The following is a 144179-nucleotide window of genomic DNA, read 5'->3' as shown; positions in this document are numbered from 1 at the left end:
GTGTACTACCGAAGGCGGTACAGGTAGGCCTACTACCCATCAGGGCTCAATACAAAAGTTACAAATTACATGTGTACCAGAATCCTATCCACAACTTTTTACAAAGACTCACTGACAAAAATCCGAGCAGTGAACCTACTGTTCGGGGGTGACCTATCGTGTCATATCCCCCACTTGAACTTTATTTTATAATGGTTATGATATTTGCTTATACATTATTCTGTTTTGTTTTACTTCTTCTTATAGATAAATATCATATACTGTACATGCCTGAATTTATTTTATCTGTATAAGTTCATTGTAAGTATTTTGATCACATTACTTTGTTCTTTTGTTGAAAATGAAAATAAATTGAATTGAATTGACTTGTAATAGTATGACGCCAAGGCTTTACGCTACTGCAAAGACTACAGTAAAAGCGTTCTATTTTGAAATACCTTTGAAAAAAGCTTCACACTAAATATTTACTCATTTTCAGTTATAAATGCCAATTATCTATTTCCTAAAGCAGTATCGTTTATTATGTACCAAACCTGTATACGATAGGACGTGATAAAAAACTATTTGGGCAAGTTGAGGGGCTCTATTCACTTACATCATTTTTTAGTGCGCATGTGCTTTTAATATTCCCCAAATATCTAACAGTAATTGTTTAATTTATAAACTTTTGAGTCAGTTCTATTTACTGTTTAAATAGTCTCAGGATGATCTATTTGATCACCAGTACCAGGGTCTATAGCACATCTCTAATCACAACAAAAATAATATCGCAGACAGGTTTAATTTCACATTTGGCTAGCTAACCATATTCAAACCACAATTTCAAACCGTAGATCAATGTGGACCTGTGTTTCACTGGCTAAATGAACCTAAATATAACGAGGGTTGGTACTTAGTAGCCATGACAGTAGACGATAGATTAGGGTAAGATGGTTGTTTATAATTCATGATTCATCCAGGTTGATGACTCCTAACTTTCCAATTATGATTAGATACCTTCAAGGAAGCATATAATGATTCATGACAGGTATAGAGATGATTTCATTCTGTCAGCCCTGCCAAACCTCGCCTACAATATCAAGAAATAAGATTTAGATTTCCTGTGACCGTACTGTGGTATTGGCTCGACGACATAGCTCGGTTTGATGTTTGTTTGTCTTATTCAGATCCAGACTTGGCCATCCCAAGGACGAGTCTCATGTAACACCATGTTATATTCAATTCAATACTCTCTATTGTTTCGTGCTTCGGGCACACCTATAAACTGATTCCAGGGCCCCGTAACACAAAGCTTAGCAATAATCGTAGAACACTTTTCTACGATTGATTCCATTGACTACAATGTACAATCAATCGTTAAAATCAAGCGTACGATTAATCGCTAACTTTTGTGTTATGGGACCCAGGACGGACGATACGCACATGATCTTAATGATGATAATAATGATAGCTGGATTTATAAAGCATTTTTGTCTGAGGATACAAAGCGTTGCTACTATTACCCCGGCTTAAGCTCGAGCTACCATCACCGGCGCTCAGTACATGCAAGGAATTACTCCTGCCGGGTACCCATTCACCTCACCTGGGTCGAGTGCAGCACAGTGTGGATAAATTTCTTGCTGAAGGAAAACACGCCATGGCTAGGGTTCGAACACACGACCCTCTGTTTCAAAGGCGAGAGTCAGAACCACTAGACCACGACGCACCCACACTAGCCATTCCGATGCTACAGTCCCACCAACGGAACCGACTCCAGACCGAAGAAAGCTAGTACGTTATTTCCAGTGACATACCATCGGTCGGTTTGGAGTCGGCTTCGTTGGTGCGACTGTATACCAAGTTAGGGTGAACCGAACACTAATCCGCAACCACCGAACCATCGTCTTGAGAACGGTATCAAGGCGACAAGGGGGTTGAAGAGAGATTGATCTACGGCGATCGTACGTGCTTGGATAAGACACGGTGGTTAACCTGCATATTACCGTACGTGACCATGGTGACACCTTGAAATGAGGTTTACCATTTCTTCAAAGACAAGATATATGACGTCATGGGTGACGTTTAATATCTCTTGTCAGGTTCTGTATTTCACTGAAAAAAGAAAAACGAGGCTCTTCCAAGGAGTGGATTCATTGTCTGCAGAGACGGGTCAAAAGAAGTTCATCAGAAGCAAATACATCATCATTTAATATCCCCTCTCTTAATTGTGTACAAGATGCTATGACCTAGAAAGTATCGAATGATAATCCACTGAAGTTAAAAGATCCGCTTGCTGTAGGAGGCCTGTTGGAGGCCACGAACCCCCCCCCCCCCACCTCCCACCCACACCCTTACACACACACCTACACACACAAAAATGTTCACGACAAAGAAAAGAGAATAGTAAATGAAAGGAAGAGACGTGGAAAAGGGTGTGATTTCATTATTATTTTTCTGAATTTTATTTCAATTTTTGGTATTAAATGGGACAAAATTGCTTGCTCGCTTCGGTCGCTCATTACAGCCTTTTAGAACTTTTGCACCATACGCAATATCTGGAAACTTAAAAAAAATGGCTTATTACGCCACTTAAAGGTACTTCGTCAATTAGTTTTCGTTTCCGAACTGCTATTAAAACACTGCACAGAATGTTAAAATTATTATTGTTTTAAACATAATTTATCAAGCATGGGTATGGTTACTTGGAACTGTGTGTTTATGATAATTATTTGTACAAACAAAATGAAAGCTCGATGATAGAAATTGGAAATGTTATTAAACAAAACACACATAAGGATAATAACTTCGTAGATGGCAGAATATGTAAAAAAAATAAATCATTGCAATTACAAGCATTAGTCTGGCTTTGTTGCCTGGGTAGAGCCCAGAGGTGATAACTGCATTAAGAGGTCATTAATCAAATTATGAATTGTCTGGCGATGTTGTTTGTACGGTAGAGATATGAATAGAAATGTAATAATTTGCATATCATTATTGTTCCGTTTCTCATGTTTTTGTGGTGAGTTATTCGGAGCTATTTCAAGTACAGAAGATAAACAATGGAAATAGAATGCAAAATTTCAAAGGAAAACTTAAAAAAATATCTTCTGAATTCATACTAGATTATTGTTTTTTCACAATGTAATGTAATTCAGAACTTAATATGTTAATGTATTTATTGATTTCTCTTTGTATATATGTTTCATCGTTTTTTTATTTCTGTATACAGTGTATACTGAATTATTCATTTTTATTATAATATTATTTATTTATTTGCTTATTTATTCATTATATACATATATATATATATTGTTTATTTCTTTATTTTATCTTATTTTTTATTCATTAAATGTACTTATGAAAGGGGGCCTTCACCCTTCAAGCTCTGCTTTTTCGTTGGTCTCCTTCTCTTTCGATTTCATAGTATTATTGTATTATAGAAATGATTTAAGTTTTATATTTTGTAAATATGTATATTAAACTATCATTGTAAATGCAAGAAGATTGAAAGAGAAAAACAATAAAATGAATTGAAAGTATGGAGATAGGCCTACTATTATATCTCAAAGATAAGTCTTTGCATAAACTACTATCATTTATTAAAGAACCTACCAATCTGCCAGCCAATTCAACGAGTTCTGTATTTTTGCATTGTATTCGTCTGTTGGTCTGTATGTCTGGCTGTCCGTGTAAAGAGGGGTGTGAGTGAGTGTGAGGTATGTGTAAGTGAGGATGTGTGTGGGTGTGTGTGTGTGTAAAACAAAGAACGTATGTGAATGGTCGCGTTGTAATATGTATTTTGCCTGTAGTCTCTTTTTGTCAGTCTTTCAATTTCAAATCATTTTCTTTTACTTCATAATCCTATAACGACACCAAACATGTTTATACGTTTTAGTCGTGTGAATAGATTTTCATCTTAATTCTTTCTGCTTATTTTTATAAGACAAGATATTAATTTTAGAGGCCAAAATGGAGTGGTCGGTAGATGGACAACCTTTATTTCGAATATTGTCCTGATAGGCAGGTCATTGACTGGAAACATAATGGTTTAATATTAGGAAATTTCCTACACGCAACCATTACGGAGGAGTCACTAATATCACGACCATGCCTAAGCATGCTAAGTGGCTTGTGCACTGCCTGTACAATTATCTCCTAAAGGTAGCATTGGGCTGATGTACTTAACTCAGCTAAGGTCATTTTGTGTATGAAGTTCACGGTTTTCCTATGTATGCGACTCTGCCTGGTATATGTAATATTGTTATACATATATGACTTGCTTTGGTTAGAGTCCTGTTCCGGGCTATTGGACGGGGTATTGGTCATCACATACATGTGTAGATAAATGTGTTTTATTACATTGTTGTCATCTGTAAAGCCCAAAGTAAAACTACACTGCAATTACAGACTGGACGCTTGTCTTGAATAGTCGAAACAAATAATCACATCAATAGATATATAAATTCGCGTCTGATCTGTTGATAGCATAACTAGAAACACCCAGATTGCTGGAATAGCTGTGCAGGCTAAGAGGTATGAAGTCACACACACCCACCTCCCCTCTTGCCACACACACACGCGCGCGCACTTTCGATTTCAATTTTTCAAATTGGATTTCATCAACATCACTTATAGAAGACTATTATTTCCTTTTAACAACATGCATATCATGGCATGTGTTAACTAACAAAGATGACAATCGATAAACTCGACACTGATAGCCTCAAAAAAGGAATAATAAAAGAAATTTGGAGGGCGAATTTTCTTTTCATTTAGTGAATACAAAAGGCTTCTTTCCAGCAACAAAGCATTTAATATTACCAGACCTTTTTATCATAATTATTAATAAAAATGAATAGCAAGTTACTTCCTCCAGCCAAACACACTAATAAAATCACACGAACGACACCCACCCACACACACCCACACTATATGATTCATGTTCACATACGTACATCCCATTACGTCCCCCTAGAAAGCCTATGTGTAAAGTTAACGTAGTTCGTACACGCGTCTGCATTTGGCTATCCGATATTCGGTTTATTTGAGCTCTGACCGGTTAAGCAGAGGTTAATTGTGAACCGGTGTTTGATTCCCGTGGCGGATATTGAGTTCCATACCCTGAAGAACGGGTTAATTCTTCAAGATGGGAACGCTTTTTTACCATAACATGACACTGACGTGTCATCGGAGAAAAGTAGGAGGCGATGTATTTAAAGATGATAACCGATAAATAGCTAGGACCTATAAATATTTGGAGACTAAAATCATTTGGGCAATTGGCAATCAAATCGTCAGAGTCATCATTTATTTAATGCCGGTACGTGAAACATTTTGAATTAATATGTATATTTAAAAAAAACTTCACACTTGCCCCTTTCTTTCTAATGTTTTTCTTTTTCCCTCTCTGCACCGTCTGTCATTTTGTGACATCTCCTGCTATACTGCAGTCACAACCGACTCCAAACCGACCGATGGTATGCTTTTCGAAATAAGATGATAGTTGTGATCGGTTTGGGTGGCTTTCTTAGTGTGACAGTGGCAGCAGACATGTCTTGATCACAATGATCGCCTGAATTTGGTTCCGACTACATCCAGGATGGTCAGAGAGATCGCAGATGTATCCTGAAGGATAGCGAACTTCAACAGATTGTAGTCTTAATAAGTCCAAGATGCCCTGATGCCTACATTAGTCTCCATTGTGCATCCTCTTCAATGGCCAGTTAACGAGGGAGAGGCGGCGCCACATGTGACGCAGATGTGGGATATTTGCTGTGTAATGTCTTGCGTCTGCATGAAATAGCAAGGGATAAATATTCTTAGGATTTGTTTTATCCTGGAACTGTTCCAACCAAATGAAGAGGGTCCCAATGCTCTAGATCATATCCATCACAATTTCCTTTCTTGTTAATCATTCTGCATCATGTTTAGAGATATTTTTTTAATTTAGTGTGGAATCTATATAAAAAAAAGTCTGCGTTCGAAAAATTACAAATTTCTTAACTGATATATAATTTTTCAACAGTCAATATGAGACATTATATTAATACAAACAGCTTGGGCTTTATATATTTACATGATTCGGGTCATGTTTTTTTTTTTCAAATCGGCAAATATGAAAAATGCATTATAGTTTTGATTTCATTACACCTCGAGTACTCAAGACGAAATATCACAATAACCATCCCAAAATATGTTATTTGATGAACCGCAAGTTCACTTCGATCGCACTTGTATTGAACGCCGGTTACCTGGTTTAAATTCAAATTCATTCACCAAGTACAGAATTAAATACATGTATTACAGATTAAACTTTTCCAAACGCGACTATACCATTTTGTCACTAAATGTATGAGCAGTGTCTATGCATTTAAATGAATTAATTAGTACATTCTTTTTCAAGAATTTCGGATGTGTTGATTTTTACTTTTATTTTTTATCACATTGTTATAGGTCTTGCCATTCAGTGCAGGTTCCCTATAAAGAATATGCATTCCTGAACATATTGTGGCATTTTGTTATTCTTGTTGCTTTAGTTGTTTTGTCTTCACTACTTCATAATTCATCCATTCATGTCTTGCGGGGGATCTCGCGTGTGCGCTTAATTAACCGCAGATACATGGGGCATGCAGCTCGCCAATGAGTAAGTACGCCCGTTGACGGATTAGACCGCGAAAAGTGCTCGTCTACCAGAGCATAACGTTATGGTGTTTGCGTCAACCTGAGCGTGTGTGGGTGCGTGCGTACGCGTGTCGCATGTGATGAGTTAACCATTCCCGACCTGACTGGTAGAGCACGTTAAAAAATATACATATATATCCAAATTAGGTAAAGGGGGGCATTATTTTATTAAAACTTGAATTCTAATATATATATACCTTTTGTCCCATTTTTTATAGAAGCGTAATTATTTTCTAACTATGCTGGTAGATAAAATCCTGGAAATGAAGTTAATAACGTGAAAAAAATAATACAAAGTGGGCCATCCTCATTCATCTGGCCTTTCCATATACTTACAAATTTTGAATCGTGTGGAGCTCATAGTCATTATATGTATATAAAACGTACTTTTCAATTGATAATGCAAATTTTTATAGATTATCCTGCTTACGAGAAGCTAAAAGGTCTGAATCAAACTGGACTTATGCGCACAATGTTGACTTAGTCCATTCCTCCATATGCATGCATATTATCCTGTAAAGTCTTAGGATTATCCGATAAAAAATGAATTAGGCCTACCGTAGGAAACATCATATACAGAAAGGTCATAGAAAATTTTCTCGAGTAACCTTTTCTCTAAAAAAAATGTGCAAAAACGTACATTGAAGCCTGAACCAACTGTAACAACACCAGTTAAATTCATGTGGGGCCCCGTAGGCTAGTGGTTACGACTTTCGTCTTTCAATCAGGGGACGTGGGTTTGAATCCCAGCCATGGCGTGTATTCCTACAGCAAGAAATTTCCCCACATTGTGCCCCACTCAACTTAGGCATGCCAGGTGAGGTGAATGGGTACCCGGCAGGATTAATTCCTTGAATGCGCTGAAAGACAGCTCGAGCTAAATCCGGGGTAATAATAATAATAGCAATGCGCCTAGGAATAGATTTTTTTCTAGATAGATGGCGCTATATAAATGCCTATTATTATCATTATCATCTTATTATCATCTTATTATCAATATTATCATCATTATCATTATTATTTAATAGAAAATTCCCTTTAAACTGATGAATTATATCGAACGTAAAATGATCAAAGTTTATAGTTCTTTCTGCCAGATATTATTGTTTCTGGTCCCATAAACCGGAAACTATGTACCATCTCCCCATTATCTTTGTTTCCCTCTCAAGTTCATTTATACCTTTATTTCCCACATCTGGTGCACACATTTAGAATTTTTCTCCATTTACTTTTTTTTTCTTTTCTTGCGGTATGAGGCAAATTCGAGGGGAAGTCCTAAAAATTAATTTTGACAGTCCTCTGGTGATTAAGTCTAAAAACATCTGGCTATTCGAGGGTTCCCTTTGATATGAAGGAAATACATTGTTAGGGCTGGGATACTTATATCTCATTAGTAACACAATAGCAGAGGTTAGTCAACGATACAGAGTTATGGGTCGTTAATTTCAAAAGAAATATTCAAACTCTATCAATGTAATGTATTTTTAATGGGTTTGCTCTCTACAAAACAATGCAGTCATATTTTGACTGGAAATTGGGGCAAGAACAGACTGACACAAAGCTCGTTTTCTTAAAACGCTACTCGCAAAAATTCATTTTCTAAATTACTATGGGATAAATCAACGAAACAAACATGCACGTTCACTGTACTTTCAATACTTTTTAGTGTTTGTAGTAAGGGTTTTTTTTCGGTACGATACAAGCCTTGTTTAATCCTGACAACGTCAGCCAAAACTGTGGGAAACACGGTAAGATAAAGAGAGAATGTAAAAAAAAAGGATTACATAACAATATGGTACAATTCAGGTTAAAGGCCAAGGCCAACCCAGAAAAATGTTGATTCGAATAAATAGAGAAAAATCAAACTAGCATACCATTAAAAATGCCATCAAAATCAGATGTAAAATAAGAAAATTATTACATTTTAAAGTTCCGCTTATTTGTTCACAAAACAGTGGTATGCAAAACTGAGTGACATGCATATGTGATATACGATGATGTTCCTCGCTATTTCGTTTGCTTTTTGTATTGTTTGAATTGTACAGTATTTATTTTTTTTACAGATTTGACAATTAGGACCAACTTGACTGAGCCATATAGTATCAAACAATGCCCATTCCGCATGTTCAGGGAGGAATTAAGCGTTTAAGAAAATTAGAATGTTTCATGTAATAAAATACAAAAAGTAGCTTTATTTTACATCCGATTTTGCATATTTTCTGTGTTATGCTCGTTAGATTTTTCTCTTTTTATCAAAATCCACTTTCTGTTGGGATAGACTTGTCCTTTAACGTATTGCCATTTTTTGTTTATACTTAACTTGATCATCGATTTAATTCCCGTAAGGATTTCCAAGAACACAAATCAAATTTTACTCAGAGAAAACGTTTAAAAAATGTGAAAAAAATATCATTAAAAATTCAGGTTAGTGCAGGTTCATTTAAAAGTTGCATGTTACTTTCATTGAACAAAACAGATTAAATATATTCTTCGCACCCTAAATATTCAACTTCTCTGTCGTATTCTAATCATCATCGAATCGGTCGTATTTTGAAATATAAGTCTTTGGCGTCTATAGCCCCACCTGACGCATCATACCGTCACGCCAGAGAGTGCTATTACATAATTGGATGTATTAATCATGTTTAATTTCACTGACCCTATATCCTCTTACTTTGACGCACTGCATTTCATCTTTTCTTGTTCTAAATTGTAAGTTGGAACAAAAACTTATTTGTCACTTACGAAATGTAAATGCATTCGGTCGTTTTATGGCAATTGCCATTTTTGTGATATACCAATCATAGTGGCTTATGTGAAAAGTAACGAAATTATTATCTTCCCAGGATGGATAAATGTCCTTTAGAACGATGAAAGATGAATAAACCTCGATAAAGAGAGCGGATGAATTCGCTAATTTGAAAGGTCAACGGATAACGGACAACTCCGCCTGAAATAAACATGTCTGCACTATGATATAAGCAAACATTTTGAATGCCAACTTCATTTTACAAGGGAAAAATAAAATTAAATCATATACCTACATCCATTTCAAACTATTATGTTTTTTGACTGAAAATTCTTTATCTGGCAAGTCCATCTATTTTCCTTGCGCTTTGTTCCAATTAGTAGTAGAAATAGTAGTAGTATTAGTAGTAATAGTGATAGCAGTAGTGGTAGTAGTAGTAGTAGTAGTAGTAGTAGTATAGTAGTAATAGTAGTAGTAGTATAGTAGTAGTAGTAGTAGTAGTAGTAGTAGTAGTAGTAGTAGTAGTAGTAGTAGTAGTAGTAGTAATGAATGGTATCAAACAAAAATATTAGCTGATGAGTAGAGATAAAATTTACACTTTTTTTATAATACTAAGTTTGAACTTATGGAAAAAACGTGTATATCAAATCCTAATCAACAAAATATTTGAATCACTATCTCCTCGTGATTTTAAATGCTTAACAAAGCTTTTGATTTTGGATTGCATTTTGGAAGTGATTTCTAACTAAGAAAAGACGAGATATTAATGACAACACATTACTTCTGAAAGTCGACGTCGAAAAGTCTGCATACGACGCATGGGTATTTAATAACTGATTTATTGATAAAGTTGTCGTAATTATTCCCAGAACCATCGTTCTTTCGCTCCTAACTTCATCCAATGACTTTTCTGTTTAAAGTTCCTTGCTTCATCTTTGACGAAGATCCATTCACAGCCATAATTAAATCAGATGTAATCTTCAACCTTATCCGTTATAAAACTACGGTTGCCCTCACATTAGGACATTATCTCAACATATTAAACAAGATACCGATCGCATACATTGTTATAAAAATAATCTTTTATTCCTTCCCCGGCAGGATATATAGTTTGAAGCACAGTGAGTCCTGTCAATTTTTATTAAGCACGTGTCATTATTGAGAAGCACCCCTGGGGGTTCCCCAAAATAAGATTTTGACATTAGCCTTCGACAAAGAGTATGTGTTCCGTTGTTTCGTTTTTGTATCCAGTATTTTCTTCTTTTTCTTTGATTCTTTTCAAGAAGATGACAAGACAGAAAATGGATCTGTCACCAATATGTTGCACTGTTTAATTGGTGGAGTGGCCGTTATTATTTCTAAATTTATACTCAGACATCATAATCAGATTTCTGCCCCTTTTTTCGACATGTTTTCGATAAACTTAATCAGAGATTGGGCCGGTGAAGATACTTGGAATCGATCATGGATATGAAAGAAATCGGATTAATGAATAATCTTACCTTAAATTTATAGGCTACGAATACTTTTTTCCCATAATTATACATAAAATAATTTGAATTGAAATTGAATGTTCATTTTTTGTGGCATATCGAGGTTCGTAATCTAATTTACTTGCCCTCTAAATTTATTAAATAAAATCTACTTTTACAACTTTTATGAGAGACAACATCGGGACAAAAATAATTAGTTCATGAATTTCGACACATGTCACTCACAGTGGATGTCATTTTCAGTAATCAATCAATCAAACGGATGTTCTTCAGGGGCCATAGTTAGGTCCTATCCTGTTTTAAGACAAACATGAAAGAATCCTACCCCCGCTCTAACTTCATCACTCACTCTGTCACAAATACACGCATACACGCATCCCCACCTACACTCACAGTCTCTCTCTCCATGTCCCTTACGTAGAAAAACATCACCATACTCAAATGTGAGCCCACCTTATATCCCATCAAACCATGATCTCACTGTATTCGTACGTACATGATTTACCAAAATAAAAAACTGATTAAGATCACAGTAGTTGTTTCGAATGAATCTTTAAACATAAATCGAGCTATTTTAACCTCAATGTTCGATTCATAATCAAATTTCTACACAAAGCTGAACAGGCTGTGACAAATAAAAAAAATGCTTTACTGGTGATGTGTTTGTTTATCGAAAATGCAAAACGTATGCACACTCAGAAACTCCGGTGTTGATTTAACACCAGCCCGGAATCTATATATGTCCACACCAGAGAAGTATTGAAACAACACCAGTTTGGAATTAAACCAATGTTGTTTTAATACTAATTGGTGTTGTATAAACACCTATCTGGTGTAAGACTAGAACCAAACTGGTGTTGTTTCACACTTCTCTGGTGTGGACATAATAGATTCCGTGCTGGTGTTAAATCAACACCGGAGGTTTTTGCAGTGCAATAGCTTTCCAACGACTTAAATGGTAGTACAAACATGTACGTTGATAGAATGGTCCATGCAGTCACTATTCGTGTCCTCTGCCCATATTTCTTCTCTTCCTCGTTATCATACACCCCTAATTTATTTATTTATTACTGGATTTTATTTGTACATTATTGGTATATGATTTAAAGACAACATTGTCAAATGTAGGCGTGCTTCTGGACCAACCAAGAAGCCCAACGGTCCGGAACCCCCTCCTGGCAATTTACCCACACCGATGATGAATGCATCTTAGATCTTTGCTGACAAGTTGGATACGGACTCTCCCACCTGCTATTCGAGGAAATTATCCAGAAATTGGGTCCGATACAATATTTGGACGCTCCGGTGTCAAAAATGGATAATTATGATAACACGGCTGACCAGTTTAGTCAGCTGGCAATGTCATTATGATTTTGTTTTTCTAAAATCACGTGTCTGATATTCCAATATATTCGGGGAGGGTTTTTTCAGCTCGTTGGGCGTAGGCTGCGGTAAAGGTCGGGGTGAGTGGATTAGGTTTGCATCATGGCCATTAATAACTCATGGTCGAAATCATAAAATGAACTTGTCAGTTTGCCGTGTATGAAAAGGTCTACCAAGCTAATTAAAATACATGAAGGCTGGTGTCAACCCGGGGTGTCAACGGGACCTGCGGCGTCCCCCTGGAAACCAAGCTACGTAGGCTAAGTTACGATTTGATAGCACGAGGTTCGAGTCATTCACGTTCTTTTTTCGGACGGTGAAAGTTCGGTCCTAGACGTAGATAATGATATCTTATTAGCACACGTCTGTAAAAAAATCTAATTACACCCCTCCTTCAAACACACACACCCGCACTCACGTCATATTTAGAGTATTACACGCTTTTATAATAAACATAAACAAGCAACGGATCAAAGCCTCTTTATCTAAAATGTATTACTAGTATTCCCAGATCCGCTACTAGCACAATGGCTTGGGCATTTTGGGGGTCACATTTCCAATTTTTTTAAATCATAAATACTAAGTAGAATCCTTGGTTTGTTCAGGGATTTGTTAGTAAGACTAATTCCTGGTGTTATCACAGTATGAAATGCCAAACAATAATACGCGCTATTTTACAACTTTCTTACAACTTGATATTGTTGGATTGTTGAGCATTTATACATGTATCTAAACTTTGAATTTAATTAATACTTCAAATCACAAATAATGGGATTGGAAAGATTGTGGCTCTTCCATCGAATTCAAATGATATTCGAAAGTACAAATAGCCGGATCGGATTGAGTTTGGTCTATTTATGCCAAATCATGCCGCGAACCTCGGAGACCACCCACACTTTCTATTGTTCCCAATTCCTCCAGGTCTCAATTATCTTCCTTAGATGTCAACATCATCTTCTATTGTCTTCTCTTTCCTGCAAATCGCATATAAGCCACATGTCTCCCATACGTACCTAAGGTGGCATTTCAGATACATGAAAATAACCCATTTGCAGACGTAAATATGTCACTGTTGACGAATTTTCGGAAATACAAGAATGTTGCACAGGAAAACATCAGGGCTGGAAATCTCAAGATATTGGGCGGCTAAATGCCGCCAGGCTTTCATTCAACACCTGGAGAAATGCATAATCATCCTATAGACCAATTTCACGGCCGGTTTATGTATTTGGCCCTCTATCGGCGACGCCATTGCTGCGGTGGGCAAGTGCGCTGACCGCGATTGGCTCTGTGTACAAATTCAATGAAAGATTACAGATAAGCTCTGATTTTGTGTCATTAACTTCATCATAAATCAATAAAATAAAGCATGGACACCTGGGTAGACGATGTAAGACAATGGCCATATCTGACCGATGAAGGTATGATGAATTTTTGCACTTTGGCTACTTTTCCCCCTTAGTTTTGTCAGTAAAAGTGAGTTGATGATGACCAAGAATCGCTGTTGGTTTTCATCAGGGAGCTCACTTCTTGTTGCTAGTAAATTGTGTTAGAGTAGCGGGAGAGTGAACGAGAGAGAGAGAGAGGATGAGAGAGGGGAGAGGGGGAGAGAGTATGTGTGAGAGGAGGGGGATAGTGAGAGGGGAGAGGGGAATAGTGAGAAAGGGGGGGGTAGTGAGAGAGAGAGAGAGGGGGGGGCTAGCGAGTGTATGAGAGAGGGATAGTGTAATACAGAGAAGGGGATAGTGAGGAGAGAGAGAGGGATAGTGTGAGATAGAGAGAGAAAGAGAGAGAGGGACTGACATTTCCATCTAAGCATGATCAAATAAATCCCCCCTCCCCCCACACAAAAAAAACCCACCACCACCACATTTTATGAAGGCCTATAAGTATCCAAATAGAGGGGGCAAGGCAAGAGAATAAAACAGAGAGGAAGGAGAAAGGAGGAAGGGGAAGAGATGATAGCAACTCCTGCTGGAATGTTAACTACCATGGTAACAGTGAGAATGCCCATTTCATAAAACCTATGCAGGGAGTACGGCTTCACACACAAACGGGCTTCATGAGTCCAAGGCGAGTGAATTTCACATTCACTTTGCTTCCAATCCTGAAGCTTTCTCCAATTGTTGAGGCAATTGAACACAGCACAGCTGCGACCTGAACTTCTCCGATTAATGCTCATTGTGAATCTTACAAGAAATCTGCTCAATTGGTCCAAAAAAAAAAAAATCGAACGAATGTACCAAATACCCTATTGACTTGTGTACTATAAAAGTTGATTCGCCCACCGCAGCATGGCGACCAGTCTGCTGCCCTCTCACGTTGTGAAATTGGTCTATATAGTTTGGTACGAATCTAAAAGAACAAGGGCGATTGTAGTGTATGACGTTATTTCTGGAGAGAACATGTATGTCAGGGTAATTGTGTTTTATTCTGTTAAATAGAGAGTAAAACTAGAAAAAATAAAATTCGGATGACGGTTCTTCTTCTTCCAGAGTAAGTACTGCTTCAAGGTGATGAAGATAAACACACTGGTTGTGTGTGTATGTGTGGAATATTTCACATACTGTTATTTCATGATAAATTAAGCTCTTGTTCTTGTAGTGCAGATGCGAATATGAGTGAAAACATTCTTATTTGTGGTGTTTACTTCTGCATCCCACTCAAGAAGACCTTGAAGGCATCAACAAAAGGGTAATGGGCTGGATCCGTTTGGAGGTTGTTCCAGTTTAGGCTCTACGTATCGTAATGTTTCTAAGGAAAAGATACATACCAAGCAATCTTTCTCTATCATCTTTTCTATATGCTAGTTGACAAAAATGCCAAACATGCAAATTAAAAGTGTTCTGTTAGAGTGCAAAGTTTCTGATCTAACTGGCATTTTAACAATCTAGGCAACAACTATGCAAGATGGTGAGTTGCAAATTTGTGTTCACATAAGATGTATTTAGATAGCCTCAAAGAACTTGCATTCAGGGACAAGCCATGTTAGACATTGTCAATGATTGTGGGCATTGGACCGATCGGCGCTGGACCAATCGGCAATTCCAATTTTCCATGATTTCTGCAGGAATTTTGGAAGGTTAAATATACTTTCTGTTTTATTCATTTGCGTGTCATTTTTTAAATCAATTTACCTATCATGCATATTGACTATTTAATTCTGTGATTCCCATATGATTTGTTTAGAGACCACCTGGTTCCAGTAGGTAATGGGTTAAACTCTTTAACTTGCATTTTAAGGCTTCATATTAATGATTTTGTACCCTTCTACAAACGTTGTTATGATCAGGCATACAGTTACAACAGTGACTCCAATCCGACAGATGGTATGTCATTGGAAAAAAAATTGATCGGTCCTGAGTCGAGTTCACCGACTCGATAGGGACTGGATCGTTGAGAGTTTTCAAAATTTTTAAAAGCCTTTAAACATACGTATCTCAGTTTCCCTACTTTTTCGTTTTCGTTTGTTGTTGAATTCTCGTCACAATATCACGATATGTTCAATAGGTCCCCGTATACCTATCCCTTACTTTTACGCCACCATTTGTCATTAATGATTAAGGACTAACAGGTGATGTAGCACGTTCGTTCATGACAGACAACAGGAAGAAAGACATTAGTTAAATTACGATTAGTAAGCGACCAATGAAAAGTTCAATTATTACATAATCACTTCTGTTCAGAAGTAAATGAAGTCGTGTGTTAAGATTTTATGTAAATAATGTATTTTTCATAAAAATTGGATGAATGTTTCTTTAAACGTGCTCCAATTAAGACGTTTCCATCGGTTCAACTTTGCTTAACATCAAATTACTTGTTCAGAGGATACGAGAAGGGAACAAGGAAGAAGTCACCGAGGACAAGGTTCCTTGAGGTTTTGGCAAAGTGGGTGACATCTTCAAAATCTTAAAGACATTACAGGCATCGTTGGGATATGAGACACCGGTAAAGATTATCTTGGCAAAGGAAGCGACTGAATCGAATTGAAGAGCAGTTTATGTCAGAAGAGATTCCGTGATTTCTCTTGATAACATGTTTCATATCCTTGCTAATCAATCGCATCAGGTCGGCCCCCTTTTCTTTCTTGACAGTTCCATTGGATAGATGCTTCTCAACGAGTTGGATGTAATTTGGAAGAGGATGTGGAAGGGCAGTTTAATATGCCCGATGTGCCCTCAAGCTGCGGGGGATTAATGATTATAAGTTCAGACACCCATTCCTCTCACTGTCATTTATCATATTGGAAGTAAACTATCTCCTATTGTCCTATATAGCTCGGTAATTTAATTTGGTAAAGTCAGAAATAGTGCTTATGGTGGTAATTCTCTTCGTAAGATTCAAGAACTCTTGGCTGGATCATACTCTGAATTTTCTTTAATTTACTTCACTCTGAGATGGCATCCTCAAAATAGGATCCATTATAAAAGCCGTTTGGAACAAGACCAATATGATGATTGTTTTATTATTTGCTTAGCCTTTATGTCTATTTGCATTGCTATCATCGTCTGTGATTTTCCTTTAGCCTTAGTGCAATTCTAGTGGCTTGATATTAACTTCAATAATTTTATCAAACGTATAGTATAGACCTACAACAGAATATAAAAACTGGACAATAGTCACGAATCTACTCTTTAAATAAATTAAAGCTATGTTAAAGATATTTTAGTAACAAATAACCAGAATTAACAACAATGAATTCTGAACACGGAATAAACAAAGTACTCCCACTACTTTTGATTGTGCAGTCGGGGAACGACGTAGTGACTTACGGTCCAAATAGAAATAAGTGTATTACCTCCACAATATGTTGTCACTAACCATGCTAACCATGGACCAATGCACTAACCAACCCTCCTTCAGCCCTCCCGAATACATAGGCGGATCCAGGGGGCCGAGGGGCCCGCCCCCCCCCCTCTTTGGCGGAGCAAAAAAAAATAAAAAGGGGAAAGAAAGAAGCTAAGAAAAAGAGGGGGAAAGGAAGGAGGAAAAGAAGAGAAAAATTAAAAAGAGTGAGACGAGTTAATAAAATAAGTTCAGGGGAAGACTTGGAAATAATTTAAAATTATGTATTTCATGTCACTTTATTAAATTTTCGCTCGTGCTTCGCGCTCGCATAGCCTGTTCGATGAGATACATATTTTGCTCAATAGGCTGATATGTATATAGCTTAAAATATCAAGTTTTTAAGTCAATATACTAAACATATTTCAGCTCTGACATTGAGCTTTTATTATTTTGTTTAATTTACAAATTGATTTTTTTTTAAGTGTTCTCTAAAATGTCTTTTTTTGGTGTGAATATAATTTGCATCTTTTTGCGCTGTTTTCCGTCGCATTGTTTGATTTGCCAAGTAGACCTACATTTTGTCTTTGTTTATTCCATAAGATTAATTATGTAACAAACTCCTTAAAATCCCCCTTTTTTGACAGTTTACCAAAAATTTCGTCTCGCGATTTGCGCTCGCATTGATAGTTATAAATATATCAACTCATAAATCATATTCATGATTATAAAAGTGCTTAAAATGTCCAGTGTTCAGGCCTCAATATCAACAAATTTCACGCACTCATTAGGCTTCACATTAATAAATATGATTATAAAATTTTCATGAATTCCTAATAACTAAATTGTCCCTCTTTCAGAAAGGAATATCGACAACCTTCATATCGCGCTTAGGAATAGGAAGATAGTCATCATTTTCATATGATAACAAAATGTCCTTAGACCTAGAATGTTAAGATCCTAGGTCAAAATAATAATAAAAATTTCAACTCACCCTTCGTACTCGCATCATTCCACATACATTTCACAATTTCCCTACACAGTGCTTTAGATTGTGCTTAAATTCACCCTTTTCATACCGGAATATCAATATTTTCCACTAGCGCTTCGCGCTCGCATTGATTTTCATAATAGAAAACGAAATGTATTTAGAATGCCCAGATTCTAACTCTTAACATGCGCACATATGTTTATTGAGCTTGATCTTTATTCAAAATGTGCTAAACTTATCCAGTTGCGCTCTCATTATTAATGTAGGAAGATTTCCCATTTTTAGGTCTGAAATCTCATTTTTTTTCCGCTGGAGCTTCGCGCTCGCATATACCTATACCGTTTATTTGAAATAAGTGCTTAGAATGTCAATTTTTAGTTCGGAATGCCAAAACAATTTCAGCTCGCGCTTCGCGCTCGCATTATCTAAAAGTAGAAAAATGTATCGTCTTAATGGCTGACTCGGACTGCAAATCGTCCTTAACAGGTCCTTTTCCGATCAAACCAGAACCCATATTCTAGTTACATACGCATCTTGTTCAGGTTCACAGACATTGCCCAGAGTATTAAATTTTCAGGGCAAAATACATGAAATTCCAAAAATTTCAACTCACCCTTCGTACTCGCATCATTTATTAAGTGTTATCCACATACATTTCACAATTTCCCTACACAGTGCTTTAGATTGTGCTTAAATTCACCCTTTTCATACCGGAATATCAATATTTTCCACTAGCGCTTCGCGCTCGCATTGATTTTCATAATAGAAAACGAAATGTATTTAGAATGCCCAGATTCTAACTCTAAACATGCGCACATATTTTTATTGAGCTTGATCTTTATTCAAAATGTGCTAAACTTATCCAGTTGCGCTCGCATTATTAATGTAGGAAGATTTCCCATTTTTAGGTCTGAAATCTCAATTTTTTTCCGCTGGAGCTTCGCGCTCGCATATACCTATACCGTTTATTTGAAATAAGTGCTTAGAATATCAATTTTTAGTTCGGAATGCCAAAACAATTTCAGCTCGCGCTTCGCGCTTGCATTATCTAAAAGTAGAAATATGTATCGTCTTAATGGCTGACTGCAAATCGTCCTTAACAGGTCCCTTTCCGATCAAAACAGAACCCATATTCTAGTTACATACGCATCTTGTTCAGGTTCACAGACATTGCCCAGAGTATTAAATTTTCAGGGCAAAATACATGAAATTCCAAAAAATTTCAACTCGCGCTTCGCGCTCGCACTATTTAAGTACGGCCTATGAGATTATTATATTTGTTTAATGTTGTTTGATAAGAATAAAGCTAGGAAATTACTATGAGGACATCGGCGTTTTGCCCACCCCCTTTTTTTTCACGACCAAGAAACTGGGGAAAAAGGAAAGGGATAAGTGTGAAATATAGGCCTATAATTGTTTAAATGTTATGTCAAAATCTATCACAATCTTTGATTTTTGTAATTACAATGCCAAAATTATTGCTTGCTCGCTTCGCTCGCTCGCAAATTATTATTAATTTTACGCGATATGCCCTATCGAGCCCCCTCAAAATTTTTGGCTCATTACGCCACTGAGACACCCCTTCAAAGCGGCCGATCGGGGAAAATATTGGTGAAAAAAATTCGCCCCCTCCCCCTATTGGCGGGAGCTGGATCCGCCCCTGCAAATGATACATTTTCTATTAATGGTGAGTGGATGTCCGTCTATTTCCTTTTTCAAGAGGCATCGGCAATCTCCATTCGCATGTTCCACATTTAATCCATGAATCATTTTCACTGCAAACCGATTCAACATGATTGATTTTTAAAGGGAATCATTTGCTACGATTGGTTACTTTTTTATAAGCAAAGGGCAATTGGTGTCAGGAGTGGGATAAAAATCAACAGACGCAATGGGACCATAAACATATACTTATTTTGTGACGCCCAATTCGCCAGCTCTTAATAATCCTTCCCATTTGTCATCATGCTCAAACATTATCTGTCCATCATATTTTTTCTCTCCCTTTTTTCTTCTTAAAATTTGACACGAATGCTAGAAGTTTGATGGTGAAAATAGATGTAACTGAGTAGTACAATGGCCTGGTCCTAGTTGTATAAAACTAGCCATGATCGCTCAGGTAAATGCTCCGAGAACACTGCCATGTCTGCGATATGGCCAAATGAAGTATATGGGTTTTTTAAGGATCTAATTCTTGATCACAGTTTAGGAATGTAACACTTAAACTTTTTATCAATGATTGCTATTATGGTTTACTGTATATTCGTTTTACATGATTGAGTGAACAATCAGTTTCAATTTCACTAATTGACCAACGGATAGGGAACAATGTACAACTATAGGAATCAAATTGAAATATCGTTAAACATCACGTTTTTTGAGGTTATATAGGCCTCCATATCTTTTCTCTCTGTTGTCTTTTCTATCTCTATACAGGCTCTGAATTCGGGAAAATAAATTATTGCTCTTCCATGGGATAAAAACCGATGAACTCATTATCATAATCTTCACAATAAATTCAGAGTACAGTGTAACCTGTGTGGTTGACACGGTCATTCTATCATCGATTCCCAACGGACTACAGGAATAACATGGGAGGAAGGATGAAATTTGGTGAAGTTCATGACAAATTTATAATCACCGGCAGATCGTGTGCTCAGCTGCATTCCGTGATGGAGCGGCTTGCCTTTTGAGGATGGCAGGGGAAGTAAGTGACAGTTTAATAGTGCGACGGAATTTTTGTGTTTATCATATCACTGTATATGATAACCATAGCATAACCATAAATTATCGTCGCTGTCGAATAAAAACAGGGTTTGGGTGATTCATAGATTTTTCTTTAGCCTCTTGCTTCTTTCCCTTTTTTATCAGGTACTTTCCGTCTCGTAATTCTAATGTGGAAAGTAAATTCGCATCCCACATTTCAGAATCCACACCCATTGTTTACTTATTTACATCATCATCAAATATTATTAACGGGAAACGGGTAATATTGTATGGTTCTTAAAAAAAGATCGGAGTTTCATTTTGTTAGCTGATCATTGAGCAATGTAATCACTTTTTTTTGCCCAGAATGCAGAGGAAGCTATCTGGTTTATTTGAATATAATATAGGCTCTTTTAAATTTAATACCCTCTCATTATCAAATGGTTCATTTGGACTAAAATAGACGACGAAATTTTCTTAAACAATGTTTCATGATAATGATGAATAGGGGATGACGAGCGGATGTATTATACATGTATTCAATTACCTAAGAATACGGCAATTCATGCAATTCATATCTCATGATACATAGTATATGGCTTAGTATCTGTTTGCATGTTAGGTCATAGAATAATATTTTTTATCCATACAGTGTTATTCCTTGACTGATTTTACAACCTTCCATTAATAAGATTCTTATCGAAACCAATATAACGCCAGTGCCAGTGTAAACGTCTCCTTAGGAGGAACGAACGAAGGCTTATGCTTCCATGATTGCCTTTATGCAAGTTGTCGTACTTCTAGCTACATGCACACCAATGAAACCGTCTCCAAACCGACCGAGGGTGTGGTCATTGGTCATAACATAGAGCTATTTTAATAGCTCCATGGTAATAACGTAATAGCTTTTATCGGTCTGGACCCCGTTGCATAAAAGTTAATGTTATAGTAACTTTGCCATCCAATGGTAATTAAGCAGCCAATCAGAATCAAGGATTCCATGAAGGATACCATTGGATAGCAAAGTTAGTATAATAGTAACTTTTATGCAACGGGGCCCTGGAGTCGGCTTCGCTCGTGTGATAGTATGAATAGGCAGGGCATTCCCTGGCTTATTGGAGACATCCATTCTGTCAGTCTGTCGTTAGTACGCCCACTAATTGGACATTCTACATGCATACCTGGGATAAGTTTAGCATTTCCACACGCCCGCCACGCATCAATTTGTCAATATCCATGCGATTTATTCATGTTGTGCTAAGTGAACCTACATATTGCATTATCATGTGGAGAAATTCCGTAGGGTAATTAGGAGATTAGGAGTGGAGCCCCTCGCACGTACGCACACGCACGCATACACTCCCTTGCATACCCATACTCGCGTGCATTTATTAAAGGACAAGTCCACCCCAACAAAAACTTGATTTGAATAAAAAGAGAAAAATCCAACAAGCATAACACTGAAAATTTCATCAAATCGGATGCAAAATAATAAAGTTATGACATTTTAAAGTTTCGCTTAATTTCACAAAACAGTTATATGCACATCCTGGCTGGTATGCAAATGAGGAGACTATGACGTCATCCACTCACTATTTCTTTTGTATTTTATTATATGAAATATGAAATATTATAATTTTCTCCTCATTGTCAAGTGACAAAATGATTAATTCCTCCCTGAGCATGTGGAATTAGCATTGCTTAATACTATATGGTTAGGTCAAGATGGTCCTTGTTGTCAAATCTATGAAAAATGAAATATTGTATAATTCAAACAATAAAAAAACTAAAGAAATAGTGAGTGATGGACATCCTTGACTGACTCACCTAATTGTGAATATCACAATTTTTTTGTGAACAATTATTTTGTGAAAAATAAACGAAACTTTAAAATATCATAACTTTCTTATTTTACATCTGATCATAATTTTCAGCACTCTGCTAGTTTTTGTTTTTATTTTTCTCTATTTATTCAAGTCAGCATTTTACTAGGGTGGACTTGACCTTTATGTATTTTATACACATCATTGTATTTATAGAAAATCAGTTTGCCATTTGCAATTTTTAGCCAATCTTGTATTACTCAACTGATTTGTGTGTTTTTCTTTTCATCCAGGTTTAAAAGATGACACCCCATTTTGTTTTGTTTTGTTTTTGTTGCCTTCGGTATAATTTCAATCACTTTCCCCTCAACAATAATTTGTTTCATCCGCCCATTCATGGCAACCCCGATATTTTAGTTTTCAGGAGATTACTTTGTCTACATTTTCGGTCAGTCTAGATGTAATTTTGAATCCTTTATAGTTTTTGACAATTTGGGTATTCATTCATTCTGCGTTTCTCGGCCTTTAGTAAATTCGAGTCATACATAAACGTATTTACTCCATGTTGAATCTACGCACAATAGTCTCAGACGTCAGTCATTCACCTGAGATGTGTATCTATATATCCACACATCTCATTTCGAACATTAATTCTTGATATCACTTTAGGAGTTTAGAGCTAGACAATGATACCATCTCATGTGTAATGTTTCAACAAGGCGCACCTGGATCACATCATGAATAGTTCCTTCCGTTCAGTCCTGCTGAACTGTTTTCAAGTCGTGACAAACCGATCCCAGAGCTACCAAGAACCGTTAACCCATCCGGCTCCAGAGCTGCACCCACCCACCTCTTCTGCACACCCGGTGGCATTTCATAAGGTTGTTCTGGAATTACGACCGACTTTATGAACGATTGGGGATCCTTTCTTGTGACAAATGATAATAATCTTCATTGACGTTGATTTAGCAACTGCGAAAGGATCACCAGTCGTTCGTACAGTCGATTGTAACTTCGGGACAGCTTTATGAAACATCCACCTGAGATCTTAATCTCGTTACACAAGGGGTTAATCCAATGAGGCCTCAAGCTTGGCAGACAATGATTTAATATGGTTTATTGTGTAATCAAATCCTTGTCTACTTTCCTGTGCAGATGTTTCAATAATGTTCGTTTTCCTTTCTTCTTCCACTTACCTTTGACTAATTTATCTCCTTTTGCCCCTTTTCCCTTTAAAAATGTTCATAGCGTTACAAAAACACAATTGGACCCGTTTCATATACCTAGCGCTTGCGTCGACTGGTGGAAAATAAAAACATCTTTAAATTTTTATTTCAATTGAAAAGACAAGTAACAAACAAGTAAAATAATACAGGAAAAGTATGCAAAATAAAAATGGGGGATATCCCTACTCTACCGCGGGGCCTTTATGTAGCTTCAAAGAAATTGACTAATTTCTAACGCTCTTCTTTTTTCCTTTTTATGCGTAACGGAAAACAAAATGGGACCGTTTCATATACCTTTAGATCCCGAGCGAAGCAAAGGATCTTAATCACACTCCAAGTGCAGCCGTCAGGGCCTCGACAAGAGGCTCCCTCCATTGCTAAACTGAATTCAAAGTTACACCATTCATGGTCCGTGTTCAGATCTTGCAAGACAACTTATCAAGTCTCTGTCCGTGCCTGCATCAAAAATCATGACGCATTTCCCAATTGAATATTCACCACGTTTCCGTTTCAGAGTTTTTCAAAATTACCCAATATCAGAAATCTCATTCATTCATTTGCGATATATCCGGTCGCTGTCATGGGTTTGGGCATTTTGCATTGTTCGTCACGAAATCTTTCTCAAGAAAAGTTTTCTAAAACCTCTAAAATATTTTCAACGAGAATTAAATTCGATGTTTTATCTCTCTACTCATGTCTACATGATATTCTTTCAGTATAATGATACTTATTCTTTGACTTTATCTTGTTTTTTAAGAATGTTTCTTTATTCTTGTATTTGAACCTGGGTTTCCTGAAGCAAAAGCATTAACCTGATGGAGATTGACTTGCAGACTTTTATCGGCTATAGCCATGATAGCGTTCGCTTTGAGATATGAAAGTAGAAAAGTAATTGGTTCGAACCCTGAAGTTAAGTCTTTATTTCAGTGGGAGCTTTACATTCTATACAGGCTCTGAGCGTGCTCCTGAGAATAAACAACTGTAAAATAGATTGCTTTATACGTATTAATGTTAGAATGTATAACTGATAGCAAGTTATCTCCTTTAGATTGCAACTTCTTAATGAAAATTATTCCTATGGGACAAAATAAAAAGCGGTAATTGAGAATGGTCTTTTTCGCCAAGCCAAAAATTTTACCACAGAAAACGAACCTATTAGACCAACCTTTTCTGGGTGTAAGTACATCTCCGTCATATTCTTAGCTTTTTTTTACCTTTGTAACAAAAATTATTCAGTTTCTTTATTTATTTCGCCTTAAGACAGTGAAAATCTTAAATGTAATTTTCATCAGTCGGTTAGATATCATCTCACAATCGCTCTCTTCATTTTCCATGGTTGCTATTATTCTAAGCGCTATCTTTATCCTTTCATTAACATGTCTAAGATTTGGCAAGTATTATTTCTATTTTGAACACTGTTGAAGATGAATGACATTAACGTTTCTTTATGGGGAAAGTCGGATAAAGTTCAAGAGGCCTTTTGAGCTTTCGTGGCGTTTGTCTAGACTTTCACGGAATTTGTCCCATTACTTCCATTTAAAACAACAAAAAATGTTAACTTTGTAATCACGATAAGATACTGGTTCACCCCATACATATTTCCATAAACATGACGATTTATATTACCGTTATTTACGATCTAATAACGTCGATCAAAATAGCTCCAATGTAGCAAAGTGCATGACATTCACCCTATGCGTTCCTGCTTTCGATTCTACTTTTAGCACCATCATAAAAAATATATCTATTTTCAAGTATTAATAGGTGCTTAAAAATTCTGACGTTTCGAGCTCATCATTAAGTTACATTCTCTCTATATTATCCCATATAATAGACATGATAGAGTCTTATTTTTCGATTGAAATTGCTATCGCCTCATGACAGACTGAGATACATATTTTGGTCACTTCTACATCCTGATAATAATTGCCGTACTGCTTTTGGGACCACATGCTCTGAAGCATACTCTCATGAAACTAAATGTGCGAATAGAACACCCGTCAATTAATTTGTCCTTTCTCCCGGAACATCCTATTTGATATATTAGCAATGATTGCAATCGGTAATTGTATATTGCCATGGTTACAATAATTGGAAGTTTCTGAATCGTGTGAAGAGAAAAAAGTGGGAATTTAATCAAATTTCAGTGGCTCTAAAAATGGGATAATCACGGGGTTGTATCATATCCTGGCTACTTCTTGTTTTCAGGAAGAAAATCCTCATGTAATGTGTAAAGCTCCGAAACCGCGATCGCAACCCGGGGCGGATTCTGGCCCCTAGCCTCATGAGCTGGGTGTATATCTCGTTAATACACGCGTGTCAATTTTAATTGGGTAATCTTTTTGGATGGGGTTGGTTGTCAAGACTGAGAGGGTCAGAGATATTACGAGTTCTTGGTAACGATTTGATGGGATAATTAACGACAGATAACTGTCAACGCGTCAGTATTATCGAAATTATTCATCCCCTCTCCTTTCCATGATAAAACCATCGTTTCCCTCCTTCCCCGTCGGTCAACCACAGGCAGTTTTTCATTACAAGAAAATTGAAAGGGCAACCTTATTCACCATTTTCCAGAATGTGATTTTTTCATATCTCTTTTTTCTTTCTGGTCGAATTTTTATATATATACTGCCTGACAGACCTACAGCCGCCAGTGATTTTTTAATACATACATTTTAATAAATCTTCATCTCGATCCAGTATTTCTACCAATATCTTGTTAGAGAATTGTATATTATAGAGTGACATATTTAATTGCACTTGCCATGTTTGGGCGTGTGTGGAGAGTAGTGTGTTTGTGTGTGTCTATAAATAAAACACACATACGCGCACGCTTTGGAAGATGAAATAGATATCTGATCAAAAATTCATATTGATTGTGTAACCACACATAAGATAATCCTTTTCAAGATCATTTTAAAGTAAAGTTTCGAATCAGCAGCACTCACTGCTGTCACAACCCCAGACATGGCAGGCTGGCATGCATGGTTGGAGACCATGAGCCATCGGTCTGCAGTGTTAACACCCAAACATGCGTTTTTATTCCACGACTGCACCTTGCTTGTGACCATGCATGCTTATATATCATATACATCGAACTTCTGCCCTAAATATAGTCTAACAAAGATATGTTAACTCCTAGCATTATATAAACATGATAAAACAATCCTGAATTGATTTTAGAAATGTTCGGTATATGCTGCATGTGGTGACTGTCCAGTGTGGCAAGACAACCAGACAACGGGAGAGCATTTCATGAAACAGATTGTCAGTAACTCTCGCTGACTATTTGTTGTAAGCTCCTGAATTCCTTGCATCTGATTGGTTTAGAGCAAATTAGTCAGTAAATATCGGTTACAACTTGCTTCGTGTAACACTCCTCTGGTAGTTCTTGCGTGGCAAGGTAACCAGAGAACAGAAAGGCTCTTCCGAAGATAACATCTCAGCTTGTTCACTGTCAATAATGTCATGTGTTTGATCTCTGGCCTAATTTGCTGGAGAAACGGAAATTTAAATAGTAAAATATAAGGCGCAAACATTATGAGGACAACATAGCAGGACGTATTTGTGCAATGTATTTATATTTCACTTAGCCTAGATACATACAAGATTTGTTCATGAATCTTTGCAAAATGGAAAATTCCAATGAACAAATTTACGGGGGAATTGTATACAGACCTTTGCCTGTTTTCAGAAAGTTTCAATTATAAAAATTACATCTTTGAATATCACTAGCACAAGGGCACAAACACACATACCATATGGGGTTTTTTGAGGGGGTGCAGTTCTCTTCATTTAAGACTTCTGTTTGTTCCAAATAAAAGCCCACTTGTTTGTTCAAAGCTCTTTCGACAGACTTCTAATATTTCCTTAATACCTTCGTCTTACCTCAACACAGAAAAGAAAACTGTCAATGTAGAATTTTACAAGTTTACACCAGTTTTGTGTTTTATTCATAAAATATTTTGTGTCATACATTGTGTGATTTTATCATTCGGATTCGTGTTGCGGTCAGAATCATATAACCTGGCTTTGAAAATCGTACTTGTACATCTCCTTTGTTGTCGATATTGCATACAGATCAGATCAATCGAACTAGTGTAATTATGGCGAACAAGAGTACATGTACATAAAACATTCAAACAAGAAGCATTATCGTTCCCACGTTTTTCTATTTACAGGTGTTGTTTTTCTTGCTTTATAGAAGTTTATAAAACCATGAAGCCTAAAGAAAATATGTGTTTTGTTTGCAGAATACTGACAAGTAACTCTCAAACACATTCGCCCGTGATCCATACACGTCACTAAATAGAACAAAATTGATCAATCAACATTTCGATACCCCCTCTCTCTCTCTCTCACACACACACACGCACACCCTCACCCTACCTCACTCTCTCTCTCATACACACACACATATTATTTCTCCCTTTCTCTCACTCAAACACACACGCACACCCACACACTCCAGCAATATCATAGAGCTTCTAATATATTGTTTTGACGATGCAAGTAAATTAAGGTATTATTCAAAAAATTTCGCGTACAAAGTGACAATATATATAACGAATTAAGTTTACTTATTTCTGTATGTCGCGTATTACTTGGCTTTGCTTACAAAAAACTGTGTTTTTAGAAACTACGGTACATCTTACGGGAAAAATCATTTGCTCGTTTTACTTCATCTTTCTAGTCCACACGTCCACCTTCTACTTCCAAAAAATGTCAAGTTTTATTTAGTTTGCAGCCATTTATTGTTTACTTGTTTATCTTTTCTTGTTTACTAGTACCCCCAAGGAGAAATCGAGGACATATCACCCTCTTCGGTATCTATCTCAGAGCTATCCCAGCGTGCGACATCACAACATGGCGATAACTTGTTTGATAGAAGTCAAGGTTTCTCAGCGTGAGGCGAAGAAGATCAGACAGATAAAATATTTAATTTGGACAAGGATATTCTCTTATCTTATTGGCAGGCAAGCTATATTCATAAATGCACATTATGTTCAGAATTTACAATTTCCAAACTGGTCATAGAATTATTGCTTATTGAGCTAAAATCTGACACCATTTTTTTGTCACGTTCATCCAAATTTAGTTCTTAGAACCGATTTTCGGGATGGCCTTCTTTTATTGTAGTATGTGACCTAGGAGATTTAATAAGACATAGGCCATTTGCACCAGCTTAGTGAGCTTACGTTCTTTTAATTTAAATAACGAGCTGAAATTTATGCCTAGATAGTTTGTCCAAAACTATTTACTTACACTGACTTTATATGAGATGAAATTTTGAAAATAAGGGTATGTAGTACTGTACAAAGATCAGACCAGTAAACTTAATAAAAAAATTATTCTGCCCAAATCTAATTCTAGACGAATTGGTCAATTTTGTAGATGACAGGACTCACTGCCCTAATTGTGTTTGTGTTCACTAGAATTGATTTAAACTTGCCCAATCAGCGCTCACTTTTATTGACCAATTATTAACAAATATTTGTACGGTTTTATCATACATGTGGCTAAGTTTGTCCAAGTTTATCTAAGTTATACTGAAAAGAATTGATCCACTGCAGTGGTAAATTTTACCTAACATCAATATGACCACAACTGTTGATTAGGAAAAGGAGATATCAGCTATAGACATGCTAGAGGTTATATCTCCTTGATTAGAATATGACACACGGTTGTGGAGCATTTTCTCTTTTTTTTAAATAGCCAACTGCTCTTGACCATGTTTGGGCTAAATTTGCAGCCAACAACATTAATTTTACCAAACTTGTTAAGACAGCGCATACTTCTGGTATCGACATCTCATGTGACACATCAACTGAACGTACAACACCTACGTTAGAATTATATTTCTCCGGTAGATTTCTCGAGGAGGAAAGCTTGTATTTCGCGTTCAGGGCTCCGTAACACAAAGATTAGCGATCAATCGCTAAATGAACTGACCAATCAATATATATGTTACACGCGCATTAGGTTTAAAATACTGGCCAGTGACCAATCAGTGCAGTTCTTCCAAATTTGCAATTCATCGCAAACCTTTGTGTCACGGAGCCCAGGTGTCACCTGGGTTTAGACGTGTTGCGCTCGTGGCGACAAATGATCGTTCTTACCAAGTTTGAATTCCATATGAACCCCATGTAACTTGATAACCATTCAATTGGTCTCTATTGGGTTACAATTTACGAGGACTGAGGTTTGTTCATGACCTCCTTTCGGAGGAATGGGTTCCCTCGAAAGTGCGAAAGTGGCATTGAACACGATGCCGCAATCGTTTAAGAATTACACATGTGAAATCTTTGCTAAGTCTAACCGAAAATTGAGCGATTTCTTTATCTTAAACATGTCAAATCCACACAAAAAAATGAACATGAAGCCACGCTCGAGGTTTAAATCTCGATCATGTTGATGACATGCTTCAACCCCGCGCCTTTACAAAACTATTGACGAATTTTGTATTAATAAAGCGTCAAATTGGATACACCTGGAAGATCAGGGACTGGTTGATCCATGGGGAGATTACTGTTAATGACAAAATTGGCGTCTATATAATCATTGTTTTGAAGACGATATTAACAAGGGAGAAAGAAAGATGGACCACAAAGGGGCCGTCTTTGTATATTTTATTGACAAAAAGAGTGCTATTTTAAAAACATTTCACGTAGCTTTGGTTCAATAAATGAAAAGGACAGAAAGTCAGTCATCTTATAATCAGCAATCATTACTTATAAAGGGTGAAAACGACAAATAAATCCTCAGGAAATTGGGGTTTCGTATTTCCTCTCTTATGTGTTTAAGACGTGGCTGTGTGAGTTGGTAATACTGTACTTTAAATCTAGAAAAACACATTTCAAAGTTATTTGCGAAACCGGTCATCTGGCAAATTAGAAGTTCCCCCTTTGAACGCGAATAGCAAACAGCTAACCTACCGTAACCTTCCACAGAACATACACTTCCAAAATTGCCACAAGGAATGGGGAGATCAGGGGAAATATAAGAAAAGAACGTGGTGGCTAATCAATTTGGTGGAAGAAAATAACTCACAATATAAAGCAAAAGAAGAATGGTGATGTCATGTTATGGACATGTCTGGGATCGACAAGATTAGGGGAAACATGACTTGAGGAATACAAGCGATATATCAGCATGACAAAAAGAAAGAGTTTCAACAATGGTGACAGGATAATGAATTTCGAACATTGTGATGCGGGTAATATATATAAAACAGGAAATTCAAAACACTAAATGTAAGACAAACTACAACGGGATCATGGAGCTAATTTTTTCCTCCATCGCCAAATCCTTTCAATAATTTCCCTCACCAATGGTATGCACCTCTTCATAAATCAATGTGATATTAGAGCAAGACTTCCACCGACATTGAATTTCCACTAAAAACTACGAAGGCTGTGTTTGATTACACAGGTGAGGAGAAAACACCAACGCCATCAAATACTGTCAAACACACAGGCAAACATCTGTTCCAATCCTGTGCAACAAAACATTTAAAATGTGGGCGTTGGTTGCGCTTTGTATATTTAGAGAATCCCTTAATTGCCTCGCTAACCCATAGCCTTATAGAACTCTCCATTAAGACAAGGTCGTCTTAACATTCTCCCGATCTTCTGAAGTATCGATTTCAAGGTCTTCCTTGATGCTCGTTTCGCAAGATAATGGAAGTTATAAATAAAGCCTCCCGTCCTTGATCTTGTGTGTGGCGGTTAGCATGGTTAGTTTCGATCCCCCTTTTTCCGACGACAGTTCACCCCGATACGTCCGGGCTTCTTACCTTGCCTCTATATCGTTGGAGCGGAAAACCGACGTAATGAAGTAAATCGGTTTGGATATGATTTTTGTCGATCATATGTCAGACAGGTGTGGGTTTGTAACATGTTACCTGCCATGTCTTTCAGGAGAGGATTAAGCCAGAAAGTTTGTTTTCGGTCTCGGAGGAGACTGAATAAGTGTGTCAAGAGAGCAATGCACGTTGATTTTTTTTTTTGGCATCTCCTTAGTCAAGGGTCTTCCGATTTAAACTACTTGCCTGAATCTTGCAGGGAATCATAGTATATAGCCCTCAATATTAAAGCCTATTTTACCACGCTTACAGAACTTTTTTTTTACAGAAAACTGTAAAAAAAATATATAACACGATCAAATCGAATCTAATGACATAAAACATGTAAAACCATTAAGTGAAATGTTAAATGAAATGTGAAATCATTAAGCACCTAACTGAAGGGATGTGGAGCAATGCACTAGCCATTTGAGCTTAGTGCATTTCTGTTTTAAATTATACCAGTCTAATATAATTTTGACTATAAGCTATGAAACTTAAAAATCTAAAAATCATCCATTGTTAATACTACTAATAATAATAATGAGACTTGTAGAGCGCCAAATCCACTCTGTAGATTGCTCAAGGCGCATAAAGAGCTAAGAGTTGAATAACAAAGTTTTTAGAAGATTTTTGAAAGTTTCGACAGAGGTACAGTTTTCAGGAATGTTATTACCAGAATACGTAGATGGCGTCGCAAGAGCCCTTGTGAACTCATCAACCCTTCTTTTTTCTAATGTTTAATTATCATGAGTCCTATCAGGAGTCCGTTATGTTTTGGTTAGATTTTTTTATACACTAAACCGGTAAATTGCCAACTTGTCCACTCACCACATGGTCTACCTTCAATATGTTTGTCTAATGCCATTCCGTCTATTAACATTTCGTCTAACATCTATTTGCTCCAATAACCATTTGGTCCAATAATCACGTCGTCTAATCACCAGTTCGTCTATGACCATTTTGTCTCATAACCAGTTGGTCTAATCTCATCCAATTAACACTAAGTCCAATTAGACCAAACGTATTATGGACTTAATAGCTATTTGACCAACTGGTTATCTGACAAAACTTGAGTGGACGAAATGGCAATCAGACCATTTGGATATAGTGGACGAGTAGGCAATCAAACGAATTGACATGAGACGAATTGAAAATGAACCACACTTACCGACTTCATGGACTCCAGGGTTATCACTTATTTCCAACACGTACATCTCCCGCCCCTTTACGCTGGTTCCAATAGTGTACACTCTACTCAATTGGGGCCAGCGCAAGCGAAAGTCGTCCAATTCTCGATGTAACATTTCATAATCGTGGTACTCCCACCGAATCTGTCCAATCGCCCCAGTCGGGTAGGGCAGGCAGGCAAGGAAATACGCGACCGCAAACAGACAAATGTACAGAAGGGGGAGGTGTCGTCTGCTCCGGTATCCTCTGGCGGGAAAACATTGACTGGATCGTCCAGAGTCATTATTGTTATTATGATTATTTACCATTTCTGCATGGCAATCTTTGGTCAAGTGGCACACACATTCACAAGACATGGTTAAATGTTCCTTATTCTCCTTGAAATATCGTTCTTCCGTGCGCACTTAATAATTTTCAATGGATGAAGAGTCGGACGAAAACATCATCAATCTTTCGGAGCTCACAACATTGAAATTCAATATCAAACTGATTTAATTCATAATATTAACAGAAATATGTGGAACAGTGTCATCAATAGGAATCGGTGATCGAAGCTCTTCTGAATAGATTAAAAGTGTAAACCTATTCCATGAACTTGCAAGATAATGCCTTCTCGGGTTTTGCTCAATAAAAATATAAACCTGGTCCTAGGCAATGTCTTCAAACATGCCTCTACTGTTGAACTTCCATTGACCGTCACGAAAAATATAGAAAACGAAAAGTATGAATTTAATTCCAGCTGCAACCACTGATATAAGCCATCAGATTTACATATTTTCTGTGTCGAAGAAGACACCTGACACGGAGCCGAGTGAGAACCCAGTTGGAGCCCGGGAGTAGAAGGTGAGACGACCGGCGAGCTTGCAAACAAGTGGCACGGATTCCCAGCGTGAAGTGAAAAATTTCTCTGCGGTACAACGTCTCGGCGCGCTCAACCACTCCGTGCGTTCGCTTCCATGTTCGCACGCACCCTCTCCCCGACTCCTACCCCCAATTACCCTCTTCCTCACATACCCATACATATTTCTTTCATCGTCTGTCTGCATCTTTGGTGATAGAATTCTATCTCTCCGTTGCATCTTTCGTACATGTTTTCTTCCACCTCATCAATCCATTCATTTTAGCTCCCTCTGGTATGGTCTCTTCCTTAGTCTCTCACAGTGGAGTTTGCCTTTTTTTGGGGGGGGAGGGGGTTGTTTAAATGTATTTATTGATTCTTCTACTTAATATACATCAAGCTATCAGTGAAATAGGTAATTCATCAGCATTAACATAAATGTATAAATCATTTCAACTGGTCCACTGAAGGAAATTTGAGAAATGTAATACAGAAATGATATGCATTCATTCTCTATAGCTTTACCCCTCCCCTTTCTCTTTCTCTCTCTCCTTCCTCGCGAACACACGCCCACGTGCCCCCTTCTCACGCGCACACACACCCCCCTCTCTCTCCCCTTCTTCTCACTCACAAACACACACAATACTCTCTCTCTCTCGTTCTAAACCTACCCCTCTAATCAAGTCGCCCTTTCTGTGCCAATATGCACATCTATTCCACCCCTCTCAAATCTCTTTCCCTTACCCCCCTTCCCTTTAAAGGAAGCTCGGTTTCACGCGGAAGCCTCTCATCACACGCATCAGGCATATCTGACGAACGGATATCATCAATATGACGTCGACCTAGAATAAAAAGATCAGTTCCCCGAGACGTCTTAGAAATTGTTATCAAATTTGCACGAGCGGCGGGAAAAAGACACAGTTTAATTGCATTATCACAAGAAAACTGTGAATACATTGTGTTTTAAGAGTGGCAATACTGATGGCACTCCCGTGACGAATACATAAACCATTCTATTGACAGTGGCTGACTTTTCAGTTTAAAGCTTCTACTTCCTCAATGTTTTTATTATTTTGTTAATTTAACAAATACAAAAACTGAGTAAGTTAAACACCATTTCAGTGAATGATAGAGAAGAGAAATACACATAAAATGCGTCATATATGTCATCTACGTTTAGAGATTCTAGTTCGAAATTTCACAAAAGTTCATATCTGTGCTACATTATAAAAACCGATTATAATTAATCTAGATTTCATCGATTGGGATTGTAAATCTGAGAATGAGACCACAGAGTATATCCATAGGTCAAAAAACCTTTGAATTGAATAATAAGATAAAAACAAGACAAAAGATGAAGAGAATTTGTCTTTAAATCGGGTCCAAACGGATGATAATCTTATTCGTCACAACAAAGAGAAACCTCTCGTTGTATTCGTCACAACAAGGAGAACCATCATGTATTCGTCACAACAAAGAGAACCATCTTGTTGTATTCGTCACAACAAGGAGAATCATCATGTTGTATTCGTCACAACAAGGAGAACCATCTTGTTGTATTCGTCACAACAAGTAGAACCATCATGTTGTATTCGTCACAACAAGGAGAATCATCTTGTTGTATTCGTCACAACAAGGAGAATCATCTTGTTGTATTCGTCACAACAAGGAGAATCATCTTGTTGTATTCGTCACAAGAAGGAGAACCATCTTGTTGTATTCGTCACAACAAGGAGAATCATCTTGTTGTATTCGTCACAACAAGGAGAATCATCTTGTTGTATTCGTCACAACAAGGAGAATCCTCTTGTTGTATTCATCACAACAAGGAGAACCATCTTGACCATCTTGTTGTATTTGTCACAACAAGGAGAATCATCTTGTTGTATTCGTCATAAGAAGGAGAATCATCTTGTTGTATTCGTCACAACAAGGAGAATCATCTTGTTGTATTCATCACAACAAGGAGAACCATCTTCTTTTATTCGTCACAACAAGGAGAACCATCTTGTTGTATTCGTCACAACAAGGAGAATCATCTTGTTGTATTCGTCACAACAAGGAGAATCATCTTGTTGTATTCGTCACAACAAGGATAATCATCTTGTTGTATTCGTCACAACAAGGAGAATCATCTTGTTGTATTCGTCACAACAAGGAGAACCATCTTGTTGTATTCGTCACAACGATGATAGCCATCTTGACTTTGTCACAGGAAGTATCATTTTGTTGTATTTGTATTCTTCCTTGTTTATTGTCGCCCATGATGAGTTTCGCCCAAAGCTATGGGCCCTCTTTTTGTGTCGTAAGCACCAAACATGGATTTAGGATTTATGAAAGCATTTATATGGTTATGATGAACCTGACACATCAGTGGGACATATCTGGATCCCGTCGCCGAATCAAATAATACTTTTTAGTAACTTTTATATCATGGTAACTTATACAGTTACAAAGCTCATCAATGAAAATGCAATGTTTATTATAGTTTTCATTGTTATGGTACATTTACCACAATTTGTTTGAAATTTATCTTCACCGGTTAATGATTTGCTTCATTACCAAATTAAATTTAAGCGCGCATAGGTAAAATGAAGCCATGCTGATATTTTGGATAGCAGTTGACATGGTTGATATAATGCCATCTAGTATGATGTTCTTCTAAATTCTTCATATAAGCTAGTTGATAAGAATTTAGAAGCTATCATTGCTTCTTGCCTTCCGTTATTTCAACGTTTATTTTTTACGAAATTATAATATGACGATTATGCTTCAATGGGAAAACAAATGACATCACTTCGTTTATTGTACTATGCTTTTAAAATGTGCTTTCTCTTTGTTCTTCTTTGTTTATAGATTTCCTTGTATTTTGAAAATATTATGTAAGAATTAAAAAATGAACTTTTTTAAAGCTTGATTTATAAAGAATGAATTGAATAGGCTATGTGTTGAATGATACTCGGGTGTCCGGCAGACCTAATTACTAAATTGTATCCTCAATCAAGCTCTAAATCATTACTCATTCTCAATCACCTGTTGCCCAATGTAATTACACAAGGTGCTACTTAGCCTTTGTAACAAGTACGCCTCGGGTATCGGCAATCACCAGACAAAGCAGTACATGAAATATTGTAATTATCTTTCATATAGCGAGACGGGATCGCCAGACCATAATTCTCAATGTGGCTAAAAATGGACGCGATTCGGAGGTGATGAAGACTGAGAACACAATGGCAGCACAATACTGACCATCCGTCTTACACGAATTTTTAAATTTGTTAATTTAGACAAATAATAACATGTAATTATGGTAATTATCCTTTAAAATTTCGGCTTTTTTTCTTCGTTTCATTTAGGACGCGCTGATATTGATTGGTATGGATATATGGGTTAGGGTCAATACACAATTGAGTATTTTGTAAGGCTTTTTTTATAGAGGGTTTAGATCTTAGAAGGCTTCCATGATTTAGTGCTGAATTTGATGAATGACTTCTCCACCCCAGCCATAATGGCTCATGACCATCGTCTGCGTTCGCGGAGCGGGGGTGGAACGGGGATGGCCCCACCCTTTTGGGGATAACCGGGAGGGGGGCTTTTCTCGAAAGGTTGTGCCATTCTCGCTCCGCGAACGCAGACGATCGTCATAAGCCATCCACATGATCCGTTAACCTGAAATTCATTAACAATCAACTACAAATTGAAATAAAAATTAAAGAACAAGCCATACTCTTTATTTGAAAATATTGCATGGGTTTCATAATCAACTGGTGGGCCTGTATGGATCACATGATATCAGTGCTAGTGATCATTTTTATGATACTGGCGTACAGATTTGGAGATGCCCCCCCCCCATCCCCCGCAAATGCTGGGAGAAAACGAGAAAAGGAAAGGGAATGAGAGATATATCATTTTCTGAATATTATGTCGAAATCTACCAAAAATATCTATTTTCGCATTAAAACGTTCAAATTTTTGTTCGCTCTCTTCGTTCGCTGACATCTTTTAAACATTTTGCTCTTTTCGCCATATTTGCCTCCTCAAATGTTTTGGCTTATTATGCTACTGATTTATGTTATATAGAGATTAGGCTGTTTTTAACAACCAGAAACCTTGCATTCTTGATACCATTTTTTGTTTGTCTTAAAAGATTTTTTTATGGGTGTCGTCACCGTGTCGATACTTTTGTAGCCTTCTGAGCCACTGCGTTTTAAGACAAGAAGATAATTCCATCGTATATGGCGTTGGCCAATGCACGCCTACTCTTCGCCTGGCCAGACGATACCATGCCTGTTGGGACCATCTTTCCCCGCGCTCTCTAACCAAAAATGACACGAAAAGGAATATGTCGGGCAATGGGAAGGGGTGTGGATAAACTAAATGATAGGAATAGTTTCCTTGCGACTCATGGACGAAAAATTGATACGTGGGAGGTCGGGAAATCCATGGAAATTGGATGATTTTTCTTTTGTGTCTCTTGAATGTCAGAAGTGACTAAATTGATATTTCACCAATCACTGGATTATGTCGGCTATATATGAATTATCATTAAATTCCAGTCACTCCTCGCCCCCCCCCTCCTCCCCAGCTATAGTTAAGAAAGAAAGAACTGCCTTAAAGATAAGTAGTTAGATAAATTAACATATTATAATTGCGTGACCGCTAAGGGTGCCAAACCCACTTCCTATTTCCGCATTTTAAAACTCTTTTAAAGCAAATTTATCGTGTTTCTGTAATTAAAAACTCTAACTTAAACAGACTTGCATGAACACATTCAATATGAAATCATAAATGCATAAATTTTACATCTCTAAACGCGGCGGGCAACCTTATAACCATCTGAACACTTAAACATTTAAGCAAAACATTGTCATGTTTAGAGAATTTGGAAAAGGGGACTCCTAGGTGCTTGGGAAATGTGATTTTCAGTGTACATAAATGACTTACCATTTAACATATGATTATGTTTTGCGTTAATTCACAACTATCTATGATGATATATAATGCTGGTTATAGGGTTATGTAGTTATGTAGAAATTAAATAGGCCCGCATTTTGAAGTCGGGTGTAACTTAGACCATGGTCGAACTCTGTGCTAAAGTTATGGGAATCTAAACGTTTCAAAAATTTTGTTTACAGTGACTGCTTCTCACGTCTACTGTGCTAATTCTTTAATTCTTTAATGGTGAAGACAACTGTCATACTTATCCTTCCCATGTAGTTAATGTTTTGGGAGTCAAATGAGCTGATACATTAAACCTCTACTATTATAGATTAATGTAACTGCCTTTCCATAGTTAAACCACAACTTAAAACCAGAGTTTAAATTAAACCCGACTATAGAATAGATTGTTATTGTCGGCTGTTTCCAAGATTCCAAGTAAGCTTTAATTTGTTTTAATACTTTTGACTAAGAAATTAAAAATACTCGAACGTTTTCTGATTTTCATTAATTTCGTTTAGGTTTTATTTCCACGAATCCGTAACGTTTGCAGAACTTATAACCACATAGCTAAGCTGGGCAACCTTTACATACAACATGACAAATGATGATTATGAAATGAATAACAAGCATTCTCAATTAACATGATACATGAATGAAGTACATAACATGGAAATAATTAGAAGCAGGATGCTTGTCGATACGATCCCCCTTTTTAGACATAACTTTTAAATTCCTTCATTTGTTGTAATTTTGACAAGGATGATTGTACTATTATTAGGGTGTAGAAAAGGGGATATTATTATCTTTTTAATTCATTTTAGGCTTTAGCCTTTGTTGATATCCCATTGTTCCAAACTTATCTTCAGTTGGAGATGGGTATTGTCAACTTAACACAGCGGAAATATTCCATTATCGGACTTTCTCCGAACAATTACACACGTTTCCTATCATTGCTCTTCGGACATCAAATGAAGGCCCCGACGATGTAATGCCAAATAGAAAGAAAGATAATGAATAAAAAAAACTGCACCTGTCATGATTCTCATATGGTCATTTTGATTATAGTCTGTAGAGGGTGGTTTGGCAATAATTTGTGCCGCTTATTATCATTATTATCAGTAGAAGTAGTAGTAGTAGTAGTAGTAGTAGTAGTAGTAGTAGTAGTAGTAGTAGTAGTAGTAGTAGTAGTAGTAGTAGTATAGTTGTAGTAGTAGTAGTAGTAGTAGTAGTAGTAGTAGTAGTAGTAGTAGTAGTAGTAGTAGTAGTAGTAGTAGTAGTAGTAGTAGTAGTAGTAGTAGTAGTAGTAGTATCTATCAGTTGTTGTTTTTATTCTCCTTTGGGATCATTTCATGCAACAAATACTCGCTGAGATTTTCGCTGACAACTGTCATAAGCTACTGAAATGCTTTCATCTGATTGGCTCGGAGCAAATTGGTCTAAGAAAATCATGGACAAGATGGTTCATGCAACACTCCCCTAATAAGTACTTTGTAAAAAGTTAATCACCTGGTATAGCGGTATGGGACCATTGTTTCACATACATACATGTAGTCTTTAATCATGATAATTATATATACATGTAAAAGCTCTCATAATGTGTGCGCAACTAAATTGATGCACTCAGTGTGCTGCTACAAAATCGTATCTGCGTACTTAATTCTTATTGCAATTATCGTTGGATCGTGTTCATCTTGCCCCTTTTCTTCCCCCTTTCCTTTTATTATATTTTTAGCAATATTAGGGACATCACTTTTAAATAATAAAGACCCGGTAATTGTATTACGGTTTTAATGTAGCCTTCTCTTTCCCCTGGCTGCTATTATTTCAAGCTTTCAGCTTAGAGTAGCTGGCCTCTGCATTTAAATGCATGTGTTATTGTTTACATGAATTATGTCTATATCTACTTAACTACTATACAATTGTCACCTTTGTAATTTAATAATTGTGTTTGATGTTATCATTGTTATAAATTTGTAATTTTTATTTATTAATAAATGCAGAAATACCTGCTTTAAAAATGTATGTATGGCGAAAAATCAATTCTAGTGGCTAGAAGGGCATCATCATTCAGGATTTAAACTAATAGAAGATAAAGATAACATGAGCATTTAGGACTGAACAAGTTGAGTAGATCACTAACCGACGTTTAATATTTTGGATCATAATGCAATCAAACATATTTTTGTAATTATGGTTATGACTATAATGTCCTAAATTTCGCGCATACCGCTGGCAGACACAGTCAAACCACAGACAAACAATAAAAATTTGATAAGTATTGTTTCGATAAATAGATTGCCTTGCGGCTAGACTCGGTGTCACCAAATTCAGAACATATCCTGACATGAACGATAGAGGGGGTGAAAATGAGTCTGACTTACCAGAAATCTAGTTTTGAATAATTTGAGGCACTTTGGACATGCCAGTCCCCACTCCGGGGAGTGGGAACAAAATTTCAAAACCAAAAAGGGAAAAAGGCGAAACAAATTATACTTGCTTATATAGCGCTCAACATTTACGTTGTCAGAAGTCTCTAAGCGCTCTACAGTATATGCAGCATAATTACCATGGCTTTAGCAGTGCAGCTGTTACGCGCGCTGCGTTTCAAGGAATAAATTCATGCCAGGTACCCATTTACCTCACCTGGGTTGAGTGCTGCACTTTGTGGATCAATTTCTCGATGAAGGAAATAACGTTACCATTGCCGTACAGTCGCATCGGTTCGGAATCCGATTTGGTGTGACTGCGTATTAGTGCTACACTGTTAGAAAATTTATCCTTAAAATAAAAGAAGTTCCTGCAGCAGAGTCTCGAGAACACCTGTAATCTTACCAGATTGCGTAATCTTACATTATATCATGTAAAATTACAGGAAATTGGTATTTGGTGTATGAAACACACTTTTCCCCTTGTAAACAGACCTGTTCTATTAAATTGTAGAAAATTTCCTGTTTTTATGAATTTACAGAATGACTGTTATTGCTTTCTGCAAAATCTTCTTTTTTTCTGTAAAATCAGGGTTTTTTTAACAGTGTACATTCACACCAACAAAAACCGACTCCAAACCGGTCGATGGTATAATACATTTGGTCGATCTGCATGGGACCCGTTTCATAAAGAGTTACAACTTTTGCAACTTTGCCATTATGGCAACTACCATGGTAACCTTGATTTTGATTGGCTGCTGAGCCCTGTTGCCATGGCAGTTGCTACAATGGCAAAGTTGTAACTCTTTATAAAAAAAACGGACCGTGAGACTTAACTTAGCTCACAGGAGTTCCGCTGTATTTCCTGGTGTGCTTGATCCCAGATCGGAACCATTTTACTTGGACCTAGATCCGGTATTTCCATCAAAAGACAAAACAACACCGTTTGCTGAACTCTAAAAGAGAAATCGGAAATCACACGCCATAGTATGACAGGCTAATAATGGCAACAATGTAATAGATTAGACACTTTGTCAGTCGGTGCACGGTTCATTATAACCGTACAAACAACAAGCTTACCTGCATGCCATCCTGTAGTAGTACTAATTGATATTCTACAGATGACTATGTGAGAGAAAAGAAGACTCTTCCAAATCCTTCCGTCGGAGAGTTGGAGTTCATTGCAATTTTCTTTTGGCATTTGAAATAAAAACACAAGTGAACTTGCCATCTGGGATTTATTTTTTTCACATCGAACGGAACTATCTCTGTGTCTATTTATTTGGTAAGTACCCAGAGTATTTGCTTTCATTACGTATCGCTGAGAACACAATGACCCATAGTGTGTGCCACAGTGTGGAAGATAATGTGAAATCACCGCCTCTCTGTCAAATTCGAGCATTTCAACAGTGTGTAAGACATAAATCACATAGACAGTGAATGATAAGTCCACTAGGAGAAGACACTGTTATCACACGTACTTTGTGACACACACGGCAGGCCCATATTCTGTAGTCGGGTTTAACTTAAACTCAGGTTTAAAGTTGTGATTTAAGTATGGACAGCCAATTGTTACATAATCACTAACAGTAGAGACGTCATATTACTTCAGCTCATTCGGCTCTCAAATCATTTATAACGGTGCAGGAAGTATAAATAAATGATTATCTTCACCATCGACGAATCAGGAAAGAGCACAGTAAACATAAGAAATATACAAATCAATAAAAATGTTGATACTTTTGGCTTTCCATACTTAAACCACAACTTTAAACCTGAGTTTAAGTTAAACCCAACAGGGATAAGCCCCAATATTGTCCATTTTAACGAAGTGTGACGACCGATATTATTATAGCGTTGAAATGATTTCTCGGATGATGAATGCACTCGTAAAATTACATTCAACTTTGTGTTGCTTGCCTGTGACGTCACAAAGTTCAATTTCTTTTAAGACTTTGCAGTTCCGTTATATCCTGGTGGATTTTATTCAAACATTCATGAATATTGTTCTCCCATGCACGTTTGGGTTTTATTCTTAAAGTCATCTCGGTATCGTCCCTTGTCCGGTTGAGTGATTATGAATTTGCACATATTCGATAAACAATGAGTCCTCATAAAGGATGTTTGTTTTTTGCCCATTCTTTTAAAAAGATCCTAAAATATGTGACCAATTAAGGTTACCGAGGACCACAGGTATATAATGATGATAATCATAATAATGTATATTCCGAGTAAAACACCCTGGTAAAACGCGGTATGTCTGTTACTGGTAATTATTCCAGGTCATGGTCATCCTATAATGCTCATTCCATATTCTAATAGGATTATTCAATATGCTGATTTTTTTTATTACAATTTGGAATAGAACTATTTCTACTCACGACTGGGCATTAGACCTACACACATAAATCGTATATACCTCGACTATACAATCTTTGGATATTTAAAACCCTAATATTCAAGCACATTAAGTTCATTTATTTTGCTTCTTTGATTTTGTTTTGTTCTTTTTTAATATCTCTTTTTATCTTTGTACAATAACAGTTGCAAGCCTATTTTTTTATAATGAACCCAAAACAATACATTCTATCATAAAGTGACATTCAACAAGCTGGGGGCTGTGACACAAAACTTAGCAATCATTGAAGAACAATTCTTATGATTGATTACATTCACCACAATGTACTACAATCAATCATAAAAATCAAGCGTAGGCCTACGATTAATCACTAACCTTTGTGTTACGGGACTCCGGTTGTTTCCGTGAAAACAGGTTTTAACAACCGCTTAAAAATCAAGGTTTTCGAGGATGGTATGTAAAATCACTTACCTTCACTTTTGATGAAGTTAGTTATTCTCTTCATTTTACACGTTTGGGTTATCTTGATGTTATATATTTTTTCATCAAAATAGTCAAAATTGTATAGGAATATTATAATATGCTCTCTGTATTATGCGCGCACAGGTCTTTTTGGGGAGGGGTTACTTTCTCATAGGAACATTTGTGAACAGCATTAGTAAAACCATGAATGTAGAGTAATGAGCATTAGCCTCCTCTAGAAGTTTTACCCAAGGAGGGTTATCAACTCAAAAATCAGTAGACAGTTGCCTCATCAAGAATCTAGTAAGCGAAAAGGAAAAATTTCTAGTCCCCCCAAATGGTAGATTTTTTGCCCGCAGGTTTCCAAGGTTATACGACATTGTGTGTGTACCCAGGCGTAAGATGATGCTGTGCTCGCTTCTAAAATGGTTGGTAACAACTAAAAAAAATAAATCAAGCTTGACTTTATTTTTTATTAATTGGTGCAATTTTTTATATATTTACAATGTAAAATTGCATGTGACCTTAGATTTTATTACTTCATTGTAGTTTTAAGAAAACCACGTGTCTAGCTATTAAATGGTTTACAAATTATTCATCATTATTGACACTTTTATAAATAGATCGAGGTATACCCCCACAAATCTGACTCATTCCCATACATCCACCTTTGATATTCTGGGTTTTCCTTCAAATATTTGTTTAATTTTAAAGTTATGACAAAGCTAGGTGATTCATTTTAAGTGGTATCGTATAGGAAGCAAGGGAGGAAATAATAGAACGAACTGAACTTCCAAACTTCCACAGTGACCTATCGAAAGGAAATCTAAGCGTGACGAGGAAGAAGTAAGATCATGACGTCATACGCAAGAATCTTTCCAAATTGTTACAAAAAATATATCGCCTTTAAATGGGAGCTCTGTTCTTCGTGGTAGAATTATAGCTATGGTGGTATTGTTTATGTTAGTTTTAAAAAGTTTTACTTGATTTGTAGTCACGAGTAGGCGAGTTTAAATAGCCAGTAGTTTAGCCACCACAGGTCATTTTGTTCAATATATATAAATATTTGTGAAAAGGCGTGCATCAAGCTGCAAAGATATGTTTCCATTCAGATTAGTTGATTTTAGGAGATTAGCTTGAGATCTGTTTTATTTGTTCTTTGCATTAGATGTTCCTCCTCCTTTTTGGTCTATTCTAATGTTCATTTTAACATTACCGCATAGTTTATTGCAACGCGTTGGTGTTGGTGATACTCCATTATTCAAAATAAAACTTTCGTAACGTTTATTATTCTTTATCATATGTATGAAATATCACCTCATCTCCAAAAGTACAAAAGGTACCAGGAATTGATTAATATGTTTGCTTAACACTTTTTCCAGATAAGAGCCAGTTATTTTTTTCCATGAAAGCTCGATCGGTAGAGTTCAAAAGTCATTTATAACCATTGTTCCAGTGTAAAATTGTGCGTGTGGAATTGTCAATTAATAATCATATATCCTCAAGATGGGCTATTGGGGGCTATTTGCTCTAAATAATAACATTCCTCTGTAAATCATAAAGAAGTATGATTTTTCAGGACAAAATTCTGCATTTACCGAGACAACCAAACGTAAATATAACAGCGTCACAAAATAGTTTGAATAGGGGTGTGACAAAATGATTACAGAATGTCTTTATTATACAATCAAGCCTATATTTCAATATAGTTTAAAGTAAACGGTTCCATTACATTTGCTCCGGCGCCAATTGTTCTGCCCTAAATTCCCCACACTAATGGAATGACCACCTTCAACCCTGGGTTTAACACTATACCCTACACTATTTTATAAACAAACATAAAACCCTATTGCAACCCTATAAACCTATCTCTTATACCATGGTCACATTTGCTCTACGGCGGCCGTACGACGAGTCGGAAACAGTCGTTTTATTCATTTTTATTTTAACCACCGACATGTAGCTGGTACAAAAAAATGTTAAAACGGCTGGTTTCGACTCGCCGTACGGCCGCCGTAGAACAAATGTGACCAAGGTATTAGACAAAATTAAACCCGGAGCAATTGTCGCAGGAGCAAATGTTGTGTCACCCATAGACTTCATTTTTTTCTTCAAATCACCAATTCTAACAAGCCTTTTAAACGAGGCTGCCAACTTGCCAAACATTTATTAAAACTTAGCACCGTTCTGCCCATTCCTTATTTGGTTTCATAATTTTTATGTTTGCTCTATATGTTTTAATTTTTGTGTTATGTTTAAATCAAATAATTAAAGTCCAGTTTCATTTGTTTTTGTGTATATTTGATCATGTTCATGTTGGTACATGTAGAGGGCTCCGTCGTAAAGCAGTTTTTATAACTGACTATCCTTCACGTTATTTTATTTTGCAATTTACAATAAAAACATAGATGAATAAATGAATTAGTAAACAAATAGATAAGAATATTTCAGTATACTTATATCGTAATTAATTTAGTTCCACATAACATGGACTTATAATGTTATAAATAATGTCTGAACAAAAACGGCATATGCTCTTATGTATAATTTCTACTAATTATTGTAGACAATTTTTCAATATTCACAATTGTATTTTCGTTACTGATCAGGGACAAGGAGTTGTGGAATCATGACGACCTCGGCCGAATCGTTGATGTGGTCAGGCGGACTCGCGACGACGGCGTCGACTTCCTCATCGGACTCGGATACGGGATCGTTCGCCAATCAGCCGCTGATGTCTGGGGACGATTACCTGAATCATGGGGATGTGTCCGATGCTTGTCTGAATCAAGGAACCCAGCTTCGCGATGAGATACGGTGCAGCATCATACAGAAAAGAATACAGAAGGGACTAGGTGGCATCAGGCTGGATTGGAAGAATAATGGACAAGAAGCGGTATGTTAAAGGACAAATCCACCCCAACAAAAAGTTGATTTGAATTAAAAGAGGATATTACAACAAGCACAGCACTGAAAATTTCACCAATATCGGATGTAAAATAAGAAAGTTATGACATTCTTAAATTTTGCTTAATTTCACAAAACAGTTATATGCACATCTTGGTCGGTATGCAAATGAGGAGACTGATGACATCATCCACTCACTATTTCTCTTGTATTTGTTATATGAAATATGAAATATTCTACCTTTCTCCTCATTGTCAGGTGAAACAATGAGTAATTCCTGCCTGAACACGTGAAATGACCATTGTTTAATACTTCATGGTACAGATATGGTACAAATATTGTATAATTCAAACAATAAGAAAAATAATATTGATAATGATAATAATAGCAAAAGAGATAAATGAATATATGAATAAATGAATAAACAAATAAATAAGAATGAATAAATAAACAAATAAATAAATAAAATAAATAAATAAGTAAATAAATAAATAAATAGTAATATTGAGGTATTTCGCCGAATCGCATATCTTGTAAATACGAATAGGCCATCTCGTATTTCGTTGGGCTTATATCCTTAACAAATGTATAAAGAGATTATGATAACTACATACATGTACTAGTATTCTACATTTCTTTTATTTTGAATACATAATTTATTTTTACTTGTTTAAACTCTTTCCTGGTTTTTCTAATTTTTCTTTTTTTTTCTTTTTTTTTCCTTTTCTTCATTCTCTTCTTTATCCTTTCTTCTTCTTCCTCTTCTTCTTCCTCCTCTTCTTCTTTTTCTTTTTCTTTTTCTTCTTCTCCTTCTTTTTCTATTCTCCTTCTTTCTTCTCTCTTCTTCTTCTTCTTCTTTTCCTTCTTTTTTTTCTTCTTCTTCTCCTTTTCCTTTTTCTTCTTATTCTTCTTCTTATTATCATTATTGCTGTTGTTGTTGTTGTTATTATTATTATTATCATTATAGCTTTCAAAAGAAGAAGAAGACAAACGAAGACAACGCCGAGAAAGAAACAGGGTAGCTGCTTCGAAATGCAGAGAGAGGAGAAGAGAAAGAACATTTGTCTTGGTGGAGGTGCGTCAAATCAATTTTCACTTGGTCTACAAGTAGTTGGTCTAATTCTAAGATAGTCTAATACCACAATGGCTAAACATATTTGGTCTACTATCAATTTGGTCTAATTGCTGTTTGGTCTACACTACACTTGGTCTAATACCCATTTGGTCTACTTGTTATTTAGTCTGATGCGTATTTTGCACTTGAACAAAGGAAAAAATGATCCATCTTATCATATAGACTGAATTCTATTAGACCAAGAGGATGTTAGACGAAATTGCTATAGTCTCCCATAGCCTTACTTGAAATCAGACAAATTTGGCTAAATGGAGATTGGACCACGAGATTAGTCGACGATCTTTTTTAGACGAACTGGGATTAGACCATTTGGGATGAGACCAACGGGAAACTAGACAAAACGGGTGTGGACCAAACTGCAATTTGTCAAAATCAATTACATTACTATTTTGCTCGTGTCACGGTTTGCCGTCTTCTTTCTCTGATTGAGAAAAATATAAAGCAGGTATCTCAGAAAGAGCAAAGAGCAGAAAACTGATGACTTTTAAAAAAATTACGAAAGTCTTCATTCTCCAGTCTGGATAATTCGTCAGATCGTCCGTGACGGGAAATCGAAAGCGCGCAGTCACTATTGGTGTTTAATATTCTGCCCATAAATCCACTATTTGTCCCTTATTTAAATAATGATCATAGTGGAATTATTTCAGGTTTCATTAAATATGCCTTTGTAAAGCATTGTCATTTCATTCTACAGAAAATGTCTCATTTTTACAGGAAACTGAACGCTTGGAGAGCAACAAGCAGGATCTATTGGACGAGATCGATCAACTCGAAGAGCAGAAAGCAAAACTTGTCGCCATCCTCACCGAGCACGATCACAGTGGACAGTGTCAGAGACACGCACATGTCGTCGAAGAACTCCACATCGATCCTTGAAGTCGTCTACGATATCATTGTCGGGTTGTTTGAACTTTTAATTGTGGTTGTCTTATGAGATGGGACATAGAACATAATGACGATAATGAACGATGACGATTCTGACTGAACTGAAACCGTTGACGATCACTGAGGCTATTCAAATTTTGGATTTTCGTAATAGAGATAGTTCCATGTTTTCATGATCGTAGACGTATTGGGCAACTATCTCATAATTCAGGCGCTTATCATGATCTTGACTGTGTCCAAATGCATTCTGTATAAGGAGATATGCTTTTTGGAGTGTTTGGAAAGCATGGTGCTAGACAGACATTTCTCTCAAAAATATTATTAACACGATAGAAAAAAAGCATTTAACCCATTATATTCAATATCATGATGATGTTTGCACTGGACTGCCTGGTACTTTTTTTATATTTCTATCTCCTTTCCTGATCAGAAATCATGGCATTCTTTGTATCTCGTGGCAAAGGTGCTTTAGAAATATCAAGAACTGTATTTTTATCAAATTGAAAATGAAATAGGATATACAAATGTTAACAGTGTGACGGCTGCTAAATATTATTAAAGAGGTAATATATTGAAGTAGGTCATAGAAACATTTTATTGCCTTCATGTTTACTTATACATGATTCGCTAATACCACCAAATAGTGGTTGAATTTAAACAAAATTGATGTTTATTTATGAAATCAACCAAAAAACCGCCTTAGCTTTGAACTATAAACGTGGTATGCGTACTAGATATTTCAATATATTGTGATTTACAAATCGTTTTTATCATAGAGTTTTATCAAAGGAAAAGAATATATGTATATTTATAATTAATTGTTATTGAATTGAGTACTATTATATTAAATGAATTTGCAAACAAATTTGTTCGGGTAGTTCTTGCTTTTGGAGAGACCGTGGATTAGGGAGAAAGTCACGTTAAAAGTCTAGTACAGTTATGAGGGTGAACTGCCTATTCGTCTATTGCCAACTCGTCCACTCATCACATGGTCTACTTTCATTTAGTCTGATGCCATTCCGTCCATCAACATTTCCAACCATTTGGTCGAATAATCACTTCGTCTAATCACCAGTTCGTCTATGACCATTTCGTCTACTAACATGGTATTCTATGACCATTTCGTTATACCCATTTTCTTTTCATTTATTTCGCCCTATTAACACTTATCCAATCAGACCAAATGGTATATGGACTAACTGGTTATTGGACCAACTGGTTATTAGACGAAGGTGAGTGGGCGAATGTGGATAGTGGAAGAACTGATGGTAGACCAAATGATAGTAGACGAGTCGGTGATTAGACGAATTGCCATTAGACCAATTGGAAGTAAACCTTTATGAGTATGAAAAAGATCATATCTGAGCTAAAATGAGACTTCCAATACAGTCAATTTGTCAGGTCGTGTTTTTGACAAGCAAAATAGTTCCAGCTTTAAAAATTATCTGGGACCCGTTTCATAAGACCTGTTATCATAACAACTTTGCAATAACAGTTTAAAGCTACTAAAATCCTTTAATCTGATTGGCTGATAGTAAATTTGTCAATGATAAGTGTAGTATTTTGTTATTATAACAGGTCTTTATGAAACGGTACCCAGAGGTGACAGAAGTATCCGTATCCTTGTCAATTCATGGAGTTTCTTTACGTAATAATGAGTAGATCATTAAGTCATTAGCTCCTTGGTTACACTCCGTTTCCTATTTACGAGCTGCGGAATGACCATGACGACCTAACCGCTAATGAACGAAGGGCAGGAGGATACGGGAAGCTGTTGAAATTCATATTGTCAATGCATGGTACTGTCAATATTTTCTACAAACATGACAAAGTAGAAAACGAACTTAATACATCCTAAACGCAGTGTTTGTAAAGAGCCAGAATTTTGAGGGATCAGATATATGCGGATGGAGCAAACATTCAAAAAGACGCGAGCGAGCGAAGCAGGTGACCGAAAATATTTATGTATTTTTTAATACATTTTTTGATAGATTCTGATATAACCTTCTGGAAATTGTATATGTCACTCATTCCTCATTACCCTTCCATTTCCTTGTTCATTCATTCGTTCTTTTTTTTTTTGGGGGGGGGTTGTGAACCCTTTTCACCTTGGCCCCCAATCTGTACGGCTGTGCATGTATGTATTGACTATACATCTAGAAGCAGAGGCGGTCGCCCCCCCCCCCTTCCCCCTCCCACCTTATGATTTCTTTAAGAAATGAAATGATATTAAACATAAAAAGATAGAGTTAAGAGGTGAAAGAAACATATTGAAAACAATATTAGAATATACATTTTTTCAAATATGACATGAAATGCAATGTATTTCACAATAATGCAATAGTGCATTGAGTATTAATTCAATAACCCATTGGTTCGATGTTAGGCCCTCTTGTGTAATCTTCTGGCATTTTTACAATACAAGCTGCCCAAATGGGCCCAACTTGGATTTCATGTGGGGCAAATGGGTCCGGCTATCATGTTTCGTGCTATCAACGTGTCTAACTCTTTCATGCCCAACTAAGAGGTAGGGGTCTATCGTGAATGTAAGTTCAGACCATGATGTTATAAAGCTCTGACTCACTAGTGAACCTACGGGGGCAGACTGCCCCCCTGACGAGTCACAACCTATGCAAGGTACCCATCCTCCCCCCTCCCTGACGAGACGTTGAAGACCGTTTTTTGTCAATTTTTTTCTGGTACGAAATCCTTTATTTGTGGTTGAAGACCTTTTTTTTTGCTTATCAAATTTTTTGGCGGACGATTTTGCCCCCCTGTGAAAAATCCTAGGTACGCCACTGCTTTGACTGTTTTTAAAATCTAAGTTATAGGGATTGGGAGTGATATATCACACATCAATTATTTCTGGTACTATATACATGAATTGTGTGAATGACGATTGAAAATACGAAAAGTTGATGAACGTAAACAAATGGTTAGTTGAATTGGACAGAAGTACATCCACGGGTTATCACTCATCTTCGCACCTTGACGCGTTACTTGTAGTACCATTTTAATAAGACTTCAGCAGTCGTTTCCTCATTAATTGAAAGGCCAGGTCAACGTGTTCTCTGAATTGGGCAGCCACATTAAAGTGTAATTTACCCATTTGTTTGTTTTGTTGATAGAGAAATATTTGATTCTCAAATCAAATGCAGTTTCTTACATGCATTCCACGCAAGAGCTTTCCTAGATAAGAAGTCTTTTCTTGAGCATGTTGAGTCGCATAATGTATGAACCTAAACGTGCTAAATACTTGAAATCATCTACTTCTTTAAGCTTTGCCCTTTCCCGTGTCGATAATGATGAATGAATGAAGAATATAATACGGAAATGTGGAGGAAACCTTAGAAATGCTTGTAGATAATTGTAGTCGTTCAGAGTCGGAATAAAAGAAATTGAAATACCGTCACTGGCTATATTCTAGCTGAATGAGTGGCGCCCCGCGCGGTGTGCGCCATCTTGCTTAGATAACTTTACATAATAGAAAGCATGTATAACTTTTACCTCACTGAATGAAACACTTGGCGCTCCCGTCGATCGCCATCATCTTGGACATACTGTCAGATCCGGAGAGCGTTTCGCGTAAGGAGTTGTCGGACGTTTTTATCTGACAAGTCCTGTTTTATCCGACAGTTGCCATATGAACTTTACTTCTCAGCCAATCAAAATCTATGAAAGTTGTCAGATCTGACAACTTGTCGATAAAAAGGTCGATGAAAGCTCCGACCCATGTTTTATAATGGCCTTAACGTTATATTCATACAAGAGTGCAAGCAGTTGTTTTCCACCGAGAATCATGAGAGTGGCCGTGCAAAACCTTTGACTCTTTTTTCTGCATTTTGTTTGGAATAAACGCATAATAAGCTACTCGATAGATGAATGGTTATCTGGGCACTTTTGATGAGACTTAATGTCAGCAAGTACCAATTAATTGTCATTCTCTCACAGTTTTCATTTTGATAGTCTGATAATAGATCAGGGCTTGCCAGTTCACCGAGCACTCCCATTGCAGCACCGAGCATTTCAGCGTTAAAATCATGGTGTTATATGTTTGGTGCTGGGTTTGGTGTTATGTTCAAACACTATGATGTATATGGTCCATGTACTTAGAACACCTATAGGTGTTGTTGTTGTTTACACTGTGTTGACCCTTCAGAATCTTCCTGTTTAGGAACAACGTATAAACCGTTTACATTCATCTCATCACAGGCGCGTAGCCAGGGGGGGCGGTGGGGGCGGTCGCCCCACCCCCCAAAAAACGTCCCCAAAAAGAAAAAAAAAGAAGGGAAAAAAGAGAGGAGAAAAGGAAAAGGGAAGGGAGGAAAGGGAAGAAAGGTAGCTTTGTGTTTTTTTTTTTCATTTTATTCTTTTTTTTTCTCAAAAGAGAAACTCCTTCACTCTTCTTGCTCTAAATTCATATATGAATTTTGCTTCCGCGCTGCGCGCGGTCAAATGACAATATTGAAGTTCTCCATTGTTCCCCCACCTTTTCTCTAACCCTGTTTTTCCACCTCAGCTATGTGCTTCTTGCCAGTTAAAGTTAAAATTGTATACATTAGGGCATGAATTTGAGTAAGGTTAGGCCGAAGTAAATATATGAAGTTATCTTTTTTTTCAATTGATCGCGCAACTTCTGGTCTGGTCGGCTCCGAGCGGGTAAAATCTTTATATCAGTTTCTGCCGTCACCTCCATAAAGTCAGCTTCTCCCGCTTTTCAGCTCATTACTATAAACAATCATAATTTGGGGGCAAACAGGTTCCTAATTTTAAAAGAGGAAGGTATGGAATTCGTGTCGTATTAAATAAAAAAGTACAATATTTTTTATCAAATTGTATTAAACTTCATGTCATTTCCCTGTATACATTCATCTGTCCTGCGCCCTCAGTTTGAAATTTTGAATGACACTTAAGTTTCTTTATATTCAAAATGAAGCGCTTCAGGATAAGTAAAAAAAAATAATCATCCTTTATTATATAGATAGATAATTTCAATAAATCACAGAAGTTTCAACTTTATGCGCACTATTTTCTTTGTAATGAAGTTCAATAATCTTAGAAAATCAATTGAATTAGAGACGATTGGGTATTAGAGATATCTACATTTGATGAAACGTCCGCCCTTTGAAATTTCAGAGTTTCATTGCTCTGCGCGGGGAGGAATATCTTCCTCTACCAATCTTCTCCTCTGTTTTGCGAGTTAAAAATATGCACTGATGCTAAATTGTTTGTAATCAAATCTGATCTTTCCAAAGAAAGTTTCAATATATCTTTGAGAATACCCTTTTCTCGGGACCCTTTTTATGGCAAGAAAAATTGATAAAACACTTTAGCTTCCGCGCTTCGCGCGGAGTTATTATCATTTTAATTTCCTCCATTGTATACCTCTTTTGTGCGTTCACAATCACTTTTGAAAACAAGGTTCAAAATCGCAATATAGTCAACCGAATTGGAGGTACTAGAGACAAGAGAAACGGCTCCTTTTCATTTTAATTTATGAAACACTAAAAGCTTCGCGCTTCGCGCGGGAGGGGGAAACTCCCCCTCCCTGCACCCACCCCCTAGGGAGCGCGCTCTCTGTAAGTGTTGGCACGCTTCGCGTGCATTTACCGCCCCCTCCAAAATTAAATCCTGGCTACGCGGTTGTCTCATCACCTGCTGCAAACCGCTGCCGAGATGCCGAAAATGGGCATGTATGCATGCATGAAGAACATGAAGAAACGACAATTCGGAAATGACGCCATCTCCGGCTCAAAACGAGTCGGGAGTTCGCGCCATATTGAATATTCTGAAGACAGTATTGAAAATAAACATGAAAATATAAATGTATTAGACACACCGTTGCGTCGATATAGATTTAGAAAATTTTCAATTTCCTAAGGGTTCTTTTTACGTTTTCATAACAGGTTTGCAATTAACATGACTGAATCACAAACCGTGACGAGATGTGAAGCCTTCATCCTCTATAGTCCTGCAAATGCAATTACCAAAAATAGAACCACTTGATGAAAATAAAACAACAGACATCAACTGAGTTCCTCTTTCTTCAACAAATCTTGTGTTCCTGATAATCCACCTATTTGTTTCTCCTATTTCGGATGTTGTCATTCTAAACCACGCGAATAAAATGTGCAAATACGGCTATGCAATTAGATTTACGCATGGCTGTTTAGATTCGATCACTCGTCGCTTATGTCACTGCTTGGCTCCAATCAGGTTTTATATTCAATCGCTGGAATAGAAAAGGGAGATTATGTATTTGTAATCATTATGGTTATATTTTGCTTTCTCATGTTCGAACTCGCCACCAGCAGGTGTGATAAAAAGGTGGGTCTTTCCGTATTCTATTTTAAGTGTCCCTGTTGTGTCTGGGATATAGAAGAAAAAAAAACAGGTATGAGGCTCTTCAAACTAAAACGCACCTTTTGGAAGCACACCTGTCTCAAGGTAGAAACTACCCCTCTCTGTCTGCTGCGGAGTTGTAACAGGGATAATTTTCTTCGTCTGGTGTTTTCCTAGTTGCCATTGATTGTAAAAAAAAAAAAAAAAATGGTACAGTTCTACACCCCTGTGTCATGCTTTGGAAAAAAAAACTTTCATAGCAAATGTGATCTGAGGATAACTGAAGATAACCGCCATCACTCTGTCTGATGTCAGAATAATCGATTGAGATATGGTGACAAGGGTACATAGAGTACATAACTCTGCCTCTATCTTATGAAAAAGGTGGAGAAGGGTGTCCCTGTATCTCTGGTTACAGGTCAGGGGTACCTCTACTCTCTGTCTGGTAACATGGGTACGTAACTTTACCCTTCTGGGTTGTGATAGGGGTATACAATATTCTAACCATCTGCACGGTTACTGGGGTACAGAATTCTGCCCCGTAACTTTTTGGCAGGGGTGAAGAAGGCTGCATCCCTCTTTCTCTGGTTACTGGGGTACTTCTTATTATGTATGGGAACAGGGGCAAGGAACTCTTCCCCCGGCTGTCTGGTAACAGCGGTACGACCCTCCCCTATTCCAGATGACAGCTAAGGGTATACCTATCTTCCGACTACTAGATAGACGTTGATTGATATCATTCCCCTATGTGGATGCCGCTAATGGGCGTTGTATATACCCCAGGTGTGTGGTGGTAGGGTGTGCCCAGGTGACATCGTTAGAAAAATGAGAAAGAGAGGAAATGAACCTCATTTGCAGCTATGGGCCTATTCATTTTATTACATATATGCTCAAACGTAACGTGCTTTGTACCTCAGTTACATTTGCTCTACCGCGGCCGTATCGCGATTCGAAAACAGTCGTTTTATTCTCTTTTATTCAAACCACTTTATTATGTAGCTGGTACAATAAAACGTTAAAACTGCAGTGTTTTCGACTCGCCGCACGGCCGCCGTAGAGCAACTGTGTCTGAGGTATTACTCTGTCTGTACTCAGTTCCATTTTATTCATGTGGAAGTGTGCAGGCGACAGTCACACCTAGAAACTGACTCCACCGATCGATGGTATGCCAATCGAAATAACGTGATAACTTTGATCGGTCTGGAGTAGGTTTCGTTGGCGTTACTCAGTACTCTCAAACATTTTTAAAGCCCCCCCCCCCCCCTTCCCCTCCCCAATGATTTCGTCATCACGCCTATTATTTCTCCTCCGGACTTTCTCCATACTTGCTTCTTAATTCTACACAGTAAACAAAAAAGCACGTTGTTTTAAGCCTGTCACTCTAACAACAAGTTGTTTAAACTTTTTTGTAATTGTTTTAACTTTTAACCACCTTTTTAAAAAAATATTAAAGTTATTTTTAAAAATAGTTGTTTAAACATTTTAAACAACAGTTGTTAGAGTGACGGGCATAAGCAACGTGCTTAAAATTTAAAACAGCATATGTCGCACTTCCTTTCCCTGATTTTTTTTATGTTGTCCATGCTCTTTTACCGACACATACTTTTTACTTTCATTTGATTCCTTTTCTTTTTCACTTAATTTCTTCTTTCCTTTCAAAATAGAAATCTTACAGCTAAGGAACTAACAAATTACTCATTTTCATTTTCATACCATGCAATCATGTTCCTATTTTAATTGTCAATATTTACACCTCTTAATATATATAAGATAATACCTCAAACCTTTTTTTCAAAACAAAACACAAAATCGGTTAACTGAAGAATGACTTTTAAATTATTACTCATTGTGTATTCATTATCACCGTTATCTAGTCTGATTACCGTATCCTGAAAGTGGGTAATGATTTGCACACCTGATGAGTATTCGCTCATCCCGTTTGACCCCATTTATTAGATCTCGGTACAAGTCTGGATTTTCTTGTAAGTCGGTTAAATGCCTCAGAGCAAGAAACTCTTCTTTCTTCGCTAGATAAGATGTCTACTATTGATTTGTCATCTCTATTAAAAGCCAAAGTTTGTATCTAGACAATACACTTTAGTCTGATAAAACAGACAAGTTAATTGGTTGTACTGTTATTTATTCATTCCTTTACCATATTCTTAAATCCTTAATCTATGTACGCTGATCATTCTATGTTGAAGTGGCAGTACAACTTTTGCATGCTTTTTTGTTTGTATTTTTCTATTTTAGTGTTCATAAAATCATGTAAGACACCGGCTAATATAAAGTGAAAATGGGGAAAATAAAAGTGTAGGTAATAATTTCAAAATTAAGACATTTGAAGTTTAATCCTTTGTGAACATCTTCTTCAACTCTAATTTAGATTACCTTAGAGTAAAGAAGGATTGGAGTCAAATGGTGATATGTATGTTTTTGTATAAAAAATCAATTACATTTTAAAAATATTCATCGGAAAACAACAGTCTGATCACTCTGATGGGTTATCAGGCGTCCAATGCTATAGTTGTAAAAAAATAATACAGATACAAATATTTGCGTTGTCACAGAAAAAATGAAATATTAAGCTGTAAACAAATAAAATATTTCAATAACGGAAATTACAATACTGGGGAGCAGATCCCTTCGAAACGGACGGTAAACAACAAAAACGTTATTCAACATAAACCAATAAAATTGATAACAGTCATGAAGAAAAAATGTGTTTCTTCTCCATACGCATCTTCTCTCAACTACTAAGATGTCTCAGACTTGACAAAAAAAAATGAAAAAAAGGGTTTATATTTCAAAGCTACAAGATTGGTGATATAGACGGATACCCAATGCAAATCTAGATTTTTGGATCAGAGATACGATCGTCTTCGGAAAAATCTGATATTGCTGGAGGGTTGTAGAAGGGTGGTTGATAGAGTTATTATTCCTATCCGTGAGTCAAGGGTCTCATACTTCCTGAAAATGAAGACAATATAAACAAAGTCATGTTCGCCACCCTTGGGCTGGTATTTAAAATAAAATCATAGACACATTACCAATATCTTTATGAGAAGTGAGGTATATTGGATAAATCCGGAGAAAGGTGCAGTTACTCAAAGGGTGAATAATTGCCACCCACCTCCGACCCCTAATCCGCCCCGGTGGCTGAATGCTTAGATTATCATCTCCATATACCGCTTTCAGTTTTCGTTCGTTAATTATCAAATTCATTAATCTATTTTTAATGAATTTGTCTAGAAAACCTATTGTTTTGTGTGCTTTTTACCATTGTATATGCGTATACAAATGTTTGGAAATAAATACAGTAAGCATGCATGTCCTTCGTAAAGTTAAGTAGAAAACACGCATGCGCTTTGCCATAGGAATTACATTAAATCATTATCAAATCAATCTTATAGTCAATATATTCTATAATAATAAACACAAGCGGTCAAGGTGTCGGATTGAGGATGAAAAGATAATCGCAACGATTAGATTTGCTGTGTCCGTATTTGACTTACAAGGATTTTCTTGTTAAATTGATAGTCATTTCTGCTTCCCGCCCAACGTCGTCTAGGGGTCAGTAGTCATCCCGGACTACGGTGTTAATACGTTTCGATCTTGATCTTTTGAACCAATTTTCAATTAATTGATCGAGGGCAACGGGATATTGTAAAAATAGATATCCGTGATACGAAATAGATTGGGGAACCGTCTCAAGGGGGGGGGGTCAATAATTACTATTCATAATCACCCCCAAAAAGAGATAAGAGATAAAAAGTGGAGTGGGGTTTGTAACCTTATGATTACATAAATTATTATAGGGCCTGGGTCATTTTCCGTTACATGACTTTTTCCTTATTTTCTTAAGCACCCCCCCCGCCACCCCTTCCGTATTTCTTCCAATTTCCCCGCCCAAGCACCCAAAAATTTTTAGTTGTTATTTGTGTTGCTATGGAAACACTTTCCCAAAATATATGTTCAGTCCCAGCCAGTGCATCTACCCTCGTTTTATTTAACATCAAGCCCTCCTACAAGACCCTGTCGTGCCAAGGGGATGGCGCTACAAAGTGGGTAGCGGCAACCACCCTCTGGTTTTTCAAGTAGTGAAAAAAGACAAAGGTGGAGATAATCTAAATAATGTGATAATAGATATAAAGTATGAAATGATCTGGGACCCGTTGCATGAAATTACCATCATGGTAACTTTGCCATCTAATGTTAACTTGCATGGAATCCTTGATTTTGATTGGCTGTTGATCATCGTTACCATCGTAGTTACCATTGGATGGCAACATTATGACGTCTTCTTTTTTGGTCACCTATCCCCCGTTAGAGGTGGGGGTTCCCTTAGACAGCGACTTGAAGTAATAAAGTGATCAGACATTGCAGTGGGGTCGACCACCGCCCCCCCCCCTCTTTTTTCTCACTTAAATCTTATGGTTATGAAACTTGTGTGCGCGCTCGTAATGACTCTGCTCCTACGAGCATAGGTTTCGTCATGCATATCGTTTAGTGTTTATTATTAGAAGGAATGAAATCGGGAACGCCAAAAACTAAACTTAAACCGGTAATAAGATAACCTGATTGTGATGTCCTCCTCTTGGGTAAATTCGAACTTTACAAAGCCCTCTCTATCTCCATGTCAAAGTCTCTGGCGTGACCAATTCTGTGGTATGACTGTCACTCAAACTATCAAAGTATCCATGACACCATCCCTCCATACTCTCCCTCTTGCCTCCCCCCCTTCTCTTTCTCCCTCTCTCTCTCTCTCTTTCTTTCATTCCCATTCCACCTGTGCACCTATCTCCATCATTTTAAGTCGATTCTTTGAATCATTGAGGAGCTTGAGGTTTTATAGGATGAGTAGTTAATAGTTTTGCGGTTTGTCTGATTGGCAGTTGGTGCAACAGGAATGAAGCAAGGGGAAGGGATCATATTTGTGGGAGGGGGTAAGTGAGTGACACGACCTTTTGCTGAAGAGTTTGGGAAAGATCACAATTTTGATTGAAAAATAAGAAACTTATTGAAAATTGAATATGATTATGTTTTACACCAAAGATGGTAAACAATAACTCGTCTACATGTAACTTTATAGCTGACCAACAGGACATTTTCTTCGGCGATGTGTGACCCGTTGATGATCATTAACTATTCATTTCAATGTTGTTATTACCAAATTACCGCCATCAACGAAATCTCACCTGCTCATTTTGATGCGGAAGATTCAGTTTTTTTCTTTTATAGGAATATCATAGAACGATGTACAAAATGAAAGAGAGTAGCAGACAGAATCACTTCATCTTGGTGGATTTTGAAAAGGCTTTGCGGCGTTCACCGAGGAAGCCCTTGAACTACCCTATGAATGTGTAGAATTACACAACATTATGCACTGTAAAATATACTGAGTACAATTTTGACCAAGTTGTCCAGTATAAGGTTAAAAGATAAGCAGTCATTGCTTTAGAATGGGCAAAATTTTAATCACACTGGATAAATAAAAATGCCCCAAAGAAATGCCCAAGTGTTGGCTGGACACAGTCACAATTACCATCATAGAGCATTTTTACCCAATATTTGTTCAGAGTGTAGTAGATCTGATAGTATTCAAGGATTACTTTTAAAAGGAAAATTAAGACGGGTGTTCAGCAAGGATGCGTGATGTCTGCGCTGCTCTTTATACAGTGTAACAGCTATTGAATGCGTAGAACTACTGAAATCCATCCAGAGTCATAAGAAAGACCCTCATTTCCTCATAAGAAGACTTTGGTTTTGCTGATGATTCAGCTCTCATCTCCCCCCCCACACACACACACACACATCCCCACGCACACACACCCCTCACGCAAACACGTACACCCCCCCCCCCCCTCATCCACATAAGAGAAGACGACCCACCTGGTTTTCCTTTGCCAAACAAATTATTGGCCTTAAAACCAGAGCCCCATAACACAAAGATTAGCGTTTGATCGCTAATTTGAAAGAACAATTCTGATTGGTTCCTAGTCAGTCTACTTAGCAAAATGTGCATGTAACGATGATCCTGATAGGCCATTTCATTTAGCGTTAATCCTTTGTGTTACGGAGCCCAGAAGAAAAGACACTCGACATCCCGAACCCATCGTATGAAACTGACCTTTCAACAACTGAGTCATTCAGATATCTCACCAAGAACCGAATTTGTGCAAGCTAAATGTTGGAGAAAATATAAATGTAATTATAAATACCCATGAAATGTGCATATTTCACCATCCCCTGTGATTATGTGATTTTAGCAATTAGATTTTTAAAAATGCATTTCTTTCTGAAATAAATTAAAATAAATTGAAAGCAAGATAAAAGAGCATTGTAGAATAAATGCCTCGCTCACAGGCATAGTGCCGGGGCCGGGGATCGAATCCAGGACTTTATATGCATAGCCAGGCGCCTTAGACCACTTGGTCACGGCACCTCCGTGATGATGAACTAAAAATTTTAAAACCGCCATCTTATGATACACCAACCAACAACAGCAACAACAACCTTTTAAGTATAATTGAAATTAATCACAATCTTGACTCGAATGAGAGGTTCAATTTAAAACTGTGTCAAACGCCAAATGATGTGTTATCTTAGAAGATCCTATGTAATGCCAAGTTTGAAAGGTGTGTGTTTGCTTTTGTGGCTTATACAGGTATGAAACATTTCAGTTGTTTAACAAAGAGATTATTCCCGTCAAAGATCTTTTCAAGCTTGAGAGGTTTGGTTTTCTCATATGTTTGCAGAGTCCTTGTTCGTGTTTTGTTCGAAGTTTTGAACTTGTGTTTCCCGTACCCCTTTCAGGTGTCAATTTCTAAATTAAAACCGATCATGGGTACGTCCATGAACCAATCGAGCCAGATCGAGGCCTGATTTATTTTGGTTTCTATATCATTCTAAGAAATACTTTATGTTCCAATTTCTTTATTGCAAGAATATCCCTTGTTCATTTTAATAAGAACCATATATCGAGATTCAAAGATGGTCAACATCTTATATTTAACCCTGCAATCGATTAATTTATGCAAATTGCAATTTTGCCATAGCTCTGCACTCTAAAAATTCGAATGTTAAATCAACATTTTCCAAATGTTACATCCAACCTTGTATAAAGCTGAATCCAACATTTCAATTGTTGGGTAGAACCATTTAAGATGGTAAATGCAACATTTAGAAAATGTTGTCACTCCTCCAACCTTTCAAATGTTAAGTTAACATTTCTTGTGAGATACTGGAAACAAAATTTAGGATATTGTTGGCCCTATTTGATGGATATCGATCTTGTATCATGATGCTATATCGGACTTGTCATTTTGGATGTCGTCTGAGGCAAGAGCGAGATGGAGTTCCTACGAGTTGGGATATTGCTCATATTTCATGTATTTTTCTTCTCAGGATATTCACAATCGAGATCTCTAAGGCCGAGAGAAAAGGTAAGTGACTTTTTCTTCTTCAAAATTTTGATTAAAAATATTTTTATACTCTTTTAAAAAAAATACGATTAATATCATAGACATTGTCTCAAAAATATACTTGCCCAACATCATATCTGCAGTTATTTTTTCATTTATTTTCCTTTAATTTGATCTATAATAAATTTGAATTGATTGGAATTTTTAATATTATTATTCAAAATGACATGTGAATCGTTTTATCAGTAGATCTGACAGGTAAATTAACAAAATCATTCTATTTCCTCCTCCTCCCCTGCCTCCCCTTTCTACTTCTTCTTTTACTCCTTCCTCTTATATTTCCTTCTTATTTAATAAATGAATAAATAAATAAGTAGAAATCGTATGAAAGTGATGAATAAAGAAAAAAAATAAATTGAAAATGAATATGAAAACTTAAAGATTAAATTGGAACAGATTAATCCATTCCAAGCTTTGAAATGCATTTCAAATCACGATTGTCCGCCGTTTTGACCTGCGGTTGCATAATTATAGTATCATGCAATAAAACATGCATTCCCTCTCCCCCTTTCAGGAAAATATATATATATATATATATATATATATTGGCTACAAAGGTGACGCGTTGACTCAATTTGACATTGGTCATGTTGGTTAAACATGACTCACTCTTGAACCTGTTCAAACTTAATGATAATCCAATTACTTCACCAAATCAACAAGAGATCTTCCAGAAAACTGTTGACACTATCAGTTGATAATTTGCCTAAGTTATTTGTGATTTGTGCCCGCGATTACCAGCTATAAGTGAAAAATTACATTGTTTAATATTTTATTTTGGACGATGTATTTGTATATGTATTTGGACAATGAATCTTTTTCTAACAGTCTAAGAAGAATATTCACTTTACTTTTAATGTCGAAATTCGCATGAAATGAGGGCAAAATATTCGGTCATTCTATGACTTTTAATGTGTTGCCCATGTGTCACAGGAAAATGATGTACTCAATAGGGCGGTTCGAGATTTATTTATGATATACCAAGAGGAAAGCTTGAAGACAAGACTAGTCGGTGTGATCCGAGGCGAAGCGGGGAAATCCCTGAATGAAAGCGAAGACCACGTGACGAACGAACAAGGTGGGTGTGTCACTGTCTCTATAACTCCGCAGAAATTAGTGTTTTCTTTTCTCTTCCACACCCTACCCCTCTTTTTCTCTCCCTCTCTTCTCCCCCCTCTCTCTCTCTCTTTCTCTCTCCTTCTTTCGCACACAAACTCATTACCTGGTATTTTATTATATCCCCCATTATGAAAAGCTTTGTATTACTTGGTCAAGGGGTTTACTTTGTGTCCACTACCAGCAATATAACCTTCGAATACGACAAAATAATACCCAAAATAATGTGAGGTGATGAATATCCTTCAAACTGAAGTTAGAATAACCTATTCCGTCATTGCTGCCCATCAGTATTTTCAGTGTATATACTGACAAATAAATTAGGTAAATGAATAAACAAATTTTAGCGAACATTATATTTGGTAGAATACAAAATCAATCCCACATAGTAATGCCATCGATTTGACCCCTTGCTGATTTCTTTGTCACTTGGAGCAACGCTGTACCCTCACCTACAATCCCTCTCTATCAATACATGAAGAATTTATGGCAAGATATAGCAATTTTTCTCTCTTTTTTCTCGATATAGGGCAAATATCTTCTGACGGAAACTTCACTGGGTTGGCTGACATGTCAACGTTCCTTCTTGAAACTAATAAACAGGGCGAAGATAATGATGACAACAAAAAGAAAGACTTGCTTCTCCGAATCTATTCGATATTACGCAAAACTTCTCAAAAGGCTGACGTCAATGAGTCGGATGATGAGCAGGACATTGAAAACCACCGTGGAGAGGCAGACGATGACAGTTTAAGTGCGTACTCTAAACCCAATCACCACATTACTTCGATGCCGTTAATAGGAAAATTCCCTTCAAACCCAACCAACGATTCAAACATTAACATGTCAGATTACAGTGCTATAAATGAAAGTAAACTGACGGCTTTAGCGAACGAAACTAGGACAAATGTAGATTGGTCGTACATTCCTTATCCAAACGATTCGACGACGAAACTAAATGACGATGGCGAATTGGTGGTGAGGAATGCAATACCGACCACTATCGACGATGTCGAGTTCACAAATAATATGTATCCTACAAATATGACAGATGGCGGTGATGGTGGGCAGGATTTTTTCGAGAACAAACGCAACGAGCAGGACATCGGATATTTTCCAAGGACGATGTCGGGTGAGAAAAAGGACGAACTTAGTGGTGACAAAGAGAGAAATCACGATTATGATTTCATGGACATTAAACGAAGTGAAATAAACTTCCATTACCATAGTGATGTCGCTTTAGATAATTCGACAAGAAATAACCTCGCTTTAAACGAAAAGATCGATGAAAAATACAAAAATAATGATGATGACGACGAAGTCGATGTTGAAGATGACGACAGTGGCAACGACGATGGAGAAGGAAATAACGATGACATGGATAATTATGATGATGATGATGATAAGGATGGTCATATTCATGTTGTTGATGATTACGCTGCCGACGAGGACGATGTTCACGACGATGGTTATGATGAGGAAGACGCTCATTATGATAATGCCGATTATGAGGATGACGGCGATGGTAACGACAACGATGATGGTGACCATGGTAACAATGATGATGATGATAGTAATGATGAGTATGATCAGTATGAAAATAAAAATAATGAAGATACATTGCTTCTTGCCACAAAACCAAATGATAATGATAAAGAGTGGATAAGTACCTACCATAATTCCGACAACCAAGGAACATTTAACCACGTCATCCAAACCAACACAAACGAAGAAGGTGATGATCACCATGATAACCACGGTCGTACATCCATTGAAGATGAAGATGCTGAAAGATTCCTACGCTGGATATTAAAGTACATCCTCCGAAGAATGGATGATGGCTCCAAATCAGAGAGAAACCAGGACGTGGACCAGGAACTACTGCCATCTGAAGGTTTGTGAAATGGTTATATTTACTTGGTTTACAGGCAGCCGGACAGGCATGTAGGTCCACGTGGGCGAAACCATTTGGTATACTATCAACTTGGTATAATTACCGGTTGATCTACACTTTGTCTAATACTCACTTATTTAAGTTCTTATTGTAGTTCTTATTGACCTATTGTAGTTCTCATTTAGTCTAAAGCCCAGACCGTAAAACTTCCACTTTGTCTACTCCTTGGTCAAAATACCATTTGGTTCATAACAATTCTTCTAATCACTTCGAGTAAGCGGCGCTAGGCCAAGTAGATATGAGAGGCAATGTGTATATTGACTAAATAGAAATAAGAAAAATAATGCTAAATGGATGAAATGGCAATTAGACCAAATGATTATAAGCGAAATTAGGTTAAGCAAAAACAAAACGAAAAACGCCTTAGAATTTGAAGGAGGGGGTGTATTATCCTAACATTTCTCTTTTGCCTTCTTAAAAAATACTCAATATCTCCTTAAGGGTGAATTTATGTATACACCAATGTTTAAAATGAAGGTGGTTATCGCTGGATAGGGATTCAGTGTTTTTCTGTTAAAAGTTAAGAATGAATACTGATTTCATCGTTTTGCCGAGGTCACGAAATTATAAAATCGTCATCATCAAATCTCTGACTTAAATTTTCAAACGTAAGTGACAATCTTCTTATGAATACATAAAGATAATAAGTAATAGAGATTCTTATTTTCTAAATATTTTTCATTAATTAATATCAATGTATCGATATCACAATATTTCCATCTTTTTATCTCTCAGACGAATCTTCTTCTACAATTCGGAGATATCTAGCAAAAAGCGGACAGAAAGAACGGACTGTCGCTTCGATCAGCAGAGAGGACAGTGTTATATCTAGAAACGATGGGGTGACACTGAGAAAGGAGGAAATACCTACAGAAGAATCACATATTTCTCTAGAAGAGAAAGATAAAGATCCAGGGGTACTTCTACAAAACATCATTAAAAGAGAAGGTGGGTCGAAACGTATTTCAACCCTCTCCATCAAAAAGAAACCAATGTTGGAAAAAAACTGCCATGCAACTAATCTTAAACTTGTTTAAAAAGGGAAAATGAAACGGATCAAAAACAAAAAAAAGGTCAACAGTCCAAAATGAATGAAAATTTCGTCCCCCGAAATTGACAAGCGACATGGGAAAGAAAAGTGAAAAGAAAAGACTTTAAAAAAGGTCATCCCTCCATCCGAGGTGCACAATAAACAATAAACATAAAGGCATTCTATGGGATGGGGTGCATCATTTTACGGGGTGGACCCGCACCTTTCGACACCCCACCCCTTTAATCGAAATCCAGCATGTTATTGAAAATTTTAGGTTGTTAATTCCTTTTCCCCATTTTCGCCATCTATACCTCCTAATTCTGTTTTTTATATCATATTTCGTTCTTTCATTTCAGACTTGGAAAGACGTAACCAAATCCGGGACCTCTTGATAAGGTTGCGCAAAAGATCGGAGATCGCAAGAATGAAGACCCCATGAACAACGTCTCCTAGTCCTACAGCCCATTGCGCTAACGAGGTGCAATTTTTGTAACATCGATCGGCTGTTAATTTTTGCAAAACATTGAAATAGGATCCCCAATTAACGAAAGAAAACTTTTCAAACAAGCGTGTCATCAGAGATCCTTTGGGGGAGCAAAAACAAATCCAGTGGTACATAACACATCAGGGGGTACGGCTGGACTGCGCAAGGAAATGGGTGGGGGTCTTAAAATGATATATAAAAATAAAAGACGAAGAAGGAAATGGGGAGACACCCAGAAAAAAAGAAAAAAGAGGCAGAATATAAATGCAAATATAATTATCTGAATCCTAAGTCACCATAAAATGCACTGTCCTGTATGAATGACTAAGGTCATACCCCTCCCCCCCTCCACCAATAAGCCTGCTCGGCGACCGGGCGGCGACTTTTTAGCCATTTTTGTTGGCACCGAGCGGCGGCCATCCGGGTACCACTGCTTTTTTTGGGGGGGGCATATCGCTCTGTTGCCGCTCAAGATTTAGCGGTGCCTGCTCACTTTTCACTCGCCGCCCTAATACGCTCGATTGTCGCCGAAATTGGCAAAAAAAAAATCGCCGCCCGTTCGCCGAGCAAGCTAATTGTGAGCCTAACATGTAGGTATATTAAACAGCGTTTATCAACAACATGTTTGTCTACAAGTCGTCGGACCTGATAAGACCTAATTATTTGGAGGAATAAAAACGTCCGACAATTAAATCCTTTTTCATGAAATTGTGAAAACTTTCCTTGATTTTGATTGGCTGGGAAGCACATTTCCCATGGTAACTGTCTTATAAAACATACTTTGTCGAATAACATGCGACAAACACTCAAGAAAATGCATTTATTTAGGTAGGCTTGTTTGTAGTATTACGATTGATTTCCTAATAAACCATTTTACCTTCTGAATTATTTCCGAGGCTGGTGAGGCATTAGTATTTTTTAAGATGGTATAGATGAGTCATGATAATTATACAGTGCGTTCTATAAAAAAGGGAAACCGGGCTTTCAATGTCCTTTTTTCTTCAAAGGCAAATGAATTATGATATTTAATTTACATATTCATATGATTAAATTATTCTTCTTCATTATGAGTACGATTTTGAATAAAGAACGAGTTGTGTATCTCAATCTCGCTTGCTGAACATTATACAATCTTGTTTTTTATGCATATCCGGAATTATTGGGGGGGGGGCAAAATGATGTTCCCCCCCAATATTTTCATTGGTGGGGCGATCGCTCCCCTGCCCCCCCCCCCCCCCCCCCAGGATCGACGCCTCTGCTCACGCATTTATGAGCAAAGTGAGTTTGAGTTTTAATGTCAAAACCGGGTTGCGCAAAATATTGGACAAGATTGGTTCGTGATACGACGAACGTCCTTATTCGACGACTGGCTCATTATTATTTCTTTTGCATGGGATTCTCCGGGCTGAAAATAATGTGATATAAACAGATAAAGAAACATCAGACAATCAAATCACAAAAAATGATCAAAATCGGACAAGGAATAACACAATAATGGCAGTTTAAAGATTTGCATTATTCCGGTGGAACAGTTCTAGGCATGTCTTCATTGTCTGGAGGCGCGATAGCTCAGTCGGTAGAGCGGGGATTCGTATTCCGGTGACCCGGGTTCGATTCCCACTTGGTGCGCTAGTGCCCTTTGGGAAGGCATTAATCCTCAATACCGTCGGTCCTCTGGTTGCTTTGCTTACAACTACAAGCATTCATGATTTCTTAGCAATTAGGTAAAAAAATCTCCACCAACAATCAATCATTGAATATTCATGATGATGTCATCATATCCCCACGGCCTTGTTCTTTTGTATTTTATTATATGAAATTAGGTTTATTCAAACATTTTCTGCTAAGAACTGAAAAAAATGGATTTACAACTGATTTAATGCATTATTTATGCAACTTATTTCATTAGATAAGGGAGACACATTGTACACACGTATGACCAAAAAAACCTAAACAATTGTGATTTCACGTAATAAAGAAAAACGAAAGCGGGGATGTGACATCATCAGCCAACCTAATGAATATTCATGATGACGTGCATAACTATCCTCACAAAATATTGCTAAACTTTAAGATTCAATAACTTCCTTATCTGTTATCCTATTTTGATGAAATTTTCATTATTTTGCTTAGTGAATTTTACTCTATTTATTTAGATATAAATAGATATTTTCCGCCTGGAGCATCCCTTTAAGATTCTCTCACTGATCTTTGAATAAAGGATTCAGATTCACACGTGAGTTTCTGAGCAAATCGTACTTGATATGCCTTAGCAGTATTTATTGATTGTAATCTGCATGTGTGAACGATTTGTTATGCTATTTTTTTTTTCAAATTGGAGATAAGATTCCATTCTTGACATGTTTATCAAATTTTATAGTAAAAATGTATTCAGTAATTTTGAAATCCGTGTCTGAATACGGGTTTCCTTTTTTGTGGGACGCACTTAGGCTTGAAATATAATTATGTAGAGTACTGGTAAGCCTCAATTGAGCGCTCAGGAGTATCTCTCTCTCTTCCTTCCTATTCCCTTTCATCTGCCACCACTCTTTTTTTTCCTCTCTCTCTCTCTTTATTTCTCTTTCATCCATACAGAATGATGCATCAGTTTTTCTTCTCGGTTACATTTCTTTTCACTCTCCATCCATCATTTCCATACTCCATTCATCACAAAAACTTTTTTAAAGATTTTTTTTCTCGTTCTTGCATTTATACTTATACCTACGAATCTGTCTTTTAACCTCCATTTCCTCAACATTTGTTTGAATAGTAAAGATGAATAAAAAAAAGTTACATGCAAAATGCTTTATCATATATTCTACAGTGAGTGATTGATTGATTGATTGATTGAGTGAGTGATTGATTGATTGATTGATTGATTGATTGATTGATTGACTGATTGATTGACTGACTGATTGATTGATTGATTGATTAATTGATTGATTGATTGATTCACGTTTATTAGTTACTGAAATTTACAGCGAGAGCCGAGGGGTGTGTACCGGGTATGTGTGGGGGCATGCACAACTTTAAAATCCACATAAAGTCAACCGGTAGAGCTTCATGGGCAACCCATCCATTTGTTATTTTACAACGTCGCCCTCTTTTGTTTTGTAAATGAAGCTGCATGTTTACAATCGCTGCTGCTAGCTAGCTGCATAATATGATCGCGCGCATGGAACCGGAATGCTCCATGCAATTAATTCTCGACGTAAACTACGAGCTACCTGGGCTGGCTCCAGACTGAGACATCGAATAAATATCAGGAAATCTCTGAATCAGGATGAGTTAAACTCCAATTCCATGCGATCTTGGTGAATTAGTTGAAGAAGAAATCAAGATGGATAGCATTATTCCTCCAGAGTTTCCAGAGGGAGTCTTTGTGGAAGATGGTAAGAAAATCTCAGCAGTCAAATCATCAGTCAGCAGACTCAGAGTCACTCAGACTCCGAGCCAGATCTAACTTTACTTTAGTTTTAGACTAACTTTAATCCCCTAATTTTTGCCATTTCGTATCAAGAACACCAAAATCTAACATGTCTACTAAATATGTAATTATATGTGCAAAACTGCGGGGTAATCCTGGGATTTAGGGGACTAGAGATTCTAAATAAGTGTTTTAATTGGGACTGGATGACATAAATTTCCAATTTCTAACATTTATTTATTTTCTGCACGAGTCCCACTAGGCATAGTACGTACCGGTATATTAAGCCACCAAATCTGCATGCATGATGATGAGGGACTGCATGTTTAACTTGTTATAGCCCATTTGCGACGGTTGGTGCAATACCTAGCCAGGACTATGCTTACTCTCACAAAGGTCAAAGCCAGGGATTCTATTGGATTCATCTACAGTACACATACCGCCCAAAACCTCAAACTTTCGCCCCCGAGATTTCTACTTTCCTTCTAAAAGATCTAGCCCTAAATCCTGTAAATGGGATACAACTTCAATTCCGACATTTCTACGCTATCGATTTCATTTTTAAACAAGAATTCATCAAAAAATGAGAAAAATATGAAAAGTCTGGGGAGACTCGCCCGATGTTTACGCTGCCACCTTGTTTCCTATTGACTTGTTCTTCCACAACGTTACTGACGCACACGCCCGTTTAAGTACTACTACTACTACTAGTTACTACAGTATCTATGGAAAAAAAATGTGAAACCTCACCCTTTTCGATTACTCCTTAATTATTCCCCTTTCAACAGAGAAACCAAAGCATATGGATGAAAATCAACATTTTAACATAACAATCAGCCCAGAGTATACTATACTACCCCCAATTACTACATTGAATGAAAAGGTCTAGATAGGTTATATGTGTTTAACAAAACAATTATGGTAGCTAATACTAAGATTAGCTAATACCAGTGTATTGAAATATATGATGTAGACTTCTACATGTAGGCCTATATTGTTATTCCAAAGAGCCAGTCTGGTTTCATCAATCGTTCTTCATCATGTTCCAATTGCAGCTTGGGCATACAAATGCACCAGCCAATCACAATTATGCTACCATTTTCAGTTCATCATGGTTAAACACAAATTCATGTGATTAGCTGGCGCATTCGTATGCTTAAGCTGCAATGGAAACTTGATGAAAAATGATCAGTTGAACCTGAGACTGGCTCTTTGGAATATTAAAAACTATTTTTTAATTTACATGTACCATGTACATCATATATTTCAAGAAACTGGTAAGCCGATTGTTCTGCTAAAATGGTAATTTTCATTTTGCTTTGTGTTCTCCGTTAAAGGGGGAAATTGAGGAGTGATCAAAAGGATGCGAAGCGCATCCTTTTCTCCATAGACCAAGTACATGGACCTGTTGTTAAGCGTTGTGCGAAGCAACAGCACTACCCATTCCCCTCCCCCCCCCCCTTGTAGCACCACCCCTGTTAGAGGGCTATTGAGAAGGGGTGGAGCTGCTGATATCTAAAGTACTACTATTCATGAACATGGAGTAAAACCAACAGAATGTAAACAGATAGTAGTTGAATAGTCCACTGTGGAATTCTAGTATTGAACTTTGATCTGCAGATAAGCAGGAATGCACAAACGGACAAGATTGTAAAACAGTGTAGTTACAACTGTATGTTTGATGTACAGGTGTTTGAACTGAGAATGAGATGCATTTTATTGTGATGTAAATACATGTAGAATAAGCGTGTATGAATTTTATTGTAAACTGTGTACAGCCATACAGGTCAAAGGTCAGCAACAGGAATGCTGTTTGATATTAAACAATCTTCAAGCAGTTGTAGACCGTACTTGCCAGATCAAGGCTAATACATGGGTCCTAGGTTAAACTCCTTTGGCCAACATGTAGTACTCTCAGTTTGGTCTCATTCCATTTGGCCTATGAAAACTACACTTTTCCAACCCATTCTCACTTTAATAGTCTAACTCCCAGCACTTGTTCACTGCACCCATCCTGCCTGTGGGGAATATACAGGTAGGACTATGGTATGCCAATGCTGTATATATAGCACACACTTTGAAAAATCAATAAAATATCACTTTTGTGACCAAAATTACTAATTTCCATACAGTTGCAACTTATTTTTCATTAGTAACTTGGGAATAATTTTTGTATTCACCAGAGCGCTCAAAAACTTGAATTTTGGGGCATATTTTTGTGTACACCCTCTATTGATGGAAAGTAAAATGGCAAGAAGATTTTCATTTTTCAATCTCTATTTTTAATTAAGAAAATGATTTAAAGAATTAAATTTACATAATAAGCCAAGTTATATGATGAATAGCTGGACATAATGAAAACTGACAGTATAATAAACCAAGCATTTGTCCCATATAAAAAGAGAAATTAAGCCAAACATTGCCACCATTATTTTGCCACACATGGAGATGTAACTGAGAACAAGGTTATATCATGACCTTGTTCACTGAATGAGTGACTCCCAGATGCTCTAATTTTCTCTTTATATTCTAATTATTATCCACTTTGTCAATAGAACATTTGAATTCATAAAATAGTTCCTTCTATTAAAAAATGTATCATTTCCATGTTGTGTTTTTGTATGTTTTTTTTTTAATTGGGCTTAATGAGAAACAGGCCCAAAATATTACTTTATAAAACCCCAAATTAAAAGGTGCAGTGGGCCTACTCATTTTTCAAAAAGAAGAGAGCAACAGAACTTGAAAAACAAAATGGTCAAGAGAGCGAAAACAGTGGATGTACAAAAACAAGTGGGTTTTTTTTACTTCAGGAGCTCGATCAAATTCTGTTTTAAGAGGTGTTGCATCCCTAAAAGTGTGTCATGCCTCATTGAAAGTAATTTACATGTTTTATGAATAGGTATACAGCAAATGAATTGTAATGTATTTCTTTTTTTTTAGGAAAAGACACTTCTGATCCACCTAAGGTAGAATCTGCTGAGAAAGGTATTTGTTTTCATCAGTAAGAAGTAACAATAACAAATGATCAAAGCTTCATTTTCCATTATTGATATTATATCTCATTCGTATTGAGTAAAAAAAAATAGTACTATTGAGATCCAGTGCTGCAATATTGTACCAAATACTCGATCATTTTGTGCATTGCGTGTGTGCCAAATTCATCAATTCTGTCCTACATACATGTGCATGTATTATTTCATTGCTGTTAATCTTATTCATGGTTCAACTATTACCACCAAAAAACTTTATGTATAAAAATATATAAAAAAATATCTAGTTTTTTGTTTTGTGATATCACATCTACTTTATTCTAATTTGTATTTGATCTTAAACTTCAGAAATGTAATTTCTTTAACCCTTTGCATGCTGATATTTTTCTTGGTGACTTCTTCTTGATGATAATTATGAATAATGGGGAGTTCTTTTTAATCTAGATAAATTTCCAAATCATTGATAAGTATATAGTTATCCAAGAATTACAATTATTTGTTAGCTTTACAAAGCTTTAATAGGGAGAAAACCAATATTTACATACATGTACATGTAGGTGTATGATTGTTGAATTTAATTGTATGAATATAAAAATTGCAGCATTTGTATGCAAATGATTCAAAAAGTGCACAAGTTCTTTAAATGTTGGTTATTGTTTTCAGTGTACACATCATGTTAATAGCCAATTCATGCATACTGAAGCCAATTTGAATTCTGTTGTACTTTCCTGGTGTCCTGATGGGTTTAGCAATAAAAATTTGTTTTTTTTTCTGAAAATTTTATTATTAATTTGCTATTTCGTGCTAGCAAAGAAAAATACATACATGTAGGGTATTTATTTTTATCAGCGACTGGATACAAGTTCATAACAATGGTGCAACAGTTACATGTATGAACTACAGACTGTATACGTTGCCATTAGTAGCAATGCTACTGCAAGTTGACTTGTTTTAATGAATACTGTACCTGTCCTTGTGTAATATTTGAAGTGTGATAAATGCTGGTATAATGACCATGTTCACTCTATTATTCTTGCAACCATTCATAATACAAACACAACGTAAATCGATCTCAATGCCTTGTTCTTCCATTCATGTGTAAAATGTTTACAAATATTCATTCTTCATTTTCACACAGATCAAGTATGATAATGTACATTAATTAAAGGCCTAAGAAGATGCACTACATGTATAGTCATTGTGTTCACTCTAAAATATAATAACCTTTATTTTATTCACACTTTTTTTATTCTGATTATCATCCCATTCTATGCTTTAAAAATGTTTCATACACCCCCCCCCCACAAAAAAGGGTTGTTTTATTTCATTTGAAATAACAAAATGTGATATTATTCCCAGGGCTTGACATTAGCAGTGGCCCGGGGCAACCAGAAATGAGAGTCGGGCCACCAAACTTCTTTAAAAGCCCCCACTTGGTGGCCTTGTTTGGCTTCTAAAGTTTTGATAGATTGTAATGTTTTCTATTGTTTTAGGGCCACCAAATTTGCTTTGCGGGCTATCAAAAATATGACATTGATGATTTTGGTGGACTGATCATATCGGGCCACCAAGGAAAAAAATAGTGTTTAGACTTGCTATTCCATTTTCCAAATTCATTAAAGAAAAACTTTTGCAATTTATAAACCATCTAGTCTTATATATTAATAGCGTAAAGTAGGTCTATGAGCTGTGAAACCTGCAATGTACTCAGGGCCCTTCTTTTTCTAGAAGAACAAATCAAGTATGTGTGTTGTGTAAAGTGAGCAATCTATAAAGTTTTCTGTTTGTATAAATGTTCATCCTTGTTGTATTGTTCCATTTTATGAATTTTTTTTTGTAATTACAAACCACCAGACCAAAAAATGAATTCAAAGGTCTCTGTATGTTTTACCTGTTTTTTTTTTCATTCTGATATTCATAAAATTTTTTCAGAGGCCAACATAGACACAGTTCTCATTACGCTTTTTAAAACTAGTTTTATACTGGAAACCGGTTCAGGTTACCAGTTTGGAAGATCGCTTTGCTCGCGTTCATTTGATCACACGCAAGTGGATTTCAAAATCTTTTCATGACAATTCATATAAAATCGATCTTGTTGCTATGGGAACGCTCACAGTGGGGTGACACGTTTCACACGAAATTTGAAACTGCAGCGTAGGCATTCCACACTCTGTGGAGTAGCGCGCTCAAAATGTGTGAAGAACAGTTATGTCCTCACTACAAAAACGCTAAAACCAGGTTAACAAGGCAAAGCCATCTTGAAAAGTACATGTATATATGGCAAGGTGGTTTTCTGAACCGGTTTGGAAAATCGTTTCCACCGTTCTCATTACACGTTAAACTAGTTTCCAGTAAACTGGTTTTAGGAAGTCAGTGAGAACGGTGTCTTTATGTATTATCACTGCTCTAGATTTGATTGGAATGTGGTTAGCATTTATTAGCGCTATGTAAATAGAAATAAACCACACACCTTGTAAATTCATACAAAGTTCCCATGCATTTTGTCAGTGTATGTACATTTCCATGTGACTGGTAGCCTATTCATTTCCACCCCATGTCCATTAATACGGTTTCCATGCACAGCAAAAAAAAAAAATGAATAAAAAAATAGGAAAGAAACAAAGAGAAAAATCCTGCTGTATTTATTCTATACATATTCTTATAGTCAGCAATTCAACATTTCATTTAAGTTTTTTAGGTCATGTACTGTACATGTACAGTACTTTTCATTTTGAAATGAAAATCATTGGTGACAAACAGATTCAAGAATGGGTGTAGAAAAAGTATCAGTGATTATTTCATACTGTTTATGTATACCGGTACATTTCATTGTCCTGGACCAAGTATATGGTCAGTTTTGCAAGAAACTGTCATTATCAACAAGATATAATCCTGTTGATAATCACAATTTCTCTTCTTCTCTAGAGTGACGGAAATCTGATTTCCATTGCTCTAAAGAAGAAGTTCCTTAATTGGCATTTACACGTAGATATTTTATTTCAAACTATTGTTTATTTAAAAAATTTGAGATTGTAGACGTATATACCTTGCATAATCTACATGTACATGTATATCTGAACGACATGTAATTCCTCCCTTGACATATATCTAATGGAGATATATGAGGCTTTGATCAAAATTTCTCCAATCATTAGCCCTTATCTCCTAGATTAATGCAAGCATTTTTTTGAAAATGTAGGATGCACATCACGTGAGAAAGGTTTCATAGAGAGTTGCCAGTGAATTTTCACTGACAACAGCAGCTAAGCTACTTAAATCCTTGAATCTTATTGGCTGAGATCGAATTTGTCATTTACAAATCGTAGACAAAGACAGTTCATGAAATACTCATTTGGAAGTTGGAGTTCTGTACAATGTTGCTCTTAGGTCCAAGATGTTTGGACTTCTGAATAACCTTCTGGTGAAAATGTCAAGTGCAAAAAAAGCAAATCTTATTATTACTGAACCAGTGAAGGTCAGTCAATGGTTGATCCAACCAACAACCTCTGAAAGGAATATTAGTCCTCAGTCGTAACCATGACAACATTGATTAAAAAAGTAAATATTGCATCTGCTGATTGGATGCAAGAACTGAGTGTGAGTAGAAGTGTAGTGCATGCAAGTTTTCTTTTAAAAGATAGTTGTTACACTGCACAAGCTTTCAAGACAAAATCTTAAAGGAAAATGACACCTTTGGATCAAGATAGCTTGTGTGAAAAAAAAAGAATAAGAACAAAGAAAATTTGAGAAAAATCAGACAAATATAATAATGAGAAAGTTATGAGCATTTGAATATTGCAATCACTAATGCTATGGAGATCCTCCAATTGGCAATGCGACAAAGATATTGTTTGATGTCACTTGTGAACAACTTTCCCAGTACTTTTGTATAAAAATGTATTTGCCTCTTTTATCACATCTATCAGTAGATCATTTTTTATAGGAGGGCATGTAATACAATTTTGAAAGAAATCACTATTGATAAAGAGTTTGTATCACCATGAGGAAAAGCAAAAAGAGACTATTTTGGGGTATTTTATAGTCCACAAAAGGGAAAGTTGTTCACATGGGACATCTTACATCTTTGTCGCATTGCCAATAGGAGGATCTCTATAGCATTAGTGATTGCAATATTCAAATGCTCATAACTTTCTCATTATTTGTCTGATTTTTCTCAAATTTTCTTTGTTCTTGTTCTTTGATTTTTCTCTTTCAACACAAGTCCACATGTATGTTCAAAAGGTTTAAATGGTTTGATTTATTTGGGAAAGCTGCTCATAAAAGAATATCATTAAAATCTACCGACATGTATCATGTTTTGGGTTTTTTTATTCTCGTCTCAGTAAAGACAATCCCACAATTACTTTAGTTAAAATTTGACATACACATTCAAAATGTACGCAGTAAATACCAAACAAAACCAAGAGTATGAGTCAAAATGAGAGAGAAAATTTTGAACAACTTCCTTTTGAACAGTGCAAAGGGTGAGCTTACCTGTATTAGAGATGAACTTGTTATCTTACCTAGTTTTTACCTGTGCTATCTCCAGTCTAAAGCCAGTATTAACAGCTTTATTTAATAATAGCAACATTAAAGATAAAGTTCATATTCTAAGTTTAATTTGTGGTCATATTGTAATAACTGAATTTTCTCTGTAAATACATTACATGTACAGATACCCTGTGGATTTATTTTGAAATTTCTAAAGAAAACCAAATTATGTTTTTTGTTTCTTCATTATATGAAAAATAAAACTTGAATGAGATGAAATTCAGGATTCAGTAATTTTATTTTATAACTAAATCTATTAATAGCTACTTGTACATTACAGGTTTTTATTTTTTTTTAATATCTCTGTGCTTCCAAACAACATTTGTTATTCTTTTTAATCATGATCATGACATAAAACTTTGTCAATAATACTGTAAGTGTGGTATGATTTTGTATTTTTTTTAATCTGTGCCATAGAGTGTACATGTATGTACCTAATTATTAAATCTACTGCCATTCATATTTCCCCGTTCCTCATGAACTGTATTTCCATACAGTGGCTTCACTCCCAGCATTCAAATTGTACCCAAACATGTGTATTTCATAATACAGAATATTATTCCATTCATGATTCTTGCCCATGCATAGTACAAAGTACATATAGACCACAATAAATACACCTTGCTGAGAGGGATAATAGCTTTGAAATTCCTTCTTTTTTAATTAAACACTTGACTGGATGCGTAAACGGAACCTGTAATTTCAATGTTGTACATGTACATAAATGTAAAGGTCTGTTAATACAGGTATGACTGGATCCATTTTATGTCCTACATGTTTTAGTTTCCGCTTTTTTAATTGAAAAGAAGTTTATAAAGATCTGAGTAAAATTCATTCATAAATATTGGTTTGTCCGTATAGTAATACAGGCTACTATCATTTTGATAATTACAAATCACAGACTTGTCTCCCTACTTTTTTTGAGAAAAAATCTATTTCATAATAAGTACTAGAACTTTCTACTCAAAACCATGTACATTTTCAGAGTTTATATTTTCTGAAATATCTTCTTTTTTTAAATCAAAACAGAGAAGCTTCTTGAGGGGGAGGATGTGCACATGTCCAGCTTCTTGACCGACTGGGACACGGAAGCTGATCAGGGTGGTCGTATGGTCACGGCCGACAGCGGCGATGACCGCTCCATAGACAGTCTTCCTATGTCACCCGACGAAGCCAACTCCAATCAGAATGCAGACATTCCAGTCCGAGGCATGGCGCCGGTCCTGGTCGGCGAGGAAACCAGCCACGCCTTCTTCTGCTTTGCTTGGGAGGACGACGAGTGGACCATAAACGTGGTCCGCAAGCTGGAATCCACCGCGTATGGATTCACCTGTGACAACAGCAACCACAAGTGGGATCCCGGCGTCGCCAAGATGGACAAGATTATCAACTCTATCTCCACTTCCAAGAAGCTGGTGCTAGTCTTGTCGCCAGACTTTATGCGCAGTCCATGGTGCACGTATGAGAATCTGCGTGCTCTGCGCGTTCATTATACGAACACAGCAAAAGTGATTTTAGTGGTGTTGAATGAGATGGATCTTCCGGACTTTCTGGATGGGATACCAACCATTAATGCGATGTCAAGGAACTTTTGGCAGAGGTTTGTCGCCGCATTGAGACTAGGTAGGTGAATGGATTGAGAACCAATCTCAAATACATTTTCTTTTTATCTTAATATTTTCCTTGATATTTTGCTATAATGATGTGAATTTCTACATGTACATGGTATTTGAAAAAAAATCTTCCACAAAAGTTGCTTGAAAATCATCAATTTACATCTATACTTTCATCATTCAAAAGTGCCCATCCATATTTCCTTTGAAGTATTTTTATATACTGTGCTTGGAAACTATAGGAAATGATGAGTTATTCCCTTCTTCCTTGACCACGAAAAGTAAATTTTCCAGAATTTCAGGTGATGTTAAGCTACAAGACATGTTGATTGATTTTACTTTCTCTTTCACTTTCGATTTGGATATTTGATATGCTGTTGTTCAAATGTTGTTGGGGCACTTTTTCCCAAGACAGAACCATTGATCTTGATTAATCACAAATATTCTAATGAGTTCAAACCTCTGTCGCCCGTTGTCAATTTGAATAAAACCTCATAAATCCTTTCAATGAAATAAACAGTCATAGGCAAATTTGTACATGTATGTCCTTGTATCAATGATATGCAATCCACAAAGGTTAACTCAAAACTCAAAATGTATTGTCAATATATTCTTTGATTTTATTCTTCGTGTTTTATCACTTGTCACTTGGAATCACCTAACTAAGTGATCCCTTTTCATTTGAGTTCAAATAGAAATTAGTGCCTTAAAAGAAAGTTTAATAGCCATAAGACCTTTTGACGGAAAATTGCCAATTCCTCTAGATGGTCTACTGCCAACTCGTCCACTCATCACATGGTCTACTTTCATTTACGGTAGTCTAATGCCATTCCGTCCATCAACATTACATCTCGTAACCAGTTGGTCTAATATCCATTTCATTTTCATTTATTTTGCACAATAACACTTAGGCAGTGTTGCAAGAAAATGTTTGTAATCAATCACAAATATTCTGCTGTAATTTTATTATTGATTGATCACTTTTAACTAAGCAAATTAGATAACACTCTCCTTGTTTCATGGAGCAGATTAGCAATCAGTTGCCTATGTGCAATTAATTGCACATGGGTATGATTGATTTAGGGAACGAAAATAGACTTGCAATTGATCGCAAGTTTCTTGCAAAGCCCCATAACTCCAGTACCACTTTGAAGTTCAATACCACCTAGTTCAATACTACTACAATGGTATATTGACTAAATGGCTCTAAATGTAGGACGGTAAGGACCAACTTGTTTAGACAGAATGGCATTAGATCATGTGGTGAGTGAATAAACTAATGGTAGACCAAATGATAGTGGACGAGTTGGCAATTGGACGAATTGGCATTAGACAAATTGGAAATAAGCCCTTTTGACTTTATGAAAGATTGTTAATTTTGAAACACCCCTCTTGGTTTGCACCTAATATACTTGGTAGTTTTAATATCTTGTATATATTTGTCTTTTTTTGTCGTCCAGTAGTACAATTGATGAAAATCAAATAAATCAATCACACCTGTTAGTAGTACATGCCTCAGAGGTTTAGTATAATGACAAGAATGTGAATGCTTTTGTATCATGTTCTCTTTCATTCCATTCTTTTGTTCGCGCTCAGCCTCAAATGAATGTAAATGCCACTATACAGTGCGTCCCAGCAAAAAGGAAACCAGGATGCCCACATATTTTTCGTTCAACAGATAATTAGTTATGGTATTTCATTTACATCTTCGTACAATTCAATTATTCCTCTACATTTTTAAATGTGACAAACACTGACTGAACACATCAATGAGGAAAACGAATTTGAAATGTTAATGTCTAAATCAGTTTGCTCAGAAAAATTGGACAAGATTGATTCATGATACGACAGCCGTGCTTATTGATGATTGACTCTAGCATTTCTCTCACTGATCCCTGAATTGAGTGTGGATTCAGATTAACGTGTGATTTTCTGCGCAAATCTTTACTGATAAGCCTCATTATTTATTGTTTGTAACCTGCCACGCATGAACGATTTACTAAGCTGTCAGTCTCAAATTAAAGATGAGATTCCACTCTTACCATACGTATCAAATTCATAGTAAAAATATATTTAATAAAATGTTACAGGTTTCCTTTTATGTGGGACGCTCTGTATATGTACATGTAATGTAAACTCAATGGCCCGTATTCTGAAGTCGGTTTAAGTTAAAATCAGGTTTAAAGTTGTGGTTTAAGTATGGGAAGCCAAAAGTATCAAATTTGTTATTATAAGTTGTATGTTTCTTATGTTTACTGTGCTCTTTCCTGATTCATCGATGGTGAAGCCAATAATCTTTTTATACTTCCTAGACAATTATGAATGATTTGAGAGCCAAATGAGCTGAAGTATGATTTCTCTACTGTTAGTGATTATGTAACAATTGGCTCGCCATTCTTAAACCACAACGTTAAACCTGAGTTTAAGTTACACCAGACTTCAGAATACGGGCCTATGACTATATTCATGGTATGCCTTGGTACAGGTGTGAAAATTGAAACATTCTTGTGTGGTACTGGTAGAGTGCATGTTACTACCTTGCATTAAAAAATTGCCCCCAAAGACACTAAATAGATCATTAACATGTTGGTTTTCTAACATAACACTATTTCATTGTTCTTGTTGCTGTGGTGATGATGGTGAGGAGGAGGAGGAAGATAATTATGATAATGATAATCCCTGTGATAATGATGTTGTTATATTGCTGTTGCTGTGTTGATAATGAATTGAGAACAGTCATGATCTGTTGAGTTTGGATGATAATGAGGATGGTGATGATGATGAATAATGATGACGAAGATGATGATGTTCATGACAATTATTATGATGACGATGATAATGGTGGCAGTGATGATGGAGATCTATGGTGATAATGATGATAATAGTGATGATGATGATTCTTGTTGAGCATGGTACTAGGTATTCAGATTTTGATCTTTTCAATGGAATTTAATTCAATATCTATTTTTTCCCCTCTTTTCCCCATTATTTTAGGTTCAAGCTTAGATGCCCACGATGCCTCTGTTAACAACAATGTGCCTGGTAAGTCTACCTACATGTCTAAACCATTGCCTCCTGGGCCTGCATCGTCCCTGTGCTAAACCAATGGGATAAGAATCCTTTAACAGGTTAAACTAAATGGGTCCGAGTCTTAATAAAATGCAAGCATGGGAGGATACTTTGATCATTAGCCATGTTTGAAGAAGACAATAGGTGGTTTCAAACCGCCTCGATCACAAGAATCCCCGTTAAATTACGAGAACTTTTTAAGGCTAAAAAATACCTGTTAATTATTCCTGCATTCACACCGCCCCGAAACACATCCTTCAGGATAAGTTCCCGAAGTTGCGAGCATGCGCAGTGTGGTCTGATAAGCAGGCAAGGCGCTAGATTCACTCGCTAGCCCAGCAGCCACCCGCGCCGCCGTGCCCAACGACACGCTGGGCTAAAAGTTCCCGTAATTTGCTTTCACATTGCCAAAATACCTGCGACCTTGGAAAAATCCCCACGAAAGTTCTCGGAATTTCGCCAAATACCTACTATTTAGCGGGTATTTTCTTTCGGGAAATTAAGCGTAGTTTGCTTTCACATTTCCAAAATACCTGGTATTTTCTGATCAGGGTAAATTTCCCGATCAGAGAATACCTGGAACTGGCGAACTTCGAGGCGGTCTGAAACCACCTAATGTGTTTATATTTACACAAGCCCCTCAACATCTGGCTAGGGGTACACTAAACTTCAGCCGCATTTCGTCTGGTTACAGCTACCATCATGTCGTTTGCTGTGAGATGTGAGATAAAAAGCTATGTATTGAACAACTCGGTGGATTCACAATACGGTCGCAGCGAACAGGCCAATTGTCTATTAAACTTTGCAGTCAACATCGCGCGCAGGCACATACAGCGCACAGTGCTAGTGTACTGTAAAGTGACTATGATACTTCAAAAATGAAAACCGTATGTCAGGAATTCACCAAAAATGACCTAAATTTCGTACAGAAATATGTGGCCAAATTTCTTTCCCACCTGGTCCTGGACAATTCTAAGCAGCATATCCAGTCGAGCCACGTCGGTCAGCGCTGAATAATCGCATGCATACATGCACTTTATTTAGAATTAGCTACTATCTCGTGCAACAGATGTCGACTTTACCCATGAGGCATTGCGAATTTTGGCCTGTCTGCTGCAATCGATAGATGGCGCATGTTTGTGAATCCACCGAATTGCTATGGTAATTGCAATCATTTCTGTCTACTTTTAGTGAATTGTATTATCTACCCCCACAAAAACTAATAACAATAATAATAATGAAATCATTTAATAATAAAGAATTGTAATGCACACACATCATTTCTCACCAATTGATAATGCTCTGAATAATTAAGATATTTGGGGGGAATATTTTATGATTCAGAATGAATTTCACCAACTACTGTTATAAGCTACTGAAAAATCCTTGCATGTGATTGGCCCAAAGCAAATTTTTCAGTGAAAATCACTTCATGAAGCACCTAGTATTGATTCAGAGTTGTAGACCACAATCAGATGTAGTCTGCGGTCATAAGAATAGTCTTCCTTCCTTCCTGAGATTTAGTCTATCATGGTTTTTGTTCTAACCTCAGTCATGAATTTCCCATTATTGTTTTTGTAGAAATACAGTTCCCAAGTGTAATTTAAAAGATAGTATGTGTCTCCCAATGTCTAAAATGTTATTGTCTAAAGTTTTTGTAGTTCCAAAGCAGCCTGAGTTTGAGTCATATGGTCAGTTGCCAAATATTACAACCAACTTACCTGTAGGAATTTTCATGAATAAATTTCATGACTTCATAATAACATGATTGTATGACATTTTTTACAATGATTTATATTTTTTCTTTTTTTAAACTCTGTTTAACAGCCCTGTACAACAGTGCTCATCTCGCAACCATTCAGTCCAGTACAGATTGCTGTTGTAAGGCAAGATTTGATACTATTTACTGTCCTGATGAACTAGCAAGAAAAGGCGTTCAGGTAAACATTTTCCACTTCTGTTGTAATTCCTTTTAGTGCCCCATTTTGCCAATGATTTGGCATTTTGGTGGTCCTCTATTAATAGCTGGAATCTGAACCAATCTGTGAGTTGTTTCAGGGAAAAATTCCGGCAAGCAGAAAAGTGAAAGTTGGAACAGTATTGAACTAACAATAAGAAAGTTATAAAAGTTTTGTGAAGTTATGTCATTCATATGTTGACTTCGAATTGGTGGCATTGATGATAATGTAGGGTATTAGACAGACTACATTTCCTTTTGCTCCAACACATAAAATGGCTTGAAATTTACTTTAAAATGTGGAACATATTCAGATTAGCAATAGACAAACCATACATTTGAATGCGCACATTGAGATTCCTTCATGGGACTGTTTCATAAAATATTTTGTCATTGATTTTTAGTGATAGATGTTATAAGCTACTGTAAATCCTTGCATCTGATTGGCTGATGGCAAATAAGTGAGTGATACTCACTGACAATACTTTGTTGTGTGGCTGTACATGTAGGTACCTCAGCGGGACTACACCTCAGCCATCACCGCCATCTTGGACGCTCCTAAGATGAGATGGTACACATTATGGTACAACCGTTTCTTCAGCTCCCTCGTCTGTGCCATCATCACCGCCCTCATCATCGTGGGTGTGGTCGGTAACCTTAGTAACTTCCATAACAAAGAATCGGGCGGTCTCCATGTCGGGATATCCCTCCTCATCGCTGTTGTCCTGTCCGCCGTTGTGGTCGGCCTCCTGCATCTTATTGTCTTCTATGAAAAGAGGAAGGTACTGTAACCACTGTATAATGAACGAACGTAACATTTGTGATTGCTACAAGGCAGGAAATTATAAACCAAATTGTATTGCATATTCATTTGATTTTCACTTGGCTGCCAGGAAATTGAACTTTTCCGGGTTATATAGTCACACAAACTATCACCATATTGCAAATCACTTACAGACATTTTTAATATAGGGTATTTATATATTGCACTCATATCCACTTGTTAGGTGCTCAAGGTGCTCCTATATTACCAGGCTAAGCTAGGCGTTCATAGCGCACACAGCTTTTTAAGGAATTATTTCCCACCGGTACCCATTTACCTCACCTGGGTTGAGTGCAGCACATTGTGGATCAGTTTTTTGCTGAAAGAAATTACGCCATGGATTTGAACCCACGACCCTCTGTTTCAAAGTCCGAAGACTAATCCACTGGGCCACAACGCTCCACATTCCATCCAATGTGATAAGAAAGTATAAAGGTCCACGCTTGGAAATCCCCTGGAGAGTAATGACTGTTACAAGACACTGAAATAATTGCATCTGAATTGCAGAGAGCAGACTTGTAAGCAAAACCACTCTTGATGACACCCCTTCCCTTTCAAAAATGCTTAGTCCTTGTCAACGTAGTCTCCATATTGATATTAGGTTGGAATTTTGAATTAAAGCTTTGTCTTGTGGTGAAAGAGACTTCAGCAGACACACCATTTGTATAAATCACTGTGTGGATGGAATGAATGAAATTTTATCTGACAATCTTATTTTTATTTATTTTTCCTTTTATGTGAGTGATGGAGTTTAGTTGTATATCTTTGGCCCATAACACAAAGCTTAGCAATGATCGTAGAACATTTTTCTACGATCGATTCCATTGACTACAGTGTGTAAGATTAATTGCTAAACTTTGTGTTACATGACCCTTGTGTGTGACATGCCCCTTACCTTTTTCATGAATGCTGTCTATGTGACAGTGGGAACACTCTGTCCCTTGAATAGGATGTTAAATGAGTTTGGCCTTGGTGACAGGAGAGTCCCCATCTTTGCACACAGGAATTTTTCATTGAAAAATAGGGGGAACCCTGGTATAGTGGTCCAGCTGCATACCTACCCCCAATCATATATATCAGGAAGATCGACCTGTGGTCACGGTCCAAGTTTGTTTTGCTTGGCAATTGCAGATGATGCAAAATAAACCATATTTCTTTAAGAAATATAGTACTTAATGAAAACATTGTTTTTTTCTCTATTTTTTTCCCTAGTTAAATGGTTTAATAGAAGCTAATCTATCCCGGGCTAACATGGTGCTCTGCAAGCACAACATCCTGGTTGGGATGACTGATAAATTCAACTGGTGCTGGAACAGAGCTGTGGTATCCTTTTAAATCAAATTTGAAATGAAAATTATTTGAGAATGTTGCTCAGTTTGGAGAAGCCATCGATGGAAGTATAAACTAACCATGTGCATGATCAGGTGTAAATGTGCTTGGACATCATCTCGCCTATCGAAATGGGCTCTTATGTTGGCCATGTCAAGGAGAGTCACAACCTATGCATGTTTAAACGATAAACATATAAAAGAAAAGGTTACAGTATGTTAAATCAATACTCTAGCAGAAAGTTCTTTTTCTTAACCTGAAAATCTTCAGCTTCATTTTGTATATTTTGATTTGGCAGAATGTAGGGTGAGTCCTTTTTTTTTTCTTTGAATTAAGTTTGATCATGAAAGGTCATGCAAGAAAACATCTGGGCTATTATTCATCAAACTTAATAAATCTAGTTATCGGGGAAAATAAAGGGGGCTGGGGGGATTTTGCCCCTAAAATGGCTCAAAAGAGCCTAGCAAACCCCAAAGAGTAGCCCTCGAAAATTTTCTTTCATTGCAATGTTAGAGCTTATCCAATATTGCAGATTTATGCAATAAGTTATTTTTTGCCATTACAGTTAGGCCATAGGCCTCAGTACACAGTTAGCGTGTTCTTTGGCTTATCACATATTTATGAATATAGACATGAATCGTATCATAACATAATTGCAGCAGTCAAAAAATGTTTGATGATGTATGAATATAAGGGGGTTTTGCAAGAAAATACTTGCAATCAATTGCAAATTTCAGTTTCGAATTCTCAAGTGATAGATCAGCTTTAATATTTGCGCAATGTTCATTTCAAATTTACTATCAGCCGATCAAATCAAATGTTTTCAGTAACTTTACACTGATATAGCAAGCTTTATACAACAGACCCCTGAACAGTAGGTGTTATATTCTTATTAGATTCACAAAGTTGTTTAACAATACTCAATATTTTGTTACAATTTTTAAAATTGTTTTTTGTTGTTTTATTTTGACAGAAAGAGATGATAAAATTCTTGAATGACAATCGCAATACAGGAGATGTGGACATTGGTTTAAATCAGGTATGTATGAAAGAATGTGATGAGGATGTTGGATGGTTGCATGAAGTGATAGTGATGATGGTGGTGGTGGTGGTGATGATGGTGGTGGTTGTGGTGGTAGTGATGGTGGTGGTGGTGGTGATGGTGGTGGTGGTGATGGTGGTGGTGGTGGTGATGATGGTGGTGATGATGGTGGTGGTGATGATGATGTTGATGATGGTGGTGGTGGTGGTGATGGTTGTGGTGGTGGTGGTGGTGGTGATGGTGGTGGTGGTGGTGGTGATGGTGGTGGTGATGGTGGTGATGATGATGGTGGTGGTGGTGGTGGTGATGATGGTGGTGGTTGTAGTGATGGTGGTGGTGGTGGTAGTGATGGTGGTTGTGGTGGTAGTGATGGTGGTGGTGGTGGTTGTGGTGATGGTGGTGGTGGTGGTGATGATGTTGGTGATGATGGTGGTGGTGATGATGATGTTGGTGATGGTGGTGGTGGTGATGGTGGTGGTGATGATTGTGGTGGTGATGGTGGTGATGATGATGATGGTGGTGGTGGTGATGTTGGTGGTGGTGGTGGTGGTGATGTTGGTGGTGGTGATGGTGGTGATGATGGTGGCGGTGATGGTGGTGATGATGATGGTGGTGATGTTGGTGGTGGTGATGGTGGTGGTGATGGTGGTGATGATGGTGGTGATGTTGGTGATGGTGATGGTGGTGATGATGATGGTGGTGTTGATGATGGTGGTGGTGATGATGGTGGTGGTGGTGATGTTGGTGGTGGTGGTGGTGATGTTGGTGGTGGTGATGGTGGTGATGATGGTGGCGGTGATGGTGGTGATGATGATGGTGGTGATGTTGATGGTGGTGATGATGATGGTGGTGGTGATGGTGGTGATGATGGTGGTGATGTTGGTGATGGTGATGGTGATGGTGGTGATGATGATGTTGGTGGTGGTGATGATGATGGTGGTGGTGGTGGTGATGTTGGTGGTGGTGGTGATGTTGGTGGTGGTGATGGTGGTGATGATGATGGTGGTGGTGGTGGTGATGTTGTTGGTGGTGGTGGTGGTGATGATGTTGGTGGTGGTGGTGATGATGATGATGATGGTGGTGATGATGGTGGTGATGATAGTGGTGGTGATGATGATGTTGATGATGGTGGTGGTGATGGTTGTGGTGGTGGTGGTGATGGTGGTGGTGGTGGTGGTGGTGGTGGTGATGGTGGTGGTGATGGTGGTGATGATGATGATGGTGGTGATGATGGTGGTGGTTGTGGTGGAAGTGATGGTGGTGGTGGTGGTAGTGATGGTGGTGGTGGTGGTAGCGATGGTGGTGGTGGTGGTTGTGGTGATGGTGGTGGTGGTGGTGATGATGTTGGTGATGATGGTGGTGGTGATGATGTTGATGATGATGGTGGTGGTGATGTTGGTGGTGGTGGTGGTGGTGATGTTGGTGGTGGTGATGGTGGTGATGATGGTGGCGGTGATGATGGTGATGATGATGGTGGTGATGTTGGTGGTGGTGATGATGATGGTGGTGGTGATGGTGGTGATGATGGTGGTGATGTTGGTGATGGTGATGGTGGTGATGATGATGGTGGTGTTGATGATGGTGGTGGTGGTGGTGATGTTGGTGGTGGTGGTGATGCCGTGATGGTGGTGATGATGATGGTGGTGGTGGTGGTGATGTTGGTGGTGATTGTGGTGGTGTGATGGTGGTGGTGGTGGTAGTGATGGTGGTGGTGGTGGTGATGTTGGTGGTGGTGGTGATGTTGGTGGTGGTGATGGTGGTGATGATGATGGTGGTGGTGGTGGTGATGATGTGGGTGGTGGTGGTGATGATGATGATGGTGGTGGTGATGGTGGTGATGATGATGATGGTGGTGGATGTAGTGATGGTAGTTAAAGTGGTGGTGATGATCTTGATTTCCTTCCTTGATGTAGATATATGATGTTGGGCTAATGGGCTAACCTTTCATGTGTATGTCTCAGACAAAATACTGCAATATTGCAGTAATATTGGGGTATTCTGAAGTGTATATGAAAATTCTACAAATGTCAGTCTGCAATATTCCCGTAATCATTGCGGTGTCTTTAATAGCGGATCACTGAATCTGACTTCAGAGAAATGTAACTTGTGCAGCCACAGCTGGTGGCTTCTAAAGAAGAATAAAGAACTTTCAATTGGATTCGCTATGAGCCAGGTGTTTTCCTATGTCTGTGTTTAAACTATTATTAGTTAGGCATGCAGTATTTGAACCCCCTCAGTCATAAATTACCAAAAAAGGTCACCTAAACCGAATTGGCCTAAATTTAGAAGAATACTGGTGGTGTCATGCAAAGTACTGATTACTAAGGTTTTAGTTTTGTGTGTTTTCCTATGGTATTTCTTTGAAAATACTGATTTCCAGCTTTAAAATACTGAAATGTTCTTGTCCAGGTTGGCAGCTTTTTAAATTAACATGGTATCTGAGATGCCTGGTTGATTGGAAAGATGCTGATTATTTAAACTATTTCTAACAAATTCTTGCATCCTAGAATTCGTCAGTAAGTGTTGAAATGCTGCCCTCAGGAGGAGGTGATGGAGATACCGCTCGACTCACCATGGATACTAAACTCCGGACATTGTCCCCTCAGACTCTTATTGCCGATACAGACCCGAGATCTGTAGAGGTAGGCCATTTTATAATCATGAACATGAACTTGTAGATTTAGCAAGTGGCCGGAGGATAAATTGCGTCTTTCAAGGATTTTGAGATTAATTTCAGATATATGTATATGATGATAGAATAATAATATATATTTAAGTAAAATAGCAAAAAAAAGATTTTAAATTTCTGCTGGATTTTTAAGTATTGAATTTGTAAATGAAGCGTCGAGTCCGATTTACAAAATCATGACTTATTGCAGTTCTTTCTTTTCAACCAAACCACTTCTTGATTTGCTTAAATAAGATTGAAATCAGGATCAGTAGTTTGCACATTTCTCTGCATTACTTATATTGTTAATATCTTTCACATCTTTTTATTTTGTCATTTGATATTCTTTTGTTTGAACACCCTTTCTGTACCATGGAATAGCTATTTCTTGAGTACCTGTCCATGGTCCAGGGTCCTGTTGCAGATAGTCGCATTTACGGTATTGCTGCTAAAAAAAAACAAGCTCAAATCCTTCATAAACATATTTCATTGGTCTAAAATCAAGTTGCATTTGATTTTGGACTTGCTTTTGATCACAACTATTTCTGCAACAGACCTTTAAGTTCATGTCTTAGGCCTTTTTTTTTTTCTTATTGCTAGCCTATTTATTTGATAACACCACAAATGGGAAAATGAAAAGGGGCATGTAAGTTCCCAAGGCCAATATTCAGTTGAGTATTCAAGGCAATAAGCCTTAATTTTGTTAGACAAGGATTAATTTAAGCCCTGATATTTTGCTTGTTTTGTTCTCAATGACTTTTATTACATGATGCATTACTATATTAAATGTATTATTTTTCCATCTCTAATATAGGAGGAAGCAGAGTTGTACCTCATGCAGAACAGTGCATCGTATATCAACAAACTACTCAAAAAGCAATTAGTGGGACCATTAAGAAAGAGACATTGTAGGACCACTGTATGCCTGTGTCAGTACGTCCAAAAGACAGTATTCAGTGTTCCGGTATAGCACCCACCAGAAGTTGGAAAATTTTCATTCATTGTGTGCAGCAACTGTGTGTCACTTGTCTGACTGGTTTGAATGCACTGCGAGTATGGTGTTTTTGTTGATGATGGTGTTTGTTGGTTGGTGTTGTTGTTGTTGAACAGGTCATGGATTGGACTACAGAAGTGGGCTTTAACACCATCAATGATTTTATGTGATTTCAAGTATGGTGCTGGTGTTAAGTGTTGAGAACATGAATTTAGGCCCCTGAGACTTATCTCCTACAAAAATACAAACTTTAGATTAATACAAACATATAGTATTGGTATTGGTATCCGACATCAACACCAATATAGGTGATATCAAGTATGGTATTGGTTTTGATGTTAGTGTGGGAGCATTATCGGGCTCTACTACTCAGCTACGACAGCTACTCTAACTATAAATATAGATGATTTTGAAGTTTAGTGTTGCTGTTGGTTATTTGGTTAAGTGTTGAGAGCATGATTCAGGCTCCTAAATTCATATCTAACATCAACATTGATAATAGGGGATCTCAAGTTTGGTATTGGTGTTGTTGATGTTTTTGTTTTAGTGTTAAGAACATAACCAGACTACCTAGCCTAGGTTCAACATTAACACTGAGTGTTGGTAATATCAAGTGTGGTGTTGGTTTGGTGTTTGTGTTTGGAGCATGAATCAGGCACATGAATTTAGCTTCAACATCAACACTGAGTATAGGTGATATACTTTGGTGTTAGTGTTGAGAGCATGAATCAGTCTATTGTGTATAATACTGATAGCTAAAAGCCAGATATCATTATCAAGCCAAAAGCCAGCCTCATTGTAGATGTGATGTTGTGACTGATGTTAAATTGTCTTGACACCAACACTAACTATCTACGCTAAACTTAGAATACCCAATAGCGTTATAAAAATCTACATCATCAAAGTCATCATTCAACTTAGGATTTGGCATAAGCTCATGTGAAGCACTAAATGTGTTAACAAAAATATATGTGTATTCAAGCAATGTGTGTTTGATTGATGAGGGTAAGAGATTTTATATATATGATAGAAAGTATTGCAATGTGTAAATTGTGCCTTTTTTGTCAATAATTGAATTGAATTTTGCAAATACAACTCTTGCTCGATCCTTTGTGAATATAATGAGCATCGAAATAAGAATAAAAGATTTATGTTTGATTCATGTCATATGTGTACAGTACTCTGATAGTTGTTAGATTGTGATTATTCCATCAAATGGAATCTATTAAAGTACTAAATGTAATCATTTATTAAACTGTATCTCCTCTCTCTCTCTTTTCTAATATATTTCTATATATAAGATTTCCTTGTAGATTTTTTTTTTTCATTTTTGAGGTGCTACATGTATTTCAAGCATTATGTTCGTTCTGTGTAACCAGAATAGCATTAATTCATTCTCTTGAATACAGTGTTAAAATCCTTTCGGTTCTGAATGGATATTTTGTGATATTGGTGGTTGGAACTTATGTTGAATAAATCAAAGTCTAGTAGGCAGTTCTTTAAACGTATTTACAACAGACATTTATTAGGTTATTCTGCTACAACACAATCACTACTGCGTCATCTTGACAACAGCCATAGCTTTCTCCGTACAAGTGGTCACGTGTAATAACAAAGTATAGTGTACGCTTGCAGACCTTTATCAGTTATCACCACAATTGGAATAAATCATCTGCTTTTTCCAGAATATTCTCATTCTTCTGAAGACGCCAATAACATATTTTCCACAGAGTGAGGAAAAAACACACTTGACCTCCAAAGGTATATGGTGTTTCGTGCAGAATCTGCATTTGTTCTCTACCACTGAAACCTTCAGAAATTACTTAGACAGAGGTCAAAGGCGGTCACATTTACATTTTCATGTTTTTTTTTTCTTTCATGTAATTTTTGTAGTAAAGTAATTTATTAAATTAGAATGTTTGCTGCTATCGAAATGAAATAAACCATGATTAGTACTCAGTGCAAATACATCATATACGAGAGATATATATTGAGGGCCAGTGATAGACTATTTATGGAATCAAGCGTTTTAACAATGTTGAAATCGGGATAAAATATGAAGGAAAGGTGTAGAAATTATTAACCTGATGAATAGAAAACTCCTCAAGCCTTATATATTTTTTATATGAATAATTCATCAATGAAATGGCATGCAGTATTTCAGTAGCTGTAGTTCTCTATGGTGATCTAGTATTAGCTCTGATATTTCCACCAAAGAAAAAGTATTAGTAACAAAAATAAAAAAGCTTCCGAATAGAAGAAATTCTCTGTCATTTTGAACAAAATATGCTAACACTGCATTTTTCACCACAGATGCAGTAATGGGAAATGCAAGAAAGTCGAATGGCACCTATATGGCAGAATTCATAAGTGCTAAATAAGCATCTTTCACAGTGATCTCTCAAGCCTTTTCCATTACTTGTCTATGATCATTGTGAGGATTAGCGATGAAAAGAGCTTGCAAACATCCTGCGTGAAAGACACCCTACCCAATTTTAGTAAGGTGCCTAAGAGAGCCAATGTATATGAATTATGAGTACTGTATTTAAGCCTTAGGGCCCTGGAACATAAAGCTTGGTGATCAATCCTGTAATTGATTTCATTGACCATTGTGTATGATCAATCGTAGATATCAGCCTTGTGATCAATCGCTAATCTTTATGTTACTGGCCCCTGGTTAATTCAGTTCATTTGGTGTAAGACCTTTCCATGTGAATCTCAAGTACTGTTGGTTGCCCTGTGCCAAAGGTGATGGTTACTTTTATTTGTAGCGGTGTGTATTTATCACTTAGAACAAAAAGAATACATGGGGAAAAGGACGATTTGCCACTAGCAACTGTGTAGGAGTTTAGGAGATATTAGTTTTTTCCTCCTGGTATGTATTACTCTTACAATAAAAATCTTGCTTTGTCTAGAAATTTTACCAACTCATTCTATAGGTATGGATATCTTCATACATTCTCTTTTTCTTGCCCTTCTCTATTTTCTTGCCTTTTTCACATGGAGCAAGAAGATGAAGACTATAATTCCCCTTAAAAAATATTCAGATAACTTTTTGTTTTTGTTTTGTTTGAAAAATCAGATGAAGTACAATAAACCCTTTCATTGCTTGTATATCTCAGTTTTACTCTGTTTCAGAAGATCATAACCTACATTATGTTATGCCAGGTTAATATTTTGTAATCAAGTTATTATGTTACTAAATGTTTAGTGAATGATGCGTCACAACCCACCTCTGTTTGCTCATTATGTAAATATAAGTTCATGTCCCTTTTTCAATATTTTCATTTTCATTCTGCTCATTTGATTCAAAGTGTTATCATAATTGTGTATATTTTGCTGGATTTGTGAATTTAGTTATTTAATTTAATTTAATTATAATTTTAATTATTTGAAGTCTCTGAAATTCTGTTGGATATTGCTTAAATGTTTAAATTGGTTAATAATAACTTAATGAGAATATTGTTGTATATTTATGCATTTGAATTCATACTCATATTGCCACACTTCTAACTTCATTGTATTGTATGTCATAGAGATGGATATGTATATTACATTGCACTAGATTTATTGAGAGAGATTGCACCAAAGCAGAGAAGGTTTATGTTACTAATTTGTTACCTTTATGAGAGATATGTTATGATATAACAGTGTCAGGCGATCAATCTACGAATATGAACAGCCACTAAGAAAAATGGAAGTAGGACCCCTATGAAAAACAGCATTTGCTGATAGGGTGTTCCATCCCACAAATGGTAAATAAATAAATAAATGAAAATAGCAAAAGCAAATATATAGTATCTCTTTAGTTCTTGTAAACATTAATTTGCTGCATTTATACCTTATTGCTGCTGCAAGCATGAAAATTTCCATCTCTAGAACAACCAAAATATGTTTGGTGACAATGGAGAAATTTTGCTGAGAAAAGTTATGTAACACTTGCTTTGCATGATTTTGTCTAATACTAGTAAATCAATTTGACTTACTGAGTATGTATCTCAATAATTCGGATTTTGGATATTATTGAAGCAAGACCAACAACTACAAATGGGACTTTAATCTCAGCACAAATTGTTTTGAAACATTTATTTTTCCTTTTTGGTGAGGTAGCTCAGTAGTGGCTCTTAGCTTGTTGGGGGTTTGGTCGTAGATTGAGGGGTGTGGTCATTTATTGACGGGTGTGGCTTGCTTTAGAATGGATGATTATTTTAATGTATGAAGGGATATTAAAAGAAAATTTTACATTCATTTATAATTGATCCTGCCAATATTTTGTATAGTTTCTCAGGCGAACTTTTTATACGCTTTCACATTTCGATAACTTTTTTCTTCATATATTATCAGTGGAACATCTCATGTATTTTATACATCATAGTATGTTTTTTGTGTATGTCCGGTTTCCTCAAGTGTTGAATGCCACTTTTTATTTTTGTTTTTTGTAAATCATTATCCATGAGTTGATAGTTATTTTGATAGATCTTGAATGATGATCCAATTGTTGAAATGAAAATGAGTATAACTAATGTGACATAAATACCATATTTAGAGGTAAATAATGGTAAAGTTTTGGTATATATGCACGGTATGTTATCTTGCGCTAAGGTATATGTCACCCAGTTTAGTTCATAATGTTTGGACCCAGTAGCACAAATCTTAGTTATTGATTGTGGGGCTGATGTTTACGATTGATCATATATGATAGTCAATGCAATCAATTATTAAGATCAATCCCATGATCAATCACTATATCGTCATGTTACAGGGCCCCTGAAAACAAAATGCCTAGGACATTTTAGCTACAACACGAATATCTTTGATCCTTTCAAAAGAGTTTAAATTAATTGAAAACTTTGCAACCTATAGGGTGCACACTAGGGGTTGAGGTAATTCATTCCAGCTATCAAACTGCATACTTAAAATGAATGGCCAAACAAAATCTTGCAATGACCATGATGTAAGATTTTGGCATTTTTCTTCTGTGCAAGAGATTTGCAATTTATACAGATTAATGGCAAAGTCACATTTCCACTACGGCGGCCATACGACTAGTCGAAAGCAGCTGTTAAAGTTTTTTTGTACCAGCTAAATATAGGTGGTTTGAATAAAAATGAAAAAAAGGCTGTTCTTGACTCACCGTATGGCCGCCGCCGTAGGGGAAATATGACTGCAACATTACTGGCATATCTTCCTGCATGCTGTCACTGGCTTTAAATGTAGAAGGGGAAATATGAAGAATTGATAATATTGAAAAAAGAACATCCTTTCTGTACCATAATACTGCCTTTACATGTCATTTAAAATGTGCATATTGTTTCTTACTTTTTCTACAACTGGTTTGGGGTTTAATGATTGCCACGTAGTACTCATGCAATAAAGATTATTTATCATCTTTACATTACATTTAGTCTCTGTTGACCTTTTTCAGTTTTGTGATTGTTTTTTTAAGTGTATGAAATTAACACTGAAAATATTAGTGAATACCTTATGCATTTGAATCATTACTGAAGCCACCTCCACTAAAATAAAACGACGCGTAATTAAAATGCACGAAATACAACATGGAGTCAAACAATCCTCCGTGTCCAGAGATGGGTCGGTTGGCGCGGGAAGGATCCATGATTCTTTTATGGTAATTGATATTGTTTCGATATTAATTTACAAACAAGAAATGTTGCTTCTCCTTATTCTTCTTCACTTTCTCTTCATTCTCATTCTTCTTCTTCTTGCTCTTTTTTCTTCTTTATTCTTCCTCATTTTTTTTCTTCTTAAATAAATGAAAATATGACTGAAGAATGAATGAATAAGTAGAAAACATATATGAACCTAATGAATAAATCAAAAAAAGGCAAAAAAATAAATTGAAATGAATTTCAAGAATAAAAGATTAGAAAAGAAAAAAAAAGTCAAAATAGGAACAGTTTCGTCAATTTCAAGCTTTGAAATGCGTTTAAAAACAATCATGACGAATGTCTGACATTTCGACCTTCGGTTGCCCATCTCCCCCTCTCAATGAAAAAAATATATATTTATGGCCCGGGGGGGCCACTTCCATTCACAAGTGGATACCATGCGCGACCATGGGGTCTCGAAAAGCACCCTAAACACGTAATTTCCATATTCTGAAAATGCACCCCTTAACAAGTATTGGCGTGTGAAACCCTACCCTTAACAAGTATTGAAAATAAAACGATACTCTTGGCAAATATTCCCTGAAATGAACCCCTAAACAAGAACAGGAATGTTTTATTGTTACGGGTCCTTCGGTCGTCGGCTTTACCTTATTTGGTTTAGTACGACCCCACCCCACCTTCTACACCTCGCGCAAATCGGACTCTAAACCCCGGGGGGGGGGCCACTTCCATTCACAAGTGGATACCATGCGCGACCATGGGGTCTCGAAAAGCACCCTAAACACGTAATTTCCATATTCTGAAAATGCACCCCTTAACAAGTATTGGCGTGTGAAACCCTACCCTTAACAAGTATTGGAAACAAAACGATGCTCTTGGCAAATATTCCCTGGAATGAACCCCTAAACAAGTACAGGAATGTTTTGTTGTTACGGGTCCTTCGGTCGTCGGCTTTATCTTATTTGGTTTAGTACGACCCCAACTTCTACACCTCGCGCAAATCGGACTCTAAACACGAAGTGTTGGGGCAAAAAAGGACATCCTTTATAAAATATTTTAATTTTGTTTTATCATCCCCGCAAATTCGACCCTAAACACGTAATTTTCCTAGCTAAATAGATACCCTTTTTTCATTATTTTTGTGTTTTGACACCCTTATCACGTTAAGTACGTAACGTCCCTATCGTGAAAAGGACATCCTTTTTACGTGTTTTTTTGGTCGCGCATGGTATCCACTCGTCAATGTAAGTGGCCCCCCGGGATTTATGGCTATAAAGTGTCTTTTATAGAAGCGCATGTCGCCAGCCACATTTCTAGTGAGCGTAATGAGGCTTAGTAATTATTAGTTTTGTACTCAACATTCTGATTTTCCTACATTATCCCACTTCTGCCACCAGTTTGCGGGGTGACCTGGGGCCGAGGCGTTGTTACTTAAAAGAGTGCAATGACCCTGAACGGGTGATAATCTGCCTGTAAAGGGATCGCCGGGGTGATGCACTTCAAACATTCTGACCTGTCATGGTTTGTTAAAACATGGCCTGATAAGATATTGAATAGATAGAAATATTTAATAAACTCCTTTGGAAAAACAATTCTCTCTTCCGTCAGAATTATCAAGATCGATGGCTCGATCGAGTCATAAGATTGCGTCATCCGCCTCGGTTACCCAGTGCCCTATATGTGCCCCGTTATTTGAAACAAAATAATAACGCTTCCATTTTGGGTAGACCTGAATATTCGGAGGAAGCCAGGAAGCTGAGCTTTAATTACAAAACAGATTTTTTTTTTGGGGGGGGGGATAGCCCGGGGGAAAGAGGGAGATAGTCAGCTAGGAATTGCCTGGGAATTGCTGATCATCGGGAAGCAAATCTATGATCATTTTCCCATATTTGATCAAGTAGCCTATACTAGGATACTCTGAGGTCTATATCATATGTTTGGTTTGTTAATTCCTTCTATTTAAAAAAAATGCTGGAGACCCCGGTGCTGGACCTTGGGCCCTGGATAGTTCGGTAGTTCCTCGAAAAAGGTGAAACAGTACATGAGATAGATACTTGACTGCAGGAATAACGCTGTTTCAGTAGATGCGGTATTATAAAGAAAGAACAAAAAATATAGAGAGGAATACCGGAAGTAGTAGTCACCTCGCATCATCATTCATCATAGGTTTTCGCGGGAAACTACACTCGTGCAATATTCACACACATTTTGTACACAAAATAAATGGAGAAGACGGGTTGCTAGCTAGGCATGCGACTCTTGCGATGAGTTGTCCAGTGGCATTAATGAGTCAGAATGTCGTCACATTTTAGCTGAATAGGTCTAATTTGCCAAAGTACATCCAAATCGATGTCGAACACTACAGCTGAAGCATAACTCTGAAGTGAAGGAGCATTTCGTAAGTTTGGACTTCATTGACAAACCTTTTCTCAGTTTACGCCTGCGAGTAGTCCCACGTGTGTAAATTTGTGCTGTTACAAAATCAGTATAAAATATTAGTCAAAAATTCGAAAATTTTGGGATGGTTGAGGCATATATAAAGAACTAGGGCCTATCATTCACTTTAACGAGGATCTAATAAGTCAAAGGAAATGGTTGGCAGCCAAATGGTTTTCTTTTTTGGCACATCATCATGTTGTGACGAAAACTTCATTTCACATTTCATTTCACATTTGTCCACTCCTTATCCCCGACCATTTGCCATACAGCAAAAGGTACGGGATGGGACTATGTGAGGCGCAGTACTAGTAATAGAAAAAGTTTGGTATAAAAATGTAAAAAGTAAGAGAGTTTGACTTACCATTCTTTCCCCTCGAACCAAACGTTGATCTTCCTTCCGTTGTTGTTGTATTTTATTCCTGGAATTAACGATATGTTGTCATTTACTGCAAGACGCCTTCACATACCGTCGGAATCTGTCCCGAAATTGTTCATGATCCTCAGCAGCGCATAGACTTCTACGTAGAGGATGTAACACGCCCTCTTGTGCTCAATGAAAGAAAGCTAACGGGAGCGAACACACCACTGACATATAGCTAACATTGGCTAAAGAGCTGTATGAAAATGCTTCTCTCAACAGATACTTGTTTCCGGTGATGCTTCTATCTCGGGTCTCCAGATCCAGCCATAGTAGTCTCTTTCTCCCCTGACACACAATATTTTCAAATTATTTTATACACAAGAATAGTAGTTGGAGCGCTATCACCTTAGTTTATTCTATAATGAACTGTAGGCCTTAATTGTCGTATGGTGAAAGGAAATAAGATGCCTTTTTTTTGGGGGGGGGTTATTGCTTCTTCTCTCGATCCCTCTGTATTTGTTGATTGCTACCATTGTAAGGGATGATTATTAATGTTATCTATTATTTTTCATATTGTTGTTAAATATTCATTTTCATCATCATATCAATTCAATTCAATTCAATTTATTTTTCTCAGTATAAAAACAATACAAATATAGTACAAACATTAAATAAATCAGACATGGATATAAATAAAATATTATACTGAAAGGGTAGCAGCCAAAAAGAAGTTAACCTTATGTACGGCCGACCCAAGTAAAATACATTATTTGAACAATTAAAGTAGAAAAGGGGAAAGAATTACCTAACTAACCCAAACAAACAATCAGAATAATAATTAAGTAAAAAATGAATAAGTAGTGATGATTTTATATTTACAATTTCTCCTAAAAACATTAAGAGAGCAACTATCCTTAAGATCCTTTGATAAAGTATTCCAAATTAATGGTCCCCTATAAAAAATTGAGTTTTGAAATAATTTTGTTCTTACTTTAGGTATATGAAAATCATTATTGCCCCTGGTTGTATAATTATGTACATTACAATTTAAAACAAAATAATTACATATTGACTGAGGTAAACTCTGTACTTCTGTAAGCCCACAATTTGTACCGTCCTGGAATTAATATTGGTAAAGGCATGGGCGGAAATCCCAGGGGGGACAGGGGGACGTGTCCCCCCTACTCAAAATAGTAGGGGGGGACACAATAGGTGGTTTCAGACCGCCTCGAAGTTCGCCAGTTCCTGGTATTCTCTGATCGGGGTAAATTTCCCGATCAGAAAATACCAGGTATTTTGGTAATGTGAAAGCAAACTACGCGTAATCTCCCCGAAAGAAAATACCCGCTAAATAGTAGGTACTTGGCGAAATTACGAGAACTTTCGTGGGGATTTTTCCAAGGTCGCAGGTATTTTGGCGATCTGAAAGCAAATTACGGGAACTTTTATCCCAGCGTGTCGTTGGGCGCGGCGGCGTGGGTGGCTGCTGGGCTAGAGATTTTGAATCTCCCGCCTTGCCTGCTTATCAGACCACACTGCGCATGCTCGTAACTTCGGGAACTTATCCCGAAGGATGTGTTTCGGGGCGGTGTGAATGCAGGAATAATTAACGGGTATTTTTTAGCCTTAAAAAGTTCTCGTAATTTAACGGGGATTCTTGTGATCGAGGCGGTTTGAAACCGCCTAATAGGTGGTTTCAGACCGCCTCGAAGTTCGCCAGTTCCAGGTATTCTCTGATCGGGAAATTTACCCCGATCAGAAAATACCAGGTATTTTGGTAATGTGAAAGCAAACTACGCGTAATCTCCCCGAAAGAAAATACCCGCTAAATAGTAGGTACTTGGCGAAATTACGAGAACTTTCGTGGGGATTTTTCCAAGGTCGCAGGTATTTTGGCGATGTGAAAGCAAATTACGGGAACTTTTATCCCAGCGTGTCGTTGGGCGCGGCGGCGTGGGTGGCTGCTGGGCTAGAGATTTTGAATCTCCCGCCTTGCCTGCTTATCAGACCACACTGCGCATGCTCGTAACTTCGGGAACTTATCCCGAAGGATGTGTTTCGGGCGGTGTGAATGCAGGAATAATTAACGAGTATTTTTTTGCCTTAAAAAGTTCCCGTAATTTAACGGGGATTCTTGTGATCGAGGCGGTTTGAAACCGCCTAATATCAAATGTCCCCCCTACTAATTGTACATATAGGCGGATCAAGGGGATCTATATATTGGTGGAGCCAAATAAAGGAAAAAAAGGAAAGAAAAAAAATGAAACAGAGAGGAGAAATGAAGAGGAGGAAGACGAGTGAATAATAACAAAAAATAAAATGTGGGGAAGACTTGGAAAATAAAAAGAGTCGTTCATGTAACTTTATAAAATTTTCGTTCGCGCTCGCACTGTTAGGTGATTTACGTAACTTGTTCAATATTGAGCTTAAAATATCAACTTTGGAAGTCAATAAACAAGACATATTTCACCTCGGAAATCAATCTTTCATTATTTTGTGTGATTTACAAATTGATTTTTATAAAGTGCTCTGTACAAATGTCAGTTTTATGGTCTGAATACTAACATTTTCTGCTCGCGCTGCGCACTCGCAAATTTTAATTTATCAGGTACTTATTATTTTCGTGCATTCCATAAAGTTTTCAAAATATCCCTTTTCAGGCCTGATTGTCAAAACGTATCAGCTAGCGCTGCACGCTCGCCTTTTGATTTGCGAGTTATATATGTGTCAATATTGATAACGTAACAAACTACTTAAAATCCTTTGTTCATGACTGTTTATCACAAATGTTCGGCTCGCAATTTGCACTCACATTAATTCCGCGCCCTCATCATACATTAATAAATAAGATATAAATTTAATAATTAAATTGTCCCCTTTTGTTCCATCTCGCGCTTAGCAAGAGGAATAGAAAGATATTTATGATGACATGTCTTAAGGATGTCCCGGTCCTATGTCAAAACTCAAAGTAATAATGATGAAAAATATCAGCTCTTTATGAAGTACAATCCATATCCACCTCACCATTTACCTACATAGTGCTTGAAATATAAAGCTAAATTTGACCCTTTTTAGATCGGAATATCAAATATTTTATGCTCGCGCTTCGCGCTCGTTTTGATTTCCATGATAAAAGATGTATCTACAATGCCTAGATAAGGATTGAATCTGAAAACACGCGCGTGCATCTGCTCGCGCTTTATGCTCGCAATATTAATGTAGATGGATCCCCTTATTACTCATCCTTTTCATGATTTACAAAACATGAATAGAGTGTCTAAATCTCGATTTTTTAGTTTTCATGATTACAAATATTGATTAAAATTTCCTTTTTTATGTACTAGAAATGTCAAAAGTTTTCAGCTCGCGCTTCGCGCTTGCATTATTTGATCGTTGAAATATTTAACGTCTTCATGGCTAAGTGCAAGCAGTCCTTAACAGGTATAGGGCCTAACTTTTCAATCAGTTTACGTATATAAAAATTTTCTGCTCACGCTTTGTGCTCGCATTATTAATGTAATTAATGTAAGGAAGATCCCCAATTACTCATCCTTTTCATTATTTACAAAACATGAATAGAGTGTCTCGTTTTTAGGTTTAAATCTCGAAATTTTTGGCTCGCGCTTCGCGCTCGCATCATCAATTGTTAAGTTATATACCTATTCTGTTTAAGGTACAAAAAGTGCATAAAATTTCCAATCTTTAGGTAATAGTGTAAAAATTTTCAGCTTGCGCATTATTTGATTGTTGAAACATGTATACGTCTTCATGGCTAACTGCAAGCAGTAGGTAGGCCTACCATTTCAGTTCAAAACGTGTATTAAAAATTTCTGCTCGCGCTTTGCGTTCATAGTATAGTTGCATACACATCTTTTCAGGATGACAAGCATTGCCTAGAATCTCCCAATTTTAGGGAAACTACATAACATTTCCCCCAAAAAAAGTTTGCTCTCGCTTCGCGCTCACATTATATAAATTATGATTATGATATTATATATTTATGTTGATTTTTAAGAGTAAAGCTAAGAAGTTATTAGAACTACCCCTTCTTTTCAAAGAAACAAACAAAAATCGAGCGGCCGATCGTACAAAATATGGCTGAAAAAAAATCCGCCCCACCCCCTCATTGGCTAAGGCTTGATCCACCTTTAAATAGAACATGTATCTTAGGACGAGATGACCTTACTTTTGGCATGATAACCTTTTTTTGCTTGTCAAATTTATTTTTGTCGAAATGACATTAAATTTGGGGTGGTAACCTTGTCAAATTGTCCAGCCCCTTGTTCCCCCTACCTTTTGGAAGAGATTTCCTCCACTGGGTAAAGGGTAATTATTTGAACTACTTTCTCTTATTTTTGTTGTCGCTTATTCGTTTTATTTTGATATTTGTGGATTACTGTAAGCTTGTCTTCTGTGTCCGTCTTGATTTTTTGTATTGTATATATAGTTTGTTTATATTTAGTATTGAAACTAAGTTTAGGGGCTTGCCTTCTCTACAAGCTAGCTTTGGTTTTCTTCGCAAGTCCCGTCCGTTCATTTCTATATTCCTTTCATATATAAAATTTTTGCAACACATTGTATTTTTGTTTAATTTATAGACAGCATTTGTTATGAAATTTCATTGATATGTCTGTTTTATCGATTATATTGAAAATGTATTGCTACTTTGATTATATTTTGAAAAAAAAATTGTTGAACGGAAATAGATAAATAATGTAAATCTAAATCTAAGGGTGAAATATGAAAAGAATGAAAGTGATAAAACAGAACATTAGTTTTAATGAGTTTATTTCATTTATCTAGGATGGGGAGCACATCAGGCTCGTGCCCACCCCCTCGAAAGCCATAGAACAGATTTATTTTGCATCCATTTTGTGTGATAATTTTTCTACCTTTTTGTATTTCATTTGATCATTGTAATCCGTTTGGATTTGAAATCAATTAAATTAACTTAAATCTTCCCTCCCCCTTGAAAATTTGGAGCTGCCAGGCCTTCGTGGTAAATAATGAAAATCCTTTAGGTTTGGATTTTAAGTCAATGAAAACATATCCGAGGGAAATTAAACGATTTTGACTTCGTATCGATACAAAACGAAATTGCAAATTTGTCTTGATTGAGGCTATTAAGACTTCCCTACCAGAATGCATTACGAGCAAAGTTCCGTCGTAACCTCGACGGTCGGTGGTCCAAACGGGTTGATGGGTCTCTATGGTTTCGTGAGATCGTTTTTCTTTTGCGGTTTGTCACTGTCGAACACCATAGACATAATGGAGGCAGTTGGACGAGGTTCACGTAAGAGAAATCGGTGAGTTTTTATTCATTTTTTTATATCATACTGCTTATTTTGACAGCCTCCCCGTCAGAATAACAATTCTAAAGATAGGTTAATTAAATTAGGTATTGATTTGGGATGGTTCGGGCTAGGAATGTGGAAAAAATGGGCAATGTATAATTGCACAATAGCACTGTATACTGCCGAGAACGAGGTTATATTATAACCTCGTTCGTAGGATGAGTGCATTTGTCCATGCCCATGGTCCATGGACCATAATAAATTGTTGGTACACATTGACAATGATATTCACTCAATGTCTTTGAATCTGACTTTCATAATTTTTTGAAGTTTGGTTTGGCATGTTTGGGGCTAATGTCTAATGACACACGTTATACCTGGCTAGAGTTTCGCACTGGTCATGCTGGTAGCCAGCTTTGAGCCTTTGAGAGAATTCCCCACCTAATTTGCAAAAGCCAAGTGTCAGACTCTAGCAAGTCTCTCAGAGTCTCAGTCTTAATCACTTGTTTACTGCTACCATCTGGCCTGTGGAGAATTTACAGGTAGGACTATGGTATGCCAATGCTGTATAGAGCACACACTTTAAAAAATCATTAAAATGTCACTTTTGTGACCAAAATTACTAATTTCCATACAGTTTCAATTTATTTATCATTAGTAATGTGGGAATAATTTTTGTATTCACCAGAGCGCTCAAAAACTTGAATTTTGGGCATATTTTTGTGTACGCCCTCTATTGGTGGAAAGTAATATGGCAAGAAAATTTTCATTTTTTGATCTCTATTTTTAATTAAGAAAAAATGATATAAAGAATCAAATTTAAATAAGAGCCAAGCGGTATGAATTAACAGGTCTAATGGAAACTGTCAGTGTAAAAAAATCAAGCATTTGCCCCAAAGAAAAAGAAAAATAAGCCAAACATTGCCACCCTTATTTTGTCACACATGGAGATATAACTGAGAACAAGGTTATATTATAACCTTGTTCATTGAATGAGTGGTCTTAATCACATTTCAAGACTCAATAATGCCCCCCCCCCTTTTCTGAATTAACACGATCGGGAATGGCAAGAGACCAAAATCATGCAAACAAACGAGTGAGCTGGTGTAGGTCACCGCCTTTTTTAACAGGAAAATTATTAATTTGATGTTAATCAAGGTAAGACTTCCCAAAACTCAAGTCCATAAATGACTGGTGCCAAACTGATTTGTGCCGAAACTTGTTTGTGATTGTGCTTTGTCTGACTTAATATTCAGTTCTTTATCTCACTTGTTCACTGCTACCACCCACTTGTTCACTGCTACCACCCTGCCTGTGGGGAATCTACAGGTAGGACTATGGTATGCCAATGTTGTACAGAGCACACACTTTAAAAAATCATTAAAATATCACTTTTGTGACCAAAATTACTAATTTCCATACAGTTGCAATTTATTTTACATTAGTAACTTGGGAATAATTTTTGTATTCACTAGAGCGCTCAAAAACTTGAATTTTGGGCATATTTTTGTGTACGCCCTCTATTGGTGGAAAGTAATATGGCAAGAAAATTTTCATTTTTTGATCTCTATTTTTAATTAAGAAAAAAATGATTTAAAGTATCAAATTTAAATAAGAGCCAAGTTGTATGAATAATAGGTGTATTGGAAACTGTCAGTGTAAAAACATCAAGCATTTGCCCCAAACAAAAAGAGAAAATTAGCCAAACATTGCCACCCTTATTTTGCCTCACATGGAGATATAACTGAGAACAAGGTTATATCATAACCTTGTTCATTGAATGAGTGCTTTATCTTAACTTTGCGAGACTCATCTCATCAGTTGTGGCATTCAGAATTATGTAACTAATTTTTAAAGTTAGTAATGTTGATCGGCACTCACCTTCCGCACCACAATCACCTGACACTAACGGTAGAAGCACTAGTCTTAAGTTGTAGACCACTTCTTACTAGTCATGTTGCTATGTCTGGTTTATAAATTTGATAAAATAATAATTTCAAAAATTCAATACTAGGCCTGAAGCCTTTGCTTTCTTGGACAATCCCAATTTTTAGACCAGCACCTCTACCAATAGTATTTCATTATTCAGTAATTTTTTTTTTATTTTTTAAACAGGAAAATTATTAATTTGATGTAAATCAAGGTAAAACTTCCACAAACTTATTGCAATGTTGCTCCATATTTTGCAGAACATGGCATCAACTCAAATTGATTCAGATCTGGCAAGCTGCTCATATCAGCTCTCTCCAAATAACAAACTACCTAAAAATGCACCCAACCAGCCAGAAGAGGCAACAGATAGGCCTAAACCCCAAGCATCACCCAAACGACCAATCAGGGATGCAGTAGCTGCTGCAAAGCTCAACAGCGCTCTTCTCCCCGCCAAGGTGACAAGAATAGGTGCATCGCCGAAAAGGATGAAAAAGGAAGGCTCATGGAGAGGGGATGAGAGTGCAATAAAGAAACCTAGTCCAACCAAGAGTGATAAAAGTGAAGACCAGGACCAAAGTGCCAGTGGGGAATCGTTCAAGGACTCGGAATACACAGAAGGTCTAGATGTGCTTGCTCGTTGGAGTGATGGCCTTTTCTATCTAGGAACTGTCACAAAGGTAATATCCTGGGGTTTTTTGTATTCACTTGGTGTACAAGCAGTTAGTCTCTTTTTAAGATAGTTGAATCCCGCCTGGACTAATGCATTTGGTGTACTATTATTGATTTGGTCTAAAATTTGCCATTTGGTATGTAACCCATTTATTGTGTGTTACAAGAAGCTTATGTTCAGTTCCAAATCAAGGGTTAGTCCAAAATACTTGTTAAGTCTTTTGATTATTATAATTAGTGCATGTGCGCTAGATCTCTATTTTTTTATATGTTCTTTTTTTTCGTTATTTTGTTTCTTTCTTAATATTTTTTGGGGGGAAGGGGGTCTGTGAACATCAAAGGACCTACTTGTCATCGACTCTCACATTAACAAATTCTTTCCCCATTGTAGGTTGATAAAGAACATGAGCGTTGTATGGTATCTTTCGAGGACGAATCTGAGTTCTGGGTGCTCTACAAAGATCTGCAGAAGGCCCACACCCAGAACGAGGATCAGGACATCACTTGCTTTATGTGCAATGATGGAAGGTCAGAGTTCCCCAATGAAATCGTCATCTGTGACAGATGTGGTCGAGGTAAAGGTTTTTAATAATCATGATAATGATAAGAACATTTAGAGGGCGCTGTATACAGATGTTTCAAAGTGTGTGGGTTGGCTGACTAATAAACACTACAAATCTCTTCCAAATAAAAGATAAATCATAATAATAATAAAACGAGTTAGATTTAGATGATTCAAGAGGGGGAAACATTTTGAATATGGGTAGGGATTTGTTCCACAGGGTAGGAGGGAGCATTTGGAGAAAAGATGCTATCACCATATCAAGAACATCGTGCGAGAGCCATGATTTCAACTTCAGAAAAAGGATGAGCAGGGGGATCTGGCAAGAGGTAGAGCAGAGAGAGAATAGGTCTTAAGACCTGGCCTGGAGCGGTCGTGGAGCGGGAGGTAGAGAGGGTCGAATTTCGATCACAAAATTGGGGAAAACAAAAATTAAACAATCGAAATAAAAAATGGTGAACGGTAGCAAGCGGTGATGATTTTATCTCTCTGCTCCACGACCGCTCCAACAACGCTCGGGTGGTGTGACCATGCCTTTAGAGTTATTTGGGTTTTAGATTGCAAGTTCTTTTTTTTGTAATAAGTAGAATGATGGTGGTGGTGGTGGTGATCTTTTACCTGATTGCTAAGAAAAAAAATTAAATGCTTGTAAGCAAGCAACCAGAGGACTGAGCACCTTGGGTCCTCAGTGAGGGACCTGGTAATGAAGAATAATGCCTCAAAGTGCACTAGAGCACCAAGTGGGAATGGAACCAGGTGGGTGTTTCATAAAGCTGTTCGTTAGTTAAGAGCGACTTTAAGAATGATCCTTTTTTGTGATCCTTTTTTGTGGAAAATGCTATTATTGGTGATTGTTAAGCGCATAAGAAAGGATCACAGGTCATTCTTAAAATATGCTCTTAACTTACAAACAGCTTTATGAAATGGCCCCCAAGGTCATCGAAATCCGAAACCTCTACTCTACCGACTTTGCTATCATGCCTTTAATTCCCATGTTGAATGATGTTAGTAAATTCTTAACCAACTTAAAGTAAAACACAACTACGATTGTTCCAAATGTTTTCTATGGTGTTTAAGTTTCAATTTTCATAAGCTTTGCGTTGTGCACTACTTAGTCATCAGAGCATGTTATAGAAATATAGTGGTGACAAAATGCGAATTAGATATACAGTTTTAAAAGTTGGAAATAGTTGTAGCTAGGACTTTAAGAGTTTGCACATTTGTGTTATACTGGAAGCAAAATAGGCTATGCAATGATGGTCCAGTATAATGTGTACACTTGATTGATACTAATCAAATCAAGTATGAATTCTGGTATTGTGATCCTGTAGTTGAAACAAAAATAATGTATGTACAAAGTTTATTTTTATTTTTATTTGAGTGATATTCACACATTGACCAATTCCTCCTTCATTGCGGGTAATCACGTTTGTCTTGTTTGTTTGACCTCTACAAGTATTTGATGAAAAATAACTTTAAAAGAGACTGTCTCATTACCAGTTTCTCATTTTTTTCATTTTTTTTTCTTTTTAGGATACCATCAACAATGTCATAGTCCAGCCATAGAAGGATCTATTCTACAGAATGAAGATGAGCCATGGCACTGTAGACCATGTGTTTTTGTCAACTCAGTCAAGGTGTGTGGAATTATCATCTATTTCACAATGATAGAGTTAGGGTGTCAATATTATACCAACACGATGACTTCACAAAACTTTTTTTTTGCATTTCAGCTTTTTATACCATATTTCTGCAGCGCATCATGAAATAAAATTCCCAAACCCACATCTGGTGGGAACCTGTCGATGGGGCCCTTAATATGTGGCCTGTACCTATCGCACAGAAGTGCTACCGATGTGATAATAGAGGCTCTATTACAGATGGCAAGGCCTAATACACGTTTTTTACAGCTTGGATCAATGTTTGACCTAACAATCCAAAAGAAGTGACTGGGCCTACTGCTAGTGCTCTGTTAGCGCCAACATTGTTTTGGTTCGGCCAATACAAATGAATACCTACCTACTGGTTCCATCCAAACCAGGCAAATGTACATTGACTTTACACTGGGGGCCTGTAGGGTATTCATGAGTTGATTCATTACTATTTATTTTTATGTGCAAACACTTTGTGATCCTTTCATTTTTGTCTGCTATAATTAATTTTGTTATTGCAGTTGGTAAAACAGGTAAACCTTGAGCAAGCTTGCAGATAGTAAACCTTGCTTAGAATATCCTTTATAAACACAAAGTCATACCGTTCACAAAATGTATGTCCGTAGTAAAGCCATACCATATTTCACAAGCTTGCTATTTTATTTTATTTTATTTATTTTTTTCATTTTGCCTCAGAAGAAGATTCTGCTAGGAATGAAAGCTTAGGCCCCTTTTGACTCTGTGAAATAAAAAAGTATGAGACTGAGATACATATACAAACTCGGTGGCCCATATTCTGAAATCGGATTTAAATTAAACCCTGGTTTAAAGTTGTGGTTTAAGTATGGACAGCCAATTGTTACATAATCACTAACAGTAGAGACATCAAACTTCAGCTCATTCGGCTCTCAAATCATTTATAATTGTGTAGGAAGTATAAATAAATGATTGTCTTAACCATCGATGAATCAGGAAAGAGCACAGTAAACATTAAAAACATACAACTTAAAAAAAAATTTTGATACTTTTGGCTTTCCATACTTAAACCACAACTTTAAACCTGAGTTTAACTTAAACCCGACTTCAGAATATGGGCCAGTGTATTTTCATATTTCATGTTCTATGTTTAGGTTGGTGGTGCTTTAAAGAAAGGCCCAGCTGGTAAGTGATGTTTATGTGTTATCCTTTCAAAAGACATCATAATATCCTAGATTTAGGGTGGGGAAGCAGAAAATATATAAATTTGTGTGGTGCACCTTGTTTGAAAAGCAGTATAAAAATAAGGGGAGAGAAGGGACATCCCTCCTGAAACAGACACAATTTGCCTGCATGGGGGAGCAACAATGTTTAACTTTTTTCTATAAAGAGAAATGTTGGGAGGGCATGCACATGCCCCCTGTAAATTAGTCAGACTCTGTCTCCATTTCATTGTGTTTCATTTGTAAAATAATAGTTGTATGAATCTTTTATTTGCCTAATAGATATGAATCTCACTTTAAAATCTCATTTTTTAATTGTTTACACAGCCAAAGCATTTCAAGAAGTAAAGAAAACTCTTCCTTACAAAGTAAGTATACAACACTTGTTTTCTAATTTACCATCACAACTTACTCCTAACTGGTAATTAATGATTATGGAAAACTTTTTATTGTGAAAAGTTGATACTTGTATCTTTCATCTTAGATGTATGGGTTTTTTTTTAAGTCTTTCATTTATTTTTTTACAATACCTTATTTTCCCTTTAATACTATTTAATTCTGTAGCTTGTATTATAGGAACCTGTACAGTCATAAAGACCACCTGTTGAAAGTGCCCACTTTTATCATCTCCATAAGGTGGTCTTTAAATACAGGATTAATTACCCCCCCCCTGGCATTTCTACTTCACTTTTTGTTCGCCATTCCATATCCTGTTGTGATTACCTTATTGCTGTCACCAGCGAATGAATGAATACATTCTCTCTTACTCTCCTTTTCTTTTGCTTTCCCATTTCTTGTTTACTTTTATTTCCTTTCCCTTCATTCTTACCCCTACATGTAGATCTCTGTCTCATTATAGCTCCATTCATGTTTCCCATTGCTGATTCCCACCATCCTTCAATATTTCTTTCTTTCTTTACTTCTTTCTTCCTTCCTTTTTTCTTTCCTTCCTTTTTTCCTTCATTCTTTCATTCTCTTTTTTCATTCCTCCCATTATAATTTCCTTCTTTGCGTTTTGTGTATACATGTATTGTATTGAGCTTTGCTGTATGCACTCCTGGAAATGAAATAGACTTTAGAATTACATGAAAATAGACAGAAAGTGTGTTAAATTGAATTTTGTTGTAATTTTGCTTGTGTCCTTTTGACAGATTGAGAGTATTCACTGGGATGCTGGTCACAAGACTAATACAGAGCAATGTTATTGCTATTGTGGTGGCCCAGGAGAGTGAGTCTTTGATTTTCCAAATTATTCCCTCCAATAATTATTCAATGCACAATTAGTTTGAGCACTTTTTTCTTGCATTCTATTTATTTTTATATAAATCCTCACATGAATGAGCATTACCAGTAAATATTTTTTGCCAGACAATTTGTAGGTTGTATCAAAAACCTTTTATAGCAACAGCATCAATTCTCAATATCAATGGTACAGAAACGGTGCCCACTCTTACATCATTTTGAAAATGCAATATCATCAGTGCATTCAGTAATCAGAATTCATATAACAGTATGAAGGCATTATTTTTAAAATTTATCCCCCCCCCCCACACCAATATTGTTCAGTGTAGGAGATTTTCAGAGCTTCCAAATAAGTTCTGAAAAATAAGAAGAATACTGATGGTTTTCAGCTGATTTTCAGCATTCAAATTACTGTAGTTCAGGTTGGCAGCTCCAGAATATTTTAGTTTAGTGTTTTTCATTCTATTTTCAGGTGGTATTTGAAGATGCAACACTGAAGCATCTTCAAATACCACCTGAAAATAGAATGAAAAACACTAAACAGCTGATTTTCAGCATTCAAATTACTGTAGTTCAGGTTGGCAGCTCCGGAATATTTTAGTTTTGTGTTTTTCATTCTATTTTCAGGTGGTATCTGAAGATGCTTCAGTGTTGCCGTTGCAGACAGTGGTTCCATGAAGGTAAAAAAAAATCTGTTAATTGCAAGACTTCAGTTACTATTTTCACTATAATCTACATGCAGCTATATAGCTTGGGCTATTTGAAATAATATAGTGGGGGGGGGGCTCTTTTTGCTCCCCCCCCACCAAGCGTCCTTAGGATTGTGTGATCTCAGTGAAAATCAGCCACAAGATTTAAAAGGAAAAAGTCCTGAAAGGTTGCATGTTAAGTATCGCAAAGGGGGTTAAAGGAGAATTAAACCTTTGGAACAAGATAGCTTGTGTGAAAACAGAAAAATCAAAGGAACGGGTCAGCGAAGGTTTGAGAAAAATCTGACAAATAATGAGAAAGTTATGAGCATTTGAATATTGTGATCACTAATGCTATGGAGATCCTCACGTTGGCAATGCGACAAAGATGTGTGATGTCACTTGTGAACAACTCTCCCCATTACTTTAGTATATATTTCATTTAAACTGCCTCTTTTATCACATCTTTCAGTAGATCATGTATTCTTTCTTTTAGAGGGCATGTAATACAGATTTTTAAAGAATACATTAAGGATAAAGAGTTTGTATCACCATAAGAAAAAGCAAAAAGAGACATTTTGGGGGTATTTTATAGTCTATCAAAGGGAAAGTTGTTCACATTTGACATCACACATCCTTGTCACATTGCCAATGGGAGGATCACCATAGCATTAGTGATTGCAATATTCAAATGCTCATAACTTTCTCATTATTGGTCTGATTTTTCTCAACCTTTCTTTGTTCTTTTTCTTTGATTTTACTGTTTCGACACAAGCCTACTTGTTCGAAAGTTTTCATTCCCCTTTGAGGGTCAAATCTGCCCTTACAACAAGTTGATTTGTCTGTGTGATATTCTTAACCTAAAAAATCTCTGATATGTACATCATATATTTTGTGTCTATGTTCTATATTTAGCTTGCGTCCAGTGTATAGAGATTCCGATGATGTATGGCGATAGGTAAGACATTCTATATTTTTGTTTTTCCATTATAGTCAGGTCCAGATTTGAGAAAAGTAGACTGCCTTAGGCAAATCGTGTTAATGCTGAATTGAGAAGTGCTTTAACATAATTTGAGGGCGCTGAGTCCAAATTTGCTGTTTGCCAACCTTGATTTTGATGTTAAAATCCTCAAATTGGCAAAAACAAAATGGCCGCCATTATACACTAATTTTTACTCTATTCTGACCCCCAAAACTTGTAACAAAATTGTTTGTCAACGGTTTTTGGTACTATTTGATCTCAAAAATAACATACTAAAAATCCACCAAAATCCGTATCCGGGAAAGTGGTTATTTTCAAGATGGCGTCTAAGATGGCCGCCATTAACTGAAAATTAAAATAACCGGCACTTTAACTACCCCAGACACCTTTTCCGGTGCATACATGTATTCAATGGTGGAAGGTGAAAAAGGAAAGAGTGAACATAAGCACTCCAGGGTACCTGAAAATCCAAGATTGCGTAAAAATGGCTGCCATGGCCTAAAAATTCACAATTCATCTTTTACGTATTTTAGTGTCTTTTATTTGTGTTGTATTCATTAGTGATTTCAAGGGTCAAGAAGTAAGCCGGGACAAGTTACAAGGACAGTCAACAGTCCACTATGTCCAAAAATCCAAGATGGCTTTAAAAACTGGAGTCTAAAATAGCTGTTTTTATCTTAAAAAAACCCAAACCCGACATATAGTTTAATACCTGCCTTGGGCACATGATGTTGGTGTCTAACCCATGGTTTAATGGGTCAAGAAATACGTTGGGACAAGTAAAAAGACAGTCTATGGTCCTCCATGTCCAAAAATCCAGGATGGTTTGCAAAAATGGAGTATAAAATGTCTGTCGTTAATTACAAACCGACACAGTTTGTTTAATAACCGCTTGGGGAATATGATTTTTTAGTATAATGCATGGTTTAAGAGGTCAAGTATTAGATTGGGACAAGTTACAAGGACAGTTAGTGGTTCCATTATGTCCGAAATCCATAATGGCATCCCAAAATGGAGTCTATATAGGCCGTTCTAACCGAAAAACTGACATAGTTTGTTTAGTATCAGCCCGGGGTATATGATTTTGGTGTATAACCCATGATTTAAAGGGTCAAGTAATAAATAAGGACTAGTTACAAGGACAGTCAGAGATCCAGCATGTCCAAGAATCCAAAAAGGCTTCCAAAATTGGGAGTCTGAAATGGCTATTGTTACCTAAAAACTGTCATAGTTTGTTTAATATCCGCCTGGGGTTTATGATTATGTTGTCAAACTCCTGGTTTAAATGGTCAAGTAATACATTAGGATAAGTTACAAGGGCAATCAATGGTCCTTTATGTCTAAAAATCCAAGATGGCTTCCAATAAAGGAGACTAAAATGGCTGCTGATACTCAAAAATTGACATAATCTATTTAAAATCCATTTGGGAAATATGATGTTTTTTTGTCTACACTTTGGTTTTAAGGGTTGAATAATACTTTTGGATTAGTTACAATGGTATGAAGCGGTCAATTTTTCCTATTATTTAAAGTTGGCTTTCAAAGTGAGTCTTAAAAGACTTCCATCAGCTAAACATAGTCATAATTAGGTGAACAAAATCTACACTACATGTATTGTGGTTTGAAGGCTGAAATAATAATTCGGAACAAATAAAAAAGATGGTCAGTTTCCTTTTCGTCGTAAAAAGTCCAAAGCGACTTCTAAAACTGCGTGAAAATGACTGCTGTCCCCTCATCATGAAGCCATAGGATAGTCCTGAGCACAAAAATGACGTGTCTTGAAATACTTATCAGTGAATTATGGAAATTTTTAGGTGAAAGTGTACCTTATTTTTTAAAGTTTGTTTTTGGATGTTTACTTATTGGTGCACCACCACCTAATTATTCACTAATTCTTGTAAAGCATATTTTCATGAGTCTTAGAAACAGAGACACCAAAATAGTGGCACTAGATGGGATATGAAGTATTGTCATTTTTGTAATAATGGTGGCCAATTTGAATGTAATTTTTGGAGCGTTCTTCAATTTTTTGACAAAATGGACAACAGTGGTTCCCTGTAATCTGTCTTCATCTATATCATATGACCTTGGAATGATGAGAGAAAGGCCCAAAAATGTTCTAACATTGTAGGTAGATAGTATATGAACTTTGCAGCCAGATTTTTAAGAAATAGCACCTATTTTTTAAGCCATCATTATTTGGGGGGGGGGGGCAAACCTTGAAATTTTTCCAATGTAATTTTCCCTTTGGAATCATGATTTTTTATATGTTTTATTTTATTCTCGGTAGACCCCAAAGTTATTTCTACCAGGTGGATATTATATGAATTTGGACCATTTCAAAGTTACAACGTCCATTATAGACGCCATTTTGGAAGGTAATCTTGGATTCTCTGACACACTCACTGACTATCTTGTAAACATGTCCTGATTCATTATTTGCCTTGAAAGCTTTTTGATGATTTTGATTTTGAGGATTTACTTTATTTTGAGTTGATGGTACAACGACTGCCGTTGTGGACGCTATGTTGGATTTCCAGGTAACCTTGACAACGTTTTGTAACTATAACCTGTGCCAATAGACTTTGTTTAATCCTAACATGCCTAAATTTCATGAAATAAACATCTAAACCCTAAAAGTTATGAAATTTCAAAAACTTAACCTCGGTTAAAATTTGATGTTGACTTCGCCGCCGCCGTCGGAAAAGCGACGTCCATGTCTTGCTTCTGCTATGCAGGCGAGGAAAAAATGGCGGACACGTTAAAGATATCCAATGTGAATATGCCAGCATCGCCCCCAAATTATCAAACATTTTGCCATATTATTTATCAAATCAGCAGCTGTGAATCATGGCAGCCATCTTGGAATTAAAGATGGCTGACGAATCAATCGGACACATTATGTTTGCAACCCTGGGTATAAAAAATAACGCATAATATATAGATCCAATTTTTTAAAAATATAATCACCCATAAAAATCGTTAAATATGGGAAACTTCATTAAAAATGCCGCCATTTTGTTTTTTGCCGATTTGAGGATGAAAACGTCGGAATCAAGTTTGGCAAACAGCATTTTTGGGTTCAGCACCCCTGAATTACCTTAAAACAATTGATAAATCAGCATTAACACAAAATGCCTAAAGCACTTTTTCTGAGCACATTTTTTAAAATCTGGACCTGACTATTAATCACCTACAGAGGTACAGCTTTCATTTTCTTTCTCAAATTGGCTTCATGAATATCCCATTCATTTTCGTTCTGAAAAAAATGGATATAATATGAATTGAAATGAATGGTAATAGTACAAATTGTAATAAGTTCTAAATTTTCATATTTAAACCATTTCCACTTGCTTAATCATAGTTTTTACATGTCACTGAAGAACATAGGATTTGATTAAAAACATAGAATTTGCATTTTAGAAAATGGAAATTCTTAAAAATTTTATTTAAAATTTTCTTTTCTCTTTATTTTTGTCTCGCTTGCATAGCAGAACAAGACTATAGGCGCCACTTTTCTGATACATCAAATCTTATCCTAAGGTTAAGTTTTGAAATTTCATCGTAACTTAGAAAGTATATGGACCTAGTTCATGAAACTTACACTTACCCTGTTGCACTGATGGATATGGGTCTGGTAATACAAAGGTTAGCAATTAATCGTACACTTGATTTTCACGATTGATTGTACATTGTAGTCAATGGAATCAATTGTAGAAAAATGTTCTACGATCATTGCTGAGCTTTGTGTTACGGGCCCTGGTTCTTCATATTTACCCTCCTGATTGTTTTTGTATATTTTTTATTTGTTTTGTTTTAGGTTCTATATATTTGTATGTTCTGTGTGCAATCGAGGTCCAGAGTATATCAAGAGGCTTCCTCTAAAGTGGTAAGATTTTGGATACTACCTTATTTTATACTGAAAATGTATATGATATGCAGTGATAAGATGTTTGAATACTACCAGAGTTTATGCCAAAACCTAGGTGCTAAGATTTTTAATGCTACCATAGTTTATGATGGAAATTGGTATGATTAAAGTGCTAAGATTTTGAATGAAAAGGTCTTTTTAGGCCGAGTTGAGTGGTCTTTAAGCTGAAAGTGAATGAACATCATGTACAATGTAGTAACAACATGACATGAGCAAATCTTTTAAAATAAACTAATATTTATCAAACAAAAAACGAAAATGTAAATCAAGGCAAATGAAAACAAGATTAAAGATGGAAATTAACACAAGTGCAATTCTTCTTTGCAAGGAGTTGTGTTTGAAACATTTTGAATTAGTGGTGGTCGGAAATAGAATTTTTCATGATAATTGGTGGTCAGAAATCTTTGGAGCCATTTGGGCCAACCACCGTAGCTATATCACTGACCATGGCATGCTTGTTTAATTAAGAAATCCTCTGTTGTTTGTGCCTTCAGGACGGACCTTGCTCAACTGGTGCTTTACCAACTCACTCTGTTACACAAGAAGAAGTACTATGATTTTGAAGAGGAGATTTTACCCAATCTGACACAGAATTGGGGCAATTATCAAGTACCTCATGTAAGTGCAATATTCTTCAAACGACCTCTAAAAAGCATAAATATTTTCCCACGACGACATCTGTTTGACCACATGGAGAAAAAAAATCCCAAAATTTCACATCTTTACATCCTTGAAATGCCCATCCATTTTCCATATTTTTCTTAGCATTGTTATTTAGTTGGAAACAATCTTGCAAAATGAATATTCCCTTCTTTTTGAAATCTGAAAGATCGTTTTTGGTTGATGTAACACTCAGTCTACCTACATGAAAGTCTACATGTGGGACTACAATTTTGTACGCCGGTGAAACCTAACAAGCCATGTACTAATAGCGTTTAACCATTTATTTTGTAGAATAAACATAATAACTGAAGCCTAGTTCGGATATTTTTAGCACTTATGAGAACTGTTGCATAAAACTTTTTACCTGAGAAAACTCCGGTAAAAACTGAAAACTAAGGTTAGTCTGATTTCTGCCATTGACTTTAACACAGGGCAAAAACTCAGGTAAAAAATTACCTGAGTTTTCTCAGGTAAAAGTATTATGCAACAGGCCCCTGGGATGGTGCAAAAAAAGTTACATTCAGTTGTCAATCAAGCGTAACTCCCTAAATCAAGCGTAACAGGGCGTTGAAAGAAAGTTGAGTTTCAATGAAATTAAAGGACTCACTGCTTTAATTTTCAATCGAACATAACTTTATAGCAACACCCAATTAGGTGTTGGTTCTACTCTAACACTTCTCATTAAACATTCAAGTAGTTTTACAGATTTCAGGGTGGGGGGGGAGGGGGCAATTAGATCATAGTCATGAAAGTTCCAGACAACACAAGATTTTGGAGAATTAGATGTCTAATTTTTTTTTTGGGGGGAGGCTTATTTCCATGAAATTCAATTAAATAATGAAACATTTCAAAGATTAAAGTTTGATTGAAATTTAAGAGAAAGTGACTTTTTCCTCCCCCAATTTCAGCTATCTGAAACAACTCGATCCGAGAAGCAAGAAAGAATGCTAAATGCACTCCAGAGCTCAAAGATGAGGTGAGTGTATGATGATTTCTTTCAGTGTCCAGGGGAGTGTTTCCACAAAGCCTGTGGATTGATAATAGGGTTGATCATATGATTGATTGCATTTATTGTGTGTATGATCAATTACAAAAGTCGGCCTAACGATCAATCACTAAGCTTTATGATAAAGGGCCCTGGTTAGTGTTTCATTAGATAATTCGTAAGCACATACAACTTTATGCAAGACTAGTGACTCTTTCTTGTGGTATGAATTTATTCCTCAAAATGCCAAAGTGCGCCATGCTATTGATATAGTGCTGAGAAACATGAATCAAGCGCTATTAAAATGTCGCATGTTATTATTTTCTATTGCCTTATTCCCATCAAGTCAAATTGAAATCTCAGTGATAGCTGTTCATTGAAAATTCTCATAGCTAACAAGCATTTGATTGCAAAAAAAACATTATTTGTCAAGATTTGAAGAGAATATTACGGAAAGCTCACTGCCATTATTTCAGAATGGAAAATTTAGAGGTATATCATTTAGTACAAAAAGAATCACCAGTCGTGCATAAAGGAATTTGTAACTGACAAAGAGCCATATGAAACGTTAGCCCCAGGGACTGTGTCATAGAGATGCTATGTTTGGAATATAAGGTACATAAGAACCAAATATTAACCCCATTTCCTTTTAAAAGTTCAAACAAAATTTAAGTTTTTTAATTGTCTTATATAAACTCTTGTTTATAAAAGGTTTTAACAAGGTATTAAACAAAGGAAAGTTATTATTCTGAATATGAAATAATTTCAGCAAATTTCAAACTTAAGCTAATGTGATTTGAACTTTTCAAGATAAAAGCACAATATTTTATGACTTTTGCAAGTTTCCAAGAAGTCAGAGGCAGGAACATCCTTTTAATACCTATTGTAATAGTTTTGTGATAATATGGTACACTGACTTGAAAATATATCGAAATATTTGAATAAAACTTGGCTGTACATTTGGTAAATAAGATGTGATCATAGAAAAAGCATACCATCAAGCACTTGTATCCTCTCTGCAAAGTGCTTAAGGTCCTAAGTCATGTGGTTTACATTATCTTGGACAAAGCAGTTGATCAATTTCTGAGGTAATTCAACACCTCATTGGCTAGCTACCCCATTTGGTCTATTGTCTATTTGGTATAATTACCGTTTGGTCTAGTCAACGCTTACACCCAATTTTAGTCTGATTTCATTTTAATAGTTTGATGTCCAGATGGTCCTCTCCTCTTCATCTACTGAATTATCTTGCACTTTGCCGATTGAAAATTTGATTCATAATAATAATAATAATAATAATAGGCATTTATATAGCGCTATCTATCTAGAAATAATCTATTCCGAGGCGCGTTGTTATTATTATTACCCCGGCTTTAGCTCGAGCTGCCTTTCAGCGCTCATGCATTCAAGGAATTAATCCTGTCGGGTACCCATTCACCTCACCTGGGTCGAGTGCAGCACAATGTGGATGAGTTTCTTGCTGAAGGAAATTACGCCATGGCTGGGATAAACAGTTGATTGAACTATATAGACCAAGTGGTGTTAGACCAAATGGATGTTCTTACACAATGGCCCATATTCTGACGTCGGGTTTAAATTAAACCCTGGTTTAAAGTTGTGGTTTAACTATGGAGAGCCAGTAGTGGCATAATAAGAGTATAATTTCAATGTGTCAGGTAATTTTTCTCTCGAATCATTTTTAACTGTTTCGGAAGGATAGATAGGATAGCTTTCTTCACCATTCGCGAGCTACGAAAGAGTACAGTAAATATAAGAAATATACAATGTAAGGAATAGTGTGACGTATTTGGCTTTCCATAATTTTAGCACAGAGATAGACCATGGTGTAAGTTAATCCTGATTTCAGAATACAGGCCTGTGGGTATAGCCTACTATAAATACAGACTGTAATGGGTTAAATTGTAAAAGAAATCATATGGTTGTAGACGAACTAACATTAGACCATGTGGGATTGGACCAAATGGAAAGTAGACTAATCTGGCGTATACCAACTACTAATTAACCTCAAGAATACAGGCATTCGATGGATTACTATTTCTCCAGGGTACTCTATTTGCAGTGCAGGGCACAAATTATTTCAATACCATTCAAGGACATGGGCTCCAACGCACTCAGAAATGACCCTGATGCCATTTCGAATATTTGTAGAATTAAGGCCAAAGTGAGTGCCCTGTTTGTCTGAGACCTCGGAGCCCTGTGGTGCATGTAGTCCAGTGGATGTGTCCCATTTGGGCCTCAAATATAAGTACAGGATGCTTTTACAGAGGTCCTGGCTAATTCTTATGTATTTGTTTATTGTGTAACTTCTTGATTGTTTTAATTTGCCAAATAAATTGAATTGAATTGAATTGAAAAGTACATTATTACTATTGATGACCTTTTTTAATGGCCTAGGGGCCTTGGCTGCCCCTAGAGTTAGCGCTGCCTTCCCATTCGTTAAAGTGCCTTGTTAAAAGATGGCCTTTTCCGTTTGAATTCTGAGCCCAATGCACTGGTCAATTGCAGCACAATATCAACTCTTTGCTGAAGCAAATTAATCAATGGGATCTGAACCTGTGACCTTCAGGTGGAAACACCAGTCAAAACCACTAGACAAGACACTTGATGCCACTCTTCCTCTATTCTTACACTTCTGACAAATTTGATTGATTTGTATTGAATCATTTTTAATAGATTCTGTGGAAAGAACGATAACCAGGTCGGAAAAGCAGCAGAGAATACTGTGTATGTTATGTTAAATATTAATATCATCATACAAAAAAAATGTGCTTACGTTCATTTGCAGTTATTTATGCTTTATTCACATACTTTCATCTTATTTCTTTGTTTATGTAGTTTGGCAATAAGAATCTATATGTGTTTCTTTCTTTGTTAAAACTTAAACATCAAATAAATGGAGTTTGATTTGGAAACTCTGAATGAATGAATCAAACTAGTTCAGGCCTTCAATCATTTTTAAGGCAAGACCATTTCCCGATGGGGCACATTTATATATTATGGAACAAAACAAAACAAACGATCAAGTGCTTTAGGTCAGTCATGAGGTCAAAAGGGCATTCTAGGCTGTGGTCTCCAATGGTCTTGAATTAATATAAGCCCTGCCTGGTTTATCTCGCTTATTTTCCATTGCTTAGCTTTTAAAAGATCAAGTCCAACCTATCAACCAGTGGATTTGAATAGATGTAGAAATGCCAAACATGCGTATTACTAAAAACTTTGTAAAGATTTATGTCATGTAAATTGCCTATTTTCACAAAACAGTAATATGCACATCCTGAGCAGTATGCAAATGAAAGAGTTGATGATGCCACTCAATCACAATTCTTCATCTTAGTATATTAATATATATTTTGATGATAGATATATAGTTCTTTCTAAATCACAATTATAATGCTGGTGGTGATACATAATCATTGGTGAATCAAATGAGGAAAATAGAAACATTTGATATTTTTTGGAAAAATAATAGAATACTCAATATTATAAAAAGGTCTGCCTACATGTAGATTTTGAATATGACATTTTATTCCCCTGAGAAAGGGATTAATATTGTCTTGAGCAGAAAATACAGTCGAGTGGGAATGAAATATTATTTATTAAACAGATAGACTAGGCAATATGTGTATCTGTTATAAAGTCAAGGCTCCACATCAACTTTTTTTCTTGGTGGCCCGATCATTCCACCAAACTCCCATCAATTTCACATTTTGGTGACCCTAAAACAATAGAAAAAAATTACAATTTCTCAAAACTTTGGGAGCCCAACCGGGCCATCAAGTGTGAGCTTCTACAGAATGTTGGTGGCCCGACTCTCATTTTTGGTTGCCCCGGGCCACTGCTAATGTCGAGCCCTGATATAGTCTATGTAGATTCACCATCAGAGACCGCACCAGCTATACATGTATGATGAACTTGCACTAATTGCTGCAGCTCTTACATGACAAAAGAAACACACTAATGATAAAAGAAAAAAAACACAGCAAGCACATGTATTATGCAAATTGTGCATACACCCAAGTGCTCGCATCAAGCAATCTACCCGATAACCAGCTTATATAGTCATAAGGTGATTTTAATATGCAGTATAACCTATGTATGTGGATAGTAAATAGGTGACATCATCAGCTTTCCCATTGCATGCATTCCATGATGTGTATATCACTTTATTTGGCATTATTTTTGTTTTATTTTTCTCTGTTCATTTGAATAAAAAAAAGGGTGGACTTTATTCTTAAAAGATCTCAAAGTTGCCAGTTTCACTGTATGATGTATAAATCACATACATAGTAGCGCTGCAAGCTGTTGTGCTATGTCTTGAATTTGTTTGAGGTGATGTCTCTGTCTCATGTACTTAGGTTTGATGAGGACTTCAAGCAACAGCTGTAAATGTGTATGGCCCTTGATATTATCGGCATTAAATATAGTTAAAAACTAAAAGCCCCCTTGCCCCCCCCCCCCCCCGATATGCCACTGCGAGCACAGGCTTTAACACACTGCAAACAGGTTTGATTTTCTGCTGATGCATGGCTGCCTCTGTGTATTTATTGGGTTTTACTTGATTATTAATATGATTGTTACTATATTTTGGTACTGGCAATTAATCTTCTTTTCTGTGCCCCCTCCCCTATTTGTGTTTTCCAAGATATTCAATGAATTATGTGTTCTTCCCATATCCTATATTTTTGTTATTTTCCTGCATCATGGTAAATAAAGACTTTATAAGAATAATTTTGGCTATATTTTAGTACTGGCAACTAATTTTTATATTTGCCCCCAAGATTGTGCTTTCCAATAAATTATGTGAATTTATTTCATGTTCTTCCCATATTGTGTATTTTTTTAGCTTTCTGCATCATGGAAATTGATACCCTAATAGATAGTGACAGAATTTTTTATTTTGTTTATTTCTTAAATTCAAACAAATTGGTATAGACCAACAATTATCAAGTTATATCAGATTGGCTTTGGACACTTAGACTACAATTATCTTATATTTTGGTTGCATTTTATTATTGTTGTTGGTCTTTCAGGCCTGACTTTTGTTAAATTTCTAAATTCTTGTGTTGAATTTGGTTCTGCCATGTGTGGTTGCAAACAATTAGGACATGGTGTAAGTACATTTTATTGGCTAGCTTTATGTCACAGTATAAAAGTTGGTGGAGTGAAAGTCTGTGATACACGAAGCATGTGCAATCACACATTGCCTGTCCACTATCACAACAAAGTATGTGATTTGGAAAGAGCTTTGTCATTGTCACCAACAGCTGTTATGCCAGGCACTGACAGTTGAGTTTGGGCATGCTCAGTTTCTAGTCCATGGACGTTTTTACAGTTGAGGCCAGAAGTTTACATACACCAAGGAAATTCAAAGAAAAGTTGACACTTGCCAAACATAAAATTTACTGTATCTTAAAAAATATTTGTACTATCATAACAAATTTGGTATCAAACACATAAGTATGTCATGCCCCTTCATCACATTGCTTTGTCATCAGGAGCTGAAAAAATATTTAGGTGTCATTTTTTTCCCCAAAAAATCTTCATATCTTAAACAAATTAAAAATAAAAATTTGACAAAAACATTTCATATTTGTGCTAATTACATCTACTTCTCACCACAAACATTTCAGATAACCCTTTTTTGTTAAGTGGTGTTATATAATAGAAATGTAATATAAATCATAGATTTGCCATTTATATATTTCTATGAAACGATTTTTGAAAATATAATAACAAACAATAGAATACATTTGGCACCAATATTCCTTTTTTTTCTTGAAAGAAAATTCCACCTGAAATGTACTTTAATCCCAACGGCATTCCAATCATGTAATAAAGCTTAATACACTCTTTCATTTAATACCAAATTCGTCATGGTAGTATTTATATTTCTGAAGATATTAAAATTTTACAATGTTTGGCAAGGGAACAAATTTCAGTGAATTCCATGGGTGTATGTTAAGTTTTGGCCTCAACTGTATATCGTGATCATGATGCAGGCTATATGGTGTACTTGATTGCGTCACGTCCACTAGTGAACTTGTGTAAATCGAAATGCCCGCTTTCGTAAGTCGGGTTTGATTTAAACTCTGGTCTAAAGTTATGGGTTAACTATGGATAGTTAACTGTGAAATAAATTCAATTTCTCTTAATGTACACATTCAATTCATTAACTCAACTTTCACTATTAAAGAACATTCATAACTGTCTGTGAATAATAACTCAATTAGATTTCTTCGGCATTATGGAATGATGATGAAGGACAGTGAACATATGAAACATAAAATATCAATAAATTTTTGACATTATTTTGGCCTAAATTAATGCGGATTTCAGAATCGGGCCAAAGTCGTTATTGATCTCTGATGCCATTCTTGTGAGCTATTTATCAAAAAGTTAATTTTCTCTCTCCTCTCTCTCAGATTTGTTTGCGGAAAAGAAGTCAAGAAGAAAAAGAACCTCTGGGGGTTACGGGTCCGCACCCCTCCAGTCTCGCCAACCATCGTCTTGCCTGCCATTGGTCAGATCACTGATGATGTCATGAATGACATGAAGATGACGGGGAAGAAGGTTGTGACCTTTCAGCCAGTCCAGAGGTACATCCTTTTGAGCTCATTAGCACAAACCAGGGGAGTGTTTCTTGAAGCAAATAGTCATTTTCTTTGCCTTGAGCCAATCAGATGCAAGGATTTCAATAGCTTATAACAGTTGTAACACTATTTGTTTCTTGAAATGCTCCCCAGGAGCAGTTTTCATAATTTTTTTTTCTTTCTTGGCAGTCCATAGAGAGTTGCCTGGGCCGTCGTATGGCATGATGCAAGAAACTTACTATTATTAATTCGGTGGATTTACTATAAGATGCGCCATCTTTTAGCGGACAGGCCGAAATTCGCAATGACTTGTGGGAAAAAGTTGACTTCTGCATTGTGCGCGCTATTGCAATAATACATGCGATTTATATTCAGCGCTGGCCGATGAAGCTCAAACAGCTTGCATATTCTGTTTACTAGGGTCCAGGAGATGGGATAGAAATTAGCATGCATAGTTCTTTGCGAAATTTTGACCGTTTTTGGTGAATTTGGTTTTTATTTTTGAAGCATCAGCGTTACTTTACAGTACACGAGTACTGTGCGCTGCCTGCGCCTACACGCGATATCGAACCCTAGTTAGAAATTTGGCCTGTTCGCTGCAACCAATAGATGGCGCACCATTTTGTGAATCCCCCAAATTTTTTAATACTGCTGATCTTCTTGCAACTAGGAATATATACCAATTGGTTGCAAATATTTTCTTGTCTTGCAACTTCTGCTCAGTCCTGACATAATTATAAGCTGAATTCTATATTGAATATAAGTTCTTAATAAAAGTAGTTTTATATTTTCAGGGTAAAGTCATTATCAGTATACTTTGCAACAGACTTTGTAGCAATTTCAGTTCAACATATATTCAGTTGCCAGATTGGTGCACAGGTACACCCCCCCCAAAAAAAAAAATGATTGGGATGTAAAATGATACTCTAGGTTAGTTCACATTATTAACCCTTCAGCAAAGCTTTAATCAGGCTTTGAATTGAATTAAGATGACTTACTGGTGGGAAGTAGCCTCTTGAGAATATGGGTTACAAATGAGCTGTCAATTAGAAATGATCTAGAGAATTATTGTACATTCATAAGAATATACTAGTAATGTAAAAATACATGTACACCTTTTTTGCTCCCTCTCTATATCCCACTTTTCCTCCCCCTCGTCTATCTCTATTTGCCTGTCTCTCTGTCTTTATCTCTCTCTATCTCTTTGTCCCTATCTCTACCTCCTGTTTATGTTCTTCAGTTTATCTCCTGTGCCATTGGAAAGGAGAAGGAAACAGAAAGGTCTAACTCCAGAAGAGATCATGCGCAAGTCTAAGAAAGCTCGTAAACTCTATTTACAGGCAACGAGTAATGTGAGTCACAACTTTATTGACATTGGATTCCGTTTGATTTTTATTTTCCAGTGTTTTGCTTTACAAGTACGAAGATACGAAATGCTGGATTCTGGATTCAAATTTCTGATATGTTTCTACAAGAATTATTAAAGGATGATAATAGTAATAATATTGATAATTATAATTTGTATTCCTTTAGCACCAGGATTAATGAGATGCATGCTTTAAGATGCCATCCTTGTTCAGCAAATGAGATCAGATATATACCTTTTTGGTCCTGCCATATTTGTTTACAACCATACCCTTAGATGGCACTAAGCTAAGCATAATATGGGATGATATCGTAACGTATGAGGCTGATATATTCAAGCAAGAAATCATATGCACAAATCGTCTTTGCATAGTTTGATTTGTTCAGTCAAGGTTTGAAATTTAATACCATTGTGTAATTTTGTTTTGTTTCAATATGAACAGGGAATTTTTTCAGATTTCAAACAATATTCATGCATTCTTCAGTGGTGCACCAAGACCTGTAATGAACACTGCTTTCTGGATGCAGTTTACAAAAATAACCCTTATGACCCTTTGCTACTCAGAACAGGCATGTAATATTTAAAATACCACTGCCATTCTATGTTGATATTAGTATTAAGCTATGGATATTAGTGGGTGTCTATTGTTAATTCTTTCTTGTCTACAGAAAATCGGTGACCCTCTGACAAGTCCAAACCAGTCCTATAAAGGCTATGGTGGTGGAATGTGTACAGGACTTACTGTTGTGGCAGGTGGCTGCTCCGTCCTTGATATGATACCCCCTCTGGAAATGGTACCCTTGGGCAACAACGTTGTCCCGTGCTCAATGACTCTCTCCTCGCACAGCAGCAGCGACGGAAGCTTGCAAAATGGTGCAGGACCTAGCAACGGCCAAATGAACCAATATGGCCGTCTGCTCTCAGAACAATCGATGGGCAAGAAGCGCAGGGGCAGGAAACGGAAACGAAGGCCCAGCTCCGAGAATCTGGACGATGATACTAGTAATGATAGCCAGACGCCTGAGGTTAGTGATAGTCTCAGAGACACAGATTCAGAAATCAAACTATTAACTCAACAAAGTCCGAGCAAGACGAAAGTGAATGGCATCACCGAAGCTGTTTCACCGTTTGGAATCATGCACTCTGTTTCATCGTACTTTGGTGCTGAAGGACGTATTGCTTGCGGTGAGGGCTACAAGGTGCTTGGGAAGCGCATCTGTGTCGACGGCAAGGTGCAGTACTTGATCCAGTGGGAAGGGAGCTCACCGTAATCCATAAGCCCTGTGCCTTTTTTGAAAAGAGAAAGTTGCATCCTGAAGAAAACTGCTCTTTGAGCCCTGATGATCTCTATGATGGAAGAGGAACTGCAAAGGAGTTTGAGGAATATGGCTGTTAAACTTTCCATTCTTATAGCAGTATTGGCATCAATGTACCATATGGAATATATGCAATTGAAAGAGCAACACTATGCCTATTGACCACCATAAAGCACTTTCCAATATGCATATGAGTGAGAAAAGCGTGCAACATAATAGAAAGATTGGCTTATAGATGCAAAATGGCATATTAATGGGGTATTCAGGGCTTCCATATAAGTAAAAAAATATGTAAAAGTAAGAAGGTATCATGATGCATATATAGAGGAATTCATTGCCTTGGGCATTTGGTGACGCGGCATTATCATTTAGCTGCATCATAATGTTGATACGGACAGTGCATACCTGTCGAACATAGATTGGCTTTAGCAAGTCTTCTTAAACATTGTAGAATACCATGATGAGATCTACTCGGTCCACTTTCCTTTACAGTACCCATTTAACCCTAATAAAGACTGGAGGGGGGCTGATTCGGCCCCCTCTTAACGTGATAAATCTGCTGCGCAAAATGTTTTGACCGCTTCACTCGCTGACTTTAAACTTTCCAGGCTTGCGCAACTTTTGAGATCAAAATTGCGACCCCAGGATACGCGGTTCTGAAATTAGGTAACATTTCGTGAGTGCATGCAGTTCCAAAATTGCTCAAAAATGTGAATTTGTGTTCAAATCTAATGCAATTGCAAATAGTGTTTTTAGCCAAAATTCATAAATGTATCATTATTTTTCCTTTTACTGATTAAAATCAATGAATTTCATCTTGTTTATGGTCAAAATAGAGTCCCCAACAATTTCCATTAAGAAAACGATGAAAAACAAACAAATCAAAAAACTAAAAAATACTACGAAATTTAGGAAGCAATGAAATACGTAAGAAAGTAAATGCAATGTTGACATTTTTAAAAATACATTTCATCAGATTTCTATAAAGAGTCTTTGAACCAAAAATTAGCATTTTAGGGGCACTATTTACTTAATTAGAGCAAACTTTTGAATTGTATGCATAAATTAGCACAATTCGCAGTGAGATTTTTCGCAGAATTTGATCTTGTAGTTTTGTGGATTATGCCGATCATGCTCAGCCCCCACCCCCCCTCCAGTCTTCTTAGGCGCCAAAATGGCCCAGTCTCTTTAGGATTAAGACTACCATACTTTTAAAAGTTCTCCAAATCAGGAAGATTTCTACAGTGATGACATTCCGCTTTTATGTAGAGCTTAATAAATTGGACCCTGGCTTTTTCTACGTGCATATATTGACTTTGTCCACTCCTTGGGGATTGTTAGATACTCCTTGTAGTAAAGGAGTTAAGTAACATTTGAGTATTTAAAGGGAAAATTCTTCTGTATCCAAAGCCCAATGCATTACTCCATGTTCTTTAATTGGTTATAAACATGTGATGCATTGGAAAGCATGAGGTACTTTTTTGTAGAGTTTACACAGTTATGATGTTACACTACTGGAAATATCCAAGGGAGCGTTTCATGAAAGGACTTGTCAGATGTTTTAGCTGACAAGTCCTGTTTTATCTGACAGTTACCATAGTAACAGTGCTTCTCGCCAGGAACTTGAGGAAGCACTATGTTTCTGGGTTGTATGTCTGTCCGCTTCATTATTCGTGTCATTCCATTTCAGAGTTATTTAGGAAATCCTCGAGACCATTCAAAATGAGCTTGTTCTAGCAGGAATCTTACAATATCAGGATTTCAAATGATTGAATAAAATTATATTAGGTATATTACACCAAGAAAGTAAGAAATAAGGATGGAACAAAACTTCTACAAATTGTAGATACAAATATAAACAAAAATACAAATTAAAATTGAAGTCACTGGGTCTGTTGCTTAAAATTTTTGCGCGCCCCCCCCCAAAAAAAAAAAAATCTCTGGCAAAAAAATTGCCAGAGTTTTTCTTTTATGCAAATGGCCCCTTGAAAGACCAATGTTAACAAGCGTGGTCAGATAGAGTAGATGTAGTTTAAAGATCAACGTAAAGTCCATAAAGCTAGTATTTTACAGAGCAGAGCTGATATTAATTCAATACTTGAGTATTCTCTTTAACTGATGTTTGCTTGGATAAAACACTTCGTCTATAATGGTAATGACCCAAATCCACAAAGGTGGTTTTTAAAGCCCTCGGTTGAACCCATGGTTTATGCAGATTTCCTGTATAAATTACGCTTATTTACCGCGTACATTAAAATATGTCCAATGCTGATGTGCGCTTTTGTCACATTGCGCCAAATTGATGCCTGTTGCCATGGTTAAGTACGCTATTTTATTCATGAGTCCACTGTTTTGAATTAGTGAGTCCGCTTTTCAAACAGTGGACTCATGAATGAATAGCATTTCTAACCATGGTAACAATGGCGTCAATTTGACGCACTGCGACAAAAGCGCGCATCAGCTTTGGACATTTTTTATACATGTGCCCAATATGCTGTAAATTAAGTGTAATTTATACAGGAAATCTGCATAAACCATGGATTCAACCGTGGGTTTTCAAAACCACCTTTGTGAATGCGAGCCAATGAGTTCATGAATTTGGCCTGCTATTTTACCTTATAATTGAGTCACCTCTTGGGGAGAGTTATGTCAATTAATTTGAAAAATCTCAGTGGAACTTGAAGGTAATGGTCTTTGTATTCAGGTATCCTGAGATGGAAAGAATTATGTAGCACATAATTTGGCATTGACAATGTGATGTCACAATGAATCTAAGAAAAAAAATTACGGTTACGGTTGCTAAGTAATGAGCTTAATACGTAAATTTCTTGGCCAGGGGACCATTTCATAGCTGTTCGAAAGTTAAAAATGAGTTTAAGAACAACTGGTGATCCTTTTTTGTGGTAAATGATATTCACCATTAATGTTCATTGGTGATTATTTAGCACACATGAAAGGTTGACCAGCCGTTCTTTAAGTCGCTCTTGACTTTATACAAACAGCTTTACGAAACACCCGCCAGGTATTACAAATACTTAGTTGGAGTTGTGCTTTGATAATCCAAGCTTTGCATGACAAAAACCTCCATTTGAGAACACTATACCCCAGTTTCCCTCAATCAATTCTCTTCTCCAAGTAAGACAAACCCTACTGCCCCAAGCAAGCAAGATAAGTATCAAAACACCTGTTTCATGACCTCGGTCCGAAGATAACACAACAGCCCGAGCACGGTCCCTGCAAAGCATGCTGCCATTTACATGTATATTCACTTACTTTCCTTCGTTCGAAATTGAAAATGGACTAACATTGAATTTCTGAATACAATGTGCCTTTGAAAACGTGATTAAAAATATCGAATACAATAATTTCATTCCGAAGGTCCTACTACAGGCAGAGAAGTCTTACGTAATAGCACAGCTGTTGTTTATAATTTCGTCCCTGGCTCAACGCTCATAATCTAGCCTGTGGAGGTGAAATTGAAACAGCGGGGATTACCTGGCCAAGCGGGATTGATCAGGCGGGTGTTTCATAAAGTTGCTCGTAAGTTAAGAGCGACTGGTAATCCTGTCTTGCGGTAAATGGTACACACCATTGGCGATGATCACCAGTCGTTCCTAAAGTCGCTCTTAACTTACGAACAGCTTTATGAAACGGCCCCCTTGTCTTGGAAATTATTTTTGAGATTTTCAAAGGCAAATTGGGGTAAAATACCGCAGTTTGCAATCTGAACTGCAGTCTTTCTCCAAACGGGGGTTTGACGTAATGGTATCAAAAACCGGACTAGGTATTTCACAGTGTTCGACTTTTTGACTACATGTAGGCAATCAACTCCAGGGCCTGTTTCATAAAACTTGTCATTATAACAAACTTGCAATAACCGTGTAAAGCTACTGAAACCCGTCTATCTGACTGGCTGATGATAAATTTGTTATAGATATTGTGCATTTTTTACTTAAACAAGTCTTAGGGGGTGTTGCAAGAAAATATTTGTGTTCAATTGCAAATATTCTGTTGCAACTTTACAACTGGTAGATCAACGTTAACTGTAGCAAATCAGATTTAACTTCTTGTTTCAAGGAGCAGATTAATAATCAATCACTAATTTGTAATTAACTGTAAGACATATGGTTGATTTGGGGACCAAAAATAGACTTGCAATTGATCGCAAGTTTCTTGCAATACCCCATAAATGAAACAGGGACCTAGAACAGTGAGATGATTCAACTAGTAGCAGGGTTGGGCTCAATTACAAGGTAATTCATCAATTACATAATTAATTACTAGTAAATTATGAAATTGTGAAAGGGAAAGTAAATGTAATTGGGAAAAAAATGTAATTGAGTTCAATTACTGTCAATTTTGATTTTATGACCTTTTCATGTCGAATACTTCAGTATCAAAGATAGTAACAGGCAGAATCTGTGGTTTTTTTTTACCTAAACCTTCAACTTGTCTGTAGCAGTCTGTAGCAGGGTCTGCCCAACCCTGCTAATAGATGAATCATCTCTGTAACTTGGAGTTATGTTGGAAATAGGTGGTACTACGTACTAGGTACCGAATACAAATCTGTTTGATTTATGACTTTTCTGGAAAGAAATTGTAATTGACAAAAGTAATTGGTAATTGTAATTGAACATTTCTTCCATTACATAATTGTAATTTTTATTGAAGAAAGTAATTGAGCCCTGTCTAGTAATTCATTGAGTGGAAATCAGTTGTAAATTGTCAATTGCCATTTAGTCTACTTTCTATGACAGCCCTGTGTATGGCACATTGCTAGTTGGCTTTCATCTCCAAACTATTCATTTCTAAATTCATGCTTCATCGTCTTCTATATATGTGCCAAAAATACCTCTTACAAAAAGCATCTCTTTAACCTGAAACCTCATATCATTTGTTGTTGAACTTTTATTGGATCATTTATATCATGATATTTTCCAGACAACTGATCAATTGGCATATGGTTCTTTGGTCATGGTCAGCAAGTATCTATTTCTGTATATTTTGGTTGATATATTACGTGCTTCTGTCCGTTTCATGTAACTTTTGTATGAGTACAATCATAGATAAACAAAAGATTGCAAAGTAAATTCAGAATCGTAGAATTCATTTCAAAAACCTGGAAATTTTCATCTTGAATGCCATAATTCTAAAGTTAGTGAAAACAATTTCCAAGGGTAGAGGTCTCTTTGTATAGAGTTACTGTGAAGGGAAAGATCAATGTGAATTTGTGAACATTTTTCATTTCATGATGAATCTCTTCTGTTAATTTATTGTGAAATTGAGAATAAGCTTTGATTATTTAATGGATTTCCAAATTACCAATCTCAAATGTTGATGAAAATTGAAATAGAACAATAATGATATGTCAATACTGATTCACTTCAAGATAATAATATAATTTTTTTAAATACACTTAACTTTGTAGAAATCAGCCTTCTGTAGTTTAAATTTTTCACCTCTTGAAGTTAAAGCAAGATTTTAGACCTGATCATGCAAAGGCATGTGTTGTTTATCTTCTGTAAGTCGAATTTCTACAAAGTTGAACAAATTTCTTTGGTCCTGGACCAAAGAAATTTGGGACCGTGCCAAGAGATTTGACTTAGGCTTAAGTCACTACCTACTGATTAGTAGCCTGCTCGGCATGGCCGAAGTCGAGTGGGCTGTAAACATACTTAGTGGTGGCCGAGTAGTGCCCATTCGATTACACATTACGGAAGGCCGGACAAATCAGAATCTGTTTGGCATCTGAGCAGTAATCGGCTGACGACCCACCGAATGCCAGGCAGTCCCCCACCGGCTACTGGCCTATTTTTAGGTAATCGCCTGTCCGATCTTGAATTCGCCGTGAGATCATCGGCCGGTCAGAGATAGGTCGATGATCTCACGGCGAATTCAAGATCGGACCGCTCGACAGGTGTTTATCCTACGAGTTCAATTTTTGACGTAATTCGTTCGACGGCAATCACTCAATAACGTCGGTGCCAGGATGGCGACCAGCCGGGTGCAGTGTACATGTATTTCGGGCGGCGACTGCAAAGTAGGCAGGTGCCGCCAGAATTTTTACTCCACGCTATATCTTGAGCGGCAACCAAGCGATGCCCAGGCGAAATTGGCCAAAAACTTGCCTCCTGGTAGGGTTACACTTTACCTACACCTAATTTTTTTTCTTCAAATAGATAATAATAAATTATTGGACCTTTTGTAATACTGTTAACAGTTCAACGGAATTCCAAATAGAACAGCAATTACGTGACAAAACTGATAAACTTGGGGAAATTTATATGAATGTTTTTGGAAATTTTTGTCTTGTTGAATTGTTGGTCCTTGTTCTCCTTTTTTAATGTCATTCAAACTTTCAAAGTTTTGCTGGTTGATACAACTCAAGGAGATAATCATGATATTGTTGTTGTGTTGTGTACATGTTGCTGTTGGTAGTAATTGAACACTTTTTGACAAGTGAACCTCCATCCAAACATAGCATGGGCTTGTTTAACTGATATGAAAAAAAATATATGTAATTTCCTAACTCCTGTCTCAAGGTTTGACTGGGAGTATACCAGGGACTGTTTCATAATGAATTCTTGTACAATTTCTATTAGAAGTTCACTATCAGCCTATCAGGTTAAAGGAATTCATTAGCTTTTAACTGGTATTGCAAATTTGTTATTATATAACAAGTTTTATGAAACAGGGCCCCAGAACTTTTTTTGCAAGTTCTTACTTCTTAATGCCATGGTGCCCTTATTTTGTACTTTAATATTGTAATTTCAAATCATTACTCCTATATCCTCAAAGATCAATGTGTATTCGACTTGAATAATGTGAAGCTGGTTAAGATTTCTCCCTGAACCTTTCCATACTTTAGTATACCCAGTTGTTGTGTGTCCGGACGATCAACTTTAGAAAGTCATTTGGAAAAAATTACGAGAGAAGTTTCATCAATTTCTAGTACAAAATGTTAGGAAGTATTATAGAGAACAAAATAGAAGATGATTACAACTATTGAATTCATATTTTTAGTGTAATCGAGAGACAAAAAGAAGGCTTCAAAAATATAAAGTGTCCGGGCACCCGAACCCCCATCCTACTGCCAAAGCATCCTGTCCTGTCTCTTTGGAACCACGTAACACAAACCATAGTGATTGATCGTAGGGCTGATGCTCAGGCTAAAGAAAAATATGAATGACTGATTGAATCCGATGACCGGGGTAATAATATATCTGTAAAGCGCTTAGAAACGTCGTTCCGATGGATTAAGCGCTATATAAAAGCGGATTATTATTATTATTAAAATATATGAAGAGTAACGGGGCCCCTGAAAAATAGGGTAGGGAGGTCAGGATTTTTTTTTTTATAGACCTGAGCCTGAATCTCAAGCACCATCTCCAGGGGTGATAAATATAGCCTTTTCGATGCTTCACAAATATACCAACATTTTCATATTAAGCAAATATTAGAAAATCATTTCAAAGTGAACATTTTAGTGTGTACTGTACAACACCTTGCTGGTGAACAGACGCGACGTGATTTTCATCAAGGTGAGCGGTATAGCTGATCTCCCCCCCCCGCGCCCATGGCGTGACCTCCTTCGCAGCTCACACACATGCAGAGCTACCACATCGCGCTGCTAGTGAGGTCTGAGTGAAACACTTCCGGGTTTTCGATCGCGATCAACAGTCAACACGATAGGCAAAAAAAACATAGGGTCCCCGATGCAACAGTTTTCTTTGGCCTTATGCTTGATTACATTGGTCATTATGTGTGATCAAGTATACAAATCATTTGTACGATCACTTGTTATGCGTTGTGTCACAGCCCCCTGAGCTGTAAGTTCTTTGAATGTATACCACTGTTTGTATGCCAGATATAATCATGTGTTTTACATTGTTGACTTTTTTTGCAGAATATTTCAAACCATGAACAAGTGTAAAATGTTATAAAAATTATGTATCACAAAATAATAAAAAAGCTCACTTAAACATTATTAATCTGTCTTTACGCAGAGATTGTGTTTGCTTGTCATGAGTAAAAAATAAGATGGGAAATTACATTTCATATCACAAGGCCTTGTGGGTCAATCAGCTTTCTTTTTTTCCCTGTGGGTCTATATCACTAAGCATGCACTGAGAAAGAACTGGAAAAAAAATGAAAGAACGATTTAGCTTAAATGATAAACCTAAGAGCAGGGAAGACAATGAATATGTCAGTGGACCTCCAAGTGTGATGGCAAGAAAATTTTATCATCTGGTTTGTAATCACTTTAAAATAGAAGCACATTGATAAAATACATGTAGTATTTGTATATATTTGATTACATGGGCTCATATTTTGAAGTTCGGTCTAATTTGAGCCAAGGTATAACTGGGGTAAAATTATTTGAAGCCCAAAATTTTAAAGATTTGTTTATATTATTAAGATAAACTGCTCTTTCAGCATGATTTAATGATGAAGAAATCTGTTACAGATAGTTATTAATGAATTTGAATGTCAATTATTTAAAGCAGATAAATTGAATCTGTACCATTAGAGATAATTTCACAATTGGCCATCCATAGTTAAAGCAGAGATGCCAAGTTCAAAGACCAGCTATGCGTGAGATTTTCTGTGAATCTGAGTGAGATCACAGACATTGTGTGGGGATAGGCTGTGATAGTTGTGTGAGACAGAGATTTGAGGGGATGAACAAGAGTCCAAAATGCTTGAGTCTCACGCATAATGCGCGAGACTTGATAGCTCTGTTAAAGGTCAAGTCCACCCCAGAAAAATGTTGATTTTAATAAGTAGAGACATTTCAAACTAGCATAAAGCTGAAAATTTCATCAAAATTGGATGTAAAATAAGAAAGTTATGACATATTTATAAGTTTTGTTTTCTCACAAAACAGTGATATGCACAGCTCAGTGACATGCAAATGAGACAGACGATGTCCCACACTCACTATTTCTTTTGTTTTTTGTATTTGTTCGAATTATACAATATTCCATTTTTTACTATTTTACAATAAGGACCAACTTGACTGAACCATATAGTATTAAACAATGTTAATTCCAAATGTTCAGGGAGGAATGAATCATTGTTTCACTTGACAAGGAGAAATTAGAATATTTCATATTTCATAAATACTGAGTGGATGACGTCATCAGTCTCCTCATTTGCATACCGACCAGGATGTGCATAAAACTATTTTGTGAAATTAAGCAAAACCTTATAATAATGTCATAACTTTCTTATTTTACACCCGATTTTGATGAAATTTTCAGTGTTATGCTGGTTGGATTTTTCTGTTTTTATTCAAGTCAACTTTTTTTGGGTGGACTTGTCCTTTAAACTAAAGCTTTAGTTTAAACCAGAGTTTGAATTAAACCAGACTTCGGTGGTGTTTAGCTATATTGTGGTCGACCAATCTCTCAGGATTAATGTGGAGTGACATCACAACAACTTTTGCACATTTTGTGTATTTTGAAACGCACAGTATATACTTGAAATAAAAGTACAAATTGAGGGAATGGGGGGTCGAATGTACATGTACAAAGAGGTTGATTACTTCATGAAATTGCCAAGAAAGTAATTTGAGGAAATCTGAGACATGGTTTCGAACCGATTTTCCCCTTTTTACTTATTTTTTTCTAGAGTCCCAAGTAAGTGGTTTTACTTGCAAGTAGTCTTGACCCTTCTTTCCCCAATATCCACAGTAGCTTTTCATGCAGTATTCCAATAGTGAGGCTTGACCATTTTAACATACAAAGTCCTACAAACTGTCTGTATATTTATATCATAAAATTGAATTTATTAAGAACATGATTTTGTCTTGGGAAAACAATGTTTCCTCCTTCATTAAATTACACTTAATAATATACTTTACACTTTGTCATTGCAAAAATTGATAACATTGAATAATTTTCTTTGCTTGCTAAGGATCTACTTCCACAGATTATCATACCAAAAACAATATTTGGCTTTTATAAAATGCATAATATATCAAAACACCATCTTTCTATTACATGAGGAACATCAGTCATTCTGGCGTCCTAGCACACAATGTATAACTTTCTCCACTCCCTGGGGTGCATTCCAACAAGTTTCCAGCAGGGAAAACAATTACACAGGGGCTTAGGGTGATTTAGCCCCCAAAAAGAAAAAAAAAGCTCATGAAACTAAAAAGGGGCCCTGAAAATCCCCATTCATTGCGATGTTAAAGTGTATCTACTGTTTCAGAATTAGACAGGCTGTGAAAAATAGCCAACTCAAAATGTATTTTTTTGCCATGTTTTCAACCTTAGTTGCTATGCATACGACACTCGTCTCCTATCCATTTATCACCTGGGTGAAGAGAGGCAAAGTGCAGACCGATGCCTTACAAAGGAGGTTAGGCCAATGAATAAGTATAAATATTTACGTCAAGATATCAGTCGCCGTTTTTCATGCGATAATATAAATGAACAGTAGGCGAGTGCCTATGTAGCAACTTTTGCAGAAATGTCAGGGGAATCGAACACATTTAGGTGAATACAGGTGTATCTCAATTTACCCGTAAAAGGCGGGTAAATTCACCTAAACACTTGATATTTTTGTGTTAAATATTGCGAGAAAATGTTTCAGGACTAATATTCCTTTGAGTCTACCACATCTTTTTGACATTAAGACTAAATCAACTTCTCCCCCAACCCCTAATCTGAATATTCAGGCATCAAAACGGCCTAGTCTTTATAGAGTTCATCTGCATATACTGTAGCCCAATCATTCTGGAGGTTAATCTGCATGTGGTACATGTATTGAGAAATTTGCAAAAGATTCTGTAAAATTTCTGGCAGTACGAAGAAAAGCCATGCAGCAAGGCTTTACTCTCCTTAGGTAACATAATGTTGAGTTTTATTGAAAGGCCACAACACTGTCCCATCTGCATACATGTATTGCTGTCAAAGCTGGCAGCCAGACAAGTTCATCACTGAATACCAGTCTTCCAAACTATTCACTGGCTAATCCATAGTATCTCCATATTTGGTCTTCTTTGAAACCGGTCCATCGAACTCGTCTTGTTCTCTCTGTTCCGTGACTGCATTTGAAGTGTTTCCCTGTAACGGCTGTGGTGCGATAGATTGCTCTGCTGCGACTGTTCTGGGAGATGTAACATTGTCATCGTTGTAACCTGATGCTTGAGCTGTTCTTACCCAGTTCTTCTGGCAATCTCTGGATGCTATTGATGCCACAAGGTAGCCGCAGGTAATGGCTCCACCTTTAAAGATTAATAATGGAAATGATCATTTGCTCCACAGATTTATGTTTTTAAGTTTAAGGCACCTGAATCATGTAAGGCCAATTGCAAAATGTAAAGTGATCATCCTGAATAGGTTACATTAAAACCCTCAGTTTTGCACAATACAGAAAACAACTGAAAATCATTCACAGAAAACTTGGGAACACAATTCATCCTAAATGTGTTGTTTTTCTCAATACAGAAAACAGAACTGAAAAATTCACAGAAATTTGGGAACAACGTATTCATGGAACTATACTGAAAACAATTTTTCAGACAAAAAGAAACCGAATTACAAAAAACAGTGAAAAAATCATCAAAATTTACATAAAATCAAACTGAAGTAAAATGGTGGATCTTACCAGTAAATTTTCTTAAGATTTTCACAATTTACAATTCATCATCATGTTTTATGCTTTTCACCAAAACAACACAGAAATTGATACTCAGAACACCGATCAACACATAGCTTGCATTCAGAAAAGAGAAAACTGGGAACTTTAGGATTTATATGTGATTGTGATCTTTTACCTGCTATCGCAGAGACTGTATGAGCAGAAGTGAACCTTGGATATCTTTGTCGGGCATAGATACTAGCCGTTAATCCACCAGCAGCTCCTGAAAAGCAAAGTACAATACAACGATAAACTATGAAAGAAAAAATGAAAAACATACTTAACATCAGTGACAAGTTGACTAACATGTCACATCTTTTGTGTATTATAGCCTAGCCAAGGCCCAGTTTCATATAGCTGGCATGATTTGTCCTTTAGCAATTATTAGGTTGTTTTATTTCAGTAGCTTTTATTTGAATAATGTTGAGTAATGTACTGAGGGTGATGAATGTGGGGTCAATAGGCAATATGTGTTTGCAACGCTTGTGATTTAGGTGTTTCTAAGCTATGACAAGCTAAAAGATAGTCATCGTAAAATGATCCTGAAATGATGAAGATTTTGACAAATGACAATGATAGATAATGATGGTAATGAATATGACAATGCTTGTTGAAGATTTAGATGACCATATTGTTGATGATGACAAAGAAGATGTTGCTGCTGATTATGATGGTGGTAATAATTACAATTATATAGTAAACTACAGCGCATGCTCCATATTTAGGACAGTTCTTTAATCTCATACTAGTTCCACTGGTGAAAAATCTCCCTCAGTAATTAGCATACTGAAAAGAGGATGATTTTGCTCAAAGACATGAGCAAAGAACATCTCCTATGGGCCGTACTGTAGTAAAGTAATCAAGAGCAGATGAAAATCATAATACAATCAAAACAAGCGTCCAGATAAGTAAAACAAAATATATTTTTCTGAACAAATGTGGAGTATTTGAGGGGTCTGTGCACACTGTCACAGATTTCTTAACATGTATATGACTCATATGATAAACTCACCTGCTATAAAACCAATGAAGCCCTTCATAAACGCCTTTGACTGGCATCGTGCATAGTCCTGGACACCCTGTAATATAGATTAAAATAAATTTGAAATGTTTGAATTTCAATACATTATCAAACAATACTAATTCTTTGTTGTTTTATCTCTATCAATTTGAGATTTTGGGTGGCTGTCTCAAGAGGAAGTTGCAGCTGTAGGTTCCAAAGCCAGAAATGCCTATCCCAGTCTGGAAAACCCCAGCCCAGGGGAGGGAGTCCCTTTTAACTGCAGGTAAAGTTAGTTCCATGTCATCACCTCACTCACCCTGTGGTTCGACCTCCCCCATTGTCCCCCTTTGTCATGATTGATAATTCTTTGTGCAACAGCATGTGCGGGGGGCGGTTACAGGGGTTCAAACAGCCTCCCCTTAAATTTGTTTGATATCCACCCCCCCCCTATGCCCCCTGAATTTTTTCAAGACTTTTTTTTTGCTTGTCATTTTTTTTTTCATTTTGGGGCCTGGGGGACAGAAAATGACCTAACACTGGTGGTGAAGACCTTTCTTTTTGGGGGTAGAGGGGGGTTGTCAACATTTTCTGTACGTGTAAAAATATAAATTTTTCAGGGATGTGTTTTCCTGTTCGTGGGCTTCAAATATCACCAACACCGATATTTGAAATCACAATTTTCCCAATATCTGGGGGTTATTTATTGTTGGTGAATGGGGAAATTACATGTAGTTCATGAACACCAGTCACCACCTATGTTCAGTTCAGCAGACATTCATTTCAAAACCAGCACTCAACTGCTCAGGTTCTCAACACAAACTGCCGGAAATAATCATATTTTCCATGTTTTCTGAGGTCAATCCGATATCCCAACACCAGTATCATTTCAAGTACAATGTACGTGTAGCTCGCGCTGTCACAATCAGCTTAGGACTTAGGTACATTCATGGACAGAGGCTAGGCGCGCCAAGGCAAGGGGGCCAGACGCAAGATGCCTGGCCCGGCTCGCACCGGGAAACTGGCGAGTTATATCCGCTGGCGAACAACAAGAGACCGCTCGCCGATTGTGTTCAACTTCAATTGTTAATGTCAGAACGTCAGACTGAAGTGAAAGCTAGAACATAATTAAGACAAAAATCTTTACATACCGGATAAACATCATCATCAAGATCTCTAATACTCTGCAAAACCATGATTTATTTCACTTCAAACGTACCAGAACGCATTAAATATTGCTCGATCGCGATCATGCAATCTCGCTAACTGTAAAATATTATGTTACGCAATGCCAATCCTGAATTGAAATATTCACACATTTTCACGATGTAAACAACTTCTTCTTCTTCTTATATTGGTTTGAGTGGCGATTAGTCATATTTGACTATTGTCGCCATTTACTCTATTAATAAAAATCTCACTTCTCACATAATAAAATTATTACCAATAATAATTTATACATATGTGAAATATTTTTCATGTGCATCCTTCTAATATGAAAAAGGGATGATTATGGTACAGTTTGCCGTAACTCTAATCAAAATGGCATATAAACAAATCTTCGCCAAAAACAAACCGCTAGCTTCAGCTCAGTTCCAACTAGTTGCGCTTGCCCTGTCCTTTCAAGATGCAATCATACCGGTCAGCACGGTACATTGTGCCGATTTTTCGGACGTAAATGCCTAGGTCACCCATGCATAGACGAGGGGGCGCTAGTGTACCTGTGCTTACAGATGGGTTAAACATTAAAATAATTCATTTCTTCTTTTTTAAACAACAACAAGGCGAAAACACTTGTGGGCTTTGTTAGTTATATGTGCAGAACATATTGTATATATTATATCATACATTATTATATATATATATATATATTTTTTTTTTCTTTTCACATTAGACTTGTACAATCATATCCTTTCATATTTCTTAATAAACAATACAATATAAAAAATAGTACATCACTCCTTACTAAAACGTTTCGTTCTTGAAACGAAACGTAAAAGTGCTTTCTGTATCCCTGGATCATCTTTTTTTAAATACTCCATTATTTGTCCAGGCTGTGATTCATTCAAATCTACAAGGAGCATTGATCTTTCAATTATATATTTTGGACAATGTAAAAGATAATGTCTGACAGTTTCTACCTCACGACATGTATCACAAAACCCTGTTTGATGGATCCCTAATCTATGTAGATCTTGGTTAAGACCAGCGACTCCAAAACGGAGACGATGGAGTACAGTTTCCTGTCTCCCTAGATTGCATTTATATGAGGGTAACACTGATGGTTGCAACTCTTTCAGTGCTGAGTTAGTTTTATTCCAT

The 144179-nt window shown here is 36.7% G+C and overlaps 5 protein-coding genes across 7 annotated transcripts; 4 read left to right on the top strand and 1 right to left on the bottom strand.

The window, feature by feature from the left end:
- The first annotated feature begins 41905 nt into the window (after positions 1-41905).
- On the top strand, positions 41906-49737 carry LOC121428785 (cyclic AMP-dependent transcription factor ATF-3-like). The gene is made up of 4 exons (XM_041625613.1): positions 41906-42343; positions 46489-46775; positions 47754-47861; positions 48636-49737. Exons 2-4 carry the CDS (start codon positions 46509-46511, stop codon positions 48795-48797), a joined length of 537 nt encoding a protein of 178 aa, XP_041481547.1. The 5' UTR covers positions 41906-42343; positions 46489-46508; the 3' UTR covers positions 48798-49737.
- Positions 49738-62485: 12748 nt separating this feature from the next.
- Positions 62486-65650, top strand: LOC121428427 (protein PFC0760c-like). The gene is made up of 3 exons (XM_041625026.1): positions 62486-62593; positions 63566-63710; positions 64278-65650. The coding sequence occupies exons 1-3, from the start codon at positions 62501-62503 to the stop codon at positions 65648-65650; spliced, it is 1611 nt and encodes a 536-aa protein (XP_041480960.1). The 5' UTR covers positions 62486-62500.
- Positions 65651-70451: 4801 nt separating this feature from the next.
- LOC121428532 (transmembrane protein 268-like) lies at positions 70452-97075 on the top strand. 2 transcript variants are annotated; one of them, XM_041625221.1, is made up of 11 exons: positions 70458-70611; positions 73587-73631; positions 79217-79810; positions 82795-82842; positions 84697-84809; positions 85336-85608; positions 86862-86972; positions 87249-87284; positions 87952-88017; positions 90528-90662; positions 91503-97075. In XM_041625221.1, exons 1-11 carry the CDS (start codon positions 70560-70562, stop codon positions 91656-91658), a joined length of 1629 nt encoding a protein of 542 aa, XP_041481155.1. In that variant the 5' UTR covers positions 70458-70559; the 3' UTR covers positions 91659-97075. The 2 variants fall into 2 exon arrangements, with proteins under 2 accessions (XP_041481156.1, XP_041481155.1); XM_041625222.1 differs by lacking the exon at positions 73587-73631 and having other exon boundaries at positions 70452-70611.
- A 2402-nt stretch (positions 97076-99477) lies between these two features.
- LOC121428593 (metal-response element-binding transcription factor 2-like) lies at positions 99478-129974 on the top strand. Of its 2 annotated transcripts, XM_041625345.1 has the most exons (16): positions 99478-99710; positions 107596-108015; positions 108399-108582; positions 110103-110206; positions 111352-111382; positions 111748-111788; positions 112572-112648; positions 113290-113342; positions 114267-114309; positions 118154-118222; positions 118759-118882; positions 119836-119903; positions 122607-122657; positions 126356-126529; positions 127764-127875; positions 128558-129974. In XM_041625345.1, the coding sequence occupies exons 2-16, from the start codon at positions 107599-107601 to the stop codon at positions 129158-129160; spliced, it is 2151 nt and encodes a 716-aa protein (XP_041481279.1). In that variant the 5' UTR covers positions 99478-99710; positions 107596-107598; the 3' UTR covers positions 129161-129974. The 2 variants fall into 2 exon arrangements, with proteins under 2 accessions (XP_041481279.1, XP_041481280.1); XM_041625346.1 differs by lacking the exon at positions 122607-122657 and having other exon boundaries at positions 99479-99710.
- A 9876-nt stretch (positions 129975-139850) lies between these two features.
- LOC121428547 (transmembrane protein 141-like) lies at positions 139851-143150 on the bottom strand. Its single transcript, XM_041625243.1, has 4 exons — positions 143009-143150; positions 141870-141936; positions 140994-141080; positions 139851-140441 (listed from the first exon to the last, which is right to left on the bottom strand). The coding sequence occupies exons 1-4, from the start codon at positions 143051-143053 to the stop codon at positions 140185-140187; spliced, it is 456 nt and encodes a 151-aa protein (XP_041481177.1). The 5' UTR covers positions 143054-143150; the 3' UTR covers positions 139851-140184.
- Positions 143151-144179: the final 1029 nt, after the last annotated feature.

Source organism: Lytechinus variegatus, chromosome 15, assembly GCF_018143015.1.
Source record: "Lytechinus variegatus isolate NC3 chromosome 15, Lvar_3.0, whole genome shotgun sequence".
In the NCBI taxonomy this organism is placed as follows: Eukaryota; Metazoa; Echinodermata; class Echinoidea; order Temnopleuroida; family Toxopneustidae; genus Lytechinus; species Lytechinus variegatus.
Note: the sequence above shows the minus strand (reverse complement) of the source record. Positions and strands in the feature narration are given on the sequence as shown.

Coding starts and splice junctions, on each gene's coding strand:
- LOC121428785 (XM_041625613.1), top strand. CDS start 46,509: ATGACGACCTCGGCCGAATCGTTGATGTGGTCAGGCGGACTCGCGACG. Junction 46,776..47,753: donor AGAATAATGGACAAGAAGCG/GTATGTTAAAGG, acceptor TTATCATTATAG/CTTTCAAAAGAAGAAGAAGA. Junction 47,862..48,635: donor GAACATTTGTCTTGGTGGAG/GTGCGTCAAATC, acceptor TCATTTTTACAG/GAAACTGAACGCTTGGAGAG.
- LOC121428547 (XM_041625243.1), bottom strand. CDS start 143,053: ATGGTTTTGCAGAGTATTAGAGATCTTGATGATGATGTTTATCCG. Junction 141,937..143,008: donor TTGATGATGATGTTTATCCG/GTATGTAAAGAT, acceptor TCTATATTACAG/GGTGTCCAGGACTATGCACG. Junction 141,081..141,869: donor CTTCATTGGTTTTATAGCAG/GTGAGTTTATCA, acceptor TTTGCTTTTCAG/GAGCTGCTGGTGGATTAACG.
- LOC121428427 (XM_041625026.1), top strand. CDS start 62,501: ATGGAGTTCCTACGAGTTGGGATATTGCTCATATTTCATGTATTTTTC. Junction 62,594..63,565: donor CTCTAAGGCCGAGAGAAAAG/GTAAGTGACTTT, acceptor CATGTGTCACAG/GAAAATGATGTACTCAATAG. Junction 63,711..64,277: donor CCACGTGACGAACGAACAAG/GTGGGTGTGTCA, acceptor TTCTCGATATAG/GGCAAATATCTTCTGACGGA.
- LOC121428532 (XM_041625221.1), top strand. CDS start 70,560: ATGGATAGCATTATTCCTCCAGAGTTTCCAGAGGGAGTCTTTGTGGAA. Junction 73,632..79,216: donor GGTAGAATCTGCTGAGAAAG/GTATTTGTTTTC, acceptor AAATCAAAACAG/AGAAGCTTCTTGAGGGGGAG. Junction 82,843..84,696: donor TGTTAACAACAATGTGCCTG/GTAAGTCTACCT, acceptor TCTGTTTAACAG/CCCTGTACAACAGTGCTCAT.
- LOC121428593 (XM_041625345.1), top strand. CDS start 107,599: ATGGCATCAACTCAAATTGATTCAGATCTGGCAAGCTGCTCATATCAG. Junction 108,016..108,398: donor ATCTAGGAACTGTCACAAAG/GTAATATCCTGG, acceptor TCCCCATTGTAG/GTTGATAAAGAACATGAGCG. Junction 111,383..111,747: donor TTTAAAGAAAGGCCCAGCTG/GTAAGTGATGTT, acceptor TTGTTTACACAG/CCAAAGCATTTCAAGAAGTA.